The following is a 121,896-nucleotide window of genomic DNA, read 5'->3' as shown; positions in this document are numbered from 1 at the left end:
CTTTGGGCTTGAAAGTCCCGCTCTGCACCTGGAGCCCCCGCTCTGGACCTAAAGGCCCCACTCTGGACTTACAGGCCCCGCTCTGCACCTGGAGTCCCCTCTCTGGACCTAAAGGCCCCATTCTGGACCTGGAGCTCTCTCTCTGGATCTGAAGGCTGTGGCTCTCCCCGGCCCTCCCTGCCCCCAAGGGGACCCTGGGTTTCTGAGCTGCTCTGGCTGTGGCCCGGGGCCCCTGAGAAGCTTCCAGCAGAGCGCTGAGAGTCAGGGTGACTAGGACCCAGGAGTGGCAGAGGTCTGAGCGGGGCAGCCCTAGGGAAAAGAAGCGGGCGTCCCTTTGCCAGGATTGCGCCTCTGAGCCAGCCGAGCCGGGAGTGAGGCGACCCTGTGGGCTTCCTGCTGCAGAGATGGCAGGGGCCCCACCATTGCCTGCGGGCCCTGGGCAGTGCTCAGAGCCCCGCAAGTCGGAGAAGAGGCTGGGAGCCTCCCGGCCTCCCCGTGGCCCAGGCTGGCAGCCGGGGAGGACGTCTAGACATTGGTCTCCAGCTCGTTGATCTCGATGGTGCAGTGATCGGCGCTGGGCACGGGCTGAGTGGGCTCCTCGTCTTGCTCCACTTGCACGGGGACGTGGTGGGAGAGAAGGGCCGTGGCCAGAGCCGGCCCGTGGGCCCCCGCCATGCTCTTCACGCAGCCGTTCCTCTGCGATGCCACGATCTCCTCCAAGCTGACAGGCTTTGTGTCACAGGGCGCCGGCTTGTGGCCCTGGAGGGGGAGAACGGGCATCGGGAGGCGGGGGCCGGATGGGGACGAGGCTCGCCAGCCTGGCTTTGAAGGACAAAATGGGGCAGTGGGAGGTCCGGGGGCCGGACGGGGAGAAAGAGCTGTCCGGCCATGACAGACGGCGCAGCAGGGCCTGAGCTTCTTGTGACATGGAGGGGACGACTCCTCCCACAAGGGGAGGATCCTCTGTCAGGAGGGGTGGGGGGCTCTTAGCTACAGAGTGAACCACCGGCTCCCAGGCCCTGCAGTTGGGGGGATGCTGAGAGTCTGGTGGGAAAAGCCGGGCTGGGAGCCGAGACAGGCTCCAGCCTCGTTCTCCTGCCCGGTGACCCAGAGAATCACTCCGGCTCTCTGAGCCTCAGCTTCTCCTTTGTAGATCAGGAGCCAGGCCTTGCCTGCCCCAGGACAGTGAGAAGCGTCAGGTGAGAGGGAGCCCTGACAGAGCTCTAGCCACTGGGGGTGGGGGTGGGCAGACTGACCCCCTTCCTGAGCAAAAATCCCTTCTTCAGACCTGAGACAAACCCTTCTCCAGCCTCAGTCTGAAGGCTTGCTCCCCACCCCTTCTGGGCTGGCTTCACCATTAGGTTTTTCCTCCTGCCCTTTCCCTAATTCCCATATATCTCGTAAAGCCTGAGGCCTCCAGAAAACCCTCTCTGATCTCGGTGCCGGGAAGGAAATGGCGGCCGTCTCTGCCAAGAACGCCCCAAACAGGGTCACACGGACTCGGAAACGAATAAAAAATGAGTGAACAACAAAACTGGCACAGGCGTCCTCTCATTTATAAACCCGGTGCTCCCTGTCCTGGCTCCTCCTCCCACGGGTGCTCCGGGAGGACAGAGGCGCTCTGGGCCAGCACATCTGGGGCTCAGGAAACACTCCTGAATCATTAAGTGACTCTCCTCGCTCTTCTGGAGACTTTTAAACTTGGGAATTCCTCTTCTGAGCTAATGGGTCCCAGACCAAGCCCGGGGGCTGCTGGGTCCCAAACAGGACTGAGGACCCAGGCCCGGTGCTTGCCAGAGGTCACATAGCCTGCTGGTGACAGAGTCTGGCCCTCAGTCCTGGGCTCTGCCTTTTACAGAATTATTACAGTTATTGTTTTGAGAACAAGAAAGAAGACTCTGCAACTTTAAGCAAATCAATGATCCGCAGCTACTCTGGGGGACTTATGATGAAAAGTGCTCTCTGTGCCCAGAGGGAGAATGGATTGTGTCTGAACACAGGCCCAAGTGTACTTTTAAAAATTTTATTTTTCTTGAAGGTTTTCTTTTATTGGGGGAAGATTATATGGAAAAGTTTTATATAACTTCATTTATGTTTTCTTAAAGGAGGTTGGGAGCGGGAAGGGAAAGACAGAATCTAGAACTCAAAGTTTTAAAAACAAATGTAAAAAATTGTTTTACACGTATGGGGGAAAATAAAAATATCGGACATGTATTTATAAATTTATTATCTATCTATTGGTATCTATATCTATGATTCTAAAACAGGAAATACATATCTTTATAAATATGTTATATATCTATATCTATCTACTTTATCTAACCATATCAATATCTCTATCTTCTACTATCTCTCTCTCTTTCTATATATATATCTCTTTATTTATCTTTGACCTTTATCTATCTACTTCTCTCTCTCTCTCTCTCTCTCTCTCTCTCTCTCTCTCTCTCTCCATCTCCATCTCCATCTCTATCTCTCTGTCTTGTTTCTCTCTCTCTCTCTCTCTGAGTCACTGAGTCTAACCCACTGGTTTTCCGAGCCAGGCTGGGTGGGCTTGGCTGGGCTGCCCAGGCCAGGGGGAGAGAAGGGGCCGGCCGGGCCCACTCTTACCTCTGGGCCTAGGTCTCTGGCGAAATCCTTGCGGCAGATGTGAGCTATGATCCCCGCCGCCAGTGCATCGCCCAGGACGTTGATCATGGTCCGGAAGCGGTCCCTGAGAACCAGAGCGGGGATTTCAGAACCGGGGCCAGACTCTGTCCCGGCCACTCAGCCCATGAGCAGGATCCCAGCCCAGATTAACACGGCTCTTCTCAGGAACCTTGGCTCTGGGCGAACCCAGCTTGCTGGCTAAAGAACAAGGTAGGTGGGCTTAATGGGGGTGTGGGGAGGTCCTGAGCCTGCTGAGAATGGATGTGGGGACAAAGGCTGCCACCGACTGACCAGCTCATTAGCCATTGCCTGCCCTTTGTGGTGGGTGGGTGGGGGGCCGTGGGCCCACTTGGCAAAGCTTTGTGCTTTGGTGTTTGAAATGAGTCTCCCAGACTTCTAGACCCTGCGATGGGCCCTTTGGGGCTGAGAGGACATTCCCAGAGCCCAGAAAAACAAGGGGCAGGAACAAGGGCGGAGTCGGCACAGTCTGGATGAAGGCCGAGGGCCGGGGGCTCCAGGGGCTCCCAGCCTGGCCCCGGGGGGGACTCTCCCGAGCCCTTCGAGACTGGGGGACTTACAGGGCCCAGTCCACGGCGATGATGAGCGTGATGTCATCGGTGGGCAGCCCCACGGAGGTGAGCACAATGACCATGGTGACGAGACCCGCCTGCGGGATGCCAGCGGCCCCGATGCTGGCCGCGGTGGCTGTGATGCTGGAGCAGGAGGAGAGAAGAGGGGAAGCGGGGAGCCCGGGCCAGACCCATCAGAAAGTCTGGCCCCAGGCCACAGGCCCCCCAAGAGAAGGGGAGAGAAAGGTTCAGGCTCGGCGGGCACTGCCCTGGGACTCGGGGCATCCCCAGGCCTTCTGAAGGCCCCAGGGCACAGAACTCTGGGAATCCAAGGTGGGGCCTCCGAGGGGCTTGAAGGAGGTTCATAGAAATTGCAACATAGCACAGATTGCTCCAAACACAGCCTAATGGGATTGTTGCCCTACAAAAGCAGCCACGTTAGCCAGCAGTGAAAATCTAAATATACATAAAATAGTCATGTGTAATGTGAAATAAATATAAAATATATAAATTTATATATAAAATAATGGAAAAGAAGGATAACAACAGTGGCTCTCATCTCTATAGTACTTGAAGATTTACAAATTGTTTTCCTCCTGATTCTGAGAGATAGGAAATAGAGAGTTCTCTTTGCCAGGTTCAGAAACTGAGGCTCAGGGAAAAATGACTTGCTTGTGATTGTGGCCAGCAAGAGACAAGGGAAAGAATGATGGCCATGGGTTCAAGAGCCATGGGTTCAAGGGCTGCTTCTGCCACATACTGCCTAGGTGGGCAAGCCCCCCTTCTCCTTGGGCCTCAGTTTCCTCATCTGTAAAACGAGATTGGAACTAGCTGGTCTCTTGGGCCCCCTCTGGCTCCTAGGATGGGCCAGGATGTGACAGTCCCAGGCTTCCTGATGTTGCGTCCAAGGCTCTTGGAAACAGAAGCTTGGTGAGGTTAAACAATTTGCCCGTGCTCGTAAAGCTGCACAATGTAAGCCTCGGGTCTCCCGGCAGCAGCCGAGCACCTCTTCGCTTCCCCAAGCTGCCACGAGAGCTCGGAGGAGAGGGCCCGGAACAGGGCCTGAACACCAAGGAGCAGCCACGGCAACTGACTACTGGTCTTGGAAAAGCCCCTCCCTTCTCAGGCCTCAGCTGCTTGATCTGTGGGATGATCAGGTTGGACTGGAGAGAAGCTGATGTCTCTTCTTGTCCTAAAATTCCCAGTTCTAAGCTCCCTCCCAGCCCTGACATCCTCTGTTCTAAACCCCTTCCCTTCCCTGACATCCCCCGTTCTAAGCCCCCTCCCAGCTCTGACATCCCCAGTGCCGTGGTGGGTGTGGGGGGGACTTTGGCCCTGGTCTCCCCCTCCTCCCCTCGCCCTCCTTTCCCTGCTCCCCGGGGATTGGCACCTGATGGTGATGATCTGGCCCAGATCCAGCTCGTAGTTGTTGACCTGAGCGATGAAGATGGCAGCCACGGCTTCGTAGAGAGCCGTCCCGTCCATGTTGATGGTGGCGCCCACGGGGAGCACGAAGCGGGCGATTCTCCGGTCGATGTGGTTGTTCTCCAGCAGGCACTTGAAGGTGATGGGCAAAGTGGCTGAGCTGTGGGGGGGAGGCGGCTTTGGTTTCTGCTCCTCAAACCCAGATTCTCCTCCCCCCCCGAGCTCTTTGGCTGGTCTTGGGATCTGGACCAAACCAGCCTTTGCTCCCAAGGAAATGGCCATGGGAGCACTGCCTGACCTTAGTCTTTCCAGAGCTTGCTTTGTGTCCCCAGTGCTTACCATGGCACACAGTAGGTACTTGCCAAGTGCCTGTTGACTGACCCACTGACCTTCCTCCTCGTCCCCATTAGACTTATGGGAGATGCTGCTGAAGTCCTGGGGGATCGCCCTAAGTCAGCCCTTGTGCGACCATGGGGGAGCACAGAACCTCACAGAATCTCACAGAACCTCAGAGCTGGAAGGCAGTATTCTTGTCAGTAGCCGGCAAGGCCCTCTAACTAAACAGGAGCCCCCATAATCCCCTTCCTCGTGAATGTGTCTGGCCACAGGGAGCTCCTCTCCCGGCCTCTCCATTCTCCTGGGGGCCAGTCTTCCTGGTCAGAAAATCTTTCTCCATTTTAAGCTTACATCTGCCCCTCTAGAACTGTTCTTCCTCCCCCACTTCCCATCACTCCTGGCTGGGGCAGAGTGGAAAAGACCAATCCCTTGTTCCCAAGGCAAACGCCCAAACGGGGCCATCATGTCCTGCTTCTCCCCCCAGGCCTTCTGTTCCCCAGGCTACACGTGACACGGACCCCGGCTCCTTCGCCTGCTCCCAGGTATGAACGTCCTCCCACGGGGGAGCCTCCCGAGGAGGCCTGATGAAGGCAGGGTCCGGGAGCACGACCCCCTCCCTATTCCTGGGAGCCGGGCCTCTCTTCGAATAGCCCGGGACCATATTAGCAATTCTGACCGCCATCTTGTACTGCTGGCTCCCAGCGAGCTTGTGGCTCACTAAAACTGGCGGATCTCGTTCAGGACCACCCCTGGCCAACCACTCTCTGCTCACGTTGTTCTTGAAGTTGTTTATGGAATTGATTCTTTGAACCCGTGTCTATGGTCCAGCTCTGGGAAAATCTTTTCAGACTTGTTTTTCTTCTGATATTCCCTTCCCCTGGGAGTCTGTGTCCTAAGCTCCCTCTCTTCTGTTCTCCCCCTTCTCAAACATTCCCTGTATTATGTCCTTTCCCATCTTTGACATCTTTGACATCCAAAAGAGTTCTTTTGGATCTGACATTTTTTGTTATAAGCCCCCTCTAAGTCTTGGCACTCAGTTCTAAGACCCTTCTAGCTCTGACATCTTTCTCTGTTCTAAAGCTCCTTCTGCCTCTACCATCCCGTGTTCTAAGACCTTTCTCACCTCTGACAATCTCTCTCCTAAGACCCTTTCCAGCTCTGACATCCCCTGTGCTAAGGGCCCTCCCATCTCTGCCATTGTGTTCTAGGACCTCTCCTAACTCTGACATTCCCTATTCTAAGGTGCCTTCCAGCTCTGACATTTTCTGTTCTAGGGTCCCTTCTCCTTCCCCCCTCCCTGGGGGAATCCCCCAAATCTCCCCAATTTGCCATTTTCTGCATCTCGGAGTGTAAGTTTGGAGCCACAGGTCAAAGGCAGTGTTTGCAATGACAGCAAGACTCGCCTCTAATCAACCCCAGATGCCTGGGCCTGATGAGCCCAGGACTTCCGCCAAGAGCCAAGCTTGTTTGGAGATGGCTTCTCCTGCCTGCACAGAACCTCCCAGCAGCAGCATCCAGTTGGGAGAAAGCCCTCCTGGCCTCTTCCCCTCCTCCTTTCCCTATTCCAGCTCCATCTTATGACTTGGAATCAGAGGATTCTGGTTCCAATCTCTGACTTACGGTGTGCCAGCTGTGTGTCCTTGGCAAAAGAGCTTCCTCATGGAATTGGACAAGATGGGGCTCAGCTGTAAGACTAAGATTTTGTAAAGACAAGTCTCTGCTCCGCCATTCTGTGGTTCTAGGCCTTCAGGAGACCACGGATCTGAATAAGATTCAGCGGCTATGGGATTCTAAGACCTTTAAGTACTTGGAACCCTAACCCCCAGGAGGGTTCAAGCCTCCGGTTCTACCTGGAAGACGTGGCCAAGGCGATGAGCAAGGCTTGGAGGATGCCCCGGATGAAGATGATGGGGTTCTTCTTGGTGATGACAAAGTACAGCATGGGAAGGATGAGGAGTCCGTGAACTATCAGACCACAGACTATGGTGATAGCGTAGAAGCCGAGCTTCTTCCCAATGGTCGTGGGGTCATCCATCTCCAAGATCTTCCCAGCGATGAGGAACACGATACCAAAGGGGAAGTACCTGTGAAGTATGGCAGGCACTTCTCCTGAGGGGGCCTTGAAAAGCTCTGCCCAGGGACCCCCTCCCCAGGCAGCTTTCCCCGATCATCCCTGGTCCCCTGCACCCTCTGAAGCTCCCAGAGAACTTGGATGGCTCGGACTGTCTGAGCATCTCCACAGTGAGCTTCTGGTCAGAAAAGGCCTTGGGCCACTGATTGTTCTTAACTGTGCCTGAGACCTAGATTGCTGAAGCTGGGAGGGAACCTTAGGACTTGGAATATCAGAGCTGGAGGGCCCTTAGAACAGAAAATGTCAGAGCTAGGGGAGCCTCGGGACAAAGTACAACACAAACCCTGGGAGGGAGGGATTGCAAGTACTATTAATCCTCATTTACTGACAAAGAAACTGAGGCACAAAACCAATGGTCCTATTCATCAGCTACCAGAACCAGGATTTGAACTTTGGCAGCCAAGTGCTGAAATGGATAGAGCCCTGAAACAAATCCTGACAGTTATTAATTGTGAGACCCTGGACAGATCATTTAATCTTTTTTGTTTTACACTTATCTCTTCTAATCTCAGTTTCCTCATTTTCAAAATGAAGATGACAACAGTACTTACCTCCCAGGTTTTGTAAATGAAGTGATATAATATTTGTAAAGTACTATGTGAACCTCAAATATCTAAAGAAATATTGACAGTGATGATGATGGTGGTAGTAATAATGGTGGTGAAGATGATGCTGATAATGGTGATTAAGGTGATGATGGTGGTGGTGATAATGGTGATGAAGAGGATGGTGATATAATGATGAAGATGGTGATGATGGTGATGAGGATGGTGGTAGTAATAATGGTGATGAAGATGATGGTGATGAAGGTGATGGTAGTGATGATGATGATGGTGGTGATAAAAGTGATGAAGATAATAATGGTGATGATAATGACGGTAGTAATAATGGTGATGAAGATGATGGTGATGGTGGTGATGATGATCATCATCATGGTGATGAAGGTGATGGTAGTGATGATAATGGTGATGGTGATAAGGGTTATGGGGATAACATTGGTGATGATGATGGTGATGACAACAATAATGGTGATTAAGGTGATGGTAGTGATGATGATGATTGTGGTGATAATAGTGATGATGAAGATAATGATAATGGTGATGATGATGGTGTTGATATTTGTGATGATGGTGATGGTGGGGATGCTATCTCCCTTGACTTCCCTGTGCTCTGTCCACTTCATCAACTTTCCACTCTTGACTCATTCAATGTGTGACTCTGAACAAGTGCCCTGTTCTTTTTGAACCTCTTTGGGATGGGGTGATAACCCTTGAACCCTCCCCTCAGAGGGTTACTGTAAGGAAAGCATTTTTCCGACCATAAAATGACCCAGGGAGATGAACTCTTCTAAGCATGTGTGACCCCAGTCTCTGCCCACTCACCACACAGCCACGGCCACGATCTTCATGACAGACTCATTCAAGCACTGGCAGAAGCTGACGAGGGGGACTCCGCTGTCTCCCATGCGGCCCAGCATAATCCCTGCAGTGGACACAGGCATCCGTGGATACAGAAACGTAACACACACAAACTCTAATAAGGATTTTAGTGGCCATTGGATCGATGAGTTCCAAACTTATATTGGGACAGTCCATCCTCCTTTGGAAAGCTTTCCTTCTTGAGATGTTGCCCTTGATATCAAGTCTAAATGTCCCTCCCTTTAATTTCCCCCTGAAGCTCCTGGTCCTGCCCTCTATGATCAACCTCTCTTCTACGTAACTTCCCTTCACCTTTTTGAAGATTTCTAGCTTGTCCTCTTTTCCTACCGCTGGTGACTTCTCTTTTTCAGACAAAAAGCCAGACATCATCAATGTCAACATCTCTGGTCTTCTCTGAATTTTCCCTAATGTAGTCATGTCCCTTCTAAACTGGGGTGCTCAGAACTGAGCTCAATATTCTGACCCGTTTCAAGGCCAGCGAGATCATTGCCATCCTTGTCTTGGACACTCTGACTGCTACTCCAGCTGCACCTTTAACCATGTTCTATCTCTTTAGGGAACTCTATCAGGAGAGCCCTCTCACTCACCTTTCTATTCCCTGCATCAATTCACTGACAGGAATCATAGCATTACTTCTCTGTCCACAGGTCATACTCCATATAGATCAATTTCCTGATTACAATGGCTGATCAACAAGCCAACGAATAACAAATACTTATTAAATGCCTACTATGTCCTCTTACTTTAAAGTTTAAGTACGACCCATCTTCTTTTTTTGGGTGGGGGGAGGATTTACATTTTTTATTAATTTCTTTTTTTTTACATCACCTTATTTCCAAATATATTCCTCCTTTGTCTTCCATCTAGAGAACCATGCCTTATAATAAAAAATAAAAAGGGAAGAAAGCCTAAAGCAGGTCAGCAAACTGAACCAACAATTTGACCAAGTCTCATCATATACAAAGTGATCCGCACACATAATCTACCTTTTCAAAGATGGGAAGGAAGTATATATTGCTCTCTTTTTTCAGGGCCAAGTTTAATCATTGTAATTACTCTATAATTTCCAGAGTGTTCACCTTGGGCTTGGTGGTTCTTTTCAATTATGTGATTGCAATCATTAAGTAAGTAAGTAAGATTTTCTTGGTTTTGCTTATTTCACTTTTCACCAGTTCAAAAATCTTCCCATATTTTTTTCATAGCCATTATTTCTTATGGAGCACTAATTTTGCATTATTCATGTTTTACAATTTGATTAGACATAACCTAATCTATGGCCATCTCTTTTGCTTCCATTCTTCACTACTACAAAAAGTGCTGCTATAAATATTTTGACAAATATGGAGCTGAGCTTTTGGTTTTTGATCTCCTTGGGATCTATATATGCAGTGGAATCTCTGGCTCAAAGGGTTGTGGGTGATTTCATCTTCACAGCCTCTTCCAAGTTGCTTTCCACAGCTGGACTAATTTCTAGATCTTCCAACAATATATTAGTGCACCTGTCTTTCCAAAACCCCTCCAATATTAATTCTCCCATTTTTGTTCTCTTTGCCATTTATCTGGGTGCAAAATGAAAGTTCAGGGGTGTTTCAATTTACACTTGTCTTAAGAATAATTTGGAGAAACCTTTCATGTAGATGTTTACAGTTAGCAGTTCTGATTTGGGAAACCATTTCTTTGTGTCCTTTGTCCACTTACTTATCCATTAAGGAACAATTCTTAATTTATTTGTATTGATTTCCTATGTATTTTGGCAATCAGACTCTTATCGAGAAATTTGCTGCAAAGACTTTCCCAGTGGCACCTAGCTGTTCTGACATTGTCCATGTGAAAGCTTTTTAATTTCATGAAATCAAAATGATTTTTCATTTGTGAAAATTCCCCGTTATCTTTTTTTTAAAGTTAAAAACAATATCTATGAAAAGTCCTTCATGTGATTATCTTGTTTCTTTGTTGTTTAGTGTGATTTTAAGAGGTCAGATAATACGTCCACTTTGTGTTTATTGTGGTGAATGATATAGGATGTTGGTCTAAATTCTATTTCTGCCAAAGTACTTTCTGGTTTTCTCAGCAGTCTTATTAAATAGGAGCTCTTCTCCAAGTAATTTATATTCTCAAATTTATCAAGTACTAAGTTACTAAGATCAATTGTTTCTGATTCTTCTTTGTATAATCTGTTCAATTCACTAGTTTTTTTTTTTCTAGTTCTTTTTTTCTTAACTGATGCCAATATTTTTTAAAAGAATTACTGCTTTGTTATATAATTTGATGTCTGGAAGTACTATTTCTCCTTCATTTCTCCTTTTTGAATTGCTGAGATCCTAGGATTCTAGATCCTTTATTTCTTCAAATGAATTTTGTAATGATCTTGTTCAGCTTTATAAAGTATCTCTTTGTAGTTTGATATGACACTAAATCTATAAATTAATTGAGGTATTATCATTTTTATTGTATTAGGATGTCCAGCCATCATCATTAACTATCCTTCAATTATTTAAGTCATTCTTTATTTCTCTAAAGAGTTGCCTTGAGGGTAGTTAGAACACAGTGGATCTCCTCCAGCCCTGAAGTCAGGAGGACCCGACTTCAAATTTGACCTCAGACATGTTATACTTACTAGCTCTGTGTCCCTGGGCAAGTCACATAACTTTGATACCTTCAATCTTCTCCTCCCAATGTTGCCTTGGTAAACTGATTCCTAGAAATATTCCACATTTTGAAATTATTTTCACTCAGACTTCCTTTCTATTATTTTCTTCTAGAGTTTCTAATTTATATATGGAATGGTATTGGTTGCATGGGTTTATTTTGTATTCTAAAAATTTACTAAAACAATCATTTCAATTAATTCTTTTTGCTGATTTTCTTTTATAAATACACTGTCATGCTGTCAGCTAATAAGGATGTCTGTGTATGTTTATACCTTTAATTCTCTTATTTCATTGCCATTTCTGGAATTTTTAGAATTATGTCAAATATCACGGGAAATGCTTGAGACTAAGCATCTACTGTCTCCTCATTGCAGATGATACTAGATTTGGAGGTTAGCCATGTATTATTTTGTCATATCAAAATGGCCCCTTTGTTCTTATGCTTTGTTGGAATTTTAGCATACATGAGTTGTATTTTGTCTCTGCATCTATTGATAAAATTATGAATTCTTTTTAAATTATTTGGGTCATATCAACTACATCTCAGCAGAAATGTGGGTATTTACCCCTACCCCAGTTAATCACAGAAGCCTTAAACATCTCCAGTGAGTCAACCAACCAATCAAAAGTAACTGGGGCATGCAGAAGTTCTTAATTCATTTGAAAGGATCACAAGGGCTTTGGGTCAATGGATTAAAAACAAATTATGTCACAAGGAAATGATTATAATTTGTTGAATAGAAATAGTAATATTCTACAGGGTTGTGGATAAAACAGAAAACAAGTTCACAATCACACATTATAGTCGCAATCCAGTTGGGTATTTCTTGAATCCAATGGTGAAGACTCCTAAGATAAAATTGACCTTTTTTTTGGGGGGGGGGGAATTGTTGAAGAGAGTTTTGTCTTTTTTCTTTCCTTGACCTTCCCTCTACTAACCAGGAGAATTCAGAAGATCTGGAATTGCCATCAACATCAGTATTTTTTATGCAGTAGTAACTAATGTCAGTATTTGCATCAAAAATAAGCTTTACACACCAAGGAAAGATAGCTTTAGGACTTCACAAGGACTTTGATCATTGGAGCCCAATGAAGAGTGTTATTTAAAGAGAGTGTCATGGCTATCCCCACAAAGGTAGGAAAAATCTCTTAGTAATCAGGACCATGAGTTTATGCATTGGTTAGATGTGCCCTCTAAGTTTAAGCTCATTCTCCCCAGGATTTTTTTTTAATTAAAATTTTTTTAAATTATTATTTTATTTAATTATTTTAATGTAACATATTAATTAATACGTAAATTATACAATTATATAAATCTAAATAAAATAAAAATATATTAGTCAATCAACACAAATTTATTGATTTTTAATTTATTGTTTTATTTAAAAATAATTTAATATTATTTTTATTTATTTTATTTTATTTCTTTAATTTTTATTTGATTTTGCAAGGCATTTGGGGTTAAATGACTAGCCCAGAGTTACATAACTAGTGAGTGTTGTCTGAGGCTGGCCATCTAGCTAGGATCTTTTGTATGTAAGTTTTGGGAAATATGTCTAGAGTTGCTCTTGTTATGTCTACTTACCAAGTTTTACTAAAATTTAATCAATTTTGACTGGTGACCAATGGAGAGCTCATGGATCACAATTCTAAAAACTCTGATCTCATTTGGAGTTACCCCAAGAACACTTAGCGAAAGTACTAGTACACAACTATTCTCTTAGGACCTGTCCTGCCAATTCAAGGGGGAGTTCAGAAATTAGCACTGAAGGGATTCTATATGTGTATCATGGAAGCACTGGTGCCAGTTATTTCTGAACTATTGTTAATGATTTCATGGCAATAGGGAAGTGTGACAAAGGAATGGAGAAGGACAACTTTTCTGATTTTTCAAAAACGTTGGGAAAAAGTTGACAAACTAGATGTCTATGGGTCCAGACTGGGACCAAATACTCCCATTGTTCTGTTGCTGCCTTGGTACCTTCCATTTTTGTTTCCCCTTTTCCAGGGATACCTGTATTTTCCTGGAGGAGCCAAGGGACTATTATTTTATCTCACAAACCAGATCTACACCTATGTAGGCAGCTTCTTCAATTCGTTTCCGCTCTGCTTTCCTTCTCTGTCTACATCTGTTGCTCACTCCCAGCTTTGAATATTATCTCCTCAAAAGCGTGTTTTCATTCTATGTAGTTGCAGAATGTCCAGCATTCAGCAGCTGCTTAAAATGCTTGATGATTAATTGGTTGATCCAGCCCCGTCCCACTCTCCTTTTAAAATCCAAATTCGAGGGCAAACTGAGCTATTAACATCATCAGCAATGAGGTGATGGAAGTTAATTCAGTGAAATCCAGGACTTGTCAAAGACACATCTCAGTGACAGAAAGAAGCTTCATCTGTGTTAACCTGGTTTGTAAGGATTTAACTTTATCTGAGAAATTCTGCTATCCCTCCATAAGGAGATGAGAGGGAATTAAAAAATAATAATTTTGTTTTACTTTCTTTTTTATATTTTAAAAATTCCTTTTTTTAAAATTAAATTTAAAAATAATTTTAAAATTTTAAAAAATTAAAAAAGGAAATTACTTTCCTTTTGTAAAATTATATATTACCTCCTGATTGAACAACAAAAACAATAACATCCTTGTAAGAAATATCCACAGTCAAGCAAAACAGATTTCTTCATTGGCTGTGTCCAAGAATATATGACTCATTCTGTACCTCGAGTTTATCGCCTCTCTGTCAGTTGGTGGGTAGCATGTTTCATCAGCAATCCTTCAGGATCATGGCTGTCATTGCAATGATCAGGGATCTTAGGTGGGTTTTTTAACTTTCAAATTTATTTTCCTTTATATTATTTTGATCATCCTAGAAATCCCTCCTCGTTCTGCTCATTTCATCATCATCAGTTCATGCAAATCTTCCCATGTTTTTCTGAAACCTTCCCCTTCATCATTTCTTACAGCATGTAATTACAACATGTCCATATCCCATAACTTGTTTAGCTGTTCTGCAATTGATGGGCATGCCCTCAGTTTCTAATTCTTTGCCATAAATGTTTTTGTATCTCTGTGGTCTTTTCCTTTTTTTATATGAGAATATGAATTTTCTTAAGCCTCGAGGGGCAGCGCAGTGAATAGAGCACCAACCCTGAAGTCAGGAGGACCTGAGTTCAAATCTGACCTCAGACTTAACACTTCCTAGCTGTGTGACCCTGGGCAAGTCACTTAACCCTAATTACCTCAGGGGAAAAAAAAGAATAGCCTCTACACAGAGAATATAAAGACTGGGAGGGATCTCAGAATATGGACTGTCAGAGCAGAGAATGTTAGAACTGGGAAAGCCATCATCAAGGCTCTAGTTTAATCTACAGGTTATTCTACAGATGAGGAAAACTGAGTCCTGAGGGGAAGTGATTCTCTCAGTGTCAGAGTGTGAGTTAGACACAGTGCAGCTCTTTCTCCTGATTAGGTGCCCTTATGGTAAACCTAATGCTTTTTCCCTCCTCTAATCATGGCCCTGAAGAGACAAAGACCCCACAGAAAGGGGAACCTGACGCCCAGTGGTGGACACCTACCCATGGTGGCCGAGAAAATGACAATCCCCAGCACGTTCATGCCGTCGCTGGTGTCCGGCTCAGACTTGTACACCACCTCGGGGGCGGGTGTGAGGTCCAGGGCGAAGTTCTGCACCTGAGAGCCGTTCTCCTCCTGGACCCCGTAGATGAGGATCCGATGGGGGGTAGCCTCCGACGGCTCTGCCTTGTTCGACTTGACCATCGGAGTGGTCTTGGTGCGGTACTGTTGGGAACCGTTCCCGTCCCCACCGGGTCCCAGGAGAGCAGTCAGGGGAGAAGCAAGGAGAAGCTCAGAGAATTATTACTTGTGGCGCCAAGAATAGGCGCTTAATAAATAGTTGTAGCATTGAATGAATATTAATTACTCCATATTAATTGTATCTACTTATTGTAATGAATATTATAATATATACTCTATATAGCCATTATACATAGCTATAGCTATTATATATATAGCTCTTATGATGATAAACATTATTATTTAATAATAATAATAATAACCAAGAGGCAACGTGGGATGTTGGATGGAGAGTTAGGCAGCAAATTTGTATTGCTAAGAGAGTTTCCTCCGTGGGTTTTCTACACCAATAAAATCGTGGATTAAGGTAAAATTAAAAGGGATATGATCATTATTAATCATAATATATAATCCAGACATTATTAGAGTCAGCATTTAGACAGGTATGGGATTAGCTTTAGAGTAGGGGAGACCTGGGATCAAATCCCACTTTAGATTCTTACTAGTTGTGTGACACTGGGCAAGTCCCTTAACCTCTTTGTGCTTCAGTTCATTCATCTGTAAAATGTAGGGGTTGGACTCAGTGGCCACAAATTACCCTTCCAAATTAAATTAATGATTAATATAACCTTTTAATCAATATTTAGTGATATCAATTGATAATGAGAGAGACTTATCAATGAATATAATTACTTATTTTACTTAGTCCCTTATGGTTCCCTGTCCTCATTTGACCTTCACAATTGCCCTGTTGGTTTCAGTACAAAGGGGATTGTCACAGAGAAAGGGGGTCACAGAGCATCCCCAAAGGGGATCGCCCACTCTCTTCTAGAACACTTCCCATGAGGGGAGCTTGAGATTCAGTGGGCAGTTTCTTCTGGTTTGGGATATCTGGAACTCTTAGGATGTTCAAGCTTACACTGAGCAGAGATTTCCCCCATAACTCCCTCTTTGCTCTTCCTTACTCCCCACTCCATCACTCCCCCTTCTCAAGCCAATCTGTTCCCTGTTTTGACAGCCCTTTGGGTCCCCTGGCCTTCAGCCTATTCATCTGATGATCCTCACCGTCTTCTAATCATTCTCCTACAAGGTAGCCCAGGTCTTCCTAAAACCTGGGGCCTACAACTGCAGCTCTGACCGGCCAGGGAGGAGGAGGATGGGACCGGCTTCTCCCTGTCCAAGCCAGTATTATCTTTGCTAGCTGCCGAGTCAGGCTTTCCAATGAGGTTTAATTTAATTCAATATTTATTAAATGAATAATATTTTCTGGCCTAAGTGCTGGCTCCTCCTCCCCTCCCGTTCCATCCCATTCCAGCACTGACCCACTCACCTGTTTGAAGGTGGCTTCGACCAGGTTTGCTGGAAACATATTCCTGGAAAGAGAAGGAAAGGAAAGGAGTGAGCCAAGTGAGATGCTCTGCTCAGAACCACGGCTCTCCCTGGCCCTAAGGACCCCGCAGCATTAAGGCCCTCACTGAACTGGAAGCTCCTTGAAAACAGGGACCTAGCCCTGCTCTCTCAGGACCTCAGAATTACAGGGGTGAGCTGGAGGGGACATAAGGGGCTGCCTCGGACAGCTCCCGTTTTAGGCTGGACAACAGGGACACTCTCCAAGGTCACTGGGTAGTAAGTGCGCTCCCTCCATTTGTCTGCCATTTAACATTCTCCCGGGCCTCCGAGGAGCCTCTTCCATGAACCTTCCCTGGTGTCCCCAGCTTATGGATAGCCTCCCCATTGTTCTGTGCTCCCGGATCATTCTGAAAAAGGTTTCTTTTGTCTTCTCCCACCTAGTCTGAGTGTCTAGGTCAGAATTTTCCTTCCCCAACACAAAATAATCTTCTCAAAGGCAGGGTTGCATTAGTAACTCTTTTTCTTGTTGAACTGAAATAAGTTAAACAGTGAAATCCATGGAAGGTAGTCAGCAAGACCCAGGTTCAGATGCTAAGCAAGTCATTTAATTACTGGCTGCCTCAGTTTCCTTCTCTGTAAAGTGTAGATAATAATAATACACAATTCCTTGTATTGTGAGAATAAAATGAAATGACATGTAAAGTGCTTTGCAAACCTAAGTTTTATATAAATGGTGACTATCATCCAGGAGAGCTCTCCTAACGTACAGTGAAGGGGGCAGAGGGAGAAGGATGGAGAGAGAGAAAAGAAAAGGAGGGAGTGAGGGAGAGGCACAAGAGAGGAAGAAGACAAAAGAAAGATGAAGAAAGAGGAAGGAGAAGAAAGGAAAAGAAAAAAAGAAGAAAGATGAGGGAGAAGGAAGAAGAAGGAAGAGGAGGAGAAAGAGGAAGAAAAGGAAGAAGGGAAGGAGGAAATGAAGGCCTCATGGGCCACATCCCGCCAGATTTGGAGGATTGGCCAAGTCCGTTCCCCCCTTGCTGCAGCCGCCCACTGACCACTGACCCAGTGTTGGGACGATGCCTGGCCTGGCTCAGACCAGGCTCGTGAAATCAGTGAAGGTCACATTCTTCCAGACCTGGCGGACCTCCCCTTCCAGGCAGGAGGGGGGCAGGCTCATCCGCCCCCAGCAGCAGTGCTTTCTGTATCTTGAATGGTCTCCGTTGCTATGGTGATGGGGAAGTTGTTGCCCCTCCCTGCCAGTATCTCTTCCCAGCCTGACCTCTGGGCTGGGGCCGGGCTTGGGCCTGGGCTCAAGACCCGTTCCCCTTCCCCACCCTCCCCAGGGGGGTGAAGGTGGGCCTGGGGCCGCAGGGCTCAAGGGCCTTATCCTGGACATATTTGAATTTCTTTTTCATATCACAAGTTTGCTATTTAAAGTGTTTTTGTTTTCCCTCTTGTGATGTCACCACCTGGTCCCTTTGAGGGGAGAATGAAGGCAGAAGATGGAGCCTGCCCCACAAGGGAGCCTGTGGGAAGCAGCAGGGGGCAGGAGGCGGGGGTGGGGGGGTGCCCAATACCCCGAGCAGAGATGGGATGGAGAATGAGAGCTCGGAGACCCCTCGTCCACTCCCAGCCACTTCCCAGCTGAGAAAACCGAGGGATAAACAAGAGGTTTGCCCGGGTGACAAAGCGGTCAGGGAGGACCTGTGTGCCAGGCAGCATTCGAACTCAGGTCTTTCTCGCTTCCAGTCCAGCGCCCATCCACGGTTCTGCCTTGTTCCAGCTGAGCCCAGAAGGTCCCATGGGTCCTTCAGTCAGGCCTTGGCTCCCGAGCTGGCCCAGATCTCCGATCTCCCGATTCCTTGAGCCTATTCCAGGGTACCAAGCTCTGCCTGGAGCTGCTCAGGTGCCCACCATACCAGCTGTGCCCCCCAGCCCACTCCCTCTCACAATGGGGGCGGCTGAGAGGAGCCGAGCTCAGGCAGGGCCCAGGACTCCTGGGGTCCGGTCGCCCAGGGCCAGGAGGCTTCCTCACCCCTGGCCTCTGGAACAAGGCAGCCTCGTCCGGCTCACATGGTTGCGAGGAGGGATGGTCCCTGGAAATGCTTGGGACTCCCAGCTTGCCTCTGCAAGGTTTCAGAAGCTGAGTCAGAGCAGGACGCTCCCAGAGGCTCCCAGGAGCGGTTCTGCTGTGAGCTCTCAGGCCCTCTCAGCGCTCCTGCTGCCCCTTGGACAAAGCAACGGCTCTGGGGGGTGGGAGGCATCCTCCCGAGCCCACTGACCACCCAGCGACTCGGCTAAGTGCTCAGGCCCCCGGCCTTTGTCCTGCTCAGAGCTCTGGACGTTGTGCTCTCCTTGGGGGTCACATTTTGGGGAGCCCTTGACCAGCTGAAGAACGTCCTGGGGGGGTAGGGGGATGAGGGCGGCCTGGGAGCCACTGAAAGAGTCTGTCCTAGCTTGGGAATGCACGGAGTGCATGGAATTCTGGAATCTCAGGCTTGCGAGGGAGCTTGGCGGGTGGGCCTGGACGAGAATGCCCGCTTCGGTGCCCCCGGTGAATGACTGCCCAGCCTCTGCCCGATGGGGCCATAAACCCTCTGCTTCCAGAAAAAACAATTTTGTTTCCAGAGAACAAACCTGACCTGCCGCTCTGCAGCCCCCTCCTCCTCGGGGCCTGGGTCTGCCCTGGGCTCAAGGAAAACGAGTCTTCCATTTGTCAGTCTTGTGGACGCTTAGAGACGCCATCACCCCATTGTTCCTCCCCCTTCCCCAGCCCTCCCTGCAGCAAGCTCTGTCCTCATGATTCATCCTTTGTGGAACCACTGGCCGTCTGCCTCATCGCGGCCTCCAGCTTATGGACGTACTTACTGATGGGTGATGTCCAAGAATCGAACCGACCCTCCCACGGGGTCTGACCAGGACAGGGCAGCGTGACTTATCCCTCAGGGCTCCCTTAATAACGTCAGAGACCCCCTGCCCCCCACCGCGTGGTTGACGCAATTCACTGGCCCCCTTGCTCAGCCGCTGCCCCCAATCCTGCTCTTGTGACAGTGACTTTTGAGCCCCATGGAAGACATTTTGTTTATCCTAAATTTCCTTTAGAGGGAGCCCCAGGGCTCCATCAGCTGCCAGGATGGTTTTGAACGCTGACTCCGCCACCCAGGGAGTTAACAACCCCCCCCAGCTTTGTGTCTGTCATCTGCAGATTTGGCGAGTCTGCCATCTTTGCTGGGAAAAATGTTGCCCGGCAGGAGCCAAGCACAGCAGTCCCACTGGAGACCCCCCGCCCCGTCAGCACTGGGCCACTGACCAATATGAAGCTGGTCGGTTACTGGTCAATCTCTCTTTGACCATCCAAGCACTAGAAATGCATCCGGTTGCACTCTCACGTTGACATCTGCTCTTTGGGTCTGGCATCCAAGCGGGTACGAGTCCATCAGTTACATTCTCACGTAACGTGAGACTCTTGTTTTGTTGAAGTCTGGGTGGCTCTATCTGCAAGTCTTTGAGTTACTCCTTTAACCTTCGTGTCCCAAAAGAGAGTAAGGTCACATGGTATGGCCTGTCCTTGGCAGGTTCTGGGCAGTCACTGCTTCCTTTTCTACATGTTCATCAACTATTTCCTGTGAGAATTCTCCTCAGAACGGAAGCCAAACTCACCAACCCAGAGCTCGGAGGCTCAGCCCCCTTCATTCTCTGGAAGTTGGGACTCCCAGTCCCTCGGTGCTCCGTCACAGTCCCTTTCAAAGATTTCAGAAAACAGCTTGGACGCCTATGGACCGGCTCCTTCAGGGCCGAGGGCATCATTCACCGGGGCCCGGGAAGTTGGGACTCCTCCGGACTTCTTATTTATCTTGGGGACCAGCCCCCAGTCAGTCACTTTTCTCCTGCCTGTCTCCTCATTAGAAAAGGGAGAAGCAAACTAAGGACCGAGCAGTTGTGTCTTTCCTCGCCTCTCAGTTGCCACCATCCCATCTATCCCAGGCCAAGGCCTTTGCTCTCCCTGAACCTCCTTTTTTTCTGCAATCTCACTGGAAATACCAAGCACCCTTTTTTGGTCCTTAACTTCACTCTCCAAATGGATTTCCCTTCCTTAGAGTCCATCAGACAGAGACTGGACAACCACTGGCCAGTTATTTTATAAAAGGACATTGTTTTATGGTTATGAGTTAGACTAGATAGTTGCTGAATGAGAAAGAAAAGAAGGAAGAAGGAAGGAAAGAAGAAAGGAAAAAAGGAAAGAAAGAAAGAAAGCAGGAAAAAAGAAGACATATTTCCTACTGGTCCAATCTCTGATAACATAGCCAAAGAAAGGAAGTATAGTAGTCCTTCAGGATCACTTCTTTCCTTCTCCTTGCTACCTTCTGGGTTAGGTACAAGTATCTTCCTGCTCCAAGTTCTCCCAAGTAGCATCCTCCACTGATCCGGACTCCCACTATACCGATGGCCCCCAAATCCCTCTACTATTTAAGATCTACAGGAGTGCCGTCAGCCTGCTTGGCTGGCCGATCCCACTCCTGCATAATTGGTGCTATGGGAGTCTCAATGACACAGAACCAAGTTGACCCATTAGAATGTGAGCTTCTTAAAGGGAGGGGCAACATCCTCTAGCCCATTTTTGGTCCTTGGTGCCAGCCCATAAATGCTTTATTAGTACTTGGAGACTGAATCACTGGGCATAGAAGGTAGCAAGCTGCACAGGAAGACTTGGCTCAAAGTCTTGGCGACTCCTTGGACATTTGGCTCGAATGTGGGGAAAATGGCTCCAAAGTTAGGAACCTGGAAGACTAGAAGGAGGCTGTCCTGGACAGACACGAAACCTTGAGGTGGGGAAATGTCAGGATAAGCTCTAGGCAGAAGAGGCACTTATGCCGGATTGTGAAGGGAGCCAGAAATTTGACGAGAGAGCTTTCCAGGCATGAATCATAGCATCGAAGATCTAGAGACCTCAGAAGCCCCTCGTCCAATCCTCTAATTTTACAGCTTAGGAAACTGAGGCCAGAGAGGTTAAGGGACGGCCAGAGTCACATAACTGTGAGTGAGATGAGATTCGTGCCCAGCACTTCAGAATAACAAAGAAAATGAAAAATGGGGGAGAGCCGGTGCAAAGATGGACAATGGCATCCTCCGTTAGTGCATCCAGGGCCTTAACAGCCAAGCAGCGGCTTTTATAAGGAATATAGAGCTCACAGAAGATTTTTAACTGCTATGTAAATGTCAGTTATGGGTATATGGGCTTCCTCCAAACCTGTGCTTTTGTTACTGTAAGGAATTCTTGGTGTCAAAATCCATCCACAGATACACGTCCACAGCTCGTCTGTATTTTGTCGTCACAGAGAGAGCCGGTGGGGGCTTTCAGGTTCACGACAGAATGGGTCAGCGCAGGGTGTGCGTCCAGCTCTTTCTGATTCCAAATCACATCACCCTCGTGACCCAGGAGGAAAAAGCTGGTTTTGGAACCAGAAGACTTTGGTTCTGCTGATTCTTCATTGTGTGACCTTGAAAGAGAACCTTAAACAATTCATTCAGCCTTTGGTTTGCCGTCTATAAGATAAAGGATTGAACTAGATGACTGGACCTTCCATTGAATACAAACTCCCGAAAGAAACAGAGGAAAGAAAGCCTGAGGACATTATATTATCTCTAGGCTTACATTGAGCTAATCAGATACATAAAATATAGCTACTGCATATACATAAACATATCAATAATACATGCATTCTATATACGTATAAATGTGTGTTATGCATATGTATATATATATATATATATATATATATATATATATATATACAGAGACACATCTCTATCTATCTCTATCTCTATCTCTATCTATCCCCCCGACCCAGACTTTTAGACTCCATGTTTAACCTAAAAATTTTGTGTCACTTTTTTATTTTACATTTTTATCCAATTTTCAGTGCTTTGGTTTTGTTCTAGTATTTCTTGCTGTTTCATGGAATCAATATCTATTCTAATGTTCAAAAAGTCTGTTTCTTGGGTAAAGTTTACCCTTTTCTCATTTAAGCTACTCATTCTCCTTCTAATTTTTTTCTTCAGAGCATTTATTTCTTTTTTTAATTTAGTATTTTATGAATTTTTATAATTTTATTTCTTTTTTCATTTATAACAGAACAGATGCATGGGTAATTTTTCAACATTGACCCTTGCAAACACTTCTTTTTGATCCAACTTTTCCTCTCCTTCCTTCCACCCTCTCCCCTAAATGGCAGGCAGTCTCATATATGTTAAACATGTTAAAATATCTCTTAAATACAATATATTTATACAGTTCTCTTGTTGCACAAGAAAAATCGGATTTAGAAAGAAGGTAAAAATAACCTGGGAAGAAAAACAAAAATGCAAGCAGTCCACACTCGTTTCCCAGTGTTCTTTCTCTCAGTGTAGCTGGCTTTGTTCATCACTGATCAATTGGAACTGAATTGGATCCAGAGCATTTATTTCATTATCTCGTTTCATTTCTCCTAGATAGTCATGTCTCCTTCGTGAAAAGCCCCCTCTTTTTTTGAGTCTCTTCTTGTAATTGTTATGGAATTATATTTGCAATTTTTGATTCATAATTTTTTTTTATTTATTCATCTCTTCAGTTTAAGTTTAGGAATTGGGACTTTGTGTCAGAGCCAAGTTCCACTCCCTGCCACACTTTTTGGTGGGACGGCTGGCCATGCTTTGTCTTGAACCGGATCCCTTGGTTCTTATGCCGATCTCCACCTGGGGAGTTGGTTCTTTTGGATCTTTCAGGTCCAGAGTGCTGAGTCTTCTGGGCCCTCTTTGGCACCTCTAACAGAGCCCTGGAGGCTTCAGCGCCCCTGGCGTGGGGCAGTTGGTATGAGTGAAGCAGTATAGCACTGATCAGAACATTTTGTTTCCAGCTCCTGTCATTCCTTGGAGCTTCCAAGATCCCACTCTGGAATTTTCTGACTATGCTAAGGCTTTCCCAGGAGACTCTGCTCTTGCTGCTTCCAGAAATAGACCCTTAAGACTACGTGTGGCTCATCCGTGGTCTTACTGGTGCTCACTTTAGACTGAGGATCCCTATCCTATTTCTCTTAGGTTTCTGACTTTTTCTGCAATTCTGAGGGAGAAGAAGAAGTAAATGTGGGTTTTTTTTTAGTTTTTTTTTTTTTTACTGGATTTCTTGATTATTATTCAGTCTCCTGAGGACTTCAGATTTTTGCCAGCGTTGGTATGGGGGCTGTTGGTATGGGGGCCACCCAGGTAGCCATCTTGGCAGGTATGACTCTCTTTCCTAATGCCCCATTTACATTGTGTTCCACCTAGCCTGTCATCCCTGCTCTCCTGGAGATCCTCATTTTCAGTTCTTTGATGCTGATCCATTTTTTTATGTTCCAATTCCTCAGCATAGCACCCAATCACTAGCACATCCACACCCCATCCAGCCTGAATTTTTCTTCTCCTGTCCAACTTGTTCAGAAAATTGAGCCCAACCTAAACTCCTACGGTCATTTTGTCTCTTTTCTCGTCCTTGCCCTTTCAGTTTTATTTCCCTGATCCTCCAAGTCATCTTCCAGGCGTCTGCCTCACTAGGGCATAGATCTGTTAAGTATTTACCTTCCTGGACCACTACATCCTCAGTGGAACATAAGCTCCTTGGGCCCTGGGCTGTCTCGCTTTGGGATCTATGTATACAATCTGTGTACATCTAGGACTTAAGACAGCGCCTCATTCATTGAGTCTGAGCCTGGAGGTAAAAGGGCTTTATATTACTATGGCAAGATGAGCACTTTAGGAAAATCATTCTGGCATTTTGGGATAGAGTAAGAAGAGGCCGGATGCAGAGAAACCATCGAGGTAGCTCTGGTCCACAAGAGCTTCTGAGGATCTGAACTAGGCTGTTGGAGGTGAAAGTGGTGAGAAGGGGATGGACACAAAAGGTGTTTTCAAGGGAGAAATGATAAGATTTAGCAAGGGACTGGCTACTGGGGTGAGGAATTAAAGAAGGAACCTAAGTGGAGAACCTAGTGAACTGGGAGAACCTGGACACAAGTGCAGAGAAGAGGGTGATTTGGGAGGGAAAGGTCACGAGTTGTTTTGGAACTCGCTGTGTCCGTGATACCTCCAGGGCTCCCGATGTCCAGTTTAGTTCTCCAAGTGTCTGTCGATGATGCGAGCCTGGGATTCAGGAGGTTGGTTAGGTGTTGCCTAGTATTTTTCTTGGGCACCTCACACTCTCATCCAGAGAAAGGTACATAAAAACTCAGTCATGACTTAATCTTTCTGGTGTTTTAATGAGAGGGGGTGGGGAGGAGAGGGAGGGATGGAGGGAGGCTGTCCAATTCTCTTCCCATGAACCAGCCTGGTGTCTTGAATCTTAACACCGACTTTCCAGAGTCCCCTACTAATGACCGAGAAGTGAATTCATCACTTGGCGGGCTGTCTGGGACATGGTCTGGTTGTATTTTCTTGGATCGTAGATTGAAAGGAGCATTGAAATCTCCCAGACTTAAAACCTCCGAGTCTCCTTGGCTTCCTCCTTTGGCCCTACATCCTTTCAGTCATCAATCCCTGGTGATTTTTCAGAGCTCCATCTCTTGTGATCCTTCCCTCCTCTTCCTTATCTCTTCCTTACGGGAGGCCATGCTCTCATCACATCAAACCTGGTGATTACAACAACCTCCTGGCTGGTCTTCTCGTCTCTGGCTCTTCTATTTCCTGTAGCCTGGCCTTCAAGGCTTTCCACAGTCTGGGTGACCTTATCTACCTGCTCTTCCCTTCCTATACTCTAGGCTCTCTATGTTCATTCTCATTTCTCACCTCCACTTATCCCATTTCCCAAACTCAGAAAAGAGAATTGGCTTGGTAGCTGGAATCCTCGGGATCAAACCCAAACTCTGCTCTATACTCTATTATCTTTGGCAAATCACTGAGCTCTGCTGGGACTCAGTTTGATGATGTATAAGGTGATGGGGTTAGAACAGATGATTTCAAAGGGCCTTTGCTGCCGGAATCTCTGATGATTTTCTTCCTTCAAGGCTCAGTGGCCAGATCTTCCATGATTCATCTTTACCTCGGTACATTTGCACACACTACCCCCGCCCCCCATCCTCTGAAGGCAGCCCTTCCCCATCTGGAGCTCTCAGAATATTTATCTTCTTCCAAGTGTCATCTTCCCTGGGAAGCCCTCCCTACTTCCACTCCTTTCTCTCTCCTCAAATTACCTTCTGTTTATTTGACCGTGTACGTGTTGTATCCACCCAGCAAAAGGATGAAACTTAAGGACAGACGCCGCTTCCCTTTTGTCTTTGTAATATGTGGTAAAATTAGATAATTTTAATAAAAAAAATAATATTAATAATTTTAAGTGTAGGAGGCAATTTAATGGACCTTAAAATTCACTTGGTTCCCTCTTCTTTGGATCTAAGGAGTTCACTTTAGAGGAAGAGCTCTGATTTCAGTCCCAATCACTCTGAGTCACTCGTTAGAAAGATTCGCAACATGGGCTCGCGGCTTAACTCTACAATTATATCCCTCTTTAGTTAGCTTTTGGTATCTGTGGTTAAGGTAAAATGCAGTTTAATGGAAATGTTTGGGTAACTAAACAACAAGTCATACTGTAGTGTCTGCGGAGAGCATGTGGGAATGTGGGGAACTGGGGGAAAATCTTACTTTTTCTTGGGATTTCCCTCATCCCCAGTTTTCCAACCTGGAAAGGCTATAGAGCCAATGAGAGTCCTCAATCTGTCTCTTTTCTACCGCATCCCAGGCCTCCCTCTGTCCTGTGCTTTCTCTAATTCAGTGGTTCTCAAAGTATGGTTTAGAGAGTCCTGGGGATCTCTGAAACCTTTTTAGAGGGTCTACAAATTCAAAAATAGCTTTTATTTCCAATACGGTAAATGTCTATAAATATAATCCAGATAAACAAAAATGCTTTGGAGAGACCCTCAATTTTTAATAGGATAAAGAGACTGAAAACAAAAGTTTGAGAACCACTGCTCTAATTTCTTTAATCTGGAGACCTTGGAACATTTGCCCTCCTATTCTGAATTGGCTTATCTTTATCACACAAGTTGCACAGGGTGAACCAGTGTCCCACACGATGACGGATTATCATGGAGGTGTACAGCGCCCGTTCAGTTCTTGTTTTACTTGTGTCCTACTCTTTGTGACCAATCTGGCGTCTGCTTGGCAAAGGTACTGGCCATTTCTTTCTCCTGTTCATACTCGCTTCTGATTGTTCAATCAAAAAAAGTGTTCTCCTGTCGTCTGATCACCAGAACCATCATTGTAGCCTTAACAACAAAGTAGAAGCATCTTAGAGTCCAAGCCAATGCTTCAAGAATGGAATTGATGTTCTGTCTCCTCCAATCTTCCTGGACAATTTGTTCTTTCTATGTTCCATCACCCTGCCTTCATTTGTTGTAGCCCATAAGGAGAATGGAAAGTCTTTGGTGGTCCTGTGGATGGGACATTGGTTCTGGAGTAAAAAGGTGTGCACTGAAATCCTCCTTTCAGTGCTTACTTGAAGTTAGGAAGTGCTAAGTATCTGAAGTCACATTTGAACTCAGGTCCTCCTGACTTCAGGGCTGGTGCTCTGTCCACTGCCCCACCTAGCTGCCCCTTCCCATCCATTTTGATTCCAGGTAAAAATTAATCAATTAAAAGAATGGAAGGTCACCTGTGTGACCTTAGACAAGTCACTTCTGCTTGCTTGATCTCAGTGACCTTCTCTGTAAAATGGATCTAATATGGCTTTTGATTTTGTATTCCCCGAATCTCACAGAATAACTTGCTTTTGGTGGCTGCTTAATACAGGTCTCATGAATTGAATGAAGCGACACTTTGATTTTACGATCATGCTTCGGCCTTCCTCTCCCTTTCTAGATCCTCTCTACCTTTCAAGACCTAGACCGAATCTAACTTCTAAGGAAACTTTCCTGCTCCTCTTAGTCTGAAATAACACTTCCCTCCCTGGGACCTTAGAGTCATAACTGCCTGAAGTCCAAGTGGGCCTTGGGTCGTCACCCTCCTGCCTCTTGCCCCTCGCAAGACTGGTTTAGGAAAGTGAATGGGTTAAGTCATAAATTCAAACTTATGCTTCCTCTGTAGTTTTTTTTTTTTTTTTGGCAAATATTTCATCTCCTGAACCGTTAAGTTCCTTATTCAGATTCCCAGTGACTTAGCACATGCCCGGGCCATGCATTTAGAGAAGCGTTCACTGCCAAATGAATGGCAGGAGAAAATGAACAGGAGAACTTGGTGAGTTGTTTCCCTTTAAAAACTCAAGAACGGTACAAATTCACCATCATAAACTCCACTTTAACAGGGGTTATAAGATCTAAAAAGCACTTTCCTTTCAACATCTCCAGGGAAAAGGTGGTGCAAATTCTAATTTACAAATGAAGAAACTGAGGTTCAGCACCTAGCATAATGATTGGCAATAGTAAGCACTTCATTCTGGTTAATCGGTTCATTTTTATCTGGAATCAAAATGGATGGGAAGGGGAGCTGGGGGGTGCAATGGGTAGAGCACCAACTCTGAATTCAGGAGACCTGAGTTCAAATTTGGCCTCAGATACTTAACACGTCCTGGCTGTGTGACCCTGGGCAATCACTTAACCCCAATTGCCTCAGCAAAAAAACCAAAAAAACAAAAAAAAAATTGATGGGAATAAATTCTATTTACCCTGCATCTGTTTTGGGGCAACTCACCTATTCTTTACAATTTTTCAACTATTTCTGGCCTAGATGTCAAGCAGCTGGTTATTGTTTTATTTTGTAAAGCACCCAAGATCATAACTGCTGGGCCAGGCGACTTGAACTCTTCAAGCAGAGCTAAAAGCTCTCTTACTGTTTCTTTATTTCTCTTGGGTTTTAACCTCCTGTTAGCTTTTTTTTTTTGACTGTTGTTCTATCCTTTCAGGCCATAAAGTCATTCTCTTTGGCAGAGAGAACAGCAGCAAAATAAACAGTCACCCAACACCTATGATACCCAGTCTTGGTAGGAAGATCTCCACCGACAGGACTCTCACTACCTCCCACAGGAGAGATGAGTGACAAGTACAACTTCACAAGGCCGATGCTTGTAGAGAAAAGCTCCAGGGAAACACTGCCCTGTCACTGGAGACTCTTCTCAGAACTCCCCCGCCATGGCTCCTCCAACCCTTGCCAGCGGCCTCCTTACTCTCTGCCCAGGGGATGGGGCGCGGGTGACTTAATCACCCAGCTTTCCCAAACAAACGGCCAACCATGGAAATATCTTCAAACCAAAAGGATCAATTTTCACTGAGTTAGAAGCAACCACAGCCCAGACAATAAACTTGGAATCTGGGCTCTCCCCCAGCCCCCACAGCAGCGAGAATCCCAGAATCTTAGGACTCAGAATCTGTCCTCCTCATCCCTGGTGAAGGTTCTCATCCACCCCATGCAGCATCTGGGACAAGCGGCCAACCGTCTCCTCAAGAACTCGCTCCCCTGGGAAGCAGCTCTCTCTTTCCCAGGTAACTCTACTTGCTCAATGCCTTCCTTCAGTGGGCCTGTCAACTCACTGAGGTGGACAATCCCTCCAACGAAGCAGATTGTAATGCACCGAAGCCTCCCCATCTGATACAGCCGGGTCCTATCAACCTTCCCATAGAGGAGGGAGACGGGGAAACAGCGCACTGTGGTCCTTCCCGCTTTGCTCTTACCATTGGGGGCAAAGGGTTGCTGACCCTCTGAGGGTGAGCCCTTGTTCCTGGCACGGGACAGATGCCCCCTTTCCCCCAACTCATCCACACCCTAAATCTCAATTCTTTTCCTCAACTTCCTATTTGTCATGTGCTTGTAGTTTGTTTGTACCCACTATTAGCTCCCAACTGCCCTTTGACTGATGCTCAGTGTTAAGCCTTTGTAAACTGTAGTGTTCCATATGTCCCAGCCACATGAAAATTGGGAGGTTAAAAAGAGATCTTCACACCTGCATTCCCCTTCCTGATTAGTTCTGGAGCTAATTTCTTGTTCATTTACTCTCTGTCTCTGTCTCTGTCTCTGTCTCTCTCTGTCTCTCTGTCTCTGTCTCTCTCTCTCTTTCTCTCTTTCTGTCTCTGTCTGTCTGTCTGTCTCTCTCTGTCTCTCTGTCTCTGTCTCTCTGTCTCTCTCTGTCTCTGTCTTTCTGTCTCTGTCTTTCTCTCTGTCTCTCTCTCTCTCACACACACACACTAATATATATATTTATCATATATACTTATGAATGTGCCCCATAAACTATTCAACTAGCAACTACTTATAGGGTTAGTAGGAATTCTTCATCCATTTGCTCATCTTGTGTGGATGGTTACTCCAAACCCTTCTGCCTGGTTATTAAGCTTTTCTGGGAGGTTCCTATGGCATTTTATGAGCGGATACAACTAGCCCAATGCCTTCCGTAAGCAGGAGTAAATGGAAGATTTCACCATTCACAAGAAATTTCCCTTCCACATAGACTTTGTACTGTGTCTCCTTCCTGCCAGTGGCGAGCATCTTAGGGCCACCTGTCTCCATGTTGGCTCCCTCACCACATATGTGTGCATGTGTATTTACCCATCTGTCTGTCTAGCTATCTCTCCATCTATCAATATGTGCATAATTTTGCCCCTCCTGATATTAAAGACCAGTACGAGGCTGAACAAGGTTAACCATTAAATATATCTAAGAATGTCATGTTATTTCCATGGCTGGATTGGAGCCGCCATGTTGGAAGTGAGTCTTTAAGGCAGCATTCTGCTCTACTAAATCAAAATTTTTTTGAACTAGTGAACAAATAATAAGCACAATGGGCTTGTATATTTGATGATAAGTGTAGGGATCACCTGGAAATATCATTTAAGAAAGTCTATCTGTTCCCAACTAACATCCCTATCGAAGATGACCTCAACACATAGATACGTATATATTATATTATTTTTCTGATCTCCACATCCCATAAAATTTTATGAAATGGGAAAGCAGGCATATAGTTAAGTGGTTGTTGATGTTCTCTTGGTTGCTCTTAACAGAAATTAAGAAGGTCTGAGATTTTTTCCATCTCTTTTTTTGGATACCTTATGGCTCAACCCCTCAATACCCTCACAGTTGGGTTGCCTTCAGCACAGTTCCCTTCAAGTACACTTGGTCTGACCTATTTGCTTTTGTTCTCTTTAGTCCCATCTCTCCCTCTAAGTACCTTTGGGACTGTGATGTTAGAGTTCAAGTACGGTACTTCCACTTTCCTTGATGTTGAGTAGAGTTTGTAATAAAAACCTCATCTGATCTTTTCTCTCTTTCTCTATTTTGTTGTCCTTCTTCCAGCTTAACCTTAAATACATTCAGAATTATTCTGTTAAGTTTACTTTTTTAGCTCTATCACCAAATTTTTTAAACCTCTTTTTTTTACCCTTCAGCACTTATCTCTGTTTTATGAATCAATACTTTTCCTATATTGGAGGTTAAGTGACTTGCCCAGGGTCACACAGCTAGGAAGTGTTAAGTGTCTGAAGTTACATTTGAACTCAGGTCCTCCTGATTTCAGGGCTGGTGCTCTACCCACTGCACCAACTAGCTGCCCTGAATCAGAACTTCAGATAAACTACCATCATTCATCTCTGTAAGATAAAACAAATGAATTTATGTTCAAAATGATATTGTCCCTGGCAACCATATTGCCACTGGGTGAATGTGCCAAGCAACTAGAATGCTTTTGGGGGCTTTTTTAGTTGCCCATGATTTATAATGCTTGAATTCTAATCAATCAGGTATTGCTGTTAAGTACCTGTTATACTCTAGTAATCAGGGGTCCTCAAACTACAGCCCGTGGGCCAGATGTAGCAGCTGAGGATGTTTATCCCCCTCACCCAGGACTATGAAGTTTATTTAAAGGCCCACAAAACCAAGGTTTTGTTTTTACTACAGTCCAGCCCTCCAACAGTCTGAGGGACAGTGAATTGGCCCCCTATTTAAAAAGTCTGAGGACCCCTACATCTAGTTGGTTAAAATCAACATTCATTAAGCACCTACTAATTGCCAGGCAATGTGCTAAGCCCTCTACTAGGTGCTGGGAATATAAGCCTTTTATTAAGTGCCAGGATATCCAGGTCTACCAAGATAATTAGGAGACGCCCCTCTGCCCTCCAGAAGTCTACAGAGCACGTACATCTCCACATATACACAAATGTACAAAGTAAGAGTTGGTGATTTCAGAAACAGCAGCGGGGGGACTGCGGACTCCTTGGAGTTTCCATTTCCTCCAATTAGACCCGGCCTGAAGCTGTAGGAGCCCAGTGGGACCCTGTTGGGCTCAGGCTCATGGTCAGAGTGCTGGGACTCATTCCCTGTTTGGGCTGACCTGAGGAACGGCCCTCTCGGGCAGCCACGGTCCTCCCCCCCTCCTCTGGCACCTTCCAGGGCATGGAGCTGGACACTTCCTTGGGACTTCTCACTGTTTCCCATTTGGGGCTCAGCTCCTCTTGCCAGAGACTGGCTGGGCTGGGACTGGCTTATCTAAGGGCCCTGAGTGTTGGAAGGGTGGGTGTGGGACAAGGGCCCAGCTCTGTGAGTAGTTATGTCTGACTTTGTCTCACACACACATGCACATGACTGTGGGCTCTGAGAACAGTCTAGCTGGGAGTTCTGTAAAATGAGTCTAAGCCATTAAGCTCTGAAGTCCTTCTGAGTTAGGGTAACCCGAGGTTCATTTTGGAGCCCGGCTGAGTCTGTCTGGAGACAGAAATGGAAGCCGAGAGTGGACGGGGGGAGGACACATTTAACCAGCTCTAAAAGGTCCCAGCAGCAGGGGCCTGCGTGTGACTGTGGAGGTTATCCCCCCTTCCCAGCAGGAAGGAATCTTTCTCCCAGGATTCCCTTCTGGGAAGCGCAAATGTAATTCTATTCATGTAGATGGGAAAGCCAGCTTCACATATTCAATGGAAGAGTTGAGACAATGGCACTTATTAAGCGCCGATTATATATACCAGACACTCTGTGAAGCACCGGGAATACAGACCCTGCTCCTACTGCAAACAGCTTTGTACATACCAAATGTGGGCAGAACAAATGGGGGGGGTTATATTAAAGGAAGACACCAAGATTAAAGACTTGGGAGGGCTTCATGCAGAAAATGGGGTTTGCTGGGCCCAAAGAACCCTGCTCTTGCCTCCATCCTCGCTCCCCCTTTCAGTCTCCAGGTCCTTATGAACCTGCTTCATAAAGTCAGTCTACTCTGACTCTTATTCTGCTCTGAATGTTCTCCAGATGAGCAGCGTCCTTCCTAAATTGTGGTGCTCACAAGCGCCAGGCCAACTGGCTCCCTCTTTCTAGACCCCGTGCAGCCAAAGGTCACGTCCCCAGGTTTGGTGTGTGACAGCGTATGCTCTGACGTCAGACTTGTTAGAGCAAAGATCTAAATGAACCCATCCCTTCGATGAAAGACTAAAAATAAGAGCCAGATATGCTCTTATTAATTAAAAGAACTCCAAACTGACAAACTTAACAGGTTGATGCTAAAAAATAGGAAATGGATAGAGGGATGGACATTGACACAGATTACTTTCCTAAAGAAGTTTAATGAGTGCAAGTCAGTCATCACAACAAGGAAACGCACATGGGGCTGTTCTATTAGTACTTATATTTGGATAGAGACTACAAATTGACAGTGTTCCAGGAGAATTGAACAGGATAAGGTGAACAGCCTGGAACAATTATACGTCAAGTATCTTACATATTCTTTTTTCTACCAGACCTGAGATTTCATTCGTATAAGGAATGCCCAGTAAGAACCTTCCTCTCCTGTTGTACATCTGCTTCCATTTTTCAATTTCTAGTCTCCAAAGTCAAGTTATTAACTTAAGGGGTTAAGTTATTTGCTCAAAGTTGAACCAAACTCATCCTGACTCTGAGGCGAGCACTTTATCCTGGGGCCCACCTATTACCAAACCTTCAATACATTGAGCATTGAGAAAATATCTTGACTCGTATGCAGGAGGCCATCCACAAGTACAGAGAGCTGCAGGCATGTCCCGCCTGCCCTGCCTGTGTGTTTGCTTTCTGCCAAGGTTCTGTGTGACTCTCCTAGCTCCTGGCTCATTCTCAGGCATCCCACCTTACTAACTCAGAGACTCCCAGTAAATCAGGAAATTTTGCTATTACTTTAGATTTCAAAGCTGAACACTGGCTGATTGACTCTTTTTTTTTTTTAATTAACCATACTGGTGCCCCATATCAGTGCCCTCCACCCCACCCCCCAGGGGACCAGATAACTAAAAAGTAACTTATTTTTCTTGAATAATGTTCTTGGGAAGATGTTAGGGCAGGTTCCCTCTGTCCCTTTTTTAAAGCCAGGAGCACAGTATATGCTGTTGGATAACTGGTCAGTGAGAAGCATCCCTGTCTTGGGAGCTGGACTATGAACAGCCCTATCAAAAGACATCAGAAAAGGAAATCACCTGATCAGGTCCAGTAGGGCGTCGGCCGAGCTCATTATAGGCTTCCCACTCTGGCCTGTGGTCTCCTTCTGGGCTGCCCCACCAGGGTGGATGATGGAGACCATGACGATGCCCACAATGACGGCGACAAAGGTGGTCCAGAGGTAGTAGGCCACAGTGAGGATTCCCAAGCGACTAGAGGTCTTGGGGTCCAAGGACGCCAGGCCTGACATCAGACTAGGGCAGAAAGGACAGAGCATTGGAGTTGTTACTCAATCAGTCAACAAGCATTTATTGAGCACCGACTGTGTACTGAATATTTAACTGGATATTGAGGCTACAAAGTCAAAAGTGACACCCTGCCTTCTCATAAAGAATTTACATTCTGTTGGGGAAAATAAATGTGTCCATAAAAAGAATATACAAAATATACACAGAACTAACACCTGGAGACTGAAGTCCAGGGGAAAATCATACATAGAATAGGAGATGCATTTTGAAGGAAATGAGGGATGCTAAGAGGAAATACCTTCTAGGCGTGAGGGATCAGCCTGTGCAAAAGCATAGAGACAGGAGATAACATCTCTGCATATAAATCATAGAACTTTAGAACATCAGCCCCTGAGAACCATTGAGAACCTAGAACCTTGCCATGTTAGGACCTTAGAACCCAGCACATATAGAACATTCAGTATTTAAAAGTTTACAGACATATAACCAGTCGCATGCTGGTACCAAATCTTACCAGCTAGAGAGAGCCAACTGTTAAACTTTCAGTATGGGTATTTACATCTTGGAAATTGGTAAATGCTATAAATCACGGTTTGATTTATTGTTCTGTCGATTATCTAGACTTAAGAAGGTGAAGGAGAAAATCTTAGTAATTTGTTTAAACACACATATGTGACACACATATCTACATACCACACATATGTGTTTATATATATAGATTTCTAGAAAACTAGTTGTCAAACATTTACCAGCACGCCCTCACATATAACCTTAGAATAATAATATAGAAGATTAGAACCATAAACTCTTAGAACCATATGGAATCTTAGAACTTTAGAGTCACAGAACTTTAGGAACCCTAGAATTTGAACACCATAGAGCCATGCAACCTTATAGCCACCTGGAACATTAGAGCTCTAGACCTTCAGAATCAGAGCTTTAGGAACTCTAGAACTTGAACATCAAAAACCACTCTAGAGTCATGCAACTAGATAGCCACATCGGGAATTAGAACCTTAGAACTTTAGAATCATAGAATCTTAGAAGCAAATAGAACCTTAAGATTTAGAACTATGCGATTTTAGAACCTGATTATCTTAGAAAGAGAGACTCATGGAACCGACTAGAAACATGGAACTATATTAGAATTCTGGAAGCTTAAAAATTCCAAACCAGAAAATCATAGAACCCTAGAATGGGTTCCATTTTAGTGGTGCCATTTTTTTTTTAGAATGGCAGAGCTGATGGGGACTTCAGAGAGCAGCTTATTCAGTTTCTCCCACATCCCTACTAAGGGCAAAAAGTTCTCAAAGATGCGTCGATCTTTAGTGGGGCACTCTGCTAATATCCTCCAGCTGCCAAGCTGAGGGACCTCTTGGTCTAACAAAGAGGAAGGCTTTCCAAGATGATCAGGGAATAAACTTGCATTATTTGTATCCATGTGGTACATGGGAAGGAGCATGAAGCCGAGGGGGCTTGAAGCCTAGGCTCAAGGGTCAGTTCTACCACTAAGAACCAACCGAAGCACTTGATGGTTTATTCAACATTTTCTCCACAACAACCCCATGTGGTAGGGAATGGACTGCATCATTACCTCTATTCCATCACTACCTTTTCCTACGTTACCTTTGAGCTTTCATTCTCCAGAGCTCCAACCTCCTTCTCCTCCATACAACTTTGGACCCCGGGACCCCCCGTTTCTGATTGGTGAGTACAACCCACTACCAATTATTGCCCATCCTCGAGCACCCTTCTCTCTCTTCCTCACTTCCTACCCTCTTTCTTACTCTAGCTCTGAGAACAACGACCAACCCAACGGCACTAAAAGACACTTTCCTGGCTCCCCCTCCCAGCCCGCGCTGTCTTCTGTCAGAACGTGAGGTCCTTCAGAGTTTCCCCTTCAGCTTCCGGTTCCTGGTCAGACCACCACCAGGGCATCGCGTTCAGTTTGGGGAGACAGTGCAGGAAGGAGAGTAAAAAAGGGGGGGCAGGGGCTTCATGGAGAGAATTCCTTTCTGGGATGGTTGCTCTTCTCTATCCCAGGGATGACAGGCCACGACTTATTGTCCAAACACCCTAAGGCCCTCGTGGGGAAGAGGGAACAGCCTGGTTCCATCAGGCCTCAGGGCTGGGCCCACCGACCCGTTTGGGCCGAGAGGTGGGTTCTTGTCTCTTGTACCTCAGAGATATTTATCGATTTATATTTGTAGACATTTAATATGAAAGCGACGTTGCCGGGAGTTGCGGTCTTGGTTCTGATGCTTGCAGATCTTGGGATCAGCAGCTTCAGAGGAACCCTTGCAGTTCTACCCCATCGACGGCCCCTTCTGACTGTGGTCTGTGGTCTCCCTGAGCTTGCCCCATGCCATCATTATTGTTGGGTAGGGGCGCCACCCTGTGGTCGGCACAGATTTTCGCCACCTTCAGGGTCCTTGGTGTACCTCGGCTACCCAGGGGAGGTGCTCTTAGGGAGAGCCCATCCTGTTTCCCAGAAGCCTCTGGGCGCTGCCTTTCCTAGAGGTTGGGGGGGGGGGCGGGGCGGGAATAAGTCCTTGGACACCTGGTCTTGACCTCAGGCCTTTGGTGGAGCCCCCCCTCCCCCAGGTGGACTCAGCCAAGGAAAAGCCCACCCTGGGAGAGCAAGCGAAGCAGGTTTGCTTCCCAACCCTATTTGTTACCGCCGTGTCTCTCCTCCACTTTGGATTCCTTCTTCAAGATTCAGGGAAAGGCCTTCTCTGTGCAGGCCTCTGAGCTCGGGAGGGGAGGGGGTCTCTTCCTCACTAGAACTCAGAGGCCCTCCAGTCCCTCCAGCTCTTTTTACAAGTGAGGAAACTGAGAGCCGGATCTCACAAGGGGGCAAACGCACTCCCATGTCCTCACTATGGTACAGTGAGAAAAAAGATCATTGAATTTGCGGTCAGAGGTTTGGGGTTCAAATCCCAGCTCTGCTGTTTACTGTCAGGGTCCTTCCATTTCTCTAGGCCATAGTCTCCTCATCTGGAAAATGGGCATGTTGGACTAAGTGGTTTCTTGGGACCAGGCCGACTCTAAATCTCTCCAAAAAAGAGGAAAAGGGTCGACACTTTATAGCAGCTCTTTGAACAATTGCAGAGGACGCAGATCTAAAGGGTGTCCACCGACGGGAATGGCTGATCTAGTCATGGCGTAGGAATGTTGGAATGCTGTGACTGGGTTGTAAGAAATGATGAAAGGCGGCTGGGTGGCGCAGTGGCTGGAACGCTGGGCCTGGAGTTCAAACCTGGCCTCGGATACTTATTAGCTGTGTGACTCTGCGCAAGCCAATTCACCTGGTTTGCCTCAGTTTCTCTATGTGTAAAATGAGCTGGAGAAGGAAATGGCCGACTGCCCCGGGACTTTGCCAAGAAACCCCTAAATGAGGTCACAGAGAGCCGGGTGCCACTGAGACAATGCTAACAACAACAGAAATGATGAAGGATGGGTCTGGAAACACCTGGGAAGAGTCATGTGAACTGAGGCAGAGTAAAGTGAGCAGAACCGAGAGAGCAATTTATACAAGGGAAACAAAGGGTAAAGTCAAATAAATGACTTGGAGAGTTAAGATGAAGGGAAAACCCCACCCTGACTCCAGAGGCCCAACTCCTGACAGAAACTATGAGCTATCAGCGATACATAACAATGTTTTGAATCACTAATAGTCAGAGGACTACGAATTAAAACAACACGGAGGTTTTACTGCAAACCCACCAACTTGTGGCAAAGTTGGGAAAGGGAAAAGGACAAAAGCTGGAGGAGTTCAGTAAAGTGTGGTTGGTGGAACCGTGAGTTGATCCAGTCATTCTGGAAAGCAATTTAGAACCATACCAAGGATTTCCGAAAATTAACCCAGTTGGGGCAGCTAAAGGGTAGAACACCAGCCCTGAAGTCAGGAGGACCTGAGTTAAAATCTGACCTGACCTGAGTTAAAATTTCCCAGCTGTGTGACCCTGGGCAAGTCACTTAACCCTGATTGCCTCAGCAAAAAGAAAGAAAGGAAGGAAGGAAGGAAGGAAGGAAGGAAGGAAGGAAGGAAGGAAGGAAGGAAGGAAGAAAGAGAGAGAGAAAAGAGAATAGAAGAGAAAAGAAAAGAAAAGAAAAAAAAGAAAATTAACCCAATGGTACCACTGCCTATACTCCCAAGAATTCAAAGTACAAGGAAAAGCCCCTACATGCAAAAACATTTACAGCAACTCTTTTCATAGTAACCCCAAATGGTGAACTAATATGGGATTGTTCTCTTTTGAGAGAAAATTGGGAAGATCTCTATGGATGGATGCAGAGCGAAATGAGCAGAACCAAGAGGAAAAATTACCCAGCGACAGCAACATTAGAGAGGAAAATGATATTGAAGATCTTCAGAACTCTGATCAACATCACAAAGCCGCCCCTTGTCTCCTGCCAAAGGAGGTGAAGAAACTGAAAATGCAGCAGAGAAATGTTTTCGGACGTGGCCAATGTGGGAATGTGTTTTGCCAACTTTATGACTGCATGTTGGGGATTTTATTTTGGGATTTTGGAAGTTTATTTTTATTTATAGGAATTTATTTTGATTTGATCCATCAGGGGAGAAGAATAGAGGAAGGGCTGGATTTTTGAAAAGTGAAAACAACAAAGACTATTATTTTTAATGTCGGTTATGGCTGTGCGGTGGTACTGATCAGAACTAAAGCAGCAACCCTGAGCCACAGGCCAAAAAAAGGAGAAAATACATCACCGCACCTTGTCAGTGTAAAAAGGAATACGACTTACTGCCTCGATGGCATAGGGCTGCTATCGATATTATTATTGTTGGGAATGAATTAAAAATTATGTATTGTCCATATTAAGAACACAGGATTTAAAATAGACATCATTTGCACTTTAAATTGTTGGATGGCTAAAACACATATGTAATAAAAGAAAATCTTTTTTTTTAAAGTTCATTTCATCCCCTGTCTTGATCAAGGGCCTCCACATTAAGTTATGCTCCAGAAATCTGAATCCCATTGAGATACCATCTTTCTAAAGTGGCCGTTTGCTTTCCAAATCTGTCTTTCTTTTCTGAAGCCTTTGACTCCGATCCAGAGCTGTGATGAAATCCCCCCTGGGCCTCGTGAGTCCTTACTTTAAGAGCCAGCATGGCTCAGGTGAAAGAACTCGAGGCCCAGCTCTGATGCTTCCCAGCTGGGTGATCTCGGACAAATCACTTTCCCTTATCTGTAACACGAGAGGCTTGGCCATGGTGTCGTCTGAGGTCCGTGATCTGGAGTCCAATCCCTTCTGGCCCAGAATTTCATCATCATCATAATTGTTGTTGTTCAGTCATTTCAGTCACGTCTCTATGTCCCAATCTGGGGTTTTCTTGGCAAAAATAGTGGAGCACTTTGCCTAGTTCGTTCTCCAGCTCGTTTTACAGATAAGGAAACCAAGGGAAGTTGCCCAAGGTCACACAGCGAGGACTCAGGTCGAGCTGACTCCAAGGCCGGGGTTCTAGCCACCGCCCCGACCGACTGCTCCCATCCTCATGATACCCAAGACTTTTTAAGGGAAGTGCAGAGTAAGGGGTGTGATACCCTTCTCCCTCTCCATCTGAAGTGCTTCTTCTTAGGAAACAGGTCTTCATAAAGGGCCTTGAGTTCATTGCTCATTGGATTTGCGGTCAGAGGATTGGGGTTCGAATCCCAGCTCTGCTGTTTACTGTCCGGGTCCTTCTATTTCTCCAGGCCACAGTCTCCTTGTAAGGATTGCTTAAAGAAACCTGGAGAAAACTGGGGGTTGAGGAAGAAGGAGGGTCCCAGAGGGCAGAGCTGGGATTTGGGAAGGAGCGTTCCGAAGAAGCAAATTTAGACTTCATAAATGAGGAAAAGCCTCCTGAGCTAAATCGAAGTGACACGGCCCTCCACGAGCTGCAACGAGCTCTCTACCAGGACAGGTCTTCTGGGTGACTTCCCTTTTCTGGGGACCAGACCAGAGGTTTCTGAGATCCCTTTGAGCTCGGAAAGTCAAGGATGCTCCATTTTCAAGCTTTTAAAATGTTTCCAACTCATCACTAAAGGCCCTGCCCGTGGTGCCAAAGCTCCTCAGTCCAAGCTTGCCCACAACCAGATGGTGAGAGGGGCACTCTGGCAGAGCTTACCCCCCGGTAAACACCCCCAGAAGCAGCACCCCCAGTTCTGCCCTGTCGGGCCTTGGCAGATGTGGCTGACCCAGGCCTGGACCGGGGCAATCTGTCCATCCCGTGGGTTTCAGCCTTCTACCCCTAGGGTCCTGGAAACTAATCCCTGGAGAAGCTAATTGTCATCAGATTGCCCTGCTTCTGCTGGCATTGGGGGGTGGCTGGCGGGACTGTTCATTCATCATATCATCTCTAATGCGATTATTCCCAGAGCAGACAAATGGAGATGGATCCAAGCTGGGACCAGAAATCCCTCCCATCATAATGGAATCACAGAAGGTCTGAGATAAAAGGGGCCTCTGGGGCTAGGGCGGAGCAAATGATGCAGGGGGTCAAGGACTCCTGGGAACAGAGGCCCCCAATTGGAGGCCTCCCCGAAACTGGGAGAATTTGTGTCTCAACAATCTCTCCGGGAGGTGTTGCTGCTAGAATTGTACAGATAAGGAAACCGAGGCTCAAAGAGGGATCTAAGGATCTTAAGTTTGGAGCTAGAAGGGATAGAGGTCAACTTTCTCATTTACATATGGGGAAACTGAGGCAGGTGCAGGTGAAGTACACGGCTAGAAAGTGTCTGATGTAGATTTGGACTCTCTCATGACTCCAGGTCCAGCACTTCAGCCATCTCACACCTGGAGGAAGGGTCTTGCCTCAGGGCAGACGGCTAATGAGGTTCCCCGCTGGGAGGAAACCCCAGTCTCCACACTCTGGGTGCTGGACTCTATCCATGGCCCTGCTGCCTCTCAGCCTCTGGGCTGAAAAAACAGGAGAATAGAGGGAAACTCCAAAAATGGGCAACTGGAGACTAATTGGACTTACTGGGAGTTAGTGGGAGTCACTCAAGTCCCCCACAGCCTGCCTCCTCCCTAGCTTCCATTTTCTTAGGCCTTTCCAGTCTCTGCCCCTGGTCCTCCCCCATGCTCCGAGTCCTCCTCTCCATCATCTCCAATGTTCTGGTTCCGGTTCCTTCCGGGCTCCCCTTCCATCCCACGTTCTATGGGAAGCCTTTCTTATACCCCATCCCCCTTCTCCTCTCCTTCCATATGACTTTCCCCTCAGTGCAGGCCTTGGATGGACGGCCATGTCTCTTCCCCATTTGAGGCGAGACCCAACTCCTTAATAAATGTTTATTAATTGACTTTCCCAGCCAGCCTTAGCTTCTCAGGTATCCCCATTTTGGAGAGTCCGGTTTTCTGGGGAGGGTGTCGGAGGGAGGCTGGGGTGCAGCAGGAAGAGAGGACTTTGGGGTCCTCTGGCCGTGGCAATGGATCGAAGACGGGGGCGCCCCTGGTTCCCCCAGGATGGGCTCAAAGCCTCAGGTGGGAGATAGAGCTGAGAGCAGGAAGCTGCCTCCTTGAGCGTTCTGTTCTCCCCCAGAAGCCATCTGGATATTGCTTTGAAATAGAGGGATTATGGCTGAAATTGTCCAGGGGATTACTGGGATTAGAGGGACATTAATCCCACTGGAGAAGAAGGGATGGCTAAGTAGTGCTCCCCTCCCAGAAACAGCCTACTTTCCATCTGTTGATTGCTGGGGCAAGAGGGAAAAGCCCTGGTTAAGTGGGATCAACTGTGGTGGGGGTGGGGAGTGTGGAAACATGATGATAATTGAGGAGGAAGAAGTGGAAAATCACTGTCTGCAGAGAGGGGGAGGGAGAAGGTTCAGAGGCAAAACTAGGGAGGGCTAAAGGGACTTTGCCTCAGGACACTGACATCTGATGGGACAGTGAAGGAACATCTCTTCCCCCTGCTCATGTACCGCACAGCCACCCTGAAGGTCTGGCCAGTTACTAGTCACTCAGTCAAGCACTGATTAAGTTCCTACTGTGTACCTGGCACTGGCTGGGAGGGAGGATCAAAAACAGAAGGAAACAATCCCTCCTCTCAAAGCTTGTCTGAAGGTCCCATGGCCCTCTTCCCCAGGGCCTCCTTCCCTTCGGTTCAGTTCTCTCCCCTCTCCCCAGCTCCCACAGGGCCCCGTCTCCCGTGTCCCCCGCGGATGCTCCTGTCACACAGCTCCCAAAGCTCCGGCTTTGACAAGAATCCTTGCCCACTTCCAGGAGCCGGGGCGCCATCCCTCTGCCAGTGTAGGTCTCTCTGCCGGTGTAGACCAGGACCTCCGTGGAATTTGCGAGCTGGCCTTTGTGTCGTTCAGCTAAAAATCCAGCTGGCGTCGGCTCCCTACGGCAGCACCGAGCCTCCCTGCCTCCACTCGTGGAACGGCCCCCAAACCAGCCGTTCTTCCTCGGGTTCAAAGTCAAGCTTTCCCTCTTGGGAGAGCTCCCAGGGGGCCGAGTCCCTGCCACGGCCACAGGTACAGGGAACTGCTTCTGCACCGAGAGGTTGGGGCAGAAATTCGGGGAAGGAATAAGTTGGGCTCCCAGGCCTGGGACTGCCAGAGCTGGGGACTCCTGGCCTAGAAATGTCCTCCCCTAGGCTCTATCCCCGGCCTCTAGCGGACCAGTAGACTCTAAGTTCTTTGAGAATAGAGACGGCTTCATAGTGGTCTCTTCCAGCCAAACAATGGTCCCCGTTCCTTCCAGGAACCGTAACCTGGGACAGGCTCAAGGCCTGGATTCCCTTGCCGGGTGCCCTAGGACGCGATGAGTGGAGATTTGAACTTGGTCCTCCGATGTTCAGGCTCTCCCTCCAGCCTAGAACGCTCCCCTCCTCCCCCTTCCTTTAAGACCTCGTTTGGGCGCCATCTTCCCCACAAAACCTTTCTAGGTCCCCCCCCAGCTGCCCCAGCGGCCCTTCCTCACTCCCCCCTCCCCCAGCTCCCTTGGCTTTAACTGCTTCTAATACATGTGTACTTTCCAGCTTTATATTTACGCCACATGTATTTTTGTATGTACAAATCTCCCCATTTAATGTCAGCTCCTTAGGGTAAGTATCGTTTGATTTGTTGCACCTAGCACAGAGCTTGATATACAGTAGGCGCTCAATAAATGCTTGTTGGCTGGTTGACTGATCTAAGATCATCATCCTTTCTACTCTTGTTCTCCACCCCATCCCACCTGAAGGAGGAGGGAAGTAAGGGGCAAGGCCGGAGGAGGAAGGGGGGGCCAGTGTGGACAGCTCCCCCCCTTTCTGTCTCTCTCCAAGCTCTCCCCTCGGGTGCCCACTTGCCTCCTTCTGGACCCTGCTTCCTTTAACCCACAGGGTGACCTAAGTGAACCAAGTCCCAAGGACTTTGGGATTCCCCCAAGCTTCTCCCAACACAGCCTGGGAGGCCGGGAGCATGGAGAAGAAACTGGGGTACCCCTAACCCCCCCATGAGCCCAAGGGGGCTTCTCCAGCATCAGGCTGGTCTGTGGGGGGGGGGAGCCAGCTGGGAGGGAGGGCCGAGGAGGGGGATCACTTTCCAGCAGCAGCCCGTCTTGGATTCCTCTGCTCCCTGGAGACGCCATGACCTATTTCTTTCCCCCAGGAGGAGACAGCTCGGAGTTTGTCTGGCGGGCCGGGAGGCTAATGCACACATGCCACGTTGGCGCTGGCTCCCCGTGGCTTCCAGATGGTTTCCCTCCCACCTACCCCCGGCCCCCCCCAAGGAGACGGAGCCGTTTGCTGCAACCACACGGCCTCCCAGACGTGACTGTCGGAGATGTCTCCCCACTCGGGCCACAGAGCGTCCAGAAGCAGCGAATCTGTGTGTGACATGGAGAGGGGGCCAGGTCTGGTCAAAGCAGCTGCGAATTCAAGTCCTGGCCCTGACGCTGACTGACTATGTGAAGCCGCCTTCGATTTTTGCGCCAGGCAGGAGCAGAGAGAAGTTCCTTTCATTCACTGAGGCAGCCGCATGGGGCAGCAGCCAGTGCATCAAGACCTCCACGGAGGTCACTTCCCCCTCTACGTTTATGAGCTTCTGATCTCCCAAGGAGAGGGAGTGGGAGAAACCTGAAGTCAGAGAACTGGGAGGAAAGTCAGGAGCCCCCTAATCCAAGAGCCTCAGAATCCCTGAAGTCTGAAGAAGCTTCCCAGAGCTATCTGGTCCCTTCCCTACCTACAGTGCTAATCCCCTTCTTCCATTCTCCCCTTGGGAAGAGCTGAGCCTGTTTTGTTGTGGATACCCACATGGATTTTTGTTAACCAATAACAACATTCGTCATCATTAGCATTTATATAATGGTCAAGGTTTGCAGAATTACAAATATCTCACTGGCTCCTCACAGCCATCTAAGTGCTTGGGGTTAGTATTATCGCCTTTCCTCCACTTCCTCTCAGTTCCAGGTTTTCCCTCTTTTAATTCTTTCCTTTTTTATTCTGTATATAGCCTGCTTTGTCGCTAGTTGTTTGTCTATTAGAATGTAAACTCAATAGTTAGGAAAAGAATTAAGGGTCAAACAGGTGATGAAAAGGATCACAAGGTAACATGAACAATCTCCATGACATCAAATGACGTTTTTGCATAGACGAAATCAATGCAGTTAAAATGAGAAGGAAAGCAGATAATCGAGGGGTGAAATCTTCACAGCGAGTTTCTCTGATAAAGGTCTCGTTTGCAAGATATATAAGGAACTGATTAATCATGGAAGAATGAGCGTCATTCTCCAATAGACAGTACTCAAAAAAAGAAAATCCAAACTCTCAAGAACTATATGAAAAAAAACAGCTTCAAATCATTAATAATTAGGAATTCTAATTAAAGCAATCTTGAAGTCCTACTTCACACCCAGCCATTCTGGAAAGCAGTTTGGAACTATGTCCAAAAAGTCATTAAAATGCACCATACTAGGGCAGTTAGGTGGCTCAGAAGATAGAGCACCAGCCCTGAAGTCAGGAGGACTTGAGTTCAAATCTGACCTAGCTATGTGACCCTGGATAAGTCACTTGACCCCAATTGCTTCGGCAAAAACAAACAAACAAAAAAACGCACCATACTTTTTCCTTACAATATCATTGAAGAACAACTGTATCTCAAATAAATCAATGGAACACCCCACCATATGTTAAAAGTATTTATATAGCTGTTTTTGTACTAGCAAAAAAACTAAAACCAAAACCAAAACCCAACAAACAAAAAAATCTTCTCTAAACTTCAAAACTGGGAGCTAAGGAAGCGTCCATCCACTGGGAATTGGACAAGCAGACTGTAACATAGGAACGTAACAAAATTCTATTGGGCCATAAGGAATGGTGAAAGACATGGTCTCAGTGAAACCTGGGAAGACCTGATGAACTGATACAGAATAGAGATGGAAAAACAACGAAACCATCTTTTACAATAACATAATTGCAAAGACAAACAAGCTGAAAGACTTTCTAATCAATGCAATGATCAGTTATGATTACAGAGGACTGATGACAAAATGTGTTACCTGTCTCTTGACAGATGGACTCAGGATGCTGATTGAGGCATGTTTCTAGGACATGGCCAATGTGGGAATTTGTTGTGCTATACCCTACCCATTTGTTACAAGAACTTTGTTGTTTTCCTTTCTTTTAATGGCAGACAAGGGTGAAGATGGAGAGAAAATACATTTTTGTTCATTAGAAAATTAATTGGGAAGTTTTGGAGAGAGTCCACAGTCCCAAATTCTACACTAATTATTTAGGGGCGTGAGGAAGTTAAAACCCAAACCGTTTCCAGTGCCTTCTCCAGTATTTTGTAGTAAAGACTCTAAAGAAAATCCATGAGGCACAATTCACAAAGGACCAGGAATTAATATTCTTCCACACTTCCGAATACATGGAGTTACAACTTGACAAAAAGATATCATTTTACCAAATTTTCATAGGTTACTGTCTGTATACATGCTTATAGAAGGTCTTACTCAACCCAAACAATTCAAAAAATGAAGAGAAATTCAGCTTTGCCATTTCAGAGGGAAAGTCTGGTTCCTCCAGGGCTTTTCTCCCCAAGGATTAGTCACCCCCTCACCCTTACATGAGAGAGCAAACTCTCCTGAATAAAATTATTTCAAATTTATTCAAAATATGGGTAATTCAACTGGAGGTCTGGGTACAAATTCTCTAAATGTCTCTTTCTATACAGGGTATGCCAAAATGTCTGCAGGGATTCTTTGTCCCAAATAAGTCATTCCCACCACAGACAAAAGCTTTTGTCTAGGTCCCTGAGCCACAAGGTATTCTCCAAAGGATTTCTACCAGTGCATGGGGCGAGCCAAATAGGCTCTTAACTCATCCCTTACTAGTACAAGCAAGTTAACGTAAATGGAGAATAAATTTAGAAGAACTCCCAAAATGAATTAGACATTTAGTGTTAATTTATTTGGGTTTTCTAGGTCAATAATCAAACTTTATACAATAGACCTGCAGCCCATAAGAAATGACACAAATAAGGCAAATAATCTGAGTCTGCTTAAATGTTAAAAGAAAAAAAAAATGAATTAGCATAGAGTCAATAAGCACTTATTAAATGCCTTTAGTTTTTGTTGTTGAGGCAGTTAAGTAATGCAGTGGTTAGAGTGCCAGCCTTTTACTAGCTGTGTGACCCCGGGCAAGGCACTTCACCTGGTTTGTCTCAGTTTTGCAATCTGTAAAATGAGCTGGAGGAGGAAATGGCAATACATGCCATGAGGAGTCAAACATAACCAGAACAATTGAGCAACAAGCCAGATCTTTTAAGGGACAGCTAGATAGCACAGTGGATAGAATGCCATACCTAGAATCAGGAAGACCTAAATTCAAATGCAGTGCCAAACACTGCGTAAAGTACTGTGAATCCAAAGAAAAGGCCAGAACAGAACAGAACAAAAAAACAAAAACCACATACCTGCTCTCAAGAAACTCACAGTCTGAGGGGAGAGGGAACACAACATGCAAACAACTATGTACAAGCAAAATACAAGCGGGATGGAGTGGAGATAATCTTAGAGGTAAGAATGCTAAATTTGGAGTCTGTCAACTTCCACTTGAATCTCTACTTCAAACTCTAATTAGTTCTGTGCTTAATCTTTCTGAATCTCATTTCCTCATCTGTAAAATGGGTACTCTAAATGAACTTCTAGGTATTAGGATTTTAGGGATGAAGAATACATACTGCACTCAGTCGCTATAATCCTCATACTGTGTACAGGAATCTACTGTTAGTATAGAGCAATCAAATGAAAATTTTGTTGAGACAAAACTGGTATAACATAAACAAAATGCACTGGGAAATGAGAGAAAAGTTGTAATTTTTCTTCAGTGGATCCATTCCAAGCAAGGATAGTCAAGAACCTTTCCAATGGGACATTTTCAATGTCCCAAATTTATCTCGGGTGAGCCCCCTATTTTATAACATTGTAGAGGATGTCGCTATTGAAGATAGAATTGGCCACCAGCTTCTGGATTCTTTCTGCTCCCTCCATCTTTAGGAAAGGGGTAAAATCAAACTCTTTTCAAGCTTTATTGATCTCCCTGCTTCCTTCCATTCTAAGGAGTGTGATCTTTTTTTCAAGTATTACCCTTCTTCCCTGCCTCCTTCTTTGGAGCCACGTTCTGTTGGAGTTATTAACTTACTTTTAGCTTAGGAACAATATAAGGTGCCTCAGGGCAATGTGATCCCCCCTTTTCTGCTGTATTATGGAGTTTGTATCAGCTAAAAAGTTATCAATCACAATCACGGTCACAGTAGCTCTAAGCCTCCCCATTAGAAAAATTCCTAATACTCTAAAAGTGGTTTCAATTTCTGCTCTGATTTACATTTTGTACATTTCCACACAACCTCTGGCTTCTATATATTTGCAACAAAATCAAGAAACAGGAAATGTTTAGGTAAAAGGTGCAGAGTATGTTAGGACACCCATTCCTGGAAGGGCACAGGGAAGGGAACTTGGGAAGAAAGCTAATCAATGACCTGAGATCGAGTCTTGCTCTGCTCACCACATTACTTTCTCTCTTAGATGTCTGTCTTGAGAACACACTGTTTGAAAAGCTGAAGACAATCAATCTTGGCACTCATGATAAATGGTACCAGATGGAAGAAATGAATTGCAGATAGATGGAAGAATTGCTTGCAAGTTCTCCATGGAGAAGCAAAGAGATGATTTGGCAGAGAGGCTAGTTTTGTAGAGAGTCCAAAGGCAACATGAGCTCAAGTATTTGAGTATGGACTAAGGATATAGATATGCAAAGAAAACTTCAAGGAGTTTCCTTTCTACTGGGGAGAGGTGACCCAAGCAGACTACGACATCTTAGAAGACTTGGGGTCACATCCTGGCACTACTCGCCCTCTGACTTTTTCTCTTAGATTTTTGTCTAGTTTCCTCAAGTAGGAAATCTTTGAGAAGAAGGATCAAGTCTTTTCTTTCCTTCCTTCCTTCCTTCCTTCCTTCCTTCCTTCCTTCCTTCCTTCCTTCCTTCCTTCCTTCCTTCCTTCCTTCCTTCCTTCCCTTCCTTCACAACTGGGGTTAAGTTACTTGCCCAGGATCATACCTGGACTAGATTTGAACTCAGGTCTTTCTAACTCCAGGGCTGGTCCTCTTTCCATCGTGCCACCTAGTTGCCCCCTTACATTTTGTTATATCATCCACTGTGCCTAATGTAGTGAAGAGCATACAGTAAGTGCTTAATAGATGATGGACTGGTTACTTCTTTCATTTAAAAATATAAAGTCTCAGGTGCTGTTTCTCAGTCCCTCCACCAAAATAAAAAGGAAGGACTTTGAATGCCAGGCATAAGAGTTTGAAATTGGGAACATTAAGATGATCAATACTTTCTATTTCTGGTTATAGTCATCTGTGAATAATTACACCTTTTACAGCATTTGAAAATTTGCAAGATAATTTCCTCCCAACTACCCTTAGTTGGCTGTTAAGGGGCAGGTATGTTATTATTATTACCATTTTTATAGATGGGGAAACTGAGGCTCAAGGAGGTTAAGTGATTGATCCAGGATCACACAGCCCTTGAGTGCCTAAAATAAGATTCCAGCTCAGATGCTTTGACTCTAGGGCCAAGATTCTATCCATCAGGCTGCAATAAATTTTATACTGTGGTTTTCCATTCCTACCCTTCCCCATCCCCATATCCCAAATTTAGGATTGCTTCAGGGTGTCCTAAAAATCTCAGTGACATCTTAGGCTGTTGTAACTTAAAACTATTAAAGCTTAGGACTGCAAAGATCTCAATTTCTTTGTCTTCGCAGCCCCCGCCCCCACCCCTGTCAAGCTCAATGCCCTATCTCGGGACATACTAAGGTGCTTAGTCAGTATTCATTGAAAGCCTAGGAAACTGATAAAAGAATTATGGTCCATGAATGTAAGGGAACAATCCTGCACCATAAGAAATGCCGACTATGAAGAATACAGAGAAGCATGCGAAGACTTCATGAATTAATACAAAGTGAAACCAGTAGAATCAGGAAACAATATACAAAATGACTACAACAATCTAAATGAAAAAATCATAACAATTAAACAAGTCTATGAAATTCAGAAGACCGAATGACCCCAAGGAAGAGATTTTTAGAATTCACCCCCCTCTCTTCCCTTCCGGGGCTATGGAGCTTCTGGATGAGGAACATTGCATAAAATATCAGACTTAGTTGATGTGCTGATTAGTTTTGCTGAACTTAAAAAAAACTTTTTTGTTCTCTGAGAGGTATTATGAGAATACATGTCGGGAAATGAATGCGATATTAAAACAAAAAAGATCAATAAAAAAACTAGTCTGTTTACTGAGTTGTCGAATTCCTCCAGCGCCAAACAAGTTTCCTCCTCGCTCCAGGGATGATATCTGGAATGACTGCTTCCTTGTCCCCACTCCCACACTTGATGAGTCAGTTCCAGCAGCTGCCTAAACAGCAAGGCCAAAGGAGAGATTTCAAGGATCCCGAGGGAGTCATTGGGCCAGGACAGGTTCTGGGTTTTGTGGACTGGCTGAGAACTGGACTGTTTGTCAGAAAACGCAAAAGGAAAGCCCAGCACCACGCAGGTCAACATACGATGATGAGTAAGATGTGAACCCTGATGTTTTATGATAACAGCAGGCCCCATCTCCACAGGTTTACAAAGGGCTCCTTTTCCTCAACAGAGCCATAATTGTTATTACGAGGCCCAGGGACAAGTTCATTTGTAGGGCTTGTGGGAGACAGAAATCCCAGAGTGTTGCTGAGTAGATTCAATGACTGCCAACCCCAGAGATCCCACAAGTCATGGACAATCCAGCCCAGCAGGAGAACCAGTAAAACAGTGGCCAAAGTTGGGCCCCGGGTGAGGAGTATGAGAGCAATGGGATTCTTGTTGAGATGGGGGGTGGGTAGAGCATCAGCCCAAGACTGGAAAAGGTAAAAAAAAAAAGCAGGATCATCAGAGAACTCAGAGGAAAGAAATGAGCTTCTCTTCCCTCCTTCCCTTTCATGTCAGTGCCCTGGGACAGAATCCAATTGTTCCTTCTTAGTTATATCTCTTCCTCTCAAAAAAACCTGTGAATTATGAGCTGCAAGCATTATATCCATTTTACAATTAAGGAAGCTGGGGCTCCTGGGTTATGTAAAGCTTCTCAGGGACTGTCTCATCTCCTTTCATTCAATGATCCAAGAACCTTACTCATGAGATGACATACCTACTTTGTCTCTTTGATTGATTCTGAAACTTTATTAAGTTTTTCACCTGGAAAAAAGGATTGAGACATAGAGTGCCTTGTCAATCACATTCTTTGGAATTGGGTGTACCAGTCACTCCATTTACAAATGCAAAGTATTGGGGCAGCTAAGGTGGGGCAGTGCATAGAGCACCAGCCATGAAGTCAGGAGGACCTGAGTTCAAATTATGCCTCAGATACTTAACACTTCCTAGCTGTGTGACCCTGGGCAAGTCACTTAATCCCAACTGCCTCAAAAAGCAAATGCAAAATATTTTTGATGAGTTAGAAGCAACAAGACTTGCTTTGGACCGAGGGAGAGGAGAGTCTGAGTTGGGAATGTGAGGGACTTGGATAGACAGAAAAGTTGGGTGCAGGAGTGGGTTTCAGAGGAAAGAGCCGAGTTCTGTTTTAGCCAAGGTAAATTTGAAACCTTATGGAGCATCCAGATGGAATTGTCCAATGGAGGCCCGGACACGTGGCCCTGTGTCTGCCACAGGAGGCAATTCACAAAGATTTGTTGATTGACCAGAGATCAAGAGAGAGGTAAGGGCTGGATGTGCTGCTTTGAAAGTGATCTGCTTGATGATGAAAGCTGGATCTAAGGGAGCCTACAAGGAAAGGGGTAAGGGGAGATAGAGATTGAGAGGGGGAGAAAAAGAGGAAGGGAGACAGAGGAGGGGCCCTGGATGGAGGCTTGGGGGCAGCTCAGCAAAGGGTCCTGGAAGAAGATTCAAAAGCAGTCAGAGAGAGAGAGAAGGAAAACCTAGAGAGAACGGCAGCTTTAGAGGAGAGAGATCAAAAATCTGGGCTCCGGCCACTCTGGTCTGTCCTCCTCCTCCCCCCGGCCACTCATCGTAGTGTCTCAGACCCTCCTTGGGCTGTTGTCCTTCTGGGCCCTCCCCAACGCCATCTTGGTCCCTGGGCTACAGCGAGGGGCCGGGTCTATCACCAAGCTGAAGCCTTCAGAGGGAGGGCGGGGATGGGGACTAGGGATTGGGAGAGTTTCTCCATCCAAACATTCTGATTCTAGGAAAAACGGATTGTGAAGGTTCAGGAGAAAAGGAAAGGAACAAACACGCGCGAGCACACACACAACTCTTGGCTCGGAACATGGGTTCACCAAACATTCTGATGAGTTCAGCACAAGTTGAATCAGAAACACATGGACCTCGTTTTCTTGAAATATGCCTGGTTTGAGAACGTGGGCCTGGGAGGAGAGAGGGGGTGGGAGAGCAGCGGGGGCTGGGAGAGCAGCAGGGAGGAGGCATCCAAGCCTCCAGGCCCCAGGCCAGTTCCAGATGTCGGAGGCGGCCTGTGTGAGCCACCCCTGGCTTCCCTATGTCACTGTCTTCTGGGGAGGTGTAAAAACAAGGCCAGGGGTGAGTGTGGGGGTTTCCTGGGCTCGAGATGGAGGCAGAGACTGGGAGTCTCAGAGCTTCTCAGAGGGTCAGACAAGCCTCCGTGGTTAGAGCAGCAAGCGATCCCAGAAGCCTTCAAGAGCAACCCTTATTTCACAGTTGGGGAAACTGAGTCCAGGGACTGCCATGATTTGCCTAAAATCACACAGCTGGTGAGGTGATTCAGTCCAATTCAGTTTGACAAGCATTTATTAAATATGTGGAAAGAAAGGCAAAAATAACCCTTGCTCTAGAGGAGCTGATTTTCAACTGGGGTGGGGGGACACGTCCCTCGAAGTACAGAGTCCTTTCAAGAGGGAAAAAGAGATAATATCTGGGACGATGCAGAAAAGGCCATCAAAGAGAGGAAGCAGTCCCTGAGCTGGGCAACCCTAGTCATGTAACACAGGATGAGTTCAAGGCCCAGACACAGCCAATGTTTGAGCCAAGGTCACACAGCAAGTTATTTGCCAGACCTTGAATGCTCTCTTGCCTCCTGATCCATCCCTACTGCCTCTGGGTGGACCCAGAAAAGCAGAACATCATGACTGCTCCATCTGGGCTAGGAATCCCTTAGCCCCAGGACTTTCTCGGTAATGCAAGCAGGGGAAGTTAAGAGTCCTGGCAAGTGGTCTATTATTAAGGGCAAAGAACCTCTTTTAATCTCTGAGAGTCCAAATGCCCGGGCTCTTCCTTACCACATGGGTGACCCTGGGTGGGTCATTTCCCCTCCCCACATCCCAGTATGTTTCTTTATATAAAAAAATAAGATTTGACTGGAGCAGGGCTAGTTCTTGACCTGTGCTCTGTGGATCAATTTCAGGACATTTGTGAACTTGGATGGAACAAAAAATGACATTTTTAAAAAATCTACCACTAACTGAAATTTAGCATTTCCTTCAATTATGAATGTAAATAGCCCAACATAATTCTGGGAAGGGATCCCCTGGTTTCCACAGCCTGATCGTCCAAAGGCCCAGGACACAAAAAAGGTAAAAACTCTCTGGGCCAGATGAGGTGATAATATCTCTGATGATATTATCCTAAATATTTTTATCCCATTTTACATGTTAAGAGACAGAGGGAGGCTTCTACTCCAGGTCTCTCTTGATTCTAACACTCAAGTGCTTCCCAATCCATCCTAGGCCATTTCCAACCAATTGGTAACCACATTGTACCCATTTTTTAGGTCTGGGAGCTGAAGCCGAGCAGGAAGGGAGTCGTTTCTATAAGGAGGAGGACCCTTTGGGGCCCAGGCATCCAGCTTCAGTTGCAATCAGACCAGAGAGCCTTAGAAAAGCACACTCTGAGCCAGCCTTTGCTTTCCTTTCTCTTTATTTCACAATGTACTTGGGTGTGGTGAGAGAGCAGATATTTGGATAAGTTGAGAAATGCCAAAATGGCAGACTTGGGTCACTGGGAGGACAGTCAGAGTCTGTCACACTTTTAGGTTGTGTGACTCTCTAAAAGTCATTCAGCCCACTTTCCCGGATCTCAGTTTTCCACTCTGTAAAATGGGAATCACACCCTACCCACCGCTAACATGGCCCACCCCGTTGTGAGGGAGCTGCTTGATATCAAACATATATCTTATATATCAAGTATATCTCCACCTGGAGAAATCAGAACCACTACGGTTGGAAAGCAGGGATACTTATGCAATGTCCCAATATGGTGCATAGCAAACAGTTGGCACTTAATGCTTGCTGAACGGTTCTAACTCACATGATTTGTCCCTGAGAATGTCAGTGTGGTGCAGTGGAAAAAAACCCGGACCAGCTGGCTCGATCACTTTTTGCAGTGGAATAGCCGAAGGCTTGCTATTCCGAGCCCGAGTTTCTATTGCTATAAGATGAGATCAACGTTCTTCAATCTGCCCAGCCCACTCTGCTGACTGTTGTGAAATCCCGTTCAGGACGATCCTTTGTAAACTGCCAGATGCTGGAAGATCAGAGAAGCTCCCTCTAGTCCAATGCCCCCATTTCACAGATGGGGAAGCTAAAGTGATTGGTCCAAAATCACAAAGGTAACAAGAGCTGGAGTCAAGACTGGAACCCAGAACCCCTACTTCAAGATCCAGTGTGGCCTCGTGCTTTGAGTCCACTGCTGAGCCTGGAGTCAGAAATACTTGAATTCAATCCTGTCTCAGACACATGAGTTGTATGACACTGGTCAAGTCATATACCTTTTGTCTACCTCGGTTTCCTCCTCTACAAAATGGGGATAATCTTATAGGTTTGTTATGAAGATCAAATGATCCCACTCCTCTCCACTAGGATGCCCTCACATTCATCTTGAGCAGGTGTCATTGATTTGGGTAAAATGAGAGAATTGGCCTAGAAAACCTCAAAGACTTTCCATCTGTAAGAGTCTCCACTCACTTCTTTTGTGTTCTAAGCTCCCTACCAGCTTGTACATTCTGTTCCCTAACATATTGTGCTTTCAGAAGCCAACGCCAAGATCAGATCGGTCCAAAGTGACTCCATTCCCATCTTTCTCTGAATGTGAGGTGGTATGATGTCATGGCTAGAAGACTGAACTCAGAGTCAGGATTGGTGGAGGATTCTGAAGTTTCCAAGACCTCTTCCAGCTCGAAATCTGTTATCCTGTGACCTGAGTTTGAGGCTTGCCTCTGACACATATTAACTGTGCGATCCTAGATAAGTCACCAAATCATAGCATCCTCGGCTTACAATGGCAGAGGATGTATCTTCACAGCAGTTCCCTGGCCTGGTGAAATCATAAGTTCAGATGAAAAGCACCAGCCAGGCAGATCGAGGGGATGCTGTTAATATGAGTTGTACAGATGGTTTACAAAGCCTTGGACAAAGCCTGCTTAAGGGCCTGAGAGTGTCAGCATGGTCAGAGAGGCCAGAATCCCTGAAGAACAGAGCCTGGCTCGGTCACTTTCTGCTGTGGGACATCCAAGGACTGGCTGAGTTTCTTTTGCTGTAAAATGAGGTTGACAGTCTCTGACCCCACTCACCTCTGCTTAAGGAAAAGATGAACAGAGGCAGGCTAAAGACCAAAAATTAGGTCAAGAGTTGATTAAATGGCCAGACCCAAAGAGGGAGGCAGTTAGGGGGGTGCCCCTAGGGGGGTGAATAGAGCGCTGGATCTGGAATCAGGAGGATTCATTTTTCTGAGTTTAAATCTAACCTCAGATACTTAGCTGTGTGACTCTGGACAAATAATCTGCCTCAGTTTCTACATCTGCAAAACAAGCTGGAGAAGGAAATGACAAAGCACTCCAGGATCTTTGCCTAGAAAACCCCAAATGATGACAGAGAGTTGGACACCACTGAAAAGTGACTAAACAACATCAAAGGAAAATCACGAATGGTTTATTGCCAGCTAATCAAGGGATCTACAATGGAATGTCCCAGAGATCTATGCTTCATCCTGCACAGTTTTGTATTTTTTACTTGGATAAAGGCACAAGTAATAAAAATAATAATAGCTAGAATTTATAAAGTGCTTTAGAGTTTGCAAAGAATTTTGCATAAATTATACCACTTAACTCTCACAACTCTGGGAAGTAAGTACTTTTATTATCCCTACTTTACAAATAAGGAAACTGAGGCAAACAGAAGTTAAGTAATTTGCCCAGGGTTACATAACCAAGATGTACATGAAACATGACTTGAATTCAAATCTTCCTGACTCCGTGTCTAGCACTTGACTCACTGTACCACATTTGTCATATTTGTATAAAATTGAATTGAAACTAAAACTATGGATATGTAGTCTAGAGAAGAGAAGATTCTGGGCACAAACAGTAACTGTTTTCACAGTTTTTAATTTAATGCACTGTCATATGGAATAGATTCTTCTTCTTCTTCTTCTTCTTTTTTTTTTTTTTTTTTTTTTTTTTTTTTTTTTTTTTTTTTTTTTTTTTTTTTTTTGCTGAGGTAATTGGGGCTAAGTGACTTGCCCAGGGTCACACAGCCAGGAAGTGTTAAGTGTCTGAGACTAGATTTGAACTCAGGACCTCCTGACTTCAGGGCTGGTGCTCTATCCACTGCCCCACCTAGCTGTCCCTGGAATAGATTCTATTCCCAATGCCAACATGCCAGTTCAAGTCTTCATCATGACTTGACTGAGTGATTGCAATGGTATCCTAACACATCTTTCCACCTGCACATCCAGGTCTTTCTCCACTCCAATTTAGCCTGAAAATTCTTTTACAAGCTCGTCACTGCCCAGCTTTTTCTCTTGGTCTTCTGTCCCAGTGCCCTGGAGGCAATCACTGGTCTCCTGAACATGCCTTTTAGCTGACATCAAACCATTAATGACTTCTCTTGGAGTCCAGCCCTTTCAGTTCTTAGTGTACCTAATTGGACTGTCATCTTATCCCTTTTCACCATCTTGAACATAAGCACAGCACAAATGACTTTGTCTAAAGCTTTGCAAAATCTGGGCAGATTATAAGCAGAACATTCCCTCTATCCATCAGTCAAGTGTTTTAGGTCAGCTTGTCCCCAGTGCCTGCAATGCGCTTTTCACTAATTCATGAGCTCATGGAGTCAAAGGTTTAGAGAAGGAAAATTTCGTCAAGGCTGCCAAGCCTCTTTTATAAAGGGAATGTGCATGTGCTTTGTGATAACTTTGCTTCTTTCAATGATCTCTGCATTCAGAGTCAGTCAATAAATATATGTTCTATGCCACTTCTGAACCAGGCGTTGTGCTAACTTCTGGGGACTCAAAGAAAGGTCTGACAATCTCTGCCCTAGAAGAGCTCACACTTTAATGGGGGGGACAATAATCTGGTGGGGTGGGGAGAGAGAATAGTCATCACAAGGGTGTGGTGAGTCCTACAGCTGAGGCAGGAAATGACCTTAGGAAGTGAGTTGAATTCATCTTGCAAAATGATGAGTTTTGGGAAATCATAAAATCTAGGAGATCAGCCAAGTAGAAAATGATGAACATTCCTCGTTGTTAAGCTCTTATTAAGCTCCTACCATGTACAGAACCATACTGGTAAGCATGTAAGCAGGGCTAAGAGAGACACAAATGTGAAATAATATATAATCCCTTCACTCAGGGAGATCACAAAATAAGTGGATAGAGCAGCAGCCCTGAAGTCAGGAGGAAAGGAGTTCAAAGCTGGTCTCAGACACTTAACACTTCCTGGCTGTGTGACCCTAGACAAGTCACTTAACCCCAATTGCCTCAGGGGAAAAAAAGAAAGCTACAGCACAGCACATATCAAAATATTTATAATAGTATAACAGTGACTGAGTGAGAAGCAAACAAAATGATGGGAATTTGGGGGGAGGAGATTATTTGCACTGGACCTCAAAGGATGGGGAGGAAGTTGTTGGAGTCATCATGACATTCTATATAGGGAACAGCCTGAGCAAAGGCAAGGAGGTGGGAGAATGTGGGATGTAGATAGGTGATAGTCAATTGGTCACTTTAGCTGGAGCAGAGAAGACTGAGATAAGAACAAAAATGTATTTTCTAGCAGAGGGAATAAAAGATGGGACAAAAGCAAGATATATTGTGGAGGTAGAGTCCACAAACTTTGACAACTGATGGGTACTTTTGTAGGAGGGTCATGAGGTAATCAATCCATTCATTAATTAGAAAGCTTGCATCAAGTACCGGCTGAGTGCTAGACAAAAGACAGAAACAAAACAATCCTTCCCCACAATAGAGGAGGCACATATATGTTTATGCACCCATATATTTAATGTATATTTGTAAATATATGTCAGACACATTAAGAACAGATCCAAGATGTCCTGGACTCAGACTTAGCAAATACCTGAGTTCAAATCCTGTCTTAGCTACTTACTCACTGCATGACCCTCGGTAAATCATTTTGCCTCCATGGGCCTCTATTTCTTCTAGCAGTAAAATGGAAATATCTCCCAATCTCATAGGACAGATCAATTCAGTATATGTGGAAGAATGGGGCACCATTGATTATTCCACTCCCTTAAAATTGGTTTTTGTTAGGGAGGAACACCTCTCCATTCTGTCAGTCAGAACCAACTGTGAAAAGGACCTGTATATCTTCTCAAATCAATCAAAGTCATAGTGTGAGGAGTATAGTTATGCCCTAAGGAATTTGTATGCAGTTGTTGTTCAGTCACTTTTTTCAGTCACGTCTGACTCTTCATGCCTCCATTTGGGGTTTTCTTGGCCACACACTGCAGTGGTTTGCCATTTCCTTTTCCAACTCATTTTATAGATGAGGAAATGGAGGCAAACAGGATTAAGTGATTTTCCCAGAATCACTCTGATGGAAGAAGCTAAGGAGAGTTAATTTGAGGGAAGACTCTGGAAACAAAGAGATTAGAATAAACTTGGAGCAAGAGTGAAGTCCAACACAGCTCCGAGGGACAAGGAGAGCCCTGAGCTATGGCAAATAGGGAGATATTGAGGGGAGTCATTAGTTCTACAAGCATCTCGAAGCAGACCTTAGCTGAAAGCAATCCCAAGAAAAGACCAGTTTGCCCCCGTTTTTCCCCTCCAAGTGTCTCTCTATTCCCAGACATTGGAACATAATTTGTGGTTTCATTCCCCAAACAGTTCCAGGAAAGTGAATTTTGCTTCATTCACAAAGAAGCCAAGTGTTAATGAGAAAAAGATGGAATTGTTGTCATTCACCTTCTGTTTCAAAAAGGACCAGAGACATCATTGATGGCATCTTGACTTTTCTATGAATTGGATTTAAGTGACGCAGAGTTATACAAAGTCATCAGCTTCATCCACCTTCCATGGACTTCCAGTGACGAGACAAAAGTCAGGATGACTAGAGATGGCCTAGAACGCCAAGGATGACTTGGCCAAACTTTGAAACGCTCCACGATGCCCTCTTTAGCCACCTGCTTGGCCAGTGGATCAAACTGTTCTCACCCACCCATTCCATGGGAGGAAGTCTTCACATGCTTGGGGTCAATATTCCCCATTTGAGGCCTATCAGTTGCCCTCACTGTGGATTAGCCAGAATTGTGGAGTTAGGTACGGAGCCTGACCTCTTTCTAAATGTTAGGAATTTGCCTAATTAGGGGATTAAAGCAACTGTGACTGAATTTAGAACTTTTCATCTAAAATAAATTCCACAAAGATAGAGAGAAAGGAACCAAGTGGATCTTTGGACTATTATACTGAGTCCCCTAGGCTTAAAATGTACTCATTATTATAACTCTTTCATTTATTAAGGATCTGCTATTAAAATTCCTCATTTCTCTGGTTCAACTTGACAATGTAGACAATGAAATCATTATTATTCTCATTTTACAGATGGGGAAACAGGCTTATAAATGGGAAATGACTTATCCAGGGACAAGTAGTAGAGCCAAATCTCAGATTTGGTTTCTCTGAAAGTCTAGAGTCCTTTCCACTGGATCCCATGGCTTCCTCTTAAACTTTGGGGAAATCCATCTCTAGCCAAGACCCTTCCTCAGGAAAAGTATCAAAGTAGTTCAGGTAGAGATGGTTGAGAGAGGTTGGAAGCCAAAAGCAGGAAGAAAAGGAAACTTTGTGCTGGAAGGCCACCTCCCTAGAGAAATCATTTTTACGGCACTCTACCGTTTATAAACCACCGTTTTTATAGGAACTCCGTGAAGCAGGGAATGTAAATATTATTATTCCTTTTTGCAGATGGAGAAACTCATATGATAAGGCTCAGAGAGTCATAGGGTAATTCAAGGTCACAGGCTTAGTAAATGCCAGAGCTGGAATTGGAGATACAGTCCTCTTGACTCTAGTGAATTTTCCCCCCTGGGAACAATATAAAAATATTTTTTACCCAAATGCAGATATATGTGCATATGCTTATACGAAAATATACACACATATATTTAATTCTAGTGATCTCCTCCCCTCTAGACCAGTGGAAAGAGTTCCACATATCATGGGTTCCAGACTTTATAGCCTCTAGAACCTTAAGCACATGCTGTAGATGAGTTTTTCCATCAGGAGAAAACCAGGATAGGGGAAGGACCAGCAAAGATGATAGAGAAAGAGGAGGAAGCTATACAACCCAACTGCCCCCTATAACTCTCCGACAAAGACCTAGGAAGAGAATCAGAATTGTGACTGGGAAATGAAAAGAAAAACCACAATGAGTTATCTTTCTAGCCCTGGTCAACATAGGCAGATAGAGATCTGTGGACACCGTAGAAGGCTATTATTAGAAGGGTTCCCCGTCCAGTATCTTCTACACTGGCAATGAACTGGGTCCTCTGGCTGTGTATGATCGATCAATCAATCAATAAACATTTATTAAATGTTAATTATATGCCAGACACTAAACTAAGTTCTAGGGATGCAAAAAACAGGCAAACAACAGATCTTGCCATTGGAGAGCTTACAAATTAAGACAACATGGGCCAAAAACGCCCTAGATCCAGTAAAGATGGCTCTGATAATGTGAAAGGTCTAGGAAGAGGAGCCAAGTGCCAGCTCTATGGTTTGTATCCTTGTCTGGGATGAAGAGCCAATGAAGACTGAAGAGAAGCTGTCTAGGGAAAGGAATAATTGTGGACCTGAGGTAGGCTAACAGTAAGAAGAGAATCCACAGCAGGTGAGTGACTATGACCTCTGAACAGCAGACCTTAGCTGCAGAACTTGGCTGAGCTGAGGCATCTTGTAATTAGCCCTCAGCCCAGCCAAGTTCTGCATCTAAGGAAAGGAGCTCAGATTCAGGGAAATCTGAAGTTCTGTCACCCTGAACCTACAAAGCCTTCCAGATGACTGAGAGAGGCTAGGGCCTGTAGCAGTTCATTGGAACTCCAATCAAATAAAACAACTTTCATGATGCTCAGACTGCAACCAGGGTCAAGAGTTTGCAAAGCTCAGACCGAGAGGCCAGCAACCAGATTTTGCCCCAGATCAGCGTCCATTGAAAGGTCAAAGTTCTGCAGCTCCCCTGCTTCTAAGATTCTTGAAGAACACGGAATTCACTCCCCAACAAAAACAGCAGCAAAAAACCCAAATCAGGACTGAACAAGGCCCAGGTGTTCCCACCAGAAGTGTATAGAATCTGGCCCTAAGAGAAAATTCTATATGGGGAAATTAGGCTGAAACAATGAGCAAACAAACAAACAAAAAGACAACTACTATCAAGAGCTATTATGCTGCCAGAAATACCCAAAGACACAGACCCATAAGAAGGAATGATTCCTAAACATGTACAATAAAAGTCTATAAAACTAATAATAAACTATATATAATATAAACTAATAATAAAAGTCTAAAAACTATATAGCTTTGATACATGATCAATTAGAATTTCTGAAATAAAGGTAAACTTTTAAAATGATTTTCTAAATGAAATGAGACCACTAGAGGGAAAAATTAGAAAAAACATGAGATCTTTGGAGGAAAGACTCAGAAGAAGGATTGACAGTTTGGCATAAAGGCTCAAAATCCTTATCCAAGCAACAGGTTTCTTGAAAATGAGAATGGACTAAACAGAAGTGAATTACTATTTGTGTCTTTTTCTCCAACTCACCCTCCATGAGATAAGAAGATATATTAAAACAAAATGACAAGTGTGGGGAAAAAAACCAGAAGAAAGTGTAAAGCATCTCAAAGGAAAAAAAAAGGCAACTGCCCCTCGCCCCCAATGATCTGGAAGAGTGACCAAGGAGAGATAATTTAATAGTCAAAGGACTGATTCTTTAGGTGGTAAAGTGGACAGAACACTAGGCCTGGAGTCAGTAGGTCTGAATTCAAATCCAGCCCCAGATAATATACTAGCTATTTGACTCTGGACAGGGTCTTTAATCTCAGTTTGCTTTGTTTTCCTCAATTGTAAAGTGGGGATAATAAAAATTCCTGTCTTGTAGAATTGTTGTGAAAGTTGAATGAGATATTTGAAAAGTTCTTAGAAGGTATCTGAACATCGTAAGCACTTAATAAATGTTTATTACTTCCTTCCTATTCAAAAATCATGAGCAGGGGGGTAAAGGAGCTTGTACATGATATTTCAAGTAATAATAATAATAATGAAAACTTTACCAGATCTCTTAAAACAAAAGGGGAAAGTGAAAATAGAATCTACTGGTTGAAAGAAATTCCAAAATGAAAACTCTCAGAAGTGTCACAGGCCAAATCCAGACCTTCCAGGGCAAAGAGAATTTTTGTATCATTTTAATTATTTTTAAAAAAGGGAGGGGATAAAAATACATTAGGGAGGGAAATGTTGGGAGAATTTATTATTTCATATAATCAGAGTGCATAAGTAGAAGATGATAGAAATGAGGAAGCAGGAGTGGGGGTAGCAGATGAAATTTAAATGTGACTATCATCTGAACTGGGCAAAAGAAGGTACAATCTTCACAGAGTTGGGTGTAGAAATATACTTAACTCAATAAGGAATCAGGAGGGTATGGGAAGATGGGAGAGAGGAGAAGAAAGAATGGATAGGGACAAATTCAGGGAAGGATTGGTCATAGCAAAACAAACTCTAACCTTGAAGGGTGGATTGTGAAGAAGGATTTTTTTTAAGGGAAACCTTTAATTAAAATCTGAGCAAAGAAAGAGAAAAAGAGCCAGAGATTAGAAGCAAATTGCATCGAGCATAAAACATAAAACAAATGCTTGAACACATCCCTCCCTTTCTACCATCTGCTTTAGAAAGAGGAGGGAGGGAGCAAAGAGAGGAAAAAGTACAAGATGATGAGTTGGAGGGAAATATATACAACAATAAACAACAATCATGACTGTGAATATCAGTGGTATACATTCATTCAGAGAATGGAAGAGAATAGCCAGTTAGACTACAGAACAGAATCCAACAATACGTCGTTTACAAGAAATACACTTGAAATAGAAGAATTTATAGAATTTAAATTAGGGGATGGAGCAAAATCTTTTATGGTTTCTCTGAACTAAAAAAGTCAAGGATTGTAAACATGATCTCAAATAAGGTGACAGCAAAAATAGTCTTCAATAAAAGAAATAAACAAGAAAACTACATTGTGTTGAAAGGTAGTAGATATTGAATAAAATATAATATATATACCAAATGTCAAAAATGTAAATATTTAAAGGAAAAACTAAATGAGTTGCATGGAGAAATGTACAATAAAACTATAATAATAGAGGATTTCAGTATACCTCTTTCAGACTTAGACAATCTAGCAAAAAATTAAAAAAGGAAAGTATGGACAAAAATAGATTTAAAAATATTTATTGAAAATTGAAAGGACTGTATATATTATTTCTCAGCTATTTATGGTTCTTGTATTAATAATGACCATGAATTAGGCTGTTAAAATCTCAAAAAGCAAATGTCAAAAAGCAGAAATATTAAACTCATCTTTTGTTGACACAATACAATAAAATTGTATTGAGAAGAAAAAAGTTCTTCAATGAAGAAAAAAAAAGTAATTTGAGACTAAACTTAACCTGAAAAATCATAAAACAATAGACAAATTCATTAAAAATGACAATGAGACAATATAGCAAAAAGTTTTAGATAAAGCTTCCTAATATATGTCTAATATATATCTTTAAATGCTTTCATCAGTAAAAGAGAACAACAGATCAACAAATTGGATAATCAAGTTTAAAAACTGAAAAAACCAACAACTTTTCTTTAAAAGCCATTTAAACACCAAAACAGAAATTTTGAAAATCAAAGAGGAAATTTTAAAAATTTGCAAACAAAAACATCCTTTGATTTAGTAAAAGAAATAAGAATGGATTTTAAAAACATAATAAACCAGATGATCCATTATATAATTTGATTTAAGGAATAAGAGAGATCAACGAGACCCAGGCAACCACCACACACACACACACACACACACACACACACACACTCTATCTATCTATCTATCTTCACTTAGTTTATACTAAACATCAATAAACATCTTAGTAGTGACTCACCTTGACACAACAAGGGGCAGGATCAGCATCTTCAGCATCCTCATCAGCAGCTCTCCAGGGAATTGGAAGTAACTAACTTCCTAGAAGCATAGGAAGAACCATGAGTTTCTAGCAAGCCCTCATTCATTTGTGTGTAATGCTGTTATAATTATTACAGTCTTTCCATGGGGAAGAAGCCATTCTCTGGAGGCCTCAAGGGCAGTAAAAAAAAAAAAACGCTGAGTCTAGAGGTGAGGGTTTCTGGGCTCTTCTCCCTGTTCTGCCCTGATTTGCTGTGTGACATTGGGCAAATCATTCCTGAGTTTTGCTTTCCTCACGTTAAAAAAGGGAGATTGGAAAAGATAGTGTTTTTCTGAAAGGCAGTTGGGGTTAAGTGACTTGTTCAGGGTCGCTCACTAGTAAGGAAAGTGTCTGAAGCCAAATTTGAACTCAAATCCTCCTAACTCCAGGCCCAGGGCTCTACCCACGATGCCATCTGGCTGCCCTGAAAACATCGTCTTTTAAAATTGCTTTTGGTTATTTGATTTGGTTATTTGGTTATTTGGTTATTCTCTGTTCCCAGGTCTGTACCGTGATGACCTTCTCAGTCATCTGATTAACTCCATTCTACAGGCAGGGAAACAGAGACAAAGTTTTGCCTAAAACCGCCCAGCTGAGTAATCCTGGCGCTAAGATTAAATCCTGGTCTCCTGAATCCCAGTACCATCCAACCCTATTTTACAGATAAAGAAACTGAGTCCCAGACAGAGAGACTGTCTTATTCAGAGGCACAAAATAACTTGGTGGCAGAACTGAAACCAGAACCCAGATTTTCTAATTCCTAGCCTCCTGCTTTTTCTATCACATGGTGAGAAAAAAGCAAGTTAAAATAAAAACAAACTGTTGTACAAGGCATGTTATAACATCTTTTTTACATTTAGGCTTTTTAACAATCAAGTAAGGTTATTTTCATTTAAATATGGAGAAACTGAGGCTCAGAAAGGGGAAGTCATGACTTTTACAGAATGTCAGAGCTAGAAGGAGACGTAGAATATATGGTAAGAAAGATATTTAGAAAGGAATTATAACCCAGTGGTTGGAGACCTGACCTCAGAGTTTAAGAAGAGCTGGATTCAGATCCTGCCTTTGATACATACTGGTTATATAAAACTGTGTCCCAGAAAACTTTGTAAGATGATAAATTGAAGAGCAGGTGCCAATCTGCATTGGTGGAGGGACTTTCATTGGCAGGAATTCCTTATGGCAGAGAAATCCCAGGTCTAGTCTCTACCCAAATTGTAACAATAATAATTATAGTATTTACTGATTTCAATAGAGGGTTTCAAGGTATACGAAAGGATTCAATCAATTAATCAAAAAAATGTATTTCTTCGCTATGAAATCTCATTTTATCTGATAACAACCCAGTGAGGTTTCTGATATACTGATTCTTATTTCTGACATATTGATTCTTATTCCTGATATACTGATTCTCATTCTTAACCTGGGGCTTAGAGAAGAGGTCATACAGCTAGCATCAGGGGCAGAAGCCGATGTGGAGAGTTGAATTCAAATCCGAGGAGCAGAATTCATCCATTTCCCAGAATGTGGCCCTGAGCTGGAGCCCAGGGCCCGGAAGGGTCAGAGTTGGAGGGATGAGCTATATCCATCCTTGCAGTCTGTCCCGTCCATACGAGAGTATTGTTTAAGGAGGGAGGAGGTCCAAGGCTCCGGTTCCTGGCTGAGGTATCAGACGGCCACTGGGGGATTCTATTTCAAAAGGAGACATGAGCTCCCTGGCTCCTGCCAAGTGCTTGTTCTACAGTCCACATCCTTCCTGCTATCTCTCTGGCTTGGGAACTGTGGGCCCATCCAAACAGATGGAGTGGGAAGCTCAGACGAGGAGGGCCCCCCGAACTGGGCCTGGAACACACAGGAATTCCCAATTTGTTCCTTAGCAGCCAATAAATGTCTAGTCCTATGTTAATTAATGGGGAGAGGGCCTTGAGCGGGGGCTGGAAGGGACCTCAGAAACCGCAAAGCCCATTCTATATAGGAAGCAACTGCTGCTTCTACAGGGGAAGTGACTTGTTCTAAGCTCCACAGTTAACACAGACTCAAGCCAGTAGCTAGGTGGTGCAGTGGATAGAGTGCTAGACTTGGAATCGGCAAAAACCTGAGTTCAAATCCAGCCTCAGATACTTACTAACTGGGAGACACTGGGCTAGTCACTTAATCCTTGATCTTCCTCAGTTTGCTCATCTGTAAAATGAGCTGGGAAAGGAAATGGGCAGCCACTCCGGCATCTTTGCCAAGATACTCCAGATGGGGTCACAGAGAGCTGGACACGACTGAAACGACTGAACAACAACCTCTGGGAGAGGATAGTGCAGGCCATGTGAGGACAGATGGAAGGAACTGAGAATATTTGAGGTGGAGAAGAGAAGGGCTCAAGGCCCTTATGGGGACCATCTTCCAGCATGGGAAGGATTGATCTCTAGCAAATTAGCCTCGTTCTGCTTGGCCCCAGAGGGAGACTGGGGGAACGGCTGTGGAGACAAAATTATGCTCGAGATCAGGCCCGACTTCCTCACGGTTCAAGCAGTGTCCAGGGGGACGCTGATGTCCGGAAAGAAGTGTAGCTTTTTGCAAATAAGGGTTAGTTCCTTCTCTGTATTTGTGTCCACAGTGCTTGGCACATAGTCAGTGTTTAATAAATGCTTCTTAATTGATTGGTTTGTGTCGATTTTTGGAGGAGGTTTTCCTGTGAAAGAAAGGGGGCGTCTTGCTGCCCCACCCCAAGATCACCTTCAATATGCTTTGTATATTTCTCTCTATGTTCACACATCTCCCTCATTGAGTTGTCTTCATATTTGTTTCCTCGGGATCTAGCACACTTCCTGGCACATAGTAGGCACTTTCCAGCCTGATTGACTGGACGGCCTCAAAAAGTCGAGATGCGCCTTCCCAGGTCTGATGTTCTCCTTTCTGTCAGCTCCGAGCCCTGATCCTCAGAACTCAGAGCCCCTTCCCAGCTCACCCACTTTCTTAAACTATGATGCCCAGAACTGAGCACACTAATACAGAGGAAGTCTGCCCATCCCTGGTTCCAGGACGCCAAACTTCGCTTAATGCTCTCCAGGTTGAAGGAATGGATGTCTAACAGTAGAGACTGTTTTTTGCCTCAGTGATTTGGGGGGAAGGTATATCGAGAGACAGAGGCTCCCTGAACCTCCCCCCTGGGTTGCTGTTGTACATGGGCAGGCTCTCCCAGCCCCCTAAGGGCTGGTCTTTTGGGCTGAACAGGAAGGTCCAAGATATGGCAAAGTTTTCTGTGACCCGAGTTGGCATCTAGCCTTTGATGCTCCTGAGATTTGCCCTGGGGAAGTCAGTTAGTTTCTCTGAACTTCAGTTTTTCCTCTGCAAAATGGGCGTTATAACCTTTAGATAGAGTTTTGTACCAAAGAGAAAGGAGTAATTATGATTGGAAGGAAGTGGAAGAGAGAGAGAGACAGAGTGAGAGAAAGAGAGACAAAGACAGAGATAGAGAGAGAAAAAGAGAGACAGAGAAAGAGACAGAGAGAGACAGAGACAGAGATAGACAGAGACAGAGACAGAGAGACAGAGAGAGACAGAGAGAGAGAGAGAGAGAGAGAGAGAGAGAGAGGAGAGAGAGATGAGAGGGGAAAAGGCAGAGAGAGAAAGAGAGATAGAAAGAAATAGGGGCGCCACAGACTGGTATCTACCAGATATCCAAGGATTCTTAAGGAGGCCTTTTATGCATCAGGTTTATGGGAACAACAGAACCGAATGACCCAGAATGGGAAGACCTGGATGGGTTAAGATCTGTACCTGTGGAGGGAATGACTACATCCACATGATTACCCTGACCTTGGAGTCAGGAGAGAGCTGAGTTCCGATCCTACCTCTCATGGGGATGAACAATGTGACCCTGGAAGACACTTCCTCAGTTTCCTCATCTGCCAAAAGGGGATATCAATACTGGTTCTAATGTCCGCACCAGGTTGGCACTCAGATTCAATGAAAGAATGGGTATTATTATGGAAGTATTATTATTATCATTACTTTCATCATTCAATTAGATTCAATTCAGTAAGTATTTTTGAGCACCTACTGTGTGCCAGGCTCTGTGCCGAGATTTCGGGGGACGGGGAAGGAGGGTCACAAGAAGCATCCCGGGGTGAACATAGACGATGATCTGAGGATGTGGAGACTGTGGCTACACACAGAGGGAGGGGGGAGAAAGGTCTTGAGTTCAAGGTGGCCCATGAGCCGTGTCTGGAAGAAAGCTGGGGATTCTAGGAAGTGGTGGGGAGACAGGGGAACACGTGGGCTCTGGGGCGGGGGCTGGGAGGCACAGCCTGTGCAAAGACTGGAGGGACTGACCTGGGGTGAGAGGTGCTGGGTCCTCAGAAAGAAGCCCAGGAGGCAGCCTATGATGACAGACAGAACGGACAGGATAAGCAAGCCATTCCTCCGGCACACATCCTTCACCCGAGCCAGCAGAGTGTCCCAAGCCAGAGCCATGGTGCCCTCTGCCCCGGAGGCAGGGTCCTGGCGTGGGCTCAGCCTCCCATGGAGCCGTCCTCCCGCTCTGGACTTCCTGGGCCGACCGAGGTCTGGGAAGAACAGCTCCAAGCTCCCGGGCTGCTTAGCCTGTGAGGTCACCCATCCCCCCAGCCCGGCCCCACAAGGGCTCCCTCCAGCTTTATTACTGCTCCAAATGAATGCCCACAATCCTATTATCAAGTGCATCATTAAGAGCCTGGGAGCAGCTTAGGGAGCCCTGGGAAATTAGAGTAAAGCCCGGAAGGGTGCCAGAGGCATTGGCTGGGAGGGATGCAACTGATAACCCGCGGTTTCCTTTCTGGGCTCTCGGTTCTGGGAATCCCGGATGCAAAAGCAGAGAGTCCCCTCTTGAAAAGAGGGCAAAGGGGGTTGGAGGGTGGGACTGACTTTGACAGGGCCCAGGGATTCCCAGAGGCAACCGACCGGGGTTCCGTTCCATTTCGGGCCAAATCGCTCCCTTTCCGGGGGCCTCAGTTCTCAGCTTTGCCAAAGAGGGAAGGAAGCTGAATGATTAGCTACTAAGCATCCTTCTGGTTGATTCTACAGTCATTAGTTATGATCACAGAATGATAGAATTAATAAGTAGGGGAGTAGTAATAACAGTCAATGTGGCCCCCCTCCAGTGCCTGATTCGGGGACGGAGGAGATCCTGCTTCACGGGCAGGGCCAGCAGGGTCTGAGTCTTAGGGGGTCCTACCGAGCTGGCCCCTGGGGAAGGCCGGGCTTCCCAATTTGGGATGCTCTAAGCTTCGGCTAAAGTCAGGAGTCAGGCTGCCAGCCATGGCCACGAACAACAGCCCGCTAATGAATAACTTTGCTCTTTTTGCTAGTACTCCATCTCAGAGATAATTGTTTGTTTGTTGAACCAAAGCCTTCTGGTTGGAACAGAGGGGAACCGTTATGTAAGTCTGACTTCCTGATGGGAAGTTCAAGATTTCAGAAAATCAGACATTCTTGGGAAGTGAGAACAACCTTCGTGGACGAAGGGCCTATAATCAAGGAAGATTTTTGAAACCAGTGGGCGAGGCCTCTTTGATTTTTCATGTAATAAGAAATTTGCCGTTCAGTTGCGCTCAATCCTTCGTGACCCCATTTGAGGTTTTCTTGGAAAAGAAATAGAGGAGCTTGCCATTTCCTCCCTCGATCTCGTTTTACAGATGGAGAGACTGAGGCAAGCGGGATCAAGTGACTCGCTCAGAGTCTGAGTGTCTCGCTGAGTGTCTGAGGGCAGATTGAACCCAGGTGTTCCTGACTCCAGGCTAAGGGCTCTGTGTTCGTTGGCACCACCTAGTGTCCATACAAAGAAATACACTTTCTTAAATAAGTTTGGTGAAGTGGAAGGAGTTAGATTGTGATCAAAATGGCCTTGCCTTCTGCTCCCTGTGTGACTCTGGGGACACTGACTCATTTCTCTCAGGTTCCCGCTCGATCACACAGGGATGGAGAAATTGGACTCAATGACCTCTGGGTTCCCTTTCTAACTCTGTGATCCCCAAGATGGTACAGCTTCAAGCAGTTGCTGGAATATTCCTGCTCGAATCTCCTTCCTTCCCACCTCTAGGCCTGAAATACAGCGCCTCATTCTTTCAATGAACCCCAACACATTTCTTGCGTAGCATCCATGCGATGGCTCGGGGTCATCCACTCCTCCCAAACGGCTAAAGACTTACACCTCGCTTTTGATCGGTTGATTCAAAGAAGCAGGCGTCTCACTCCCCTAAGGTATCAGGGCCGGAGCAATTCAATAAACATTGGCTAAATACTATAGAATATATTACATAATACATATTACCATATTATTATATATTACATACATATATTACAATATAATTTATTATCTGTATCTCTAGCTAGCTAGTTATAAAATATTATGTGTCAGGCACTGGAGACACAGCTTTTAAAAGAAAGAAAGTATCTGCCCTCAAGGAAGTTACAGTCTAACAGAGGGACAGCAAAAAGAACTAATACAAAGTAGCTATAACCACGTAAAGGAAAATAATGCGACAGAGCAGAATCTGTAGCTCATCTCTGTCCAGCCGGACCACGATGGGAAGCTACTGAAATGAGTGAGATTTTTGCCTTCTCTGCTGCTTGAGGTCTTGGTGTAGGGACTCACAGAAAGCTGTGGTTTGTGCGGCATGCAGTTCATTTTTTTTATTATTATTATTACAGCTTTTTATTTACAAAACATGTGCATGGGTAATTTTTTTAACACTGACCGTTACCAAACCTTCTGTTCCAACTTTTCCCTTTCTTCCTCCCACCCCCTCCCTCAGATGGCAGGTAGTCCCACGCATGTTAAATATGTTAAAGTATATGTTAAATCCAATACATGTATGCATGTCCACACAGTTCTTTTGATGCAATTTATTTTTTTTGAAATTAACATATATATGAGTCTTTGATTAGATATTCTTCTAAAATAAAGATCTTAACAAGAGAGATTCAATAAAGGCTCATCTTAAATGGGAGAAATGAGAATGGCCAAAGAATCCCATGGATAAGACATATACACACCCAGAATCTTGGGCACAGACCTAAGAAATGGGCACTACCCACTCAGAAGCAGAACTAAGGGGGAAATAGACAACTGACTTTTTTTTTTTTTTTTTTTTTTTTTTTTGCTGAGGCATTTGGGGTTAAGTGGCTTGCCCAGGGTCACACAGCTAGGAAATGTTAAGTGTCTGGGGCCAGATTTGAACTCAGATCCTTCTGACTCCAGAGCTGGTGCTTTAGCCACTGTACCACCTAGCTGCCCCGACAACTGTTTTTCTTGAGACACTGAGGGAAAAGAGATAGGTTGGCTGGTCCTCTACAGGAGTTTGCGGTGCTAATATTTTTATAATATTGCAACATTGCTGATTTCTGTTTCCAAGCAAAAGGTGGAACAGACTGAAATCTTGGCTTCAGATGCCTGGTTCCCAAATTCTAGGAAGTAATCTATGACAGTTATCATGGCAGGTGGCATCCAATTCAGGTAAATATGATTCCTATAATGGACATACTTAGCCTTAAAGAAAAAGTAGAAAAATTTACCTTGTTCCATCCTTTGCAGAGGTGGGGAACTATGGGTACAGAACATTGCATATACTCTCAGGCTTGGGTGATATGTTAGCTTTGCTGAATTGCTTTCCCATCCCATTTATTTATTCATTCACTCATTCATTCATTTGCTGAGGCAACTGGGGTTAAGTGACTTGCCCAGGGTCACACAGCTAGAAAGTGTTAAGTGTCTGAGGTCAGATTTGAGCTCAGGTCCTTTCTGACTTCAGGGCTGGTGCTCTATCCACTGCGCCCCCTAGCTGCCCCCCTTTATTTTTTATTATTTGTTACAAAGTATGGCTTACTTAGTAAACCATAGTAAGGGAAGGGGAGAGGAAAATACATGCAAAAATAAAGATGATGTAAAAAACGTAATGTGGACTGCAATGGACCTTAGCAGTCAGAGAGAAGTCCAGTGGGTTCCAAAAGATGCGTTTCCTCTTTGTTAAGCCTCAGTTTCCTCAAAAAGGCTTGCTCTATAATTCTCCCCAAGTGTTGATGCTCCCCATCCCCAAATAACTTCATGAATGTCGTCTTTATTTTGCATTTACTCATTTGGGTGTACTTTGTTGTCCCTTCTCTCCACTCCCACCACAAGCAGAATGTGAGTTCCCTGAGGTTAAGAACTGTTTTACTTCTGTCTTTGTGTCCTTGGTGCCTAGGATGGCTATTGATAGTTTTTAAAATGCTTGTAGAATTAAATTTAAATTTCGTGAGGGGCCGCTAGATGGCGCTGTAGAGGATAGAGCACTGACTCTGGAGTCAGGAAAATGTGAGTGTAAACCCAGCCTCAGACACTTTTTTTCTGTGTGACTGGGTAAGTCACTTAACCCTTTTTGCCTCCTCCAAAATTAAATTAAGTAGTCTTAGCTAGTAGAAATATACAAGGGGACCTCTGAGGGACAGGACTTCTGGATGCCCTGTTGTATGGTTTTTAAGCTGGGCTTTATAAGGAAAATATTGTCTTTTAGGAAAATGAGGATGGATTTTTCTGTTTTCTGGTGATGGGAAAACGTGAGGGTGTCTGTACATTGTAATCTTTTTATTTCTCCCTCCATGCCCATTGCTGCCACTTTAGGTAGAGGGAAGGGCTGGGGAGCTAGAAAGTTTGGAGATTCCCCGGGAATGGAGACAGAGAGTGCGGAATCGTAGAACAGGGGGTGAATTCAAGTGAGATTTTCCAAGTGGGTGAATCCCGGGTCATTGTGAAAGTGTTCTGCCAGGCTCAGTCTAAACCAGAACTAGTCTGTGGCCATTGGGGCTCTGATTCCTGACTTTGAGGGTCCAGGGCCCTCCAGTGACATGTACTCTCTCGAGAAAATAAGGAAGGGCTTTAGTTTTAGAAACAAAAGGGATTGCTCCTTTCTCATCCCCAATCTCTCACTAATCTTCCATCTCTCCTGTCCACGCCCTGCTTCTCTACTGCTCACATGACCCTCATCCTCACAACCCCTTCATTTGAGGTCTCCCTCCCCTCTTCCCTTTTATGACTAAACTCCTGGAGAAGAATGACTGTAATATGCACCCCCACTTTCTTTGCTCCAACTCTTTGCATGCTGGCTTCCCAGGGCAGCTCATTGTTGCAATGGATAGAGCACGAGCCCTGCAGTTAGGAGGACTTGAGTTCAAATCTGGCCTGAGACACTTAACACTTGCTGACTGTGTGACCCTGGGCAAGTCACTTAACCCCAAGTGCCTCGGCAATAATAAAAAATAAATAAAAATTATCATCCTGGCTTCTCTTATTACTTCACTAAAACTGCTCTCTTCAAACTTACCAAAGATCTCTTAATTACTGCATTCCTTTCCTCGAGTTATCTTCATCCTTTTGTCCATCACTCTCTCGAAGGGGAGAAATCTGTTCCAAGACTGTGAAGACGTCCCCTTCCCCAGTGGGTAGATGAGAACAATTTGCTCAAACAGCCATGAAAGCGGAAAGCCGTGGAGCACTTAAAGCTTGGTCAGACATTGAAGACACTGGGTCATCCACTGCATCCTGGGTCATTTGCCACACATCTTGACTATTGTCTTGCCATGGGCCTTTGGTGACTCTGGAAGAAAGATTTTGTGCAACTCTGCCTCACTTAAATGTCATGGGTGATGTCATTGGTCTTTCTTGAAAACAAAGGGGAGGTCAGATAGGGAGGTGGAGAACCAGGCTAGAGTCCATAAGGGAAGACAACAATTGTTGTCTTCCCTTATGACCGGACTCTAGCCTGGTTCTCCACCTCCCTATCTGACCTTTTCTTTTAAGTCTTCATAAAAGACTCTGCTGCACTACATCCAGATCACACCCACTAGTCTTGGGTGTGACTTTCTTTTGGGCCCTCTTCTCTTTCTCTATGATTTTTACTTAGTGATCTAATACATTGCTATAGATTCCATCTTCATCTCTTTGCTGATGATTCTTTTTTAATTTTAATTTTTTATTATTGTTTTATTTTCTTCCAGTTATATATGTACATTCATTTTTTATACTCATTTCTTTTTGAATCATGTTGAAAGAAAAAATCAGAACACAAGGAAAAAAGCTACAAAAGAAAAAAAAGAAGAAAAAGAAAAAAAGTGAACATATGATGTGTTGATTTACATTCAGTCTCCATAGTTCTTTTTCTGGATGTGGATGGCATTTTCCATCCAAAGTTTATTGGGATCGCCTTGGATCACTGAACTGCTGAGAAGGCCTAAGTCTATCATGGTTGATGTGATACCATCTTGTCATTATTGTGTTTCACATCCCCAACTGCCCAACTGTATACCCTATAGACATCTTAAATTAAACATGTCCGAAATGGACCATTATTTCTCTCCCCCACCCCAAACCCTTCCCTTTTCTTAGTTAAGGAAGGGATATTATCATCAAGAGCAACAACGTCCTCCTAGACTCCCAAGTTCACAACATGGTATCATCACCCTTTCTCTCTCCTACCCCTCCATCTAATAAGTTACCATCAGTCAACAAACATTTGTTAATCATCTACTATGAGCTAGTGTGAGGGAGGTAGAAGACCTTTACTCAAAATGACTACTCAGATCACTCAGTAGAAAGCAGAAAAGTTGTTTATTAAAAACCTCCAAAGGATGAGCCGTCCCATCATGAGATAAGAAAGAGAAAGCACGCGGTAGGAGGGCTAAAGAAGTAGTAAAAATATACAGTTTTTATACAAGAGATGACATCACAAGTAAGAGAGCATTGAGAAGAGGAGGGGGGAGGCATCTAATTGGTTCTTGCTATCCGGAGAGATTGGAATGGAAAGTTTCTGTTTCCCCGAAATCTCCTGATTGATACCAATAAATGTCAAATACTGATAAATGGCATCAGCTCAGGTTAAGTAAATATGTTTCCAGCTGGCCAAGGCTCAAGTAAATATGGGCTTGCACATATTATACAGGTCATAGGGGAGACACAGAAATAACGAAAATAAAATACTGAAAAAGAATTTATACATTTCCTGTAAGTTCTTCATTTTATTTCTCTATTCCACACACTAGGTACTGTGCTAAAATCCAGAAAAGTGGGAAAATAGTGTTTGCTGTAAAGACACCCAGAGACTAACTCAAGAGACATTTTACAAACAAACATTTTTGGTTTGTTATTTTTATTAAACATGTTTTCAAGTTAGTGCAGAGAGCTGAAAAATGTGTTCTTTCCTATCTGTGAAGTAACTAGAGCAATTATTTCCCCATGTACTTCAGAAGGGAGGTGGGGGAAAGGAAGAACTGACCTCTCCCCTCTCTCCCAATCAAACTGCTTGCAGCTGTTCAAGTATTTGGAAAAACCTTAAAAGAGCCTCAAAGCACCAATCTTGACGTGCTCTTAGCAAGTCTCCTCTGGGGACTGTTTGTACAAGATTTCACAGAATTCTCCAGTGTTCTAAACACAGGCTGGTACACTCTTAATTCTCTGTGACCTCCTCCCATCCCATAGGTCTCTTTTCACTCCAACCAAAGAACAGGCTGAGCTAAAGTGCAGCCACACGCTGGAGTAGACCTGGCCAGCTCTGGAGGCTGGAGACAGAGAAAAGGTCTGGGGAAAACATGATAGAGACAAGGTAAATGGGAGAGAATCAACAGAGGGCTGACACTGGGATTAAGGGAAAGCAGAAAGGGCATTCTGGAGGAGGCAGGACTGGAACTTGAAGAAAGCCAGCGAAGCCGAGATGAGCAGAGACCTCCAGATGTAGAGGACAGACAGAGTAACTGCCTCAAATCAAGAAGTTGTGCCATATGTGAGCAATGGCCAGAAAGTCAGTGTTGTTGGATCGGTCAGTCAATCAGGAAATTATTTATTAATTATCTATTTAAGTGACCATTTAGTAAGTGATCATTGTATCCCAGGCACTGTCCTGGGCACCAAAAAGAGGAAAAAGACAATCCCTGTCCTCAAGGAGTTTACAATCTAACAGGGGAGACAACAAGCAAACACACATATATTCAAAGCAACTTACGTTAAGGGTAAATAATTTAAAGAGGAAAGGCACTAGAATGGAGGGGTTTGTGGAAGGCTTCCTGAAGAAGGTGGGCTTCTAGGTGGGTCTTAAAGCAAGCAAGTCCTGGATCACAGAGTACCTTGAGGGAGAAAGACTGGAAAGGTAGGAAGGGGCCGGGTTATGGGGCTTTATGAGTCAAATATTTGGATCTTGGAGGTGTTAGGGAACTAGTGAAGCTTATTGAACACAGAGTTGATGAAGACTAGGGCTTTAGAAAAATTAATTTGATAGGTAAAGGGCAGATAGAACCAATTCTGGCAGATTATTTCAAGTAGTCCAGGAGTGAGGAGACGGGAGACGGGTAATTGGGGTAGATGGGAGTGTCAGAGGAGAGAAGGAGCCATATTCAAGAGATGTTGGTTGGTTTTTTTTTTTAATTACAAAACATATGTATGGGTAATTTTTCAACATTGACCCTTGCACTCACTTCTGTTCCAAATTTTCCCCTCCTTCCCCCCACCCCCTCCCCTAGCTGGCAGGTAGTCCCATACATGTTAAATATGTTAAAATATATGTTAAATCTAATATATGAATACATATTTATGCAATTATCTTGCTGCAGAAGAAAAATCGGATCAAGAAGGGAAAAAAAAACTGAGAAATAAAACAAAATGCAAGCAAATAACAACAGAGAGAGTGAGAATACTAGATTGTGATCCACATTCAGTTCCCACAGTCCTCTCCCTGGAAGAACTTGGTCACAAATTCCTCAAGAGAAGTTGGGAAGGTAGAAATGTCAGCACCTGATGTAGAACTTGTGACTTGAGAAGCCAGTGATCGAGAAAGCTCCCGGAGGCAAACACAGAAAATACTCATCTGTGCTCCCTTCTCTGCTCTGTCCCTGTCCCACCCCAGTGCAGGCCTTCATGACTTCATGTTTGGACCTTGCAATAGTTGCTAGGGGGAAGGGGGGAGCTCATTGCCTCAAGCCTCTTCCCAATTCAATCCATCTTCCATCCAACCACTAAAGCGATTTCCCCAAATTGCAGATCTCCATTATCCCTCTCATCCCCCAATAAGCTTTAGTGACTCCTCGTGGCCCCCAGAATCAAATATAAAACCCTTTTGGGGAATTTAAAGCCCTTCATAACCGAGTCCCTACCTATCTGTCCAATCTCCTTATACTTTACTGCCCACCCAGGTACTTTGCAATCCAGTGCTCTTTGTTGTTCATCACACTCTGGCTGCCTTCCGTGTTTGGAGCCCTCTCTCTCCTTTCTCTGCTCTAATTATTGACCTCCCTGGCTTCCTTCAGGTCCCAGCCAAAATCCCTCCTTCTATAGGAAGCATCTCCCAATCCTCCTTAATGCTTGTGCCTTTCCTCTCTTGATTTTTTTGAATTTATCATTTTATAGCTTGTTTGCACACAGTTGTTTGCATGAAGACCTGAGCTCCTTAATGGCTGGGATTGTGTTTATCTTTCTTTGCAAACACTTAGGACAGTACTTGGAACATAAAAGCAAACTTCAAATCCACAGAGAATTTAGGGGATTACTCAAGATTTACATAAGTAGTATATGATAGTGCTGGGATTTGAAGCAAGTCAACAAGCATTTATTAAGCTTGGACGATATCCAAATTCGTGTGGGCTACAGACTAGCCCACATTTCTCCATCTTGTTCACAAGAATAATTTTAAATTAATAATAATAATAATAATTAATTAATCTTTAAAATTATTTAAAGACTTTGGCAAATGCTTTGCTTAAATCTAAGTATACACTAGATGTAGCATTTCTCTGACACAAATCTGACAATGAGATTAAAAAAATAAATTCTATTATTCAGGTATAAGGAATCTATGTCTGTGTTTGAAAGATGGAAGAAAAGGAAGGCTGAGCTATGGCAGAGATGGGAAACAACGAGCAGAGTTTTTGGCTCCACAGACTGCTCAGAGAAGACTGAGGGAAGTCCCCAATGTTAGAAATGGGCTGTAAAGATAAAAAGGACTCAGGAGTATATGAAGTAAGTTTATTTACAGTTCTTACAAGAAATGGAAGATCCACCCAAGGGCAGTGATTGCACAGATCCAGACTTATACATTCAGGAATAAGCCTTTTATTTCATATCCTGAAGGTCAAGGTCCCTCCCTAGTCATCCCAATTGTCTGGGGATGATGAAATTAACAGACTACTGGGTCCTCTCATTGCATGTTCCCCCTTGATATGTTCCCCCATCTTTCATTATACAATCTGTGTTTTAAAAAATGGTGAAAAACTCTTCCTTTGGGGAGACATTACTATTAACTTACTCATAAAGCTTGCACTCAATGCTTGTAATTATCTTTTACCCACTCCTTACTTAGGGGTGATTTTAAATTTTTTTAATTTATTTTTTCTTTTTTTTTTTCTTTTTGCTAAGGCAATTGGGGTTAAGTGACTTGCTCAGGGTCCACAGCCAGGAAGTGTTAAGAGTCTGAGGTCAAATTTGAACTCATATCCTCCTGATTTCAGGGTTAGTGCTCTATGCACTGCACCACCGAGCTGTTCCTTGAGGTGATTTTTTATCAGCTTATCAGTTCGGTGGCTCAATTTCTTGTTCTGTACAACTAAGTCGCTCAGCTAACATGACCTTTCTCTAAGTCTTTGTCCCTATATGGAAATATAGGCTGTTCACACCCAAAAAGATCAACTCTTCCTCCAATTTCCCCCCTTCCCATGCTTGTCAACAAACACAGAGACTCAGATATTTCCGGTTACCAGAATTTCCCCCGACCACCATCTAGATAGATATAAAAGTAGAGAGTCCTCCCCTTGCCTGGGTGTTATGAAGCTTTCCTGGCTTGGGGCCTGGAGCAGTGTGAATGAATTCATAACTTTTTGTCTAAAATAAACTTCCTAAAGCCAAAGAGGAGGAAATGATGGGGACCTCAGTGACTATTATATTACTCCTCACTTAAATTAGCTAATTATTACAACCGGCCATTAGTCTGTTATTGATCAGTTCTTTCCGAGTGCTTTTGATAAAGCCAATTGTTTACGACTCGAGAATTTTGCCGGGAATTCAAGTCAAATTTATCGTTCCTATAGCATCTAGTGCATGGGTTTTTACTCTAAGGCTTGAACTAACTTAAAAAAAAAATTACAGTTGTGTTTCACCATTGTTGGTTCCCTTTTCCATGTTATGTATTTTATTTTATGCTTTTAAAAACATTATTCCAAGAAGGATTGCCACAGCAGTCGTAAAGCACAAAAAATTAACCTGGTTTGGAAGGAGAAAACCCTCACTTCTCCTACTGGCTAAAAACCGATGGAACATTTGCCGGCCTCCAACCCCGGGAGCCTCTTCTGCCCTCTGAGAATTTCCAAGAGCATTGACAGCTATGTATATTGGGGAAGCACCCTGGTTCTGGATTCAGGCACTTGAGTCCCAAACGCTACAGTCTGCCTTTTCCTAGTTGGATTCTTTGACTCCCAATTTCCTCAGTTGTGACATAAGGAACCCGGTGAAACGATAGGGGTTGTAGAAAGGCAGATTTCAGCTCAATAAGATGAAACCTTGATTAACGAGCAGAAGGGTCTCAAAGAGGGATGGACAGCTTTGCCTGAAGAGTTTCAGAGGCCAGACCTCTTGTTTTAGAGAATTCCTACTTGTTTATGAATGGGACTAGACACTGTGAGTTCTCCTCCCACTCGGAGAGTCTGCGCTCCTCTCTAGAGCCACCTCCCAGGCCCACTCCCACTTCCCTCTGTTTCTTGGACAACTTTTGGATCTGGGCCATCACCACCTGCCTTTTCTGGCTCCCCAGGACTCCACTCCTGTGGACGGAAGCTGGGATTAACAAGCAGCTGGCCTCCCAGGCCGGGAAGCTTTCCGGATACAACTCTGAGGCTGTTCTTTCTCTCTGGGGTCTCTGAAGTGATGCATTTTGGGGGAATCCAAGTTCTCATTGACCTCAAATTTCAGGTGTTAGAGTACCATGGGGAAAGCAAAACATAAGAAACAAAGACAGCTCTGGCTTCGAGCCTTACACTTCTGGGAAGGGGGATTAGAAAAGTCAGAAAACGATAAAAAATGGACTCATTCAGAGCCAGCCATGATCTAGAGCTTCATGAGGAGAGATGAGAGAAAAATGTCTAGAGAAAGAACCTAAGTAGAAGTGAGGAGAACTGGATTCTGATTCTGGTTCTGCCGTGTGACTATGGGGAAATTACTCAAGCTCTCTTTCTCAAACTCCATGCTGATGACTCCCAACTCTCAGCCTCCTTCCCCAACGAATTGGGGTGACAAGGGAGGGAAGTTGCACTTCAGGATATGAAATAAAAGGCTCATTCCTGCATCTATAAGCCTGGGTCTACACAGGCACTGCCCCTGGGTGGATCTTCCATTTCTTGCAAGAATTGTAAATAAATCACCTCCAGGTACCTCCAGGGCACCTCCACTTTGATGTCTTACCAGATCCTCCAAGTGCCATTTTCCCCCTAAACTTTCTTCTCTTTCTGCTTTTCATTTTTTGTTCCCATAATGCCATTGTTCATCTGCCACTTGGCTGTGGGATCCTGGAATTACCAGCAATGCTTCCCTAGCCTTCCCCTCTTGAATCCAATCAGTTGTGAGTTCTTGTGGACTCCAGTCAGTCAATAGGTATTTATTAAAAGCCTGTTAAGGGCCTGGAATACTGGAGAGACCAAGAAAGTTTTAAAAAATAAATATGATTCTTACTCTCAAAGAGGTACAGTGAAAATAACTAGCTAGAGATAAGGCTTGCTGGAATCGAAGGGATTGGCAGGTCGTGGTGCGGAAACCAGGAAAAGCTTCCTACAAAAAGTGAGATTTGAGGGGAGATTCAGAGGTAGCCAGGAGCCAGAGGGGAGGAAAGAGGCATCCTAGACCTGGGGGATAGCTTTTGCAAAGGCATCGAGTCTGGAGATGACTGTCTTGTGTGAGGAAGAGCAGAAAGGCCAGCACCTCTGGATCATACAGCACATGGAAGGGAGGGAATACCGGAACTGAGTAGGGTCAGACATGAGCTGTAGGGACTTCTCTTTGATACTTAAGGGGAAGAGGGATAGGAGTGCGGAGAGACTTGACAGCAAGGAACTGCAGTAGTCTGTATGTGAGGTGGTGAGGTCTATGACAAGGACTGGAACTGTGTGAATAGAGAGAAGGGGGTATATGGAGGCAACATTGGGAAGATAGAAATGACTCCTGATGCACTAAGACCCTTTGCTCCTATCTCTAGAATGCTCTTTTCCTCAGTGTCACTCAAGCAACAACCCAGGAAGAGCCTTTTCTGCTATGTCCTATTCGTATTATCATCTTTGGACAAGTTGAAGCTGAGTTCCAAGCTCCCCTGTCCTTCTAAGCACTGGCTTACTAGGCTTGTGTAGCTCATGCCTCGGTTGTGGTCTCCCTCCTACTGCTGATGCCTCTCTAGAGATCCTGTTGTCATTTCTTGAGATAAAATGCTGTCAAGGGGAGGGAAAGGAGTTTGAAAGCTGCTCCTCCATAAAGTAACAAACATAATCAGGATGCCCTAGAGATGAGCTGGAACTCCCATGGCTATTTTATAAACATTACAACCTACCCCGTCTCGCTCCTGGCTTCTCCTGCAAAGCAGGCCTCTGGCTGTAACGCAACACAGTGCAAGGCAAGACTTGTAGCCATAACCCTCCACTTTTCTGCTGAGAGAGATGTCTTTCACCAGCAATTCTCCTCAACCTGGCCCTGCCCCAATCAATCCCCAGAAGCCCTGCTTTTGGCTTACTTACTTATATTATTGTGCTGCCCATCCCAGGTCCCCAAAGGGTTAGTTCTAACTGTGATGCTCATAATCACGGAGCCCGTAACACCCGGGCAGGTCCAGACCAGGGTTTGGAACTTTCAGCCTGGCGGGGCACTGGACAGAGAGCCGTGCTTGGGGGTAAAAAGATTTGCGGTCAAATCCAGCCTCAGATACTAGAGCCATAAGTCACTAGGCCTCTTTCCCCTCAGTTTCTTCATCTATAAATAGAGATTTTTCTCTATTTTATATCTCTATTTATTCTCTCCTCACTCTGAGAGTTATTGTGAGGATCAAATGTGATGATCATGTTGTTGAATTGTGTCTGACTTTCAGTGGACCAATAACAACAATACTGTACATGGGGTTTTCTTGACAAAAATACTGTTTGCCATTTCTTTCTCCAGTTCATTTTACAGATGAGGAAACTGAGGCAAATGGGATGAAAGGAATTTCCCAGGTCTTTCTGATTCCAGACCCAGTGCTCTATCTGCTGCCTTATCCAATTGCCTTATGGTAGGGGCTATATGAATGTTAGTTATTACTACTATTATTATTATTTATGGCTGTTAGGCTGTCAATTAGTCCTCCAGGTCCCACACCAACCTTCCACGGCTCAGATCACTCCCTCATTTATCATCTCACAAACAGTTCCTGAGTGCCAAGCCCCAGGCTCTGGGAAAGGGGAGCTAGAAGATTTAGCAGAGACTCCTTCTGGCTCTCTCTGGTCCTCAGTTTCCCCTTCTGCTAAATGAGGACCCTGGAAGAGGGTCTAGAAGCCATCCCCAGCTCCAAGGTTTTGTGGGCCAGGAGGGAGGAGCCCACCATGTTTGTCCTCAATCATGGAAACAGCTGGACTCTGATCTTCAGCAAAGACAAAAACAAACAGAAAATCACCCTCTGGGCCAAGCAAGACCGAGCCCGGAAAGAATGTGGAGAATGAGACTCGGCCCAGTTGTTTAGACTTTGGCACCCGGGAGGTCCCAGTCGGGGTTTCTTTTCCCCCGTGGCCAGAGAGCTTGGCCGAGAGCCTCAGCTCCAACCGGGAGGTGCTGGAGCCGGGGGGACCGCTTAAGAGCACATGGAGGGGTCCCAGAGAGCCGTGTTGGGCAGCTGGGCGCTGCCATTGGACACAGAGGGCCGGACCTGCAGCCGGGAGGGCCAGACCCGCAGCCGGGAAGGCCAGACCTGCAGCCGAGAAGGCCAGACTGACCGTCGGGAGGACTTTGTTCAAATCTGCATCATTAGCTTGTGAACCTCACTAACTCACTGATCTGACCTCAGTTTTCTCGTCCGGATAATGAGTTGGAGAAGGAAATGGCGAACCGCTCCGGCACCTGCCAAGGAAACCCCAAATGGGGGCACCGAGAGTTGGGCACGATTGAGCTGGCTGAGCAACCAGAGTAATTTCTACATAAGGAGTCCTGGGGCTGCGCACTGACATGGCTTCAGGAGGCAGAGTTACGACTGTTTTATTGTTAACCATAACCCGTGTGTCTCTGGGGGGGGCCGGCACCTCTACTGTGCGACATAGCCCCCAGCACTTGGCAGACACCTCGGCTGTGTCCAAGCACAGATGTCTCCAGGCAGAGGAAGGTCAATGAACCTGCTGCAGAATCCTTGTCTTGCAGCTGCTGCCTGTGGGACCTCAGCCAAGTCACACACTCTCTGAGTCTCCCTCCTCTTCTCATCAGAAGAGAGGACCTCAGGGGCAGATGGGGGGTGCAGTGGGCGGAGCACCGGCCCTGAAGTCAGAAGGACCTGAGTTCAAATCTGGCCCCCGACATTTAACACTTCCTGACTGTGTGACCCTGGGCAAGTCACTTAACCCCAACTGCCTCGGGGAAAAAAAGAATTAAGTGCCTACTCTGTGCCAGACATTGAGCTAAGTTAAGCATGAGGATGAAACTCATCTTTTCCACAGGAGTAGGTATGGGGAGAAATCCCGTTGACCTCTCCAGAGCGCCATGTCCAAAATGAAACCCGAATCTTTCTCCCTAGCTGACCACATGGGAGCCTGGGGACTTGGGAAAGAGACAGGAGTGGATATGCAGATGGGGAAAGCTCTTTATAGAGTAGATAAATAAAGCAACGGGAGTTAATTAGACAATCCCTTGATGACCTTAAAAAAATCTATCTTGTTTGTAGGATCCAGCTACACATTCGCTTTAGAATCTTAAAGAATGAACAATCTTATATTAAACTATGAGAGGCAATGAGGGTGAGGTCGTAGACAGAGGGCTGAACTGATCATCAAGAGAGATGTGAGTTCAAATCCTGTCTCAGACATATTAGTTTTGTAACCCTGGGCAAGTCACTTAAACTTTGATTGCCTCAGTTTCCTCAACTGTAAAAAAGAGATGATAATGAAATTTGTAAATATTTGTAAAAAATATTTGTAAATTTTGCAAGCTTTAAAGTACCGTAGATATGTTAGCTATTATTATATATTGGACACATCCAAGGATAACAAGGATAACAAGCTCCAAGTCCTCATATTCTAATGGGGGAGGCAGCCTGTATACATAGAGACTCTAATCTACCTATTTTTTCCCCTCTCAGGTTGCTTATTCTCCATCTGGTAGCTCAGTGAGAAGATACCTAAATGTCCAAAAGCCAATTTTAGATAATGATCGATTCAGACACGAAGCAGTCGACAGGAAGCCTCCTGACCCAAGTCATGTCCTCTTGCAAAGGCTCATGGGAATTCTGTGCTGGAGTCTGGCATGTGGCTGAGGTGTGTGGGAGGGAACCGTCCTCCAAGTAAGCCCTCTGGCTCTTCAACCTCACCCTCCACGATGATGTCAAGTCATCAGTGATGATGTCTTTGGATCCAGCCATTCAACCAGTTCCAACTCCATCTAATCTATAATTTATATCTCTCCATGTTGGCAATTAGAAGGCATGAAAGACTTGGTCAAATCTTGTATTTCTGCTATTAGCCATTTTTGTCCTTTCCAGTCTCGAGGTAGTTCTTGCCATAGAAACAAGGAAACAAATCTCGCTTCTCTTCATTTTCATCCCAGAAGATTTTGGATACTTCTCTCTATTTTGAGTTTCTTCTATCTCCATGTTGGCAATTATAAGGCACGAAAGTCTAGGTCAAACCTTGTATTTCTGCTCTCTTTGAGCCATTTTTGTTCAGTCCTTTCCAGTCTCAAGGTAGTTCTTACCATTGAAACAAGGAAATGAATTTCACTTTTCATTTTTATCCCAGAAGATTTTGGATGCCTCTATTATCTTCTCCAACACTGGATGAAAAAACCCAAACCCAGGAGCAAGCCAGACACGGAGACATTTTGGTTGTATCTTGCCATGCTTTGCCAGCCTTGGGCCATCTTGCACTGAAGCACATTCGATACTCTCAGAAGCCTGGACCACCCCTCTGTGTTCATCCTTCTTCGACTCTCCCATTCTCTCTGCAAACAGTTACAACTATATATATATATATATATATATATATACACACACACACACACACCATAGTTTGTTCATCTATTTCTCAGCTGATGAACAGCTCCTCCGTTGCTATTTCTTTGCCACTACAGAAAGAATTGTGAATCTTCCATACTTTTTGTACTCTTAGCTCTCTTTGGGGGTTAGAGACCTACCAATGCTATTGCTGGGTCAAAGGGCAGGAAGAGTTTGCCAGTTTCCTAAGCGTGATCTGGTTGCTTTCCAGAATGGCTGGACCTGTTTATAGCTCCAGAGCAGCACATTAATGTGCCTGTTTCCCACAGTCCTCCAGTACTTACGACTTTCCTTTTTTTTTCAGCTTTATCAATCTTATGAGTAGGAAGTGGAACATATTTTGCATTTCTCTTAAGTTTTTTCATGTGGCTACTGACAGTGGGAGTTTCTTCCTTAGCAAATTCCAATAGCACCCACTGTTCCCCTGTGAGCCGCCCAAAGCGGGTAGGAGAGTTATCAGGTTGGACAAAGGCGTGGAACATCCACATGCACTGCCCAGAGACAGCCCTAAAAGCTAGTGGATCTCTCTATGGCTCACTCCTGCTGGCCACCTCAGCCAGTGCCCCTCATCAGGGAGCTTCCCACCACTATTTGTCCCTTTTTCTGCAATGTTCTTTTGATGATTTCCTCTCTCTCTATCTCTTTTTCTGTTTCTGTTTCTGTCTTTGTCTCTCTGTCTCTGTGTCTCCATCTCTTTCTCTCAGTCTCTGTATCTCTCTCTCTCTCTCCCTTCCTCATTCTCTTCCTCCTTCTCTCACTCCCTTCTCCTCTCCCTATCTCTGTTTCTCTCTCTCTCTCTCCCTCTGTCTATCTGTCTGTCTGTCTCTCTCTCTCCTCTCTGTCTCTCTCTGTCTCTGTCTCTCTGTCTGTCTTTCTGTCTCTCCTCTCTCTCTTCCCCCTCCTTCTCTCTCTCCTCTCTCTGTCTCTGTCTCTGTCTTTCTCTCTCCTCTCTCTCTCTGTCTCTGTCTGTCTCTGTCTGCCCCTCTCCTCTCCCTCTTTTTCTTTCTCCTCTCCTCTCCTCCCCTTCCTTTCCCATGAATAATGTACATCACAGCATGTGAGAAGCTGCTTTCTCTTCCAAGGGCCCAGAACCCCCTTTTAGAACAAGAGCTTTGTATGTAGTCCATCGGCCCTTCTCCCAGTCCCATTAAACAGATGAGAAAACAGAGTCTCAGAACAGGTGCTATTTGCCCAAGGTCCCCCCGCTCCCAGGTGTCCTCCCCTCTGGCTGCCCTTTCTTCCCCCCTTTCCCACACCAGAGGGTCATCTTCCCCTCAGTTCATTCCCCTTCATTTTTTGCTCTGTAGAAGCATCTTCTGCAAGATCGGAACTGCCACTATTGTAACTCTCTGTTCTTGTTGGGAAACAGAGTTCGGAGTCATTCCTTTAAACATGGCGCTGGCAGAGCCCTGTGGGAGCCGGTGGCCCGGGTGGGCTCCGTTAGGAGACCGGCTCCATTTGAGTAAGGGGAGGGACAGAGGGCAATGTCCGAGCCCTGTAGGCTACCCAGCCCGGTTACACACGGGGAAACAAGACCCGGCTGTGGGGGAAGGTGACTTGCTTAACTAAGCCCTTGCTGACCTAGTGACTCCTGGTACCTGAAAAGCCCTTGTTGCCACCATGGTGAGACTTAAGGCCTGAGATTTATTTTCTGTAAACAATAGGATTGAACAGTTGATCTCTAAAGCTTCTTCTGGCTCTTAAGACCCTGACTCAGGATGGCATTAGAGCAGCAGGAGGTCCCATCTCACCACTGATGTGCTCTGAGCCCTCACATCCTGTCCCTGTGATGGCAATGACCGGCATCCTGAGGGACATCAGTGTGGAACCGGGGACAAAGGGGATTGTCTGAATCCTGGGACCAGCCCAGGCCCAAGAGCACAGAGGCTCGCCTTCCTGCGGGGAGTGAGTTGGTGTCTCGGGGGTTCACCAGGGAGCCCTCCATATGCTCAGTGAGCGCTGCCACTCTGGGATTCCCCATTAGCTGGGAGGCTGACGGCGTCCCCCTCTTCTCCCCAACAGGATTGGCTGCCATGGTGCCCTGAGCCGGCCCTCGGCCATCGGGTCACCCCAAGGTTCACCCGAGACCTCATGGCCACCCGCACCTCTAGCTTAGCTCCTGCTAGACCACAGAGATCATTCCCTTCCCCTATATCGTAGAGAGCAGCAAGTTGGGATAACGGGGACACACCCTTGCCACTTGGCGCAGAAAGCTCATTCTTTCCCCACGGGCACTCTGCTCGGTGGGCACGCTGGGTGCCAAGTCGGCATCTGCACCCACATTTCAGCCCCGTGGCCCTCATCCATCCATTCAGTAAACACTCTAGGTCAAGAGCTGTGCTAATTAAGCACTGAAGGTACAATAAGAACAAGACAGTTCCTGCCTTCCAGGAGAGACAACGTGCAAACAAACATACACACATATTTACAGGGTAATAGGAAATAATTAAATGTAGATGCCATCAGCCCTGGGAGCAGAGAACAGAGAGTATGTCTCCTGGGAATCACCGGGGGCTGAAAGGGGTAGAATACTGCCTCCATCGTCACATTGTTTGCGCCTGTTTTTCTTGCCCCTGGACCAGCCCAAAGACTAGCAGAGTGCATGATTTCTCCTTGTAGACTCTGACCGACATCGGTATTCCATATGGTTATATTTTCTCGTCATTTCTTGATGGTGTAAATTTATCGACTTTTTTTTAGAGTAAAAGCTCTATGAAGGCAGGGAACTCTAACCTGGCTTCCCTCCTGGAGGTGCATAAACAGAGGGTCCTTCACCAATACGTTAGAATTGTTGGTTCTGATCCCTCCTCAATGACCCATTTTTCCTTTTTCTCCTTTTTATCAATGTATTTATCAATCGATGCATTTTTAGTTCTTCATAATTCTATAGTTTTCCAAAGTAACGCAGTTTTCGCCGTCCAAGCCGATCCAAACCAGAGAATGTCCAGCTCTCCCCTGCTGCCAACCTGACCATGTCATCACCAATTTGGCTCCTGAAGACCTTCAGGGAGGAACACCTGGAGCCGGAGTTATATACCCAGAAAAGACGGACAACAAACAATTCAAGAAGTTGATTCCATTCATATCTCCAGATTTTGTTCACATGGTGGCCTTCAGGGTTAGCGCCGATACTCTGGATATGTCTCCGTTTTACAGGCTTTTCAACATGACCTATCTTCCCCTAAACAAGACGGATGACTCGGTCACTGATGCAAGTGGGGTGTGCATTTTGGTGCTGCAAAATGGCCATTTTTATACCTTTAATGTCCTGAATGTAAATGGGAATATTGTGAAAGCCTCAGAAATCCCTGCCCCAAGTCATATTCACCAGTTTAAGGTAGTCTTTTAAGGGAAGATCGGACAGTATTTTGGGTGGTAGACCAGGTGAAATTGGTCTTTAGTGTCTTTCCTTAATTTCCATAGATCTCCCTTTCTACCTCCATCCTCTCTGAGCACAAGGAACTCTCCTGTTTTCTTCTCTGTTCTCCAAGACTTACACGGTCTTCATTAAAATATAAAAGGATCTGGAAACACTGAGTTCCTTATAATTCAGTCACATCAAGTGCTGTTCCATTCCTTTATAGCTGACAACCAGGGGAAGAGGCCTTTAGTTTGAGCTGAGAAGAGTATCAGGTTGGGCCCTCTCTGATCTGAGCCATGAAAAGGGAGTTTTTCAGTTAGGTCTGAGCTATAAAACTGGTTTGCCATTGGACAGCTGCCCGAGTTTGGGGAAAGTCATAGTATCACATGTGGGAGAATAAGGGTATAAATAGTCAGTGAAAAGCTTGTTGTGGTTCCATTCTGGCATTTATACTGTGGAGGAAAAATCTGTCCTCGGAACTTGAGACATAAGTCTTCTAGAACATTTTCGTTTCATTTCAATGATTCTAACCAAATATTTTTTCTCCTTAAAGTTTGTCCCAGCAGAGTCCAGATCCTTGGAAATTTCTCTACCACAAGGCAACCTGAAGGTTACCACTGATAACATTTGGAGACAATAAACAAAATTTCACAATAAGATGCACCTCATGAATCAAGCCATTCTCCAATTGATAAATGGTCAAAGGATATGAATGGACAATTTTCAGATGAAGAAATGGATACTATTTCTAGCCATATGAAAAGATGTTCCAAATCATTATTGATCATAGAAATGCAAATTAAGACAACTCTGAAATACCACTCCACACTTCTCAGATTGGGTAGAATGACAGAGAAAGGTAATGTTAAATGTTGGAGGGGATGTGGGAAAACAGGGACACTGATACATTGTTGGTGGAATTGTGAATGAATCCAACCATTCTGGAGAGCAATTTGGAACTATGCTCAAAAAGTTATCAAACTGTGCATACCCTTTGATCCAGCAGTGTTACTTGTATCCCAAAGAGATACTAAAGAAGGGAAAAGAACCCACATGTGCAAAAATGTTTGTGGCAGCTCTGTTTGTAGTGGCCAGAAACTGGAAACTGAATGGATGCCCATCAGTTGGAGAATGGCTGAATAAACTGTGGTATATGAATATTATGGAATATTATTGTTCAGTAAGAAATGACCAGCAGGATGATTTCAGAAAGGCCTGGAGAGACTTACACGAACTGATGCTGAGTGGAATGAGCAGGACCAGGAGATCACTGTGTACACAACAACAAGATGATACAATGATTAATTCTGATGGACATGGCCATCTTCAGCAATGAGATGAACCAAATCAGTTCCAACAAAGCAGTAATGAATTGAACCAGCTACAGCCAGCAACAGAACTCTGGGAGATGATTATGAACCACCACATAGCATTTCCACCCCGCCCCCCCAAAAGATGCACCTCATGGTTACAAAGGCCAGGTAAAAGCTTAGTTAACTTTTGCTTCATCAAACAATTACCTTTTAACTTTTCATATAGGGAAGCAGTTTTCTAAAACCTTTCACTCCAGTGTCTTTAAATATACCTAGAATTTCCTTTTCCAGATGGTCAAAAGTGATCTCAAGAGATATTTCCATTAGACTGTAAAAAATCAGACTTCTTCTTTCTCTTAGTCTGATCATTACCTTAATTATCCAAGGCATGAGGAGAAAAGGTCTTGCTCTTAACACTTACACGCTGATATTATGTACATTCCTGCTCTTTAAAAAACAAAACAAAAAAAACTAGAAAACATAGGAATAAACAGTGTAATATGTTATTATGTTAAGCAGTATCTAAAACCAAGAGCCAGTAATATATGTAATGGGAATAAAGAACTTTCAGGAGCAAAGATCAGGGGAAAGCAAGGGTGCCCATTATCACCACTACTAATTGATATAGGGTTAGAAATGTTCATTGTAGCCATTAGAAAAAGAAAATAAGGAATAAGCATAGGTAAAAAGCAGTGTTTTTAAAAGCTATGTTAGTTTACTCAGAAAACCCTAGTGAGGCAACTAAAAATTTAATTGAAATAACAGCAACTTTGAAATAAAATCAAAATAGGAAATAAAATAAAATTGAAAATTAAAATCACATAATTTATATAAATAACACAAATTAGTGGGGAAAGATAAGAGAAATTCCATTTAAAATAACTACCAAATGCATAAAATACTTGGTAACATCTTTACCAACACATGGAAGAACTATATGAATATAACTATAAAGCACTTGTTACATAAAGATAAAGCTAAATAACTGGAGAATCTGGGGAAGGGGAGAAGGGGAAGGAGGGGAAAATTGGAACAAAAGGTTTGGCAATTGTCAATGTTGTAAAATTACCCATACATATAACTTGTAAATAAAAAGCTATAATAAAAATAAATGAATAAATAAATAATTGGAGAAATGTTAATTGCTCATGGGTCAGCTGAGCCAATAGAATAAATATGACAATATTACCCAAATTAACATTGCCATGCTAACTACACTATGAAAAGAGTAAATCATAAAGGAAAAAATAATGAATTTTATCTGGAGGAACAAAAGGTCAAAGGAACAAAGGTCAAGGATCTCAAGGGACTAAATGAAAAAATAAAGTGATAAGAAAGGGAGCATAGTAAAATCAGAACAAGTATTATATTCGATGCTCACAGCAACCCTATGAGGTGCTATTAGGAGATTTGTGTCTAGAGAGGGGCATTTTGGTTGAGAAAGTCATGGGGAATTTGGGCGGAATCATAAGAAGGTGGACTGAAGCTCCTTATCCAAGGGCGATATAATTGGGGTTTGAAAGCTGAATAGTCTTTTGGGGTTTGGAGGGACAAGTTCTGCATTCCAGCTCTGTAGGATCTGGCGGCTTCTTGAGAAAGACAGTCTCCAAGGAAATAGGAGAAATGGGCTAGAATGGCATGAATACTTGGGGAGAGAGGATGTCCTTTGCTCCTACCCTGCTGAGCTGGAAGAAGAACCAGCAGTTAGGGGGTGATAGGTGATTAAAGAGAGCACAGCTGTACTGCAGCAGAAAAAAAGAGATCAGGAGGCCACTGGATTCCTGGAAGTTTCCATCTCCCCCAACTAATGTAGACACACAAGGCCCAACATCTTGAGTCAATCAAGAGTAAACTAGGTGTGAGAAGTCCTTAACCAAATTGAAAGGATCAGAGGGACCTTGATTCATAGGATGAAAGCAGATGATGTTCCTATAGTGTAATGATTGGCGTGCTTCTGGACTCCAGAACAAGCCAGGTTGGAGTAGGTGGTCTAGCAGCCCACTGGGCAAGTGGTGGTTGGATGTACTAACAACAAAGGACTTCTGGGAGAGAATTGTCCTAAGATGGAGGGAGTGAAGATCTTCCCCCCACTCCATGGGTCACATCTACCTTGTGAACTTCAAAAGGCGGCAGTTCCCATTAGCATCAGGAGGGTCCAATGGAGCCGGTAGCAACAATTCCTGAGCAGCAGTGGCTGACGTGACTCTACTGTAGCTGGGAGGTATCCTGAAGAAAAACTAGACACCCCAAGAAAAGAAGACTGCAGGTGGTACTAGGGCACCCCCTCAGCACCCAGGGGTGCTACCCTTCGTGGAAGGAGAGAAGAATTTCTGATAAGCGGCAGCTATAAGGTTACCCTTTAATCTTGTATGCTTTAGTTTGAGTTCTATTTTCCCAGAGACCTTAGGTGCCAGGGGAGGGCATACCCTCAGTTTGGGGAGATGTTTCCATGACTGTCTTTGCTACACCTGCTTGATACATAAATACCTCAGTTTCTTCATCTGCACATCATCCAATTCTTCCCCTTGGACTTCCAGCTTGGAATCAATCATCCCGAGATCCTTTGCTTTCCATGGGCAAAGTTCCACGTTTCCTCCACATGACTAGACATGTGCAAATAAATTCTCTAATGCGGTTTCCTTGCCCAGGATCCCACAGCCAAAAAGGGTCAGGCTTTCAGTGGGAACCCAGGGCTTCCAGCTTCCAGCCCAAGGTCTTTCCACCACCCCACGTCTCCTTCCCATGCACATCTTTGGCAGAAGTTCGCACCGGTCTCTTGGGATGGGTTTTCTTGTGTATTTTATAGAAATCCGTCTCATTCCTTCCCAATTACGCCACGTCTTCTTCATCTGGTGTCCATTCACCCCCAAGATAATGGAGTACATAGATTCCAAAAGAAATCCCTTTCAGACTTCCTTCATTGGAGGTCTCCAACCCTTCCCTGGTCCCGCTTGGCTCCATAAAGAACCACTTGTGTACCACTTCTTGGACAAAATGTCTTTTCCTTGTCCCCTAGAGAGCAAATCTCACAAACTTCACCAGGAAGGGGGAAATGCCTTTGTCTGCATGAAGGGGAGGGTAGGGCTTAGGATGAGGAAAGCAGCAGCTCTGCTCAGATCACCATGGAATAGAGAGGTCAGGTCTGGGTGCCTCACTTTGGAAAGGACATTGATGAGTCAGCAGGCGTCTCCAGGGAGGCAGCCAGAGGAGGGGGAATGGGGAGTGGGCTCTGCATGGATGCCTGGGCAAGTTTGGCTCGGGGAGAGAAAATTCAGAAGGAAACCGAGTTCTGCTCTCAGTGAGCGGAAGCCTACGGCTTTGGCTTACACTAGGGGCCACAACTGGAAGGTGCAAGGGGGCCAATCTAGCTCAACTGGAGGAAATACTCCCAAATCACTAAAATTATTCCAAAGTAGAAGAGATTACCTCAAGAAAAGGGATCTTCTGCACTAGAGAACTTTGAGGAGAGAGGCTTAAGGATGTTCTAGTGATGAAGCTTGTCCAGGTCTGGGTTGCATTAAATACTTCTTACAGCTCCTCCCAGCCCTGACATCCCCTGTTCTAAACCCCCTCCCAGCCCTGACATCCCCTGTTCTAAGCCCCCTCCCAACTCTGACTTCCTGGGTTCTAAGGCCCCTCCCAGCCCTGATATTCCCTGTTCTAAGCCCCTCCCAGTGACTTTCCCAGTCAGAGCTGCCAATAGTCTGGTGATCTACCTAAGTTAGACCCTTGGGGTCCCCTGTCATTCTACAGATGAAGCTTACAGAGACCCCATGGCTTAACAAAAATCACAGACACAGCAACGACAAAGCCGGGATCTGAACCCGGGTTCACCTGCTCCAAAGCTAATTCCATCCCCCTCCCTCTAGGAGGCAAGGAAGCCAGTGAGGAGGTGACTGCAGTGGGGGAGGGGAGGGCTAGAGAGAACAAAGGGAAGGGATTTCTGGGCCCCATTAAGGTTTCTGGAGTGTCCTTGGTAGGAGAGCGGCCCCAGCACTTTGGTTCTCCTTTTACAGATGAGGAAACTTGAGGCTGAGGTGGGAAATGGACTGCCCAACATCATGTAACCAGGAAATATCAGAGCTGGGATGGACCCAGGTATCAGCCAATCGTATTTGTTCTTGTTTTGCATTGTGGGAGGCCATTGGGGTGAAGTGACTTGCCCAGAGTCACACAGCTAGGAAGTGTCTGAGGTTGCATTTGAACTTGGGTCCTCCTGACCCCAGGACCAGGGCTCTAGGCACTGTAGCACCTCTAGCTGCCCCTAAACCAATCATTAGTAAATCAGCCTCTGGAACCATTTTGAAATGAGTAACTCGATTCACTTACATATTCTCCTAATATTCTCTTACTTTACTATAACCTTGTTGGTGTTTCTTTTCCAAAACACAGCCAGGTGATAAAAGTTCAGATCTTTTATTGCATCCTTCAATATAGCCTGGTTAGCTCAGAGGCCTATCTCTCCGCTTGGTTCTAAGAGCTCCGCCAGAATGTTTCCAAATCCAAAGGTTTGTCCTTCCGACTCCAGCCAGCACCCCAGCACCAAGGTAGAAGATCCGATGAATCTCTCATGCCTCGAAGATAGGGCTTGTGGGCTTCCTCCCAGAGTGCTCTTCTCCGACCCCAGTCAATGTTCCCAAATAGCTCTTTTAAGCTCTAAGAGCTTCCTGTATATATATGATCTCCCAAAGGTTAACTCCTCCTTCTGGAGAGAGAGGGATTCTGGGTTATCTCCCAGAGTGCTCTCTGGCCCTAAGGGAGGTGTGAATTCGGATATCTCATACTAAGCCCTGAAATCTCCCAAACTGTGAACTCCATTGAGTACTTAGATACTTATGAGCTCTCTAAAGGTGTGAACACAAGCATTGTTTCCATCAGTTGTACTTAGTACCTTGTTTCAAGTTCTGGCCCAAAATATCTCCTTCTAAGATCAAATCAATCATATTGAACCATGCTAAATTAGATAATTATTGTCTCTATCAACTCCAATGGCTTAACAATTTGTAAAGATTCCAACATAATAGCAGGTGCTGGCCATCTTTTGTTACCTGAAACAGATCCGGGAAATTGTGGCACTGCTTTGCATGTTTAAAACAAAAGCCTTCAAGAAGTCTTCTTTAAATCTTCAAACACTTTGAGTCCCGCAACTCGAAAATTCTACATAAAATCAAACTGAAAATGGTGTCTACTTTGGACAACCAATGGGCTGTATTAAAAAAAAAAAAAAGTTGCCGTGTAAGCTGGATGTTTGCTCTCTCCTAGGAGATAAAGCATCAAGTCTGGAGTCATGAAGAACTGAGTTCGAATCCAATCTTAGACATTTACCAGTTCTATGACCCTGGGCAAGACCACTTAACCTCTCAATGTCTCGGTTTCCTCATCTGTCAAATGGGGAAAATAATAATACTAACCTCTCAAGGATATTGTGAAGATCAAATGGAATATTTACAAAGTACTATTAACACTTTTAGTGCCTTCTAGATATAATATGGACCTTGGGAGCTTGCTCTAGCAGGGGAGCACAGCTACTTGTATACCCTTGACCGAAGAACGGTACGCCTCTATTGGGGAAGGTCGTCCTCTTCGACCGAGCGCGCAGTTTCGGGAGGGACGCATATGGAGCGGTGAGGGAGGAAGGGGACACCTGCCTAGCCAGCCAGATCAGTCGAATCGACCCTGGCGATCAATGGGGTGACAGATGTTGCAGCCAGATTGCCCTCACATCCCTTCTAGATATAATATAAATGTTTCATTGGTTCAGAGTTTAGCCCACAAGATCATAAATTGAATTTCATTTCCTAGGCTATCCCCTAATGTTATAAAGATGCTTTAGGCTGGGGCTCTATCCGCTGCACCACCCAGCTGCCCCTGAGCCAGCTTTCTTATCTGTAAGATGAGTACAATACTTTTCCTGGTCACCTCTGAGGGTTGTTGTTAGAATTAAATGAGGTGATGCAAGGGGTTCTTAACTTCTGGCCCTGTGTCCCGGACCCATTTGGTAGGAACCGTTCTCAGAACATTTTTAAATGCATAAAATAAAAGACTGGGATGATAAGGGAGCCCAATTCAGTAGAAATGTAGCTGGAATCGGACCCGAGTCCATGGCCCGCCTGAGATGTTTCTGGACCCTTCGGTGGCCCCGCGGGCCCCAGGTTAAGAACCTCCTTAATGGCTTCGGGTGTGTTGCTGTTCAGTCCTGTCCCACTCTAGGTGACCCCATTTTCTTGTTAAGCTACTGGAGTGCTTTGTCAGTTTCTAGGATTGCCACTAGATGGGATCGTTTTCCCTAAAAAACAGGCACCAGGCAAGTCCATGCTCAGCAGGGAAGTTCTGTGTTCCCTGAGACGCCTGTGGGGGCTTCAGACCCAGGAGGGTCGGCAGAGCTCGGGTTCAGTGGTTGAGTGTCTATGGCAGGAAGCCAAGAGAACTGGGCACTAAAACACACTTCCCAGGTTCCCGCACAGTCTCCGGGAGAGTCACAGTCGTTTGCAAAGGAGGGACTCAGGGGCAAAGTGGCAGCCATTTAACACCCAGATCCAGTGAGAAAGGACGGGAGCAGGCCATAATCAGGGCTCTTGGTTTTTTAAAGTAGATCCCGCAGCCTGGTCTGCTCCCAGTCCTTCCAAACCTTTAGCCTCAGTCCCAGCCCTCACTGCCCCACACCTGGCTGCCGGAGCTTTCTAAACCGGGGGTGGGGGGAGGCCTAGATAAGCAAAAGCTTCATGCAGCCACAGACCCCCACCGAGGGGGAAAACCTAGCTCTGCCACTTGTGACCCTGAATAATAAGTCCTTCCCTTCCTGGGTTTTACTTTCCCACTCAGAAATGAGGCAGAGGAGAGTAGGAAGAGGGAGGGAGGGGAAAAGGAGGGAGGGAGAGAAGAAGGAAGGAAGGAGAGATGGAGGGAGAGATGAAGGCAGGAAGGAAGGAGGAATAGAGGAAGGGAGGGAGGAAGGAAAGCAAGATGGAAAGAAAGGAGGGAAGTAGTTTGAATGATAAGTTCCCTGTGCCACATAATATATTTTATGTTCTAACATCCCCTGTTCTAAGCCCCCCTCCCCCTTACCCCCTGTTTCGTCCTTTCCCCTCAACCCCCTTTTTTTGCCTCCCCAAGTAAGTTCTTTGGGTCTCCTTCCAAGGGCGGTTTCCTTAACAAAGGTTTCTCACGTTCAGAAAACTTTTAAGTTTGGGCCATAAGGGACAATATTAAAAATTAAAAGTTAATTTATTTCCAGGGAAAGAAAAGATTTATTAATGCCTTTTTGGGGTTTTATTTAGGGAAGGAGTGCTTTATTTGGCCTTGTGTGGGTTTTTATTTCAAGGAGGAGATATTTATTTTTTGGGGGTTTTATTTAGGGGCAGAGAGCATTTATTAAGGCCTTAAAAGTTTTTTGGGGAGCGAGATGATTTATTGTGTCCTGGTTTTAAGGGGGAGAGAGATGTTTTTGGGGCTTTTGTGTGGGGTTTTTTTAGGAAGGGAGATGTTTATTAAGTGCCTCCTGGGGGGTTTTACCAGGGCCAGCGGAGATGATTTTTGTGCCTCTGGGTGGGTGGGTTCAATTTAAACCCCTTCAGGGGCAGGGAAGGGGAGAAGGCATTTTAGGGCCCCGGGGCATCTAGGTCGGGGAGGAAGAAATTAATTAAGGTTCCTGTGTGAGTTGGGAAGAGGGGACACCGGGGGGGAGGGAGGGGGCCCAGGTTGGGCCACGAAATCAGGGTGAGGGGGGGGCTTGCAGCTTTGGTTCCCGTTTCCCAGGAACAAAACCGGCGGGACAGAGGAGTTCTGAGAAAGATCCGGGGGCTGGGTGGCCCGCAAGCTCAGCCGCCTCGCAGCCTCGAGGAAAGGCGCCGCCAGGCACGTGGCGGCGGCGGGGGGCGGGACCCCAGGCTCGGCGGGCAGAGCGCCACTGCGCAGGCGCCCCAGGTTGCCTTCGCAACGGGCGGGGACCTGGAGGCCGGGCCCCATGGCGCTGTCCCCGGGGCCCGGCCTGCTCGGGTTCCTCCTTCGTCATCAGCTGGGCCGCCAGGGCCGCGCCCCGCGCAGGAGCTTTGTGATCGACTTCTGGGACGTGGGCGGAGAGACCGGGGTCAAGAGAAGCAGCGCAGACGCGGGCCTGGTTCCCAGCATCGTGCCCACCCTGCACTACCAGGACAGCCTGCCCCGGTGACGGAGGCGGGCCACGTCTGGGGCGGGGCGGGGCCACGTCTGGGGGCGTGTCCCGGGGCGGGGCCTGACGCAGCAGGGCCCAGGGAGGAGGAGTCGGGGGTGGAGCCAGAGAGGGCACGGGCCTTTAGTTTGGGGGCGGGGTTCAGGCCGGACTCTCCCTGACCGGGTTTGGGTGCCTGGTGCGTAGAAGGGGCGCAATAAGATGCTTGCTGCTAGAACCGGGCGCCGCGAGTTCAGGTCCGGCCGCGCACCGGGCACCAGAGGGCTTCCTCCGGCCTCCATCGGTGCCAGCCTTTCCTGGCTCCCTCCCCGCCCCCCCCCTCGGGGCTGCTGCGGGGGGCGCCGGCGTGTTCCTTGCGCCCCGTTGCCGCCACTTCCAGATTCACCCAAGCCCGTGATCCCTCGGGGACCCTCCGGAGGGTCGCGCAGTCCGTGTCTAAGCCCTGATGGCGGCCGTTCCCTCCCGGCCTCGTTCCCCCAAGCGGGCGGCGGCTCACAGACTCCCCGCAGCCCCCGCCCTCCTCCCGAGGGGCTTCAGCCAAAGACTGGTCCCCGCGCAGACTCTCGCCCCTCCTAAAGCGGGCTGGGAGGCTCCCGAAGTTTGGGCATCCGCCGGCCCCTCCCCCCAGGGATGCTCACGGCCCACGGCCCAAGACGGGTTTGGGCAAAAGCCCGGAAATTCCCTTTTCTGCTCGCAGTCCGTTGTCCTTGGGCCTCTCCTGCCTGGGCGCCCTCGTCCCCCGGCCTCTGGGCCCTTTCCCCGGCCATGGCCCTGCTCCGGCTCCGCTCTTCCCTGCCTTACCTGGATTCCTTGCTGAAATGCTTCCGCTCCCTTCTCTTTATCCCGTGGCAGATCCCTCCCTGCCGGGCCGAGGCCTGGGTCCCTCCTCCCCCCGTGTCTGGCCCGAAGAGGTGGCCCTCCTCCTTGCCAAGGCAAGCGCCCGCACGGGCACCGATGGCCCGGCCCCACTCCGACTCTGCCCTCCTCCCTGTCTGCCCTTGCACCCGGCTTGTGACCGCCTCGTTCCGCCAGATCTCCTCCCCACAGTTTCCCGGAATCCCCCAGCTGCCAGATCCCCCTTAACATCTCTGCACCTCGGACACTTAATCCCTCCCTCCTCCTGGGTCCCCCTTCTCCCTGCTTCTCAGACACCCTCTCTCTGCTGGTTCCCCTCCTGGCTCAGTGACCACTCCCCCCTGTCCCTTTGCTGGCCCCCCTGCAGATCACAGCCTCTTACCTCGGGTGTTCCTCGGGGCTCTGTGCGGGGCTCCCCTGGGTACCATCTCACCTGCTGACCTCATCAGCTCCCATCAATTTAATGACATCCCTGCTGACCGCCAAGTCTGCCTCTCCAGCCCAACCTCCCAGCTTCTTACATCCTGTCCCTCTTCTGCCCTCGCTCAAAACTCCAGCCAAATGGGCGGATTGACTGTTGCCCACACTTGGTGCCTAGAATGTCCCCCCCATCCCCCTCGGCCCCTTAGGAGTGGGGCATCTGCTGGGGCCTGTAGCACGGAAGGATTTGGGGCATTTTTATCCCAACTCACCTTCACCCTCACAAATAGGCTGAGAAGCCTCAGAGTTGGGGCCCTGCTCCCCTTAGTGCCCAGAGGGCATCCCTGAGAAGTCTCAGAGCTGGGCTCCCCTTAAGCCCAGCCAGGTCCCTGGTAGACCAATACATGTTAAATATGTTAAAGTATATGTTAGATACAATATATGCGTACATATTTATACAGTTATCTTGTTGCACAAGAAAAATCAGATTTAGAAAGAAGGTAAAATAACCTAAGAAGGAATAGAAAAATGCAAGCAAACAACAGAAAGAGTGTAAATACTCTGTTGTGGTCCACATTCATCTCCCAAAGTTCTTTCTCTGGGCATAGTTGGTTCAGTTCATTACTGCTCCATTGGAAATGATTTGGTTGATCTCGTTGCTGAGGATGGCCTGGTCCATCAGAACTGGTCATCATATAGTATTGTTGTTGAAGTATATAATGATCTCCTGGTCCTGCTCATTTCCCTCAGCATCAGTTCGTGTCAGTCTCTCCAGGCCTTTCTGAAATCCTCCTGTTGGTCGTTTCTTACAGAGCAGTAATATTCCATAACATTCACATACCACAATTTACCCAACCGTTCTCCAACTGATGGGCATCCATTCAGTTTCCAGCTTCTAGCCTCTACAAACAGGGCTGCCATAAACATTTTGGCACATGCAGGTCCCTTTCCCTTCTTTAAAATCTCTTTGGGATGTAAGTCCAGTAGAGACACTACCGGGGTCAAAGGGTATGCACAGTTTGATATCTTTTTGGGCATAGTTCCAAATCACTCTTGAGAATGGTTGGATCTGTTCACAACTCCACCAACAATGCATCAGTGTCCCAGTTTTCCCATTATCTTTCCCTGTCATTCTAGCCAGTCTGACAGGTGTTAGGTGGTATCTCAGAGTTGTCTTAATTTGCATTTCTCTGATTAATAATGACTTGGAGCATCTTTTCATATGACTAGAAATAGTTTCAGTTTCTTTATCTGAAAACTGTCTGTTCATATCCTTTGACCAGGAGAATGGCTTGATTTCTTATAAAATTGAGTCAATTCTCTATATATTTTGGGAATGAGATTGCTTCCCATTCTTGGAATGGGTACTGGAGAACGCTGGTCTTGTGGGAAGGGTTGGTGAGTTTTACTGAATGGGGGTCTGCCTTCTTGGATAAGAGGGTCGCGGGTTCTTTGGGTGGAGGTGTAAAATACGTGAGCTCTCCGAGGACTTGTGCAGCCCGAGCGAGCCCCCTCCTCCCTGCGTGCTGGGTCTGGTGATGGCGGGTGAATCCTTCCCGAGCCCCTCCTCTTCAGAGCCTGGGGCCAGGCTGGACCCGACTAAATGGGCCTTTTTTCTCCTCAGATTACCCATCCCCAGACTTGAGGACTCTATCAGAAGGTACCTGAGAGCACAGAAGCCTCTGTTAACTGCAGATCAGTTCAGGTATAGATGAGAAAGAGAAGGGAAAGAGAAACTCTCCATGTTGTGTAAGGAGCGGCCCCGTGCAGAGAGTTATGCCCTCATGGCCCTCCCAGCAATCATGGGGGCAGAGGAGGCGCCTCAGGCCTTCCTTTCCAGTGGGGCCTTTGGCCGGCCGAAGCCCCAGCCGCAATAGCCTTGGCCCATGATGTCTAGGCCACTGAGGTTGTTGATCGACAGCTCAGTGACAAGGAATGTCCGGGTGACCTCTTTCTCCACACACCCCTCCCCCCCGCCCGGTTCCTCCTGAGAAGGCCCAGGGAGGGGAAGCTGGAGGCTGGGCTGCTAGTCTGCTGAGGCTGGAGGCCGGAGTTGCCAGCTCTGGGGTGGGCTGGGGGGGCGGGAAAGGAGGGGAGAGAGCCGGGAAGCTGGAGGGGCGGCCCTGGTCACGTGCCCCTGAAGGCCAGCACACGAGCCACTGGCCTCCATTCTTTCAGGAGAACGGAAGAATTCTCCTATGACTTTCAAAACGGCCTCGGCAAAGAGCTGCACGAAATGCTGATTTTTCAGGATCAGCACAGTCAGCACACGAGCTATATTTCAGGTAGGAGACGATGACACCGTCGGGGGAGGCGGCCCTGGTGTCAGTGGGGGGGCCTGCGTCCCAGTCGTCCCCTTCCCCACCCATGACTTTGATGGCCTCTGCCTCCAGGGAAGGAGTTCTGGACATGGAGAGAAATAAGCATTTATTAAGCACCTACTATGTGCCTGGTACTGCGCCCAGCACTTCACGACGCCCTGCAGGGAGGTGCTGTTATCATCCCCATTTTGCAGCTAAGGAAACTGAGGCAAATGGGGGGAGTGACCTGTCCAGGGTCACACAGCTGGGAAGTGTCTGGGGCTGGATTTGACTGTGAGCCCTGGGCTCTGCAGCGCCCCCTAGGCACCCAACTGAGTTAGGAAACCTGGTGCTGTCCGTGGTCCTGCCATGGAGCCTCCCTCACCACCCACCCTGAGTCTGTTCTGTGCAGAAGAGCCCCACTCCCCCTCTTTCCAGGCAGGGGACCCTCTCTCCCCCTCTTTCCAGCCCTTTTCTTTTGGGCGGGGCCCCTTCTCTTTGGGGGGGGAGGGGATTCTGACGGGGCCGCCCTCAGGAGGGCGACTGGAGGCCAGCTGCCTCCCCCACGCCTCTGCCCTCCCCGTCCTCCTCCCCGGACCCTCCCTCCTCCGGTTTGTTGCGGTGGGTTGCCCTGCCTCCCCTCAGACCCGGGGACCTCCCTGGGGTGCCCGTCTCCCCTGCCTCCAGCGCCCCCTCCGGGGTTTGCGGGGGCCCGTCCCACCTGCTCCCCCCGCCCCTTCACGGGTTCGGGCCCAGGGACCCCCCTCTCGGCCCCTCCCCTGGGAACATCGCCTGGGGCAGGGCGGACCCGGCCGCCACTAAGAGGTATGGACCGCAGACAGCCCGTTTCCTGTAACCCCAGACGCCCGCGCCAGGCAGCTGCTTGAGCCCAACCATGGGGCAAAGGGAATGCTGGCATCACACAATGGGGGACGCTCTCTCTCCTGACGGACTGCGCTTCCCTCTCTGCATATGTTCTGGCCCAGGAGCCCGAGGGCTTTGTTTAACGGTGACGTCCCCAGGAAGGCCTCATCAGGGACCCACATGAAATCAATCTTCTTAGGCTGTTTTTGAAAAGATGAATGGCTAGCAAGTGCACCTGATCAAGGGTGCTCTTCTTCTTCTTTCTTCTTTTCAAGGGTGCTCTTCTTCTTCTTTCTTCTTTTCAAGGGTGCTCTTCTTCTTTCTTTCTTCTTCTTCTTCTTTCTTTCTTCTTCTTCTTCCTTCTTCTTTCTTTCTTCTTCTTTTCAAGGGTGCTCTTCTTTGTTCTTCCTTCTTTCTTCTTTCTTTTTCCTTCTTCTTCTTTCTTCTTCCTTCTTTTCAAGGGTGCTCTTCTTCTTTCTTCTTCTTCTTCCTTCTTTCTTCTTCTTTTCAAGGGTGCTCTTCTTTCTTCTTTTCAAGGGTGTTCTTTGTTCTTCCTTCTTCTTTCTTCTTTCTTCTTCCTTCTTTTCAAGGGTGCTCTTCTTCCTTCTTCTTTTCAAGGGTGCTCTTCTTCTTTGTTCTTCCTTCTTCTTCTTCTTTCTTCTTCTTCTTTTTCCTCTTCTTTCTTCTTTTCAAGGGTGCTCTTCTTTGTTCTTCTTCCTTCTTTCTTCTTTCTTCTTCTTCTTCCTTCTTCTTTCTTTTTCCTTCTTTTCAAGGGTGCTCTTCTTCTTCTTCTTCTTCTTCTTCTTCTTCTTCTTCTTCTTTTCTTCTTCTTCTTTTCTTCTTTTTCTTCTTCTTCTTCTTCTTTCTTCTTCTTCTTTTCTCTCTTCTTCCTTCTTCTTTTCTCTTCTTTTTTTCTTCCTTCTTCTTTTCTTTTTCTTCTTCTTCTTCTTTTCAAGGGTGCTCTTCTTCTTTCTTCTTTTCAAGGGTGCTCTTCTTTCTTCCTTCTTCCTTTTTCCTTTCTTCTTCTTCTTCCTCCTCCTCCTCCTCCTCCTCCTCCTCCCTCTTCCTTCTTTTTTTGCAGAGACTATTGGAGTTAAGTGACTTGGTCAGGGTCACGTAGCTAGGATGTGTTAAGTGTCTGAGTGCGGATTTGAACTCAGGTCCTCCTGACCTCAGGGCTGGTGCTCTATCCACTGTGCCACCTAGATGCCCCTACCCATTGTCTTTCCATGAATCTATACAATCAAAGGACAGGGAAGTGGAAAGCAACTCAGAGACCACAGGAGAGACCATAGAGGTTCACCAATTGCCCTCATTTTATGGACAAGAAAACTGAGGCCCAGAGAAGGGAACTAACTTGCCTGAGTCTTTCCAGAGAGTGATGATAGAGCAGGGATTTGAATCCAGATCCTCTCCCCCCAAACCCAGTGCTCCTGAGTTCCAATCCTTGGTTTTACAGTGGGAGAAGCCGAGTCCTGGGAAGTCCCCGGCCATATGCTGAGGCTGAGGCGAGAGCCCAGGGTTCTGGACCGCCGTCCAGCCGTTGCCACTGCCCTCCCCCTCTTTTAACCTCACAGCTCTCCTTTCTCCCCAGATGTGTGGCTGAATTCCTATCTGGGCCGTCGCCATCCACCTGTCTTCAATATGAACGTGGGCTTGGCTTTCCAGCCGGACCCCAGAGTGGAGTACAACGAGCAGCTGACGCGGGCCACCAACATGACCGTCTCCATCGTCAGGTTCCTGAGGGCCTTCCGAACGGGCACGCTCGAGCCTGAGGTGCTGCACATCTACCCGGAGAAGACGGACACCAAGTTCTTCAAGAGCTGCATCCGCTGGATCCCCAAGTCCTTGGTGTGCCCCACGGCCTCCGTGTTCAACGTCTACCCCATGGACATGTCCCAGAACTTCAGGCTCTTCAGCACCTCCCGCCTGCCCAAGCTGGCCCAGGACAAGCTGCTCACTGACGAGAGGGCCAAGCACCTCCTGGTGCTCAGGAACGGCAACTTTTACATCTTTAACATCCTCCAGAGCAACGGGACCATGATCCAGGTCTCGGAAATCCTCAAGTACATCCTCTCCGACGAGAGCCCCACGCCCGACTTCCCCTTGGCGTACCTGACGACCGAAAAGCGGGATACGTGGGCGCAGCTGAGGCAGGAGCTCCTGGACAACGGCAACCAGGAGGCCCTGAAGAAGGTGGAGACGGCCATCTTCAGCCTGTGCCTGGACGACCTGCTGGTGCGGGACCTCGACGAGTTCATGCAGATCATGCTGTACGGCAACGGGCACAATCGCTGGTACGACAAGTCCTTCAACCTGGTCCTGACCAAGGATGGCTCGGCGGCCATCAACTTTGAGCACTCGTGGGGGGACGGACTGACCGTGCTGCGCTTCATGAAAGAGGTGTTCCAGGACAGCACGGAGGCCCCCGCTGTGCGGCCCTGGGAGGAGCCCCCGATCGCCAGCATCCCCGGAGCCGTGAAGAAGCTCGACTTCCACCTGAACAACTCCCTGAGAGCGGGCATTGCCGCCGCCAGAGCCAACTACAATGTGGCCGTGCGGGCCTTCCTGGTCAAGCTGGTGCGGTTTCAGAAGGAGGGCAAGCGCTTCTTGAAACAGGAGGGCATCAGCCCCGACGCCATGATCCAGCTCGCCTTCCAGATGGCGTTCTTCAAAATCAGAGGGCAGATCGCGGCCTCCTACGAGCCATGCAGCACGGCCGCCTTCAAGCACGGCCGCACAGAGGTCATCCGGCCCACCTCCGTCCACAGCAAGCGGTGTGTCCTGGCCTTCCACGAGCCCTCCCGGTATGCCGTGGCTGAGCTCAAGAACCTGTTGCGCAGGTGCTCCACCTACCACGTCAATTTGATCCAGAAAGCCGTCCGGGGTGAGTGGTGGGGAGCCGCCTTCCTGGGGGCCAAGGCCGGGGAGCCTTTCTGGGCATGGTCCCAGGCCAGGTACACTCTGGCCCACGTGCCCGCCTCCGCCCTCTGGCCCACGTGCCCCCCTCCGCCCTCTAGCTCACGTACCCCCCTCCGCCCTCTGGCTCATGCTCCCACCTCTGCCCTCTGGCCCATGTGCCCCCTTCCGCCCTCTGGCCCACATGCGCCCCTCTGCCCTCTGGCTCATGCTCCCGCCTCTGCCCTCCAGCTCTCTTCTCCAAGTGCTCCTCCTTGGTCTAGAGACAAGAGGAGCAACAAGAACCAGGGCTCCAAGAGCCACCCTCTGGAAAGGGTGAGCGCTCATCAATGACTCACCTGCCAACTGCCCCAATGTGCCTCCCCGGCCCAGGCACAGACAGACCATCCAGGAGTCTCCAGGGCCCTTCCTCTCCCAAGGGCACAAATGACAGAACCAGGGCTTTGACCTGGGGGAGCCCAGAGGCTCCTGGAGGAGGGCTTGGCAGATCCCCAGGTCCTTCTGGGGAGCTGAGTCTCCTAAGAGGCTTTTACACTCAGTGACAAAAAAGTTCTTACTGGAAACAAAGCTTCTACCCCTTTGCCCGCACTACCAGGTTCACCCCTTCTCTGGTGCTGGTTCTCATGGAGGGGATTGATAAACATCCCTGGAAGCCTATTCAGTCCTCCTCTTCTTCCTCCTCTTTCTTCTTCTTCCTCCCGCTCTTCCTCTTCCTCCTTCTCCTCCTTTTCCTCCTCCTTCTCTGAACCCTAACCCTTAGGCTGTGGCTTCCGCCCCTTCTGAGCTTCTGACATCCGCCGGGCTTGCTCGCCTCCCCTGGCCTCCCAGTTGCTCGCCAGCGCCAAGGCTCTAGAGCAGCCCCTCCTGTCAGCCGGGTACAGCCCCTGGCCTCAGTGGCTGGGCTCTGACGGAGGCCGAACCCTGCACCCACCCAATGCCCAGAGCCCGTTATGATGTGGAAATCTCAGCAGGGTCCACGGGGCTTTCCGGCATCCACGAACTCTTACGGGAAGATTTGGTTTTTTGAATCCAAGCTGGCCACTCAGTCAGCACTTGTTGTACAGACCCTGGGCCAGCCACTGGACCAAGCACCAGGAACACAAGGGTAAAAGGTCAAGTGCTCTTGGCCGTCAGGGCTTCCATCCCACGGGGGCAGTAGCAGGTACACCTGGAACCAGGACGGAGCTCCCGGAGGGCGGGGAGGGTCTCACTCAGGACACGAGCGCTGGGGAGCTTCCTTCATTCGAGTGGATACAGAAACCAAGTAGACCCAGTAATGTCAGTGGTCAGTGGGGAAGAGCAATCCGGAAAAGGAGGAAGCCCTGCTTTGACTCTAGCTCTGAAAGAGGCCGAGGACTCAGAGTTGGAGGCTGCGCATCGTGGGCGCCAGGGACACAGCTGTGGGCGGGAGAACGTGTAGGTGGAGGCCAGTTTGACTAGATCTTAGCTTGTGTGAAGGGGCAGCGTGTGATCAGGCTGGAGCCAGATGGGGGAGGGGTCCAAGGGGCAAACCTGCACCCAGCGAAAGGTCTCCAGAGGCGCCTGGTCCGGATGTGGGGCAGCTGGAGAGCCCTGAGCCTGGCACGTGAGGAGATCCAAGGCTCTAACCAGAGATGCTCCTTTCTCATGTCTTTTTGCTCTTTTGGAAGGGAGAGGAGGAGAGAAGCTTAAGTATATTCGAGGGCTCAAACAAATGGATATGAAACCAAGGGAAGGGGTGAGGGGGCATTGCTCCTTGGCTCACTTGGGCCATGACCTGGTGGGGGTTGGGAGGGCAAAGGTTATCAGCCGAGGAGGGGGTCAGGGAAGGCTTCTTTGAGTTTGACTTTAAGAGTGATCTCTGCCCAGGAGAAGCACTGAGGCAGAAAGCAGAGAAGGGGGGAGGGAGAGGGGGACTGGTCCTTCGTGGCCAAAGAAGCTGAGTCACTTAGGAGGACTTGGATGGATGGACGAGGGCCTTCAAAGACAGGAGCTGGGCGGAGGAGCTTTGGACTTGACTTAGAGGGCAAGGCATGGCTGAAGAATTCCCAGACGCCCTTTCCCCCTTCTGCCTTGTGGAGAGGAGGAAAGCCCAACAGCAAAACCTAGAACCAGAATCCTCAAGGGGGATGCCTTAAAGGGGCTTTCTGACCCTGCCCCCTCAAAGGTGTTCACAATTACTTTGGAGGGGGGTGGGGAGAATTAATTTCAGTTCCCTTAAACTGCTCCTTATTCAAGTGCCTGTTAGGTGCTGGGGAGACTGAGGTAAAGTCTAACTTCAGGGACCTTACTGCTTCCTCCCAACTGAGAGGCCAACAGAGGCATTGCAACTGACTAAACAATCATGCTTTGGTTCAAGATCCAGAGGAAAGGATCTCCAGCCATATCCTGTGCTCCTGAAAGGTCTGGCCCATCTCTCCTGCTTGGAGACACTCGAGGATCATTTGGCAGGGCTGGTTATGGAGAGTCTAACAGTGGGTATTTCTTTAAGCTGTATCGCCATAAATCTTTTCTCCCAGTAGATCCCCAGAATAGATTCCAGTTAGAGACAATGGGGTAATATTCTCCTAAAAGAATCTTTAACTCCTTTGGGAAAAATCATTCCTCGAGGATCCCCTGTTTGGAAACGACATTCTCCTCTGAGACTTTCCGGAAGACGCGCTTTGTACACTTTCTGGTACGCCCCCCAGTTTTGCAGAGAAATATCAGCAGTTGAGAAAGATAGACGAGACGCCTTGAATAAATAAATTCTGCAAGGGAAAGTTAGCAGCTCTCAAGAATGAAGTCCTGAAGAAACAGCTCCAATGAGATGGGAAAGGAGAAACCCAAGGATGAGCAGACGATGAAAGTAATAGCCAAGATGGGGCATGACTCCAGGAGCGTGGTGGGTCCGGGAGAATGATGCCAGCACCATGGGAGCTGGAGCATGGACTCTGGGGGGCAGGGAGGCGGGAGCACGGAGGCTGAAACATGAAGGATGGAACATGGGGGCTGGCGTATGAAGACTGGAACATTGAGGCTGGACGGAGGCAGTCAACAGAAAAGACATTGTAGAAAAGTGGAAGATCAAAGAAGGGAGCGCGTCACTGCTTGCCGAGGAGGGGTTGGGGAAGAAGGCAGGATGGTGCAACAATATCTAAATCGATGGGCATTTATTAAGTACTGACATGATGGTACCGGGCACGGGATGGAGTGCTAGGAGTACATATGAGAGATGAGAACATCTCCTGATCTCCAGACTCTGATGTTCGAGTGGAGGAGAGCACAAGTGCATGCCCCAATGTGGACAGAACAGAGAGAAAAAACACAGAAATGCTGAGTAGCCCATGATCTGGGGATCGGAGGGCACCGGTGCTTGGCAGGAGCAGAAAAGGAGGATGAAGGCAGGAGGGGGCCCTTGAGCTGGGTCTGTAGGAAGACAAGGATTCCATCAGGTGCAAATGAGGAGGAACACATCCCGGCCCGGGATGTGGCCAGTCCCCAGGGAGGCAGACACGTCATGTGGCTGATGACCCGGCAAAGAAGATCCAGGAGGAATGGCTGGCGAGCTGGAGAAGCAGCAAGAGCGAGCAGCGGTGCCACAAAGAAAGCCAGTCAGCAGGATCCTAGAGTGCGGGTGATAGCAAGGAACATAAAGAGGAGCTTGGGATGTGGAGAATGGGTGGGGCCGGGGAGCTTGGCCGCAAAAGGTGACTGCTCGGAAGAGTCTGTGTCAGTTACGAGCAGATGTGTGGGAGAAGTGGACACAGGTCGAGGGTTTTTCTGTCCAGGGACTTGGCCAAGAAACGGAGAAGAGATTTGGAATGTTGAGGGATGGTAGGATCTCGGGAGGTTTCTTCTGAGTGGAAGAGACTTGAACATATTGGAAGCAGAAACAAATGGTGGAATCAGAGGCAGGGGAAGTTAGAGGGGCAGGGAGGGGACCAGAGACTCATTTAGAGAAGTTGGTTTAGGCAAGGAGAAGGCCCCCTCATTTATCAGAGCCTAGAATGAAAGCTAAGGTACAGGGGCTTTGGTATGAAGAGAAGGGGAGAAAAAGGAGAAAAACAGAGAATAACCTCCGTTTTTGGAACAGAATGGAGAGAATCCAAGCACTTTTTACTTCTTCCTTCTTCCATCTTAGCTTCTTTATGATTTGATTCAGGGGAACATGTCCCCAGTCTCTTCTCTCCCCCACTAGTATTATTAACACTGTCTCCCTCTTCAAACTGTCTCCCATTCATTTATCTCTCTACCTGTTGTATTTCACACACGCCCTGCCCCGAGCACAGAAGAGCGCAAGCTTCTTGACAGTGGATATTTGCTAGTTTGTTTGTGTCTCAACCTGCCAGCTCGGGGCCTTGCAAGCAGTAGGGATGGAGATGGAATTCCCTTCCTGGGGATGAGCTAGAGGCCCGCAAGGGAAAGCACATTCGATGGATTTAGGACCACGCCAAAGGAACGGTCACCCACGGGCTGCTGCCAACTTGGCGAGGATACCGAGTATCCTGGGCTCTTTGTGTGGAGGTTTTCATAGGAGGCGTGAATCAAGTCATCGATGGCAGACGGAGCTAGGAAGGACAGCAGGCGCCTGAAACAACAGCAGAATTTTTTAAAAGGCTTGTCAGCCTTGAATGTGGGAACCACATCAAATCCCCTGAGGTTTAACAGGGATGAACCCAAAATCAGATGTTTGCATCAAAGACTCCGATTATTCTTTGATTAGAAAAGAATAAGGGAGCTGTGGTTGAATCATGGTGCTTCAAAAAAGGCTGGTGGAGACAGAGTCAATAATGAGTCATCAGTCAATAATGAGATGTAGAAGCCAAAAAAGCAAATACAGGTTTAGGTTGTATTGAGGCCTGTTGTTTAACAAGAGTTGATGAGAGCACCGCCATTACCTTCTACCCTTTCATCAGGTCACGTCCAGAATGAATTGTTCAGTTGTTCAGGAGGGCAGCCGGAGGCAGGGTTCCCAAGGCAGTGATAGACCTTGGAGGGTCTGTTATGGGACTGAAGGTGTGTAGGCTGGAGAAGAGAAGCCTCGGGGAGGGGGGACACAAATCTGTCCTCAAGCATTTAAAGGCCGGCTTGTGAAAAAGGGGTGAGACTTGTCCATTTTGGCCTTAAAATGCAGAATTAGGAGGAATGGGGGATGTTGCAGAGAAGAACATTTAAGCTGGAGGTCAGGAAATGTGCCAAGAAGATCTGCTCTTAACCAAAGTGGGAATGGCAGCCTTGGGAGGTGGCGGGCTCCCTCGTGGAGTGCCCCAAGCAAAGGCTGTGAGACCACCTGTGGAGCACGTTCTCATTCAGGTGGGGGTGGGACTAGATGGTCTAGAGGGCCCGTTCACCTTGACTATAATTCCGAGGTTAGGTCATAGATCATGGCACCCGGGGCCCGAGGCCTTTGGGATCTCCCAGGACAACACCTTCATTTTAGAGATGGAGAACCTGGGCCCAGAGAAGGCGCTGGCCTGGCCTGAGGTCACACGGCTGCCCTGGGGGGTGGGAGGGGGCCACTTCCCAAGCTGAAATACCACCACCATTCTGGTCATTTTCACAGGTCAAGGCTTTGACAGACACTTGCTGGCTCTCCGGATCCTGGCAGAGACCAAGAAGAACTGCTTGCCCGACATCTTCTTTGACTCCGCCTATGGTCAGCTCAATCACACCTTCATCTTCTCGAGACACCTGTCCAGCCCGACGTTAAAATTCGGGGCTTCCATGCCCATAGTGCCCGACGGCTTTGGGATTGCGTACTTCGTGCAGGACGACAGCATTACCTTCAGCATCACCTGTTGCACCGATTACAATATCCAGGACTTCATCGAGGCCCTCAGAACTAGCCTGGAAAACATCATAGTCATTTTAAAAGGGGATTCCATTGCCCAGTAGTGCTTTCCAGCCTCCCCCAGGAGGAACCATGGGAGCCGGTAGAATGAAAGGGAGACCAGATTCTTGCCCTGGGCCTACGGTGGCCACAAAGTTGGGAGCTGGTGAAATCCCGTCTCCACCGGGTCGTCTGCAACCCATCATCCATATGTTCTAAAGCTTCCCGGCCTTTCAGGAAGGCATATATATGTATATACCAGGGCTTGTCCTTCCCTGTCCTCCCACCCACGACTTCTCTATTTGTGTCTGTCTGAGCGATTTACCATCTTTTCTATCCACCAGTCTGTCTTTCTTCTGTGTTAAACTATTACTATAACAATCTATTGCTCATCATCTGACAATTCTCAATCACCTTCCCCACTATTAATTATCTGTTTCTATATTTCTGTTTTCACATCTACCCATCGATCATCTCTGTCTGTTTCTGCCATCAGTAGCTCTCTCCATCCAGAATCTATCAAGATTTCTCCTTGTTTACCCCCCTGTATCTGCCTATTTTTCCATCCTTCCCTTTTTTCTAACTCTTATCTTTCTCTGTAACCACATCTGTTTTCCCATCTAGCTAGCTTGCCATCATCTAGCTCATCTCGAAATATATCTTCTTACAATAAAGCTCAATAAGCTGGTATGCTTGGGTTACCCTTCAACGCTTTTTGGTTTCAAAGACTTTCTAAAATCCTCTCAGCCCCGGCTCCCTGCAGAGCCTCCTGAGCGGGATTCCATCTCCATCTGATGACAAAGACCTTCACGGTGCCGGTTGGAGTGGGGACGTCATGGAGACTGCCTCCTCGAACGTCAGCAGTGGCAAGGATCGAGCCACACGGAAAGACCCAGTCTTGTTTTTTGTTTTGTTTTTTAAATAAATCTCTGGTGTCATCTGGATTGCTCATTTGTCTGTTTTGTTGTTTTGTTTTAGTGGAGCACTAAAAATATTTTGACCGTCGATACTTCTATGAGGTTGAGTTCTTGCCCAGTAGAGTTCTAGCTGGTCATGGATTTGTTTGTTTGCTTTTTTGGCACCAAACACCTGAGAGCCTCCTCTTTCTATCATAGTTGTCTCTGGGCAGCTGCGTGGCACAGTGGATAGAGCACCAGCCCTGAAGTCAGGAGGACCTGAGTTCAAATGTGATCTCAGACACTTAACCCTTCCTGACTGTGTGACCTTGGGCAAGTCATTTAACCCCAGTTGCCTCAGGAAGAAAAAAAAAAAGACATCATAGTTGTCTCTAGTTTCCATTCATTCCTCTCCAGTTGCAGGCTGGCCGAGGTGAAAAAGAATGAGTTGGTGCCATGTTTTAGTGGCCAAACAAGGCTTCCCCGTCACTAGGTGCCCTTGGCTGTGCCTGCCTTTGGGAGTTTGCCTCTTCCTGCTGATGTAGTCCAGGGAAGGTTCCACTGTGCCCAGTCTCGGAGAGCTCAAGCTCATCTACTGCTGAAAACAAAAGTCATGATATAAGTGAAGTGCTGGGTAAACTAGCTCTTGCCAATCTATCCCCATCATCAGGACCAGCTACCCTAGGTTTGTCACCTGATCCCAAATTCGGGAGGATGGAGAGTACAGGAGATCCTCCGCTGCCTCTCACAATGGAAGCCTGGAGTTCTGAGTCCCAGGGCTCTGAGGGCTGTTCCCACTTAGAGATCCAGGCTGGGGGGTCCCACTTTACCCCAATGCCCCAGAGCTCAGGAATCCTGCAAACAGGCATGTAACATGACCTGAATACTGCCCAGACATCGGGGCCCACCAGTCCCGTGCTGATGACTTGGGGATTGTAGCTCCAGAAGCTTTTCCTTCGCAATGGAACTGGCCGAATCGTGACCACAGCCCTTGGAGGCCCACATGCTTCAGCGTCTGGTTCCTACTTATTTAACACTAGAGAAAAACCATTCCAACAGCCCTGGGGAATATATGAAGAGAAGGTCTTTCATATCTGATCAGTGTCCTGTCACTCACGCTGCCTCTTGAACCCAGACTATGACTTTTGACCTCCCTCATTTGCTGGGGACCCTGACCGCAGTACAGCCCTTCTCCTAAGGCCTCACTAAGAAGGACTAAAATGGAGATGATGACATCTGTTATGTATCATACAAAGGTTTAGGCTCCTAAAAGCCTCGCCCAGGATTGGTCACAGATCCGGGCTGGAGTTAAAGCCCAGTGTCTGCAAAGTTCCTGTTCTTTGTTCTTCCTTCCAAATAACCACCCCTTTGGACCCCTCCTACTACTGGAGGAGGGAGGTAGAAACTTGTTAATGTCCCATAAAACATCAAAAAATTACATAGAAGGAAAAAAGGAAGCTTGACAAGAGAGCTCACAAAGCTGCATATCCCAGGACCATTCATAGATGAAACTGGCAGGACAATAAATGGAAACTGGAATAAATATTTTTCAACATTTCTATATCAATCGTTTTCTCATCATCAATCAGATTGGATTCATTATAACAATGTTAAAAAAAAAAAACCCTGAAATCTCCATCCACAGTCCACAATGTGCTATAATTTTGTTTAATTAAGCACCTGCTGTGTACACTCATATATACGCAACACCAATCATGATAAAGATAGGGAGAGCAGCTGGATCATATAAGCCATGCACAATCAGAAGAGAAAGTCGGGGTCTTTAGAGGTGACACAATTTTGAAAGCATTGAAGGACTGCTTTTTCAGAATAGCTTAGAGAAAGATACTGAACAATTGCAACAGCACTTTTCTTTGGGATGCCATGTACCTGCCTTCTCATCTCCAGAAAGTATTTATGAAGATGAACCACAACTAGTGCATTGTTGGTGGAGTGGTGAACAGATCCAACCATTCTGGAGAGTAGTTTTGGAAGTATGGTCAAAGGGCCATCAAACTACGCGTATCCTACGGTACTATTTAGGTCGGGATCTCAGAAGAGATTATGAAAAAGGGAAAGGACCTGCACATGCCAAAAATATGGCAGCCTTTTTTGAGGTGGCAAAGAATTGGAAATTGAGTAGATGCCCCTTGATTGGGGAAGGGCTGAACAAGTTGCGATACGTGAATGTAATGGAGTATTATTGTGCGATAAGAAATGATGAGCAGACAGATTTCCGAAAAACGTGGGAAGACTTAAATGAATTAATACAAAGTAAAATGAGCAGAACCAGGATAACATTGTATATAGTATCAGCAACAATGTGCAAGAATCAAGCATAAGTGATTTAACTCAGCAACACGATGATCCAAGATAAATATAGAGAACCCATCATGGAAAATGCTGTCCAACTCCAGAGAAAGAACGAGAGATTCTGAATGCAGATTGAAACATACTTTTTTCACTTAATTTATTTATTGTGTTTTTCTCTTTGATCTGTTTCTTCTTTTATAACTGTAACTAATATGGAGATATGTTTTACATCATTGCACATGTGTAACCTGTAACAAATTGGTTACCATTTTAGGAAGAGTAGAGGGAAGGGAAGGGGGGAAGAGAAACATTTGGAACTTAAAATCTTGGGAAAATGAATGCTAAAATTGCCTTTGCATATAATTGGGACAAAAGTACTATCAAAAAAAGAGGAGCCAAAATAGTTTGAAGATAATATTGATGAACATATGAGAGGGGAACAGAAACGTTTTCACAACTCATTTTTTTTTAGCATACAGTTCCATCACCACAATGTAGACAATCTTGTTTCGTTTTTGAGTTCTTTTTAAAAGCACTTGACTCAGTAGAGCAAAATGCAGCCTTAAACACCCTTCTCCAATAAGGTAATTCTCATGTGTACAATAGGTAAGATTCCTCGATAGACTCAACAATAGAAATAATCTTTGTTCTGAACATTGATATCAAGAAGGGCACAAAAGAGAGATAAGAATGGTCCCCGAAGGTGTATTTGCCAGTCATGGAGTATAGAGGGCTGAAACTATTGAGTCGATACACTGAGGTCAGGACTGCCGAGCACTTGAGGCTAACTACCGATTGGACAATACTCTATGGGCATGTGCTGGAAAATGGCCCTTCCCACTATTCTGTGCTAGTTTGATCTTGAGTATATACAGAGAATTGTGGGAAGAATTAGGGGGTGGAGTAAAACAAGCCAGGGTCACTTTTGTGGTGGATGAGGAGAAGGGAGGTCGTGGAGATCCTGTTTCCATCCCCTTCACTTTTACCCCTAAAGACCAAGAATAAAGACCAAGGACTTTTGCTTATCCTAACTCCGGCTGATTCTAAGGCATCCAGGGGGCTAACTCAGTCATCACAGCAGGCTACCAAGAAAACTTGCAAAAAGAATCATTGTAAAAGACTTCAAGATGTATGATTGAGAAAGGAGGCGACCCAGTCACGTACTGAGAATGGCATCTAATACATGGAAAGCCTTGGCACTGACTTGGTTCACACAGAACACTAGCCTAGCACCCCCTAGCTTTGTCTCCTGTAGAGGATTTGTGGGTAAACACATCCAGGAGTCACACAAGATGAAAAGTCATGGATGGGTTAGCATCTTCGCCATTGAAAAGTACCCACTTGAGTGAGATCATGGATCCTTTGAAGTCTATTTTCCAGTGTATTTCAGGGCACCAACAAATAACAAAATTATCCACAATTTTTGGTGGGTCCATTTATTACCCATTTAAAATATATTATGGATATGGTATAACATGTTGATCTAAGTCTGATTTCTGCCAGACTGCTTCCCAGTTTTCTCAGTAGTTTTTTTTTTTAACCAAATAAAAAGCGTTTCCTGCAGGTGATACTTTTTCTAGACGTCAGGATTGTACATGCAAAAATTGATAGAATGAAATGCAACTCAATTCTTCTAAGTATATCAAAGAAAGAGCTTTATAAAGAGTTCAAGATACCTCTAAAGAATGTATTTTAGAGACCAAGGAATAATTCAATTCCATTATTCAGCTTTCTGATAGCTACGTACTGTTATCAAATCAGAAAGGTGTGAGTGAGCTAACATTAGATTGCAGTGTTTGAACATATATTAAGGTTATCTTAATCTATAGTGAAAATCTATGATTTTCACTTTATTCAACATTAGGTTATTGAGTTCTCTTGATTCTGACTCTCCCATGTCTATTCTGTTCCATTGATCTGTCTCTCTATTGTTTAACCGACACCAGATGATTTTTACAACTGCTGCTTTATAGCACAGTTTGAGGTCCGACGGTTCTATTTCTTCCTTTGTCCCTGTTTTTGTCATTATTTCCCTTGTTATTTTAGATATTGTTTTTCCAAATGAATCTTGCTATTATTTTGTCAGGTTTTATACATTATCTCCACGGTAATTTGATCGGTATGGCATTCAATATCCAGATTAATTTTAGCAATATTGTTATTTTTATTTTATTGGTTTAGCCTGGTCCCAAACACTGAATATTCTTGTAGCTATTTAAGTTTCAATCGCAGAAGACTCTGTAACTGAATCTATACAAGATTTTTATAGGCTTTAGTTGGTCAATCAATTTTACATACTTTGTAGTTATGAGATTCCTCTTTTTGTTATTTTTTGTTTTATTATCACATAGAAATGCTATTGATTTTTGAGGATTTGTGTTGTAGCTGCAACTTTGCTAAAGCTTTGTTTCCATTAATATCTTTGCTGATTCTCTAGAATTTTTCAAATAAACCATTATATCCTAAGAAATAGGGATGGTTTTATCTCCTCTTTATCTCCTGCCTTTGATTTCTTTCTCTTGCCTTATTGTTAATGTTTCTAGGACCATATCAAATTACAGGATTGAGAATGAGCATTTTTAGCTTCATTCATATATTTACTGGAAAAGGTCCTGGTCTATTCCTGTTCGGATCAAGGCCTTTCTATGTAAAGCAGAGGAGTCTGTCTTTTACTCAGTAGCAGTAGGGACTCACTGAGGTTTGTGGAGCAGAGCAATATAAGCATGGCCAGATCTTGGTCCGACAGCACACTTAGGTTTTTTAAAAATCTACTTTCCGAACTCTGGGTGATGACTAAAAACCATTACATTAAATTCCCAATCCCTATATTTATGCCCACCTGCCTTTTTGATTTCCTTCACAAGCTAATTGTACAATATTTCAGAGTCTGATTCTTTTTGTACAGCAAAATAACGGTTTGGTCATGTATCCTTATTGTGTATCTAATTTATATTTTAATATATTTAACATCTACTGATCATCCTGCCATCTGGGGGAGGGGGTGGGGGGTAAGAGGTGAAAAATTGGAACAAGAGGTTTGGCAATTGTTAACGTTGTAAAGTTACCCATGCATATAACCTGTAAATAAAAGGCTATTAAAAAAATTAAATTTAATTAAATTTAAAAAACAAAAAAAAAAACAACAAAAAAAAAATCTACTTTCCAAGTACAAGCAGACAATAGTCTGTGTGAAAAATACACCTGGGTTGGAGTTAACTGAATCAAAAAGGAGGTGTGATATTCCCAAAAGCTAATACAGCCAGATCATAGGAAGTGGAAGACAGACTCTCCCCTGGTCAGTCATATTCAGTGTCTTATGCTGAGTTCCAGACGCCACATTTTAGGAAGTATGTTGATCACTTAGAGACTTCTAGAGATCAACTAGGAAAGTGAGAAGCAAGAGTGTGTTACTGGAGCATCAAGAGCAAGGGCCACAAGGGGAGGCTTAAAAGGAACATGGCTGTCTCCAAGTATTTGGAGGCCTATATTACAGAGATTAGACTTGTGTAGAGAGATGCATTATGGTTGTGCGTGAGGAAAACCTTCTTAACACCTAAAGATGTGTGAAGGTGAAATAGACTGACTCCGAAGAAATGGGCTCCCCTTCCTGGAAGTCTTCAGGCAAAATCTGGATGAATTACTTATTGGGAATGTCATAAAGGAGATTCTTGGTAAGCTTGGATTGAAAGCTATGGATAATGAATGGTCCCCTCCAAATCTGGGATTATGGAAATAGAAAAATTGTGAATAAAAATCATTTGGGGGCCCTATTCAGAGTCCCCGTCATGGAGTGAAATCTGGGGCACCGGCCCCAGTCAATTTTTCTGGTGTTCCCTAAGCTCCTTTGGCCTTGGCTTTAACCTGGGGAGATTCTCAAAGGGCCCCTGGCAATGGACTTGAAAGGAGAGAAGGCAGAAGATGCTAGAGAAGAGAGCCATCAAGTAGAGCAACAACCAAGAGAGGAAGAAAAAAGCAGAAGTAAGATCCAGGATAGGCCCCATCCATGGAGCTATGGGAGCCATCCAATGGAAGTCTAGTGGAACTATTGATCTGCAGCACCCAGGTTGGGAAAGGCAGGCGAGAGAGACATTCCCTTGTAAGGGCTAGTGGCCTCCAGCTGTCCCTCTTCTCTGTCTACTCAGGGGGAAGCTACTCTCGTGGGAACCAGTGAACCCTTTCATCTCCTAGAAAACCTGTCTCCCTTCTAGCTACTAGTCAACAGAAGCAGCTGTTCATTGCTTGTCTATTGCTTTTCATTTAGATTTGGAGGAGATTATTTTTGTTGCTGCTTAAGCAACCTTGGCCCAGGGCAGCAGGGCTCTGACTCTCCCTGCTCCATATTATCAGGAGAGCATTGCAGGTGCCATGGGCATTCAGGAAGGCTAGCAGAGCCCACACCCATTCATCTGTGCTGACTCAATTAACTTGGGCTCACTTGGCTTTCTCTTTCTCTGGAAGTCTCATCCAGAAGACCAGACTCTCTTTTCCCTCAGGCTCTACAGCCTCTTATGAAGGCACAAGGTATTGAGTAATCATTTTCCATCAATGAGGAAAGAATCCTCTGCAATTGGCCCTTTGAGCCAAGGGTTTCCATTAAATTAATTAATTATACTCTCATTCATGGAGGTTCCCTTGAGCTTTCAAAAACTATTTTGGTAAATGAATGAATGAATTAAAAAGAAGTATTTATTAAATATGCTGGGGTTACATCTACAAAAATAAACTTGCTGCCCTCAAGAAGCTTATATTCTAATGGAAGAAGACAACACATATGGGCACTGTGGCCAGGGAGGAATGTTTGCTTTGTAAGGCTACAGGAATTCTGAATGGAGTCACGGGGAGAAGTATATTGACATGTCTGGGAATAGTGATCCGATTCTGGTTCCAGAATTGGAAAGATGGGGGTGAGGGTTAGGGGCTGAAGAATAAAATGAAGCATGGCTGGGGTCTTCTAGATAGAGGGGGCCACGTGAAGTACTCACCAGTTGAGAGCAAAAGCTTTAACTGGTTCTCCTCGGCTGGAAAAGTTTTAGCTCTGGGGCATATGGGAGGAGAGCAAAAATGTTGGTGAATATGGTTCAGATAAGTTCAGAAACAAGAGGTCCAAGTGTAGGTGGTACAGAGGTCTCTCACTTATAGTCTATGAACACGTTTTTCTTTTTCTTTCTTTCTTCTTCTTCTTTTTTTTTTTTTTGTTCTAAGTATTTTTCATTTATTTTTTAAAATAACTTTTTGTTGCCAGAACTCATGCCAGGGTAATTTTTTACAACATTATCCCTTGCACTCACTTTGGTTCCGATTTTTCCCCTCCCTCCCTGCACCCCCTCCCCCAGATAGCAAGTAGCCCTATACATGTTAAATATGTTATAGTATATCTTAGATACAACCTATGTGTGCAGAACCGAAGAGTTCTCTTGTTGCACAGGGAGAACTGGATTCAGAAGGTAAAAATAACCCGGGAAGAAAAACAAAAATGCAAATGGTTTACATTCATTTCCCAGTGTTCTTTCTTTAGGTGTAGCTGCTTCTGTCTATCCTTGATCAATTGAAACTGAGTTAGATCTCTTTGCATGAACACTTTTTTTCAAGAAAAGTATAGGTAGACTTGGAACCATTAAGGAAAAAATAAGTCACGAAACTTTAAATTAGGTGCATTTTAACAGACAAGAAATTATTGATTATCAGTGTGTCATTTCTAAATCAGCTGTCTTGTAGAGCCAGATCTCCAACCTGTTAGAGCAAAGTTCAAAAGCAAGACCAAATTTGAAGAAAGAGTGAAATGAGAAGAAAATATGGTGTATCATTAAGGCAGTTTCAACCTGACCATTTTAAACAAGCTTTTTATTGAAGCCAATAATGAGAAGCGGAGGGGGGATATCGGAGGTCTCACTGTGTCTGCCATTTTCAACTTTTGGAGCTTACTCACAGTAATCTTGCTGCTTATATGTATCTGTGCATATATCCGATCTTTGGCTCTTAGTGTCTTGGACAAAAATAAAACCCACACACAAAGAGTCTCTATGTACCAATAACTTTCAGTATCTTGTTCATCCAGTAGGTGGAAAATGCCAGAATTGAATTGTGGTCAGATTTCTATAGATAAAAGATTTGCATACAGAAAATCCTGGGAAGAATGATCATTGACCCTTTCACCTATGTATCTTGATTGAAAGACTCTGGCTACTGGTCTCATTTATATGTGTTAATGGACCAAGGTTGTTCTCTAAAATAAGTATGATGCAATCCGCAAATTGACTGATATCTGCATAATGATCGACCATATTTAACGACGACGATAGCGTTCTGTAAATGGAGATTCTTTTATGTCACCTGTTTAGCTAGAGGAGATATTTCTATCGTATATGGTAGAAAACAAACTTGGCAAATGATTGCTCAAGTTCCTTTTTTATATATTTATTTTTTGGGGGAAATGTATCCTTTAGAGGAACATTTCTATATTGAAAATTTTTTTATTTGAGAAAAATGATTGGATATCATACAAATGTTCATAAAATTGCTAATAATGCTTTAAACATTATTTTTGTTCTCAATTTGTACTAAGTTTTATCTGTAACTTATAATATTTTTGATGCGGGAAAGATTCCAATCTTTGATTCCCAACCCCCCCTAGTTAATGTAAATTACCCTTTGACTCACAAATCCTGGGCCCTTTGAATTCCAATAGAAGATCTGGACCTGTCCCAGCCCCACCCGGATCTGAGCCAACTTTGGGGCTACACCCCAAAGCCCCTCGAGCTAAGTCTCCGACTTAAAAGGGACCACGCTGGGAACCCCTCTTGGCAGAGATTCCAAACATGGCAGCCATGTGAGGACCCTCTGTCCAGTGCCCTCCTTATCTCTACCTTCACCTATCTCCTACTTCTAAACTCAGTAATAAACCTCTTTTATTAATCTAGCTCTCCGGGCCAATAAATGCTTTTATTGGAAATTCCGCACCACTACTAGACCTCATATACCGCCGTATCCTGGCGCCGAAACTAAGGGGGTTGCAGGGGAACTCTGTTTGACTCTCTGTACCCCAAACCTGCCACTAGACCTTAACTAAACCCTAATTTCATTTAGGTACCCCAAATCTAGACCTCAGCATGTGGTCTACACCTCAACATTTTGCAACTTTGTAAAGTCAGTCTATGAAGTACATACACAGAAAATTCGCTGAGACTATATGTAAGAGTTACAAGAAAAGCATTGTTTTCCGATCCCATTCCAAAAACATGAATTCTTATACTTTTTCACAGTTAAAGCAAAGATCTATGGGGAAAGTTTATTAGGGTATTTCCCACTTGAAATCTGAAATATACAGATGTCTTAATCTTTTATTCAAATACCTGATGCTAAAGAAAAAACATTTGAAAGATAAAGCGAGATAATTAGAACAATTGTGAAATGATGGTTCCAATATTTTACTAATTTGGATCTCAAGTCTTTAATAATGAAACAGCTATTTT

At 45.8% G+C, this 121,896-nt stretch overlaps 2 protein-coding genes and 1 long non-coding RNA gene across 3 annotated transcripts; 2 read left to right on the top strand and 1 right to left on the bottom strand.

Annotated features, from left to right (window-relative positions):
- Positions 1 to 460: 460 nt before the first annotated feature.
- On the bottom strand, positions 461 to 68,805 carry SLC1A7 (solute carrier family 1 member 7). Its single transcript, XM_031969096.1, has 11 exons — positions 68,322 to 68,805; positions 63,936 to 64,015; positions 33,777 to 33,992; positions 16,343 to 16,385; positions 14,775 to 14,997; positions 8,493 to 8,592; positions 6,830 to 7,063; positions 4,609 to 4,803; positions 3,228 to 3,362; positions 2,611 to 2,713; positions 461 to 759 (listed from the first exon to the last, which is right to left on the bottom strand). The coding sequence occupies exons 1-11, from the start codon at positions 68,691 to 68,693 to the stop codon at positions 526 to 528; spliced, it is 1,935 nt and encodes a 644-aa protein (XP_031824956.1). The 5' UTR covers positions 68,694 to 68,805; the 3' UTR covers positions 461 to 525.
- A 6,612-nt stretch (positions 68,806 to 75,417) lies between these two features.
- LOC111720318 lies at positions 75,418 to 85,839 on the top strand. Its single transcript, XR_002770040.2, has 3 exons — positions 75,418 to 75,598; positions 77,824 to 78,000; positions 84,320 to 85,839. It is a non-coding gene; the product is annotated as an uncharacterized LOC111720318 (long non-coding RNA).
- An 11,830-nt stretch (positions 85,840 to 97,669) lies between these two features.
- LOC100921785 (carnitine O-palmitoyltransferase 2, mitochondrial-like) lies at positions 97,670 to 112,162 on the top strand. Its single transcript, XM_031969094.1, has 5 exons — positions 97,670 to 98,065; positions 100,969 to 101,049; positions 101,523 to 101,629; positions 104,103 to 105,395; positions 110,952 to 112,162. Exons 1-5 carry the CDS (start codon positions 97,866 to 97,868, stop codon positions 111,281 to 111,283), a joined length of 2,013 nt encoding a protein of 670 aa, XP_031824954.1. The 5' UTR covers positions 97,670 to 97,865; the 3' UTR covers positions 111,284 to 112,162.
- The last annotated feature ends 9,734 nt before the right edge of the window (positions 112,163 to 121,896 follow it).

Source organism: Sarcophilus harrisii, chromosome 4 (assembly GCF_902635505.1).
Source record: "Sarcophilus harrisii chromosome 4, mSarHar1.11, whole genome shotgun sequence".
Classification (NCBI taxonomy): Eukaryota; Metazoa; Chordata; class Mammalia; order Dasyuromorphia; family Dasyuridae; genus Sarcophilus; species Sarcophilus harrisii.
This window is presented reverse-complemented; position numbering and strand designations above follow the sequence as displayed.

Excerpts from the sequence above, each read along its gene's own strand:
- LOC100921785 (XM_031969094.1), top strand. The coding sequence starts at position 97,866 with ATGGCGCTGTCCCCGGGGCCCGGCCTGCTCGGGTTCCTCCTTCGTCAT. Across the intron at positions 98,066-100,968 it reads TACCAGGACAGCCTGCCCCG|ATTACCCATCCCCAGACTTG; the intron begins GTGACGGAGGCG and ends TTTTCTCCTCAG. Across the intron at positions 105,396-110,951 it reads GATCCAGAAAGCCGTCCGGG|GTCAAGGCTTTGACAGACAC; the intron begins GTGAGTGGTGGG and ends TCATTTTCACAG.
- SLC1A7 (XM_031969096.1), bottom strand. The coding sequence starts at position 68,693 with ATGATGCACTTGATAATAGGATTGTGGGCATTCATTTGGAGCAGTAAT. Across the intron at positions 2,714-3,227 it reads ATCGCCGTGGACTGGGCCCT|GGACCGCTTCCGGACCATGA; the intron begins GTAAGTCCCCCA and ends TCTGGTTCTCAG. Across the intron at positions 760-2,610 it reads CCAGAGACCTAGGCCCAGAG|GGCCACAAGCCGGCGCCCTG; the intron begins GTAAGAGTGGGC and ends CTCCCCCTCCAG.